At 40.9% G+C, this 142,896-nt stretch overlaps 8 protein-coding genes, 2 long non-coding RNA genes and 1 pseudogene across 15 annotated transcripts; 6 read left to right on the forward strand and 5 right to left on the reverse strand.

Annotated features, from left to right (window-relative positions):
* Positions 1–6,002: 6,002 nt before the first annotated feature.
* LOC130207970 (ammonium transporter Rh type B-like) lies at positions 6,003–7,460 on the reverse strand. The gene has a single exon (XM_056436785.1). It carries the CDS (start codon positions 7,458–7,460, stop codon positions 6,003–6,005), a length of 1,458 nt encoding a protein of 485 aa, XP_056292760.1.
* Positions 7,461–27,648: 20,188 nt separating this feature from the next.
* Positions 27,649–30,691, reverse strand: LOC130208506 (uncharacterized). The gene is made up of 8 exons (XM_056437686.1): positions 30,377–30,691; positions 30,146–30,292; positions 29,942–30,028; positions 29,754–29,843; positions 29,512–29,662; positions 29,279–29,431; positions 29,092–29,181; positions 27,649–28,996 (listed from the first exon to the last, which is right to left on the reverse strand). Exons 1-8 carry the CDS (start codon positions 30,438–30,440, stop codon positions 28,141–28,143), a joined length of 1,638 nt encoding a protein of 545 aa, XP_056293661.1. The 5' UTR covers positions 30,441–30,691; the 3' UTR covers positions 27,649–28,140.
* Positions 30,692–36,121: 5,430 nt separating this feature from the next.
* On the forward strand, positions 36,122–48,969 carry arfgap1 (ADP-ribosylation factor GTPase activating protein 1). Of its 4 annotated transcripts, XM_056436580.1 has the most exons (13): positions 36,123–36,443; positions 38,174–38,202; positions 38,750–38,820; positions 39,245–39,354; positions 39,447–39,618; positions 39,945–40,045; positions 40,174–40,260; positions 40,346–40,460; positions 40,556–40,612; positions 40,748–40,780; positions 44,406–44,465; positions 45,007–45,062; positions 45,193–48,969. In XM_056436580.1, the coding sequence occupies exons 3-13, from the start codon at positions 38,761–38,763 to the stop codon at positions 45,521–45,523; spliced, it is 1,182 nt and encodes a 393-aa protein (XP_056292555.1). In that variant the 5' UTR covers positions 36,123–36,443; positions 38,174–38,202; positions 38,750–38,760; the 3' UTR covers positions 45,524–48,969. The 4 variants fall into 4 exon arrangements, with proteins under 4 accessions (XP_056292556.1, XP_056292555.1, XP_056292554.1 ...); XM_056436581.1 differs by lacking the exon at positions 38,174–38,202 and having other exon boundaries at positions 36,122–36,443; positions 45,013–45,062; XM_056436579.1 differs by lacking the exon at positions 38,174–38,202.
* A 609-nt stretch (positions 48,970–49,578) lies between these two features.
* On the forward strand, positions 49,579–72,822 carry elmo2 (engulfment and cell motility 2). 3 transcript variants are annotated; one of them, XM_056436576.1, is made up of 23 exons: positions 49,579–49,736; positions 54,807–54,870; positions 55,149–55,246; positions 55,538–55,578; positions 56,455–56,527; positions 56,623–56,673; positions 57,969–58,138; positions 58,277–58,376; positions 58,800–58,951; positions 60,042–60,120; positions 62,469–62,504; positions 62,846–62,896; positions 63,579–63,701; positions 64,136–64,255; positions 64,392–64,496; positions 64,569–64,677; positions 64,830–64,966; positions 67,167–67,330; positions 67,427–67,539; positions 67,654–67,761; positions 67,904–67,986; positions 68,101–68,178; positions 68,884–72,822. In XM_056436576.1, exons 3-23 carry the CDS (start codon positions 55,169–55,171, stop codon positions 69,082–69,084), a joined length of 2,172 nt encoding a protein of 723 aa, XP_056292551.1. In that variant the 5' UTR covers positions 49,579–49,736; positions 54,807–54,870; positions 55,149–55,168; the 3' UTR covers positions 69,085–72,822. The 3 variants fall into 3 exon arrangements, with proteins under 3 accessions (XP_056292551.1, XP_056292552.1, XP_056292553.1); XM_056436577.1 differs by having other exon boundaries at positions 49,579–49,719; XM_056436578.1 differs by lacking the exons at positions 49,579–49,736; positions 54,807–54,870 and adding an exon at positions 54,900–55,001.
* Positions 72,823–76,709: 3,887 nt separating this feature from the next.
* Positions 76,710–79,460, reverse strand: LOC130207852 (leucine-rich repeat neuronal protein 2-like). Its single transcript, XM_056436574.1, is given in 2 exon segments — positions 76,710–77,924; positions 77,926–79,460. Coding segments are annotated over 2 exon segments (2,340 nt in total). The 3' UTR covers positions 76,710–77,119.
* Positions 79,461–86,050: 6,590 nt separating this feature from the next.
* On the forward strand, positions 86,051–88,871 carry LOC130207974 (uncharacterized). The gene is made up of 2 exons (XM_056436794.1): positions 86,051–86,303; positions 86,402–88,871. The coding sequence occupies exon 2, from the start codon at positions 87,033–87,035 to the stop codon at positions 88,869–88,871; it is 1,839 nt and encodes a 612-aa protein (XP_056292769.1). The 5' UTR covers positions 86,051–86,303; positions 86,402–87,032.
* Positions 88,872–100,055: 11,184 nt separating this feature from the next.
* Positions 100,056–100,969, forward strand: LOC130208865 (uncharacterized). Its single transcript, XR_008834494.1, has 2 exons — positions 100,056–100,560; positions 100,726–100,969. It is a non-coding gene; the product is annotated as an uncharacterized LOC130208865 (long non-coding RNA).
* Positions 100,970–108,479: 7,510 nt separating this feature from the next.
* On the reverse strand, positions 108,480–111,891 carry LOC130209054 (uncharacterized). The gene is made up of 2 exons (XR_008834525.1): positions 111,801–111,891; positions 108,480–108,641 (listed from the first exon to the last, which is right to left on the reverse strand). It is a non-coding gene; the product is annotated as an uncharacterized LOC130209054 (long non-coding RNA).
* On the forward strand, positions 109,430–112,224 carry LOC130209053 (acidic mammalian chitinase-like; annotated as a pseudogene).
* Positions 112,225–115,955: 3,731 nt separating this feature from the next.
* On the forward strand, positions 115,956–123,882 carry LOC130209047 (acidic mammalian chitinase-like). The gene is made up of 11 exons (XM_056438573.1): positions 115,956–115,995; positions 116,142–116,171; positions 116,312–116,513; positions 116,620–116,676; positions 116,766–116,931; positions 122,341–122,465; positions 122,547–122,670; positions 122,746–122,928; positions 123,033–123,152; positions 123,235–123,373; positions 123,454–123,882. Exons 3-11 carry the CDS (start codon positions 116,437–116,439, stop codon positions 123,723–123,725), a joined length of 1,263 nt encoding a protein of 420 aa, XP_056294548.1. The 5' UTR covers positions 115,956–115,995; positions 116,142–116,171; positions 116,312–116,436; the 3' UTR covers positions 123,726–123,882.
* Positions 123,883–129,336: 5,454 nt separating this feature from the next.
* On the reverse strand, positions 129,337–136,615 carry slc6a14 (solute carrier family 6 member 14). Its single transcript, XM_056438572.1, has 15 exons — positions 136,550–136,615; positions 135,741–135,885; positions 135,520–135,651; positions 133,866–134,027; positions 133,470–133,584; positions 133,248–133,380; positions 131,349–131,489; positions 131,131–131,266; positions 130,948–131,040; positions 130,729–130,854; positions 130,539–130,657; positions 130,313–130,412; positions 130,102–130,211; positions 129,650–129,817; positions 129,337–129,492 (listed from the first exon to the last, which is right to left on the reverse strand). Exons 1-15 carry the CDS (start codon positions 136,613–136,615, stop codon positions 129,337–129,339), a joined length of 1,902 nt encoding a protein of 633 aa, XP_056294547.1.
* Positions 136,616–142,896: the final 6,281 nt, after the last annotated feature.

Below are 142,896 nucleotides of genomic sequence, written 5' to 3' on the forward strand. Positions count from 1 at the left end.
GATTGTTCAATGCAGAACATGTCAATATGATTTTATGAATTGTTATAACTTAACTTTCTGGTGTAAAAAACATATTCAATAAATGTTTTCAGTGAAGGTGTTACATTATTATTAAATTATTAAGTCATTATATGCCCCTTATTTTTTCCCGTGTTTTTCCAGGTTTTGCCCCATTTCATATACAGGTGATAACCGGCGCCATCGGTACAATGCTGGTCCTCTCACTGTGTTGGAACTTTTTTTGCTGTGTATCAAAATGTTTCTCAGGTAAATAGTTATTTGCTTGTGAAAGATGCCAGTGACTACAAATTCATTTTCTGTATCTGATGTTCAGTGTATTATTATTTATATGGCAACAGGAAAAGAGCTATGTAAGGCAAGGACAAGACAAAGGTACGTATCATATTCGCTGAAAAAGCTAATTTATTTCGTCTTTAATGTTCTTTTTTACCAAACAGAAAATAATTAAATACATATCCTTATTGTATACGTCCAATTTAAGACGGAACCCAAGGCAGATGGAAGATAATCCTATTTATGGAAACATAAGTTACATCCAGTCAAGTAAGTGCATTGTAGAGTGTGTCTTTTTCATGCCTTCATCTGTCTTTACAATGTGATGCTGTTTTCCACAGGCACGACTTTGTTTACAGGAGTTGATCCTCAACAGTCACGGATAGAGAAGGAGGATGAAGGCAACGCTGACACCGTCTCCACCATGTCTGATCTGTATGCTTCTGTGCAAAATCAGCGTACCAAAACCGTGGGCACTGCAGACAACGAAGAGGGCTACGTCAAACATCTCTAAAATGTCTTAAATCGTCTTTGTGCATCTTGACCTGCCACCACAGGATGGCACTGTTTGTTGTTTGTCATCAAAAAATGACAAACACTCTGTAGTGCATGTCATACCACTAACTGAATTGAATTAGTTGTATGAGAGAATGTTCAATACATTTTTTGGACTTGCCTTGTTTGTTGTTTCTGTAAGAGCAAAGCGTTTGTTTCATAATTTCCGATATCTTTGACTTGTCATTTCTCTGCTAAATCACACTGGGATTTATTAATTGTGTCTTTACTGAAATGATACCCATTGATTATTTAAAATCCCCTTCTGACATGTCACTCACATTCCTCGAGGCACCGGTCGAGGAGGTGGAGTAGCAGCCATCTTTGACTCGAGCCTATTAATAAATCCTAAACCTAAATTAAACTACAACTCATTTGAAAGCCTTGTTCTTAGTCTTTCACATCCAACCTGGAAAACACTACAGCCAATTCGATTTGTGATTCTGTACTGGCCACCAGGTCCATATTCAGAGTTTATATCTGAATTCTCAGAATTTATATCAAGTTTGGTTCTTAAAACTGATAAAGTTATTATTGTAGGAGATTTTAATATTCATGTGGATGTTGATAATGATTGCCTTAGTGCTGCATTCATCTCATTGTTGGACTCGATTGGCTTCTGTCAGAGTACAGAAACCCACTCACAGCTTTGGCCACACGCTTGATCTTGTTCTTACTTATGGCGTTGACATTGAGCATTTGAACGTCTTCCCACAGAATCCTCTTCTGTCAGACCACAACCTCATAACTTTTAAATTTATACCACCGGAGTGTACACCGTTAGTCAAAACTTTTGACTCAAAAGTTTCTACACCAGATGTCTAACTGACAGTGCTGTAGCTAAATTTAAAGCGATTCCTTCTGCATTTGATTCAATACCACGTCTCAATATAACAGAGGACTCCTGGTCTAACTTTAGTCCGTCCCAGATTGATCATCTTGTTGATAGTGCCACAGGCTCACTGAGAATGACACTGGACTCGATAGCCCCTCTGAAGAAGAAGACAGTGAGGAAGAGGAGGTTTGCTCCCTGGTATAACCCTCAGACCCGCAAACTGAAGCAAACGTCACGAAAGCTTGAAAGCATATGGCGTTCAACTAATCTGGAAGAATCCCGCTTAGTTTGGCGAGATAGTCTTAAAATTTATAAGAAGGCCCTCCGTAATGCCAGAGCAGCCTATTACTCATCAGTAATAGAGAAAAATAAGAACAACCCCAGGTTTCTCTTCAGCACTGTAGCCAGGCTGACAGAGAGTCACAGCTCTGTGGAGCTGAGCATTCCTATAAACCTTAGTGGTAATGACTTTATGAACTTCTTTAATGAAAAGATTTTAACTATTAGGGACAAGATTAATAATCTCTTGCCCTTAACCAGTGACAATCTGTCCTCAAGTGGAATGGCCTTGGAAACCGCTGTATGCCCTGGTGTATATTTGGAGGGCTTTTCTCCCATCAACCGTGACCAATTATCGTTTCTACTTCTAACACGTCTACCTGTCTCTTGGACCCCATCCCGACAAGGCTGCTTAAAGACGTTTTGCCTTTAATTGGCAGCTCTCTATTCGATATTATCAATGTGTCTCTGCTAACAGGCCACGTACCTCATTCCTTCAAAGTAGCTGTCATTAAACCTCTCCTGAAGAAGCCCACTCTGGATCCAGAGGTGTTGGCTAACTACAGACCGATCTCTAACCTCCCCTTCCTCTCCAAGATCCTTGAGAAAGTGGTCGCAAATCAGTTGTGTGACTTTCTAAATCATAATAATTTATTTGAGGAGTTTCAGTCAGGATTTAGAAAACACCACAGCACCGAGACAGCACTGGTGAAAATTACAAATGACCTCTTAATGGCATCAGATAAAGGACTCCTCTCTGTCCTGGTCTTCTTAGACCTTAATGCTGCATTCGACACCATTGACCATGACATCCTATTACAGAGACTGGAGCAGTCGATTGGCATTTCAGGCACGGCACTAAGTTGGTTTAAATCCTATTTATCAGATCGATCTCAGTTTGTATTTTGTAAACGATGACGCCTCGATCACCACCAACGTTAGTCACGGAGTTCCACAAGGTTCTGTGCTTGGACCAATTTTATTTACCTTATACATGCTTCCTTTGGGCAATATTATCAGGAAACACTCCATAAACTTTCATTGCTATGCAGATGATACTCAACTATATCTATCGATAAAACCAGAGGAAACCAACCAACTAAGTAAAATTCAAGCATGTCTTAAAGACATAAAAACATGGATGACCTGCAACTTCTTGATGTTAAACTCAGACAAAACCGAAGTAATTTTACTCGGCTGTGAGCACCTCAGAGATCAATTATCTGGTGATGTGGTTTCTGTAGATGGCATTGCCCTGGCATCCAACACCACTGTAAAGAATCTTGGCGTTATCTTTGATCGGGACTTGTCCTTTAACTCCCACATAAAGCAAATCTCAAGGACTGCATTCTTTCATCAACGTAATATTTAAAAAATCAGGCACATCTTGTCTCAAAAAGATGCAGAAAAATTGGTTCACGCGTTCGTTACTTCGAGACTGGATTACTGCAACTTCTTATTATCAGGCTGCTCTAATAAATCTCTTAGGTCCCTCCAGTTGATCCAGAATGCTGCAGCTCGTATTCTCACTAAAACTAAGAAAAGAGATCACATCACTCCTGCACTAGCTGCTCTGCACTGGCTCCCAGTAAAATCAAGAATCACTTTTCAAATTCTTAACAAACGTACAAAGCCTTGATTGGTGATGCACCATCATATCTTAAGGAGCTTGTAGTACCATATTGCCCACTAGAGAGAGCTCACTAAATGCGGGACTACTTGTAGTTCCTAGACTCTTAAAAAGTAGAATGGGAGCCAGAGCCTTTAGTTATCAAGCTCCTCTTTTATGGAACCAGCTTCCAATTTCAGTCCAGGAGGCAGACACAGTCACCTCGTTTAAGAGTAGACTTAAGACTTTCCTCTTTGACAGAGCTTATAGTTAGGGCTGAATCAGGTTCACCTGGTCCAGCCCCTTGATATGCTGCTATAGGCTTATAGCTGCCGGGGGACGTTTTAGGATGCACTGAGCACCTATCTCCTCTTTTTTTTCTCTCCTTAGGGATGAATTCTCATCTCTCAATCACACGTTACTAACTCTGCTTTCTCCCCGGAGTCCTTTTGACTTCACGTCTCATGGGGTCATCGGACCCTATGAGACGACATAGATCCTATCTGCTGATGGATCATCGAGGTCTGGGTCGTGGAATTCCTGCTACCGACCACGCCACTGCTCTGTTGAGACTCCGCCCACTGTTGAGACTCCGCCCACTCCTCCTCTCTACCTCCATCTGCCTGATGGATCGTGGAGGTCTCCATCGTGGAATATGCCTACTATGAACTATTCATACATTCTGTCATATTCATTGAATGTATTTAAACTCTAAATCTGTCCTTCTGTACACATTACATCTATTGCACCTGTCCATCCTGGAGAGGGATCCTCCTCTGTTGCTCTCCTGAAGGTTTCTTCCCTTTTTTTTCCCCTGAAGGGTTATTTGGGAGTTTTTCCTGATCCGATGCGAGGTTCTGGGGCAGGGATGTCTGTGTACAGATTATAAAGCACTCCGAGACAAATTTGTAATTTGTGAAATTGGGCTATACAAATAAACTGAATTGAATTGAATGACTTACTTGGTTAATGTTTGAACCGGTCACATCTGACCTGACGAAAAGTGTTCCTGTCCTTTATCTTTTTTATCAGTGGTGAGTTCTGTCAAATGTAATAAGAATAAGATAGCCTCCAGGTGTTGAATGTTGAGGAATGTTAGAGCAATGCAGATAAAGAAATGTTGACTTTGTAAAATAAGATAGCCTTCAGGTGCTGAATGTTGAGAACTATTCGAGCAATGCAGATAAACAGGTGAGTAAATTGACACGATCAATCTGAATTGAAATCTTTGTGGTCACTCTGGTGCGATATTCTTAATAAAGCTAATGAAAATAAATCAGAATGCTGAATGCATTTTTCTATGCTGTATCCTTTCTCATGAAGATGGTGATCAAAGCATGAATCAGCAATCTGTGAGTGCTTGTACTTTATATCAAATGCAATTGACATGGATCCTGAATAGGACTTTGCTTTCCCGTTGTCCATGATTAGATAAGGCACATTGTTGACCCTATCATTCATTAATAAATGACAGTGTGGTGATAAAAGGCCTCAACCTTAACAACTAACTCAACAATATCTGATAGCTGGTGTTAAACACAAAGAAATAGTTTAAGTGGCCCAATAATCTAGATAAACAAAGTAGTAAATGACTTTGAAATTGAGGAATCGAATACGGAATAGTTTGCTCTGATTTTATTTTAGAACTTGGCAGGAGATTTGGCATTGAGCAGGTTAGATACACATTCAACAATATGTTTAATGTTTTACACTGTATGGCTGCTTGGATGAGCAGGACATAAGTTATTGATGGGGCTGGGTTGCGATAGCTTTTGAATCAAATGGTGCCTAACGAACTTTTGAAAACCAGAATTTCAAATCAAATTAAATGGGATAATTACCTGATTGTAACCATTGTCTTAAATCTTACTGCAGTGTTTTTTAACCTTAATAATACTATATAAAAAACATGATGTCTCTATAAATGTCTCATTTTATTCTTTTCTTCTGCTTCTGTTTTAGAAGCACAATATATTCAGTGTAATTATTATCAAATTTACAAGACAAAATATATGATGCATGTCGAATGTTTTCAAACCCCAGTGCAATGTTGACCAATTCAGCGAAGAGGCAGTAAGCACTGCTAATCATACAATGTAAAATCAAATGTATATAAATGCAGTGAAACTGATGATTTTATTCATTCATATGTTACCAAAAGGAAAAATTGCAATTTATAAAACAATTTATTTAAAATTGAATTTAATGACATATAATGTTAATGCAAATACTTTTAATGGCCCTTTATAATTTTACATACAGTACTCCAAGTCAAACAGTAAACAGCTTTCGGCGAGGGCCTAATGTTTTAGATCAAATTCCAAATATATTTCATCTCTCCAGTGATAATAAATCATGCATCTGTAACTCTTGCGTGAAAAATATAAATCATTTTGAAACAATGATAATGTCAAAAATAAATGGAATAACTCAAAACGACTGCCTCTCTGTGTCGACTTTTGTGTTCAATTGTATCTTTTCGTCACAGTTTATGGGGGCTTTGGTCATTCCCACACGCTCAAAGTCAGAGGGCATGTCAAAGAAAAGCTCATCATCAAAGCAGTCCATGTCAGTTGGGGATGCCAAGAAGGGCAGCTTCATGACCCAACCAGTGAATAGCCCACCAACTGCAGCTGCTGCGATGGTGGAGAAGATAGCTGCCACCTGGTAGAGAGCTTGTTCCTTGGCAGTACGACCCAAGCCCGGCTTCAGTCCGGGAATCAGCCTCTGCAGTTCCAGGAGCTTTTGATCTCCCTCAAGTGGAGCACGATGGGAAAAGATCTGGTACATGCTGGGTCCGTAGGTTTCCTCAGTGGCTAGGAGGATGGCACAGATCCCTGCTGTGGATGATATGAAGCCAGTGAGCCCGTGCAGGTTGTGAATACCACACTGGTCTTGGATCCTCATGTGTCGGGCCATAAAGGGGGTAATGTACTTGTATCCAAAGAAACAGGCAGTGCAGCCCATGATGCCCAGGACATATGCAGCTACAGGGGAAATCATCATATCCACAGAAGCCCCAACCGTCACGCCACCTGCCAGAGTCACGTTCTGAATATCAGCCATTGTGAGCTTTCCTCTCTTATTAAACACTGCTGTGAGTGCAAAGGCAGTGATAGTGGATGAGCTTAGACCTAAAAAAGTGTGGAGTACTGCTCTGTGTTGATCGTCACCCTTAAAGGTCAGAGAAGAGTTAAATGAAGGCCAGAACACCCAGAGAAACAAGGTTCCCATTACAGAGAGGATGTCCGAGTGATAACTAGTGATCTCTCTAGGGTGTCCGTTATTCAGGCTCGGGCGGTACAGCACAAATGTTACCCCTAGACCAAAGTAGCAAGCAAATAGGTGAATAAGAATAGTGCCACCTGCATCATTGATTCGAATGTATTTCAATACAGCCCACTCTGTCACAGCAAAGAAAGGGATCTCCAGTAAAGCCATTACCAGTAACTGAACAGGACTTGTCTTCCCGATCACGGCTCCGAAAGAGATGAGAACCACAGCACAGGCAAACTCTGCATTCAGTAGGTTGATCACTCCCAGGTGAATTTGACCATTATAGTAAAACTGGAAGAAACCTTGGATCAGGATCGCCCACTGGATGGAAAATGTAGCTGTAAGAAAGTTGAAGACCATTCCACTGAAGCCATAGAATCGGAAGAAGGCCAGCAGACACCCGAAGCCGAGGAAGATCATCAGCTGCACGTCGACAAAGTAGGGATAGTCCTGGTAAAGAGAGTTCTCCATCGGTTTGGTCTCGTTGTTTTGCAGCTTTGCATTGGAATTATCATCATAAGTGACAAACACAGCATAAAGAACTACCATGACAACTTCTGACACTAGCACAAGCGCCGGCAGGCGCACCCTCAAACTTGTAGATGCATTCATGATGATGTACAGCTCACAGTCGCTCCCCCAGCAACAGTAACACAACTTTATATGTCAATTTTTATCAGATAAGAGCAGTGAGTGAGGATCATAACCCTAATCAGTGGAGACTGTACTTTAATCCTTCGGATTCGTCAAAATTACACACATAAGTTATCTTTAAAGTTAAGTCTCTGAATGCAGATTTCACGAGTATAACTTAAGGTAAATAAAAGATTAATACGGGTACTGTAAATTAATTTGTTAATAATTTGACACAACAAAAGCAAAATGAAGGCTGCATTCAGATAGTAAATGCTGTACACATAGAAGTTGTTGTATTACAGTTTTATTCACAATAATGTTTTCATGTTTATTTTTGCAATGCCTCCAATTGCTATGTTGCTATGTTGCTATGTTGCATTGCTCAAATCCTTACTTGATCAATACCAGTTTTACAAACCAGAGCCAATTAATAATGTTTCAAAACCGTTTTGTCTGCCCGCCAGTTAAACATATTAAATTATTAAAGATTAGGGACTATGCATAGCTGTTGTATCTACACATATAATAACCTACACAATCTGTTGGCATAATAATTCAAGTAGACCTTTTCTATACTTTTCTGGGGAAAGGAACTATGGGAACACATTTTGAAGACAGATTTAAGTAGTAGTATAGGGACATGTATGCGCGTATACGTACGTGCACGCGCGCCACCTCACATGCACTCTCATGCACGCATATATATGTCCCTATTATGCATATTTTTATGAAGAAAAAAAAAATATTTAAATAAAAATTAAAATATATTATTTAAAATATAAAAATATTATCACAAATTAAAAATCTATAAAATAAAATAATTCCCTATAGATAGGAGCTCTTGTTTGTACCATTTAAACATTTATAAAACCCTTCCCTGTGTCTTTAATAATACATACTGTTTATCAATGTGCTGAAATGAATGTAAGTGGGGTCCCGCCCCCCTCAGTACATGCACGACTGTACATACATGCACGAGCGGGGCTTTGCGCACTATAGTGATGCTAATGAGCACATTCTGCTTATGAATAGGTAGGGGAGGGAAGCTAAGGTATGGGGGCGTGTTTGGTGGGATAAAAAGGTATGTCCGGAGGAGTAGGGAACGATGTTATTGGGTGCATACTACTTATGAATAAGGGGAGGGAGGGCTTATACCGATAGGCGTATATATATAGAGAGGGTTTTTGGGGCAAGGGGTCAGTCTCCAACAGTCTGGTCACTGGCGTGTACTTCGTAGTTGGCTCCTATTACTATTGTTACTGCTATTGCTAACTGCTAACTCTCCTGCTGCTGCTGCTGTTTGTGGGAGTGTGTTGGATATCTGCCAGGATTATTTTTCTTCTTTTTTATTTTTATTTTTGATCTATCTTTTTTTTATTTTATTGTTTGTTTTTATTTTTGAGCTATCTACATACAGTCATTATGTCTGACATCGACAACAACAACGACAACACCATCAACAACGATAAAGACAACCCTGCTGGTTCTATAGGTACGTTGGGGTCCTGTAGTCCTAATAATATAGATAAGCCAGCAGGTGTCGCTGCAGCCGTGTATACAGATGTGGATACAGTCATACCGGGGCGGCGTACCTCTGTTGATGGTCCCTGCGTAGATGCTGAGCACCTAGGGGTCTATGGGTATGTTTACAAGGTTACCTATTCTAACGGTACTGTAGGGCTAATGAGTAAACATATGGGGCGTACCAGATCCCAGGGCTACGTGAAGAGCATGTTATTGTCTGTTAGTGACTGGAGACAGTGTCGTTCAGTAATCGGAGAGTCATTTGAGCCGGGTAACCCGTCTGATAGTATGACCACAGCCCACTGGTATAGTGAAACAGGTGCTCAAATATACCATATAGATACAGGACACCTCCACCGATCACCGCTAGGGTTTCTATTTGTTAGCAGTTGTATGAACCGTGAACACCTGTTGGGGTGTAGAGGGGTGACGGGTTATGGTCAGACAACCCACCAGTTCAATAGTATCGAGTATGATAAATGGTTTCAGACCACATTCTTTGTTCAATGGTGTGATTGGCAGGCCATGCAGGGTCTGTTCAGCCAGGTTGACAAAGCGATCAGGGCAGACAGAGTCTATGAGACTTACGGCACTCTTAGAAAACGTCTTGTCTACGATGATGCGCCAATTGGTATGCAAATTGGGGTGTCTGCTATCATGCGGCCACGGATCTGATAAAGTCGACAAGCCCATGTCTTCTAAACGGGGGAAATCAAGGTAGGTTTCAACATGTGTATGTTTTTATATGTTAATGTGTTTAAAATTTGATGCATAATTGACACAAATGTTTTTTATTTTCAGACGCTGAAAACACTGATGCCAACCATTCATGGGCCGATACTGACAATACGGACGCTGAGGTCACCTGCACTGTTGACCCTGTAGCATATTTTATGGCCGGACATGCTATGTCCTTACAGCATCATCAGGACACGTGGGCAGGGCTCCAGACTGCGACCAAATGGTCGCATTTTGCGCCTAAAATTAGACACAGTGCGAGTAAATTTTTCATCAACTCGCGCATGCGCGACCAGTAAATTAGCAGATTTCTTTTTTTTGTTATTAAATATTTTTGTTGTTTACAAACTTGTTCTACACTTCAGCCCACTATAGTTAGCGGTAATGCCTGAATGACTGGTTTGCTAACCGACATTAACTCCAGAAGAAGAAGAAAGGAGACGAAAACCGAAGAAGAAGAAGGCTGGCCTGTGTGTGAGAGGGGGCTAATGTGTGAAAAGAGGCGCACATAGCGGAGGCAACGAGGCGAGGCGCAGAGTGAGAGGTCCACGAGGATCCTCACCACCGGCGTCCCGTCCCGAGTTGAATCTCTGGGTCAACTCAGCCGACTCTCACATGTCTGCCCCTATAGACTGATGTTCACGGTAAACGCATTCGATCTGGAGCGCGAGGTTTTGATAACGTTAGCGGAAGGATTTAAGTGACAACATCCGGTTTTGCAAAGTTAGCGGAAAGAACCACGTGAAACAACATCCGTTTATCAAAATAAGATGTCGACAAATCATACACTAACATATAAAAGTAAACAATGAACTGATGTTGTATCTTTATAGATAGTTTCTGAGATTTAGCTTAAATTATGCTAACATTAAAATGTTTACTGTACCAAGGAAGAGTTTATAAAATTAGTCAGTCTTTTGTATGTTAAGAAAAGTCCTGTATATAGATTTCCCAAGAGTTCCAGGAAATGAATGATGCAGATGTGTTCCATACATATCTGAAATCCTACAATAGCAATCAAACAATTTTAATGTATCAATTAGGAAATTTTTCAAAGTAAAGTTCTAAATGTTTAAAGAAATCGGTAATTTCTTTAATGTTTGAGTTGCTTTATATATGTATTTCCTCATAGTCCTAGGCAATAATGCTACACAATAAATAGAATGCTTCAATCAACACCGTGATCGGTGATTGGTATTATCGGATCGGCAGATACTGATTTCAGTGATCGGTGATCGGCACCAAAACCTGATCGGTGCATCTCTAGAAACCAACAAATGTTTTGATTGGCCACATCGAAGTGCAACATGCACATGCTCAAGGTATGTTTTCTCTTCAAATATGTTTAAACTCAATACAGTAACTTCTGAAGAGTTCTCTGTTGTGAATGTTTTGCAGTTCATGAAGGCAAACAGGCATAAGATTGTATATTGTCAAATTATTTATCAGTAATACAGTAAAATGATGGGAAAACTTTGCAAGTCGATTTATAGTGTGTCAGGGTTTTTCCTGCAGAGAAAATTTGGGCGAGCGCCTAAGCCGTTTTCCCGAGCGCCTATGACAAATCCCGAGCGCCTAAGGCAAAAAAAAGTCTGCGTTGAAAAAACAAAAACCAACTGTGTTCATCAGGTTCATGTCAGCGAATATGTTCTCAATAGTATGTTTCAAGGAGGTGTGCTCACCTGTGTGCGCGTATCACGGCAGAGCGGCCAGCTGCTGATCACGCACTCAATAGCTCGACTGCATGAATAGAAGGTGCGCGCGTAGTGCGCAAAAAAATTGTTTGGGACCACCCAAGACCCATTTTGACCCAGGAAAAAGTGCGCCCCTAAATTTTCTGCTTGCGCCCCTAACATTTTAAGTTAGGAGCGACTGTGCTCCTAGTTAAAAAAGTTAGTCTGGAGCCCTGCACGTGGGAGACCGTTGCAATGAATACCCGAGGGCTTGACATCATAGGTCCTCCCGACTCCCCTAAAAAAGAACACCCGTGTTTCACAGAATGTGTTAAAACGGGTGTTCTACGTCTGCTGTCTACCGCCATACAATACTACAAGGAGAAAAAATGTTACGGTTGTTATACTGCTCATCCCAGTCAGATCCACCACCCCTGCCTATGGCCTATACCAGAAGATTTCTACACTGAGCACTATGAGGAGTTGATGTATACCTTGTGGACCGACGATTTCATACCAACAGTGCAAATGTATGTGGCACTCTATGGTATTGAAACAACGGCTGATCGGGTCCATGGAGCTGCTGCCATGATATGCCATAATCTGCTTACCGTTGATAATGTGACCACTGTGCTTGAAAACATTGATGACCCTATGCCAGCTGCGTATGAGCCCCCAGGGTACAATTGGTCCCGCCGGCTTAAGAAACTACGTGATAGGTGGCTAAGGTCTGTACATAGGCCACCCTATAACCGTTGAGTATGCTATTGTTTCTTCTTATGGTATCAAACATGTGTTTATCCCTATCGACAAATACGATGATGTGGTGTTTATGTACGGGTGGATGCAATAAAACAGTTTGTTACAGATACTGCTGTGATCATTTCTAACAAACATTCATCATGGATAGGACACTACAGACGATTTATTACGATCCAGCTCATCCGGGGGGCTTAGGTAGTGTAGCAAAACTACGTAAACAGGCATTATGTTGTGCACCGACAGATATGCTAGAGAGGTTCATGTCATTTATGTTCGCTTTCTCTCATTCCAGGCTTCCTGATTGTTTTCACCTGTCATCACACCTGTCTCCTATGCTCATCAGTGTCAGCCCCGCCCCTGATTGGTCCCACCTGTGTCTTGTTACCATGCCAGTGTTCCTTGTCAGTTCGTCTGGTCTTTTGCCATGATCAGGTCGGGTTATGTTATGCTCTTGAAAAGTTTTGATCCTCACTTGTTCACTGAAAATAAAGTACTTACAAATACTTTATCTCTGTCTCCCGGGTCGTGTATTGGGTCCTACTTCCTAAGTGTCTGAGGTCGTAACAGCATTATGGACCCAGCCGACAAGAACGCACACGCATCTGTCGGTACAGGGCGTGTGATTTTTCATCACGAGGAAAAACTGGACAAAGTCAGCCGGAAATACAAGAGCTGAGAGGGGGTTCAGGAAGAATTATCTACACAGATGCAACAACTGGTTGCCCAAATGAATAATTTTTCACTCAACAGACTGCTCCTCCATCCACAGCTGAGAATTTGCCTGTCAATACTGTCAGGCTGTTTCCTCCCATTACGGCTGGCTCTTCCGAGATTTTCCGGAGACTCTTTGCAGAGCCTTTCTGGTACAGTGTGATCTGCATTTTCAACACAACCCAGCAGCTTTTATCTGAGCATGGTAAAGTGGCGTTTATTGTGTCTCATTTGGAAGAGCTGCAGCCTGGGCTACTGCAGAATGGTCTAGAGACACCGAACTATGTTACTCATTGGCCGATTTCATAGAGACTATGAGGCGCATTTTGACCACTCATCGCCTGCTAGGAGGCCAGCAGAAGACTGTTTCGCTCAACCGTCAGGTGGTTGATTATGCCATCGAGTTTCGTACAGCAGCAGCGGACAGCGGATGGAATGTTCGGCTCTTCGTGGCGCCTTCATGACAGGACTTTAACCGATAAAGGACCAGCTGGCTCCACTGGAGACACCCGGGATCTTCATCGCTGTAGCCATCCGGATCGATAACCGCTCGAAAGAGAGAGGGCGTCGATGTTATTCCCAGCTTCCAGAATTCGCGGAGGTCGGCGCCGCCAGCGGAGGATTTCCAGCTCATGTTACCGGACCATCAGAGGACTACACTTCGAATGACTCCGGTGAACCCATGCAGCTTGGAAGAACCAGGCTTTCTCTGGAGGAGAGGCAGCGCCCGTCTACGGAGGGTTGCTGTTTCTACTGCGCCCCGCGGTCATCAACTCGCTGTGCCGGGGAAAAGATCGTGCTCACCAGTCAAAGGAGGCGCTGGTGAGCAAGCCTCCTCGACCTGTTACTCAGGTAGACATTTGGATTAACAATCAGACCATTGACCAGGGTGTGTTAATAGACTCAGGGGCTGACGAAAGCCTTATAGACTGGGGCCTAGTCAAACAGCTAAAGATAAAAACTGTCCGTCTATCTCATCCCTTGTTGTTCACAGTTACCCATTGCACTGAGCCCATGATTACTATAAATAAGGACCATACTGAGAGCATGCAATTTCATATTTTGAGTCGAATCAGTACCCGATTATTTTTGAAGATCCACAATCCTCACATAGACTGGCCTTCAGGAAAAGTTAAGGAATGGGGAGAGGATTGTAAGGGCAGGTGTAAACTTTAACCTGTTAATGCACCAACAGACTCTAGTAGGATCATTATAGATCACCCTGACTATCCTGATCTACAGAAGGTACCTTCCTGTTACCATGATTTAAAAGAAGCTTTTAACAAGTCTAAAGCCACCTCCTCACCGAGATTTTGACTGTCCCATTGATCTCGTGCCGGGCCCCCATTCCCAAGGGAGACTTTACTCGATTTCGAGACCTGAGAGAACAGCAATGGATGAATACATCTCCTCTTCACTCAAATCAGGGATTATCCGTCCTTCATCGTCTCCAGGATTCTTTGTGGAAAAGAAAGACGGGTCTCTGAGACGACTACAGTCCACTAAATGACATTACGGTGAAGAACCGCTATCCTCTGCCACTCATGTCATCTGCTTTTGAACTGCTTCAAACGGCCAAGATATTCACCAAGTTGGATTTAAGAAATGCATATCACTTGGTTAGAATAAAACAAGGGATGAGTGGAAGACTGGATTCAACACTCAGAATGGTCACTATGAGTACTTGGTAATGCCTTTTGGACTGTGCAATGCACCGCTGTTTTTCAAGCTTTTGTGAATGAGGTTTTGGGAATTCTTGAATATTTCAGTGTTTGTGTATCTGGATGACATACTGATTTTCTCCCCAGACGCTAAATCTCATGTTAACCATGTTTTGCAGAACCTACTGGATAATCAGCTATATGTCAAGGCAGAGAAGTGCGAGTTCCACACAGAAGAGGTGTCTTTCTTAGGATACATAGTCTCACCTAATCATATCCAAATGGATCCTAGTCAGTGCAGTATCCCAGTGGCCACACCAGACTCCAGGAAAAAGGTTCAGCAGTTCCTAGGATTTGCTAACTTCTATAGGAAGTTTATTAGGAATTTCAGTTCTGTTGCTGCTCCTCTGCATGTTCTGACTTCTCCTAAGGTTCCTTCAAGTGGACCCCCAGGCGGATCTTGCTTTCAAACTTCTCAGAGATAGATTCACATCAGCTCCCATACTCACCATTCCAGATCCCCAGCGCCAGTTTATGGTCGAGGTGGATGCTTCCAATGAGGGAATTGGAGGAGTACTGTCTCAACGTTCTGCAGAAGACAACAAGATGCATCCATGTGCTTACCTGTCGCGGAAGTTGACAACGGCAGAGCGGAATTATGGCGTGGAAACAAGGAATTGTTAGCTGTAAAGCTGCCCTCGAGGAATGGAGACACTGGCTAGAGCAACCGTTTTAGTCTGGACAGATCACAAGAATCTAGAATATATAAGAAAGGCTAAGCGTCTCAACTCCCGTCAGGCCAGGTGGACACTTTTCTTTAGTAGATTCAACTTCACACTCTCTTTTCGCCGGGTCTCAGAATCAAAACCCGATGCTTTGTCTCGTCTTTACGATCCCGAACCACTGCGGTGCGGGAGCCCAAGACCATCCTTCCACTTAACCGGGTGATCGGAGCCTTTTCCTGGCAAGTGGAGTCAGGCGTTAAAGAGGCAAATGTCATGAATCCAGCGGCTATGTCCCAACAATCTGCTGTTTGTTCCTGAGGCTCTTCACTCCAAGGTCATCCACTGGGCTCACTCATCTGCGCTATCGTGCCATCCGTGAGTAGCAAGAACAATGTTCAGGATTCAACAACGTTTCTGGTTGCCATCCATGAAGAAAAATGTGGGTGTGCGTGTAATAAGACCTCATCTCAAGTTAAGATGGGCTTGCTCCAGCCGCTGCCGATTCCCCATCGTCCTTGGTCACACATTTCGATGGATTTTGTGACAGGATTTCCCTCATCCAGAGGCAAGACTACGGTTCTAACAGTGGTTGATCGATTTTCAAAGATGGCTCACTTCATCCCATTGACCAAGCTTCCCTCTGCCAAAGTCACCGCAGAGGTCATGATGAATCACGTGTTCAGGATCCATGGATTCCCTAATGACATTGTTTCCGACAGGGGTCCACAATTCATTTCCGCCTTCTGGAAAGAGTTTTGTCGACTCATAGGTGCCACCGTCAGCCTGTCATCAGGATATCACCCTCAGTCAAATGGACAGTCGGAGCGTCTGAACCAAGAACTAGAGACTACGCTCCGTTGTCTCGTCTCCCGAACCAGACCACCTGGGTGACCACCTCACATGGGTCGAGGTTGCCCACAATACCCTTCCTACGGCCACAGGTCTCTCTCCATTCCATTGTGTCAATGGTTTCCAGCCTCCACTTTTCCCTAACAACGAGGAAGAGGTGAGGTTCCATCGGCACATGCCATGATCAGAGTTTGGGCTGGTGAGTCTCTTCTCCAGTTCAGCTCGGATGAAGGCTGTTATGGACGCTCATCGCAGGGTCGCTCCCTCCTACAGTCCAGGCCAAAGGTTTGGCTCTCTACCAAAGACTTACCACTCCATGTCGCCTCAAAGAAACTGGCTCCGAGATTTGTGGGTCCGTTTCCAGTGTCCAGAGTCATCAACCCGGCGTCGCACGCTTGCAACTCCCAGAACCTTGAGAGTGCACCCAACGTTTCACGTTAGTAAGATCAAGCGGTGTGTGAGAGCACACTTGTTCCCGCCTCAAGCCCCTCCACCGCCCCAGTTCTTTGAAGGGGTGGCGTTTACAAGGTCCGTAAGCTACTGGAGGTCCGTAATAAGACTGGAAGGGTTACGGTCCTGAGGCTAGAAGCTGGATAGCTGCTTCATTTATCGGACAAGACTCTTATCCACGACTTTTACAATCAGCCTGGGCCATCAGGAGTTGGCCCTAGAACAGATATGCTAGAGAGGTTCATGTCATTTATGTTCGCTTTCTCTCATTCCAGGCTTCCTGATTGTTTTCACCTGTCATCACACCTGTCTCCTATGCTCATCAGTGTCAGCCCGCCCTGATTGGTCCCACCTGTGTCTTGTTACCATGTGCTTAAATTCCCTGTCTCCCAGTGTTCCTTGTCAGTCTGCCTGGTCTTTTGCCATGATCAGGTCGGGTTATGTTATGCTCTTGAAAAGTTTTGATCCCTCTTGTTCACTGCCGAACCGAAAAATAAAGTACTTACAAATACTTTATCTCTGTCTCCCGGGTCGTGCAATTGGGTCCTACTTCCTAAGTGTCTGAGGTCGTAACACATTATGCCACAATTATCCAAGGTCAACAATTTTTTATTAGAACAAGATGTTTATACCCTCCATGCCAAAGCGGCTATAAACTTCCCTAGGAATAGGGTCCTGGTGAGGGGTATAGACCACCAGTTTCAGGCCGATCTTGTAGATATGATCGAATATTCAGAGGAAAACGATAAAGTGCGATACCTGTTGATGTGTATAGATGTCTTTTCTAAATATGCCTGGGTGAGATGTCTATCTAACAAATCAGCTGCTTCTGTGACAACCGCCTTTAAAGACATTTTGAACGAGGGACGCATCCCTGTGAAGCTGCAGACAGATGAGGGGACAGAATTTTATAACAAAAAATGTCAGCAGTTAATGGATCAGTATAAAATCAAGCATTTTTCAACATCAAACGAGACAAAGGCTAGCATCATAGAACGTTTTAACAGAACCTTCAAGACCCGCATGTGGAGGTATTTAACGTCTGTTAACTCACGCAGATATGTAGAGGTGGTTCAGGATCTTGTTAAAGCCTATAATAACTCTCATCATAGGTCTATAAATATGACACCAAGCACTGTAGATAAAAACAATGAAAAAATAGTATTCATGCATCTGTACAAGTTGAAGCCTCAGAAACCCCTGGTTTTTAAATTTAGCAAGGGAGATAACGTGAGAATCTCAAAACTCTGTGGGGTGTTTAGGAAAGGTTATAAGCAGACATTCACAGATGAGCATTTCATCATAGAGTGTCTATCCAGGGATCCGCCTGTTTATAAACTAACCGATAGTGCCAACGATCCTGTGAGGGGCACCTTTTACGAGGGAGAACTACACAAGGTCATTATAGGTAAAAACAAGACGTTTAAAATAGAAAGCGTATTGACCAGAAAAAAACATCATGGTAAAAATATGGTGTTTGTAAAGTGGCTAGGGTGGCCCCAGAAGTTTAACATGTGGATCCCTGAAAAAGACATGGTGCCTGTATAGAAAAGGGTAGGGCCCATCGTTCAAAAGGTCACACACTTGAGCACCATTCATCAGACAACATCGGTACAGTATAGCTATGGATAAGAACGGTTTCTATGTTACACTTCCTAGTAACGCTTCCCGCCTGGTATATCCGAATAATAAGATATGGAATTACAGAACCAAATTAGCAAAAACTATCGTCTTAAGCGAGCCACACGAGGTTGGATTGATTGAGATTCAATATCCCAAAATGTGGAACAGCTTCAATGATAGCGACGCCAGCATTCAAATATCCGACGATATAGCAACGGGGGACCGGACTTCTATCGTCATGACAGTGGGCTATTATGAGTCTATAGAGGCGCTGGTTTACGAGTTTAACGTCCGAATCCGTGCCTTAACCAAAAAGCCTTACAAGGAATACATGTACTATGATAGCTTTAAAAATAGGGTCTACATCAGCGGCATGGCAAATAGGGACATTGTCATAAAGGGCCGTCTGGCTGAGATTCTAGGATTCGTTCCTGGAACTGTTTTTCCCACAGATGTGGACCCTCTACACCGAAATTACGCCCCACATGCTGCCGATATTCATGGGGGCTGTTATAACATATATGTATATAGTGATATTGTAGACTATCAACTGGTTGGCGATAGCCATGTACCACTCCTGAGATGTATAAATGTGTCTGACGAGGTGCGACGTATACCCACTCTAACTTTTGACAAGCCACACTACACGTCGCTCTCCAAAAACGTGTTTGATGACATTGAGTTAGCTTTAAAAGACGACCAGAACAGGTATATACCTTTTTTATACGGTAAAGTGATTGTAAAGCTACATTTTAGACCCATAAAACAGTATTTCTAAAACTATTGAATGATGGGTCGAACCCCCTACGTTCGAGACGATGGCCGTTATATGACATACTACATGAATCAGGCTGGTGGGGACCTACCGGGTTTTATAGGGGCTAGTACCCAGTATGGAAACGGATTGGGGGGTATGTTTCAAGTCTTTTCAGAATGGCCATACCTCTTTTAAAAAGAGGATTTAACATCGCTAAACCACACCTAAGGACAGCGGCATCTAATATCATGGGTGATGTTGTCTCGAAAATTACTAAACATACCATGGAGGATAAGCAGGAGGGGCATGGTATGTTAGTGCATATGCGGCGCCCACTGAAACGACCACCAGTGAATAGGGGGCGTTCCCGTACCACAAATAAAAGACGTAAAACAGGTGGTAGAACCAAGAAACCAGTCAAAAAGAAAACAGCAGCCAAACGAAGCAGATCACGGGGAAAACGTGCTCACTTCTCGGCTAAAGACATCTTTTAAAAAGAAAAAAGAAGAAAAAACAACAAGACCTAAGTTAAGAAACTAAGAAGCTATGTCTCTTATACATAAACAATCTGCAGAATGTGTAAAGACCGAGCTGGATCTGTTTACGGTTCCTTACACTCAAACATCCCTCGAGAAATCTACATTTTTAGAAATTCCTCCAGTGTCTGCAATAACGGAGACCGGACCCTTGGAGTTCTACATCTCGTCGAGTGGTGAAGATTATCTTGATTTGAATGATTCATATCTGTCTTTGAGGGTGAAGATTACGAATCCTGATGGGTCTGATTTACCCGCTGCCGCAGATGTAGGATTCATAAACTATCCAGGATGCACCTTATTTTCCCAAGTAGACATCATGCTGGGTGATAGACTCATATCACAATCCTCAAATACTTACCCCTATAGAGGAATAATAGAATGTCTGCTCAACTATAGCAAAGACACTCTGGATACACAATTCAGCCCTGGGTTATTTTGCAAAGACACAGGATCACATATGAATGTGACCACCATACAGGGGGCTAACACAGGTTTATTGGAGCGTGGAAACTACACGGGGGCTAGCCGGACGGTTGAGCTAATAGCCCCGATACACTCTGATCTGTTTTTTCAAGAGAAGTTGTTGCTTAACGGCGTCGATATTTCTCTGAAATTCATACGATCAAAAGATGCATTTGCCCTAATGACAGCAGCGGATACGCTGTACAGAGTTAAGATTGTATCAGCCAGTATTTTTGTGAAAAAGGTTACTGTGGCACCCCCTGTCAGAATGGCTCATAGCCGCGCCCTACAGCACACAAATGCTAAATATGCTCTTGACAGAGTCGCTTTAAAAACTTTTTCCATACCAGCGGGGACAAGAGTATGCAATCAGGAGAATTTATACATGGGTCAACTCCCTAAATTCATGGTATTATGCTTTGTGGACAATGAAGGATACACAGGTAGCTACGCAAGAAACCCTTTTAATTTTGAACACTATGATTTAGAGTATTTGAGCATCTCTGCAGACGGACAGTCACACCCATCAAGACCATTCCAGCCCTCATTCCAATACGGTCTCTACACTAGAGAATATTACCACATGATTCAAACTACAGGGAGGCATTTAAAGGACAGACCGCTGGCCGTCACCCGCAATGATTTTGGGAATGGTTACTCAATGTTCTGCATTAATCTGGAGCCTGACGAAGGATGTTCGGGGAATGTGTCTCTGATTAGAACAGGCAACGTTCGTCTGGAGGCTCGATTCCGTGTACCTCTGCCTAGAACAGTGACGTTGATATGTTATTCAGTGTTTGACTCTGTACTTGAGATATCAAACCAGCGCCAGGTATTGATGGATGCATATTGATGGGTACCTGTTGAAATACGATGAATACCATAGAGTTGACTAGTATAGTCAGAAAATGCATGATTAATGGAACACGTTTTGTGGGGGTCCTGGCCTGTGATCAACTACCTCAGGCAGAATTATACACGTACCCTGCAATGATGATTGTAAACACCCACGCGTCTGACAAACCTGGAGAGCATTGGTTGGCAATTTATATCACAAAACACAATCACGGTTACTTTTTCGATAGCTTTGGGCATGCCCCCGACAGTGTTCGTAAACATCATGTAATGTATTATCAGATACTTTATAAATAAAACATGTGACACCCAGTTATTGCTTAGCCTTTTATTCAGAGTATATGTAATGTATTATCAGATACTTTATAAATAAAACATGTGACACCCAGTTATTGCTTAGCCTTTTATTCAGAGTATATGTAATGTATTATCAGATACTTTATAAATAAAACATGTGACACCCAGTTATTGCTTAGCCTTTTATTCAGAGTATATGATATGTACAATTAATACAGGTAATGAAAAAACGAGGTAGAATAGTTAAAACAAAAACAATTAATACAGGTGATAAAACAACGAGGTAGAGCGGTCAAAATAAAAAATAGAGCAATACATACACTCATGGATATACACACACACATACATACATATATATTATAAAAAGACAGGCACAAATTGTTATACCCGGGTAAAAAGCTTAAAAAGTCACCCAAGGCTTAACAGGTCTGCGTGATCTACCCTTTGAGGTCTTGGGGGTCTTAAAAGGGGTGTCATATTCATCAACACTACGATTATGGGATGTATGTGCCGTGTCCTCATCTGTACTAAAGTTATTTGTGTCATTCATCTTATTTTTGGCTACAAGCTTGCGGACCACAGGATTGGGTATAGCCGATAAGGGTACATTTAAACCGGCGAGTGTTTAAAAAAAACAGCCCATCCCTTTGGTCTAGAGCTGTCTAAGACGTTATGGGAAGCAGTGACACCTCTCACCAAATCATGCAGGTGTGATCCATGAATAATTTGTTTATTAATGATAAGCTCCCCCCTCTCGTTCCACGACACATCGTTTGAGCTGTTTAACGTATCCAGAATACATTCAGCATGTTTTTTGCTGTTTTTAGGCAAATGTTTTATAACACTCCCCAGAACAAGATCCTTTTTAGGTACCATGTCGTAAGTACCCGATTCCTCTTTTGATGCTGTGGGGTTAGCTCCAGCATGATTCTCTCCAGGCGGCAGCGACAGAGTCAAGACGTTCTTCTCGCGTTCACCTTGTCTCACAAAATTCAAGTATCTTTGTAAAATACCCGCATATTTTTTAGCTTTTTCATATACATCCGTGTCCGGTTTTTCTAACACCTCGCTCATGGTTCTATCAAGGTCGTTTTCCACAGACTGTCTTATAGAACCTTGTCGCTGGTCAGGCATAGTGTGCTTTAGAGCGTCCAATTGTTGCTGAGGTACCAGAAACATTTTCTGCGTATGATCCATCTACTTTGCACTCACTGACCACCTCTGATAAGATTAATAATAAAAGGAATAGCCGCCCCCAACAGAGGGAATAAAAAACCGCCTGTCTGATTGAGCTTCTTCTTCTTACTAGTGAGTGAACCCTTCTTTGATGCCACCAGTCTAATAAGCTTCTTCTTCTTCTTTAAGAGATTGTACTGCTTGTCAGTCAAGGGGATATTACCGCTCAAAACATTTAGTGCAATCTCACACAGAGACTTGACAAAATCAGCTCCGGCATTACACACAATGACTCTCCGCACCTTAGGAGGCGATTTATATATCAACTCTAACAGAGCAATATTCCTTTGCATACGCAGAGACATTATCTCTTGTGCTTCTTAGCCATGTACACCACGGGGTGGTCTGACAACACAGATGTTCTGAGTCTTAAGTGTTCGGGTGTCATGGCTTTATAGTCTATGAGTAAATAACCAAAGGGTAGATGTGTCGCATCATTAAATGACTCTAAAAAATGTCGAGTGTTACCAGGAAACATTTGTCGAGCCAGTAACATAATCTGACATTTATCCCTAGGATTCTTAAACAAAATGAGGTAGTTTGTGTTTAAACTAATAGTACGACTAGCCTTTCCCTGAATGAATACATTTTGCACTAAATATATACAGCTTAGGTTTCTGTGATGTACATATTTAGTAAAAACATTTTGAACTTCGAGGCTGTTACAGGCATCATTCATTACATCGTCTATGATTAGTAGATTGTTTTGGGTTATGGGTAACAAGTCATCATCACACAGAGATTCGGGTAATCCGTTTACAAAGGTGATCTTGCGTATCTTCAGTAGTTGGTCATAGAGGCTGCCAACACGAATATATGTATACCACATTGTCAAAACGATGTGAAATAACCCTATCTGCGTTGGCAATAATATCCTTGACAAAAAAAGTCTTTCCACAGTTTGAAGGACCGCTGACTACCAGACTGAAGGGATGTTGAAAACGAGCGTCAAAACCCTGGGTTATATCAGTAGCCATAGGGGAGCGTGGTGTAATCCAGCATCACTCTCCGCTTGTTGTATACAACTCGCACTTTCTTGAAAACTGTCTCATTTCTCAGATGAAAGTGCCTCTTATCCCGCTTGATTGTGTCAGTGGCAGTCATTAGGGGCGGAGCTGGAGCTTGCTGATTGGCTACAAACGAGTGTACCATACCTATTAAAGAAGCCTGTGTGACAACCGCAGCGTTTTTTGCCGTCAAAGACACGCCTTTGCATTTCACAGTGGTCTTGCCCTGTTTCGTTGTGTATGCATAACACTTGGGACCCCCCGAGACAAACTCTGTGATGTAATCCTCCTCAGGGGAGCCACACACGTCACCACTGTTTAGTTCATCGGTTAGATCTCCGAGATAGGGCCCCAGCGGTGGTACAAGGTCTCCAGCCCCAGACGTGAACACAATGCTGTCTGTGTCACAGTACAACACTCTCTCCTGTAGGGTGTCTAACACATCGTACAGCATCAGTCTAGCATGGGCTGTTGTCATAGCCCCTATAAAGACATTTACATCTTTAATGCGAGACCCCCGACTGTCGGCATGTCGCCACTGCACCAACGCTACATCGTCCGATATGAAACAGAACTGACGGACATCAAACTGGTCGCTGAACATCAGTTGGGTGAATCGTGTCGGCTCAGTGATCAGTTCACAGGAAGGCATGTTGTTTCTCATGCTGAAACGACCCCATAAAGAGTTGAGAAGGAGTTTGTTACAACTCCTCATGGCTTTATTGACACAAATCTTGGCTGGATCGAGCTGAATGCCCTCTTTCTCAAAATAGTCCGCCACGTATTTTGCTTTTTCAACATCGGTCTTGACGTGACCAGGATACCCCGATGCCTCCTGCTTGCACTTGAGAAACGTGTTTACATATCCCCTAAACAGGGTGTCTGTCTTGGTGGGGAAGTGCCACACTTCATCAATGTGTACTATCAGGTATCCTTTTTCAAGGGCCTTCTGAAGCTCCAATGACACCCATACGCCAGAGAGTTGTCTCTCTACATCACTGTGTGTACATGCTGTAGACTGGTTCAAATCCTCGGCACATGTCCTGCACAAGGGGAACATGAGTTTTCCATGACATCTGTGGGGGAGGACAGGGTGGAACAAGCCTCTTGGGGGGAGTACCACACATTTTACAAACCCAAAATAGTTATCTATAGAATCAAAGTTCTTGAAGATAATCATAGGGTGTCCTACAGGATAAGGCTTGGTACTCTGTACCATGGGATACAGACTTGTAAAGTCGTAGTATCTGATTTTCTCGTCATTTTCAGCACTGACCTTGTGGTACAGTTTCATGGCATTTGTTCGGCCTCCAAAGAGCGCCTCTCGTGGGTTTAACCGCTCAGGTTTTTTATATGTGGCCATGAATGCCTTCACGGAGGCATTGTGACGTTTTAAGGAGGACCACTCGCACTCCCAAATCACCGTGACACGTACACCATGGTGTCTTTGCAGACTCTGCACTTTGACCTTAAAGGCGTTGTACATTCTACCATAGGTGACCTTGGTAACAGGGTTCACGTCCCCCTGCACATGGCATTTGACACATCCATGATAGAAACACCCTGCAAACTCGTAGCACATCCGCTCCTCAGCATTATAACCATCAACGTAGAAGGGGTCAAATGCTTGCTCGCCATGATTGAGGGCGTGTTTGATGTCGCAGTTGTTTGACCACGACAGGTACTCGAGCCATTGGATGGATGCGTCGGAGAATGTTTTGTTCTGAGGGGTGTATGCCCCATCATACGTCAAAGCGACAGTGTCGCGGGGCAGAAACAGTGTCTTGAACACACCCATACAGGCGGCTGCGAGGGTGGTGTAGCTGAAGGGGTCTAACTCGGTACACTGCATGAAACTACTGCGATAGGTTGTGCAGGCCCTTCTCAATAGTTCAACGTCATTGACACAGTACCGAGCGATCTCCACTTGGAAGTCAAATGTGCCTCCACAAACTGATTTGTACCAGCTCATGAACGTGACCTTGTCACTGTCGATCATTTCATTGTACCCATAGTCAGACGGTTCAGGATATTTTCCGACATAGTTTTCATGTTCGCGAGTGTTAAACCGATGGGGAAAATGTCCCTTGGCTAGGTCGACAAAGCCTAAGGCTTCAGGAGTCCTCGACAGACGCATGGGCAGAAAACTAAAGGAGTCAATCCACCGTTGTTGATAGGCCTGATCAAACATCAAAATGACACGGCTCCCTCTCATAGTTACACTAGGTGTGATACCTTGCTTGACAAAATACTCCAGGAGTATGTAGTTGTCAAAGCCCGACGCATTGTGTGCTATGAATGTGTAGCCTCTGTACTTTGGCATTCGATAACGCCGGACAAAGGCCTCAACACACCTTAAAGTTGTGAAACAAAATCGTTCCCCAGACATTTCCATAGAACACACAAAGTTTGCTTCATGTTTCCCTCCGTGAAACCGTGTCTCGAAATCGAACAGTATATAGTTTGTCTGTGCTACTTTCTTCTCAACAGGTTGAATAAAACAGTTGTGCTCTTTGTCACTCTCCAGTCGGGGCTCCCACAGTGTGTACACTTTGTGTAGCACACGTGTGGGGCTTTTTGGCCAGTCTGTAGAGCGTCCCGCAGTCGTCACAGTGTTTCAAGGTCTTGCAGGGGATATACTTGTGAACTATTTCAGGTTTTTTGTGCTGTTCAAAGCAGAATTTTGAATTACAGAGGCGTTTACAATCACCACATTTCCGCTTTGCCCCGCCCTGGGTCCGACACTCTATGGTGAAACACACATTGCATCTCTGTGAGCAATTGTGATACAATATGGTACTGTATGTTTGATAACAATAGTCGCAAATGTATCTCGCCCCGAAAAAACCCTTCTTGTTTTCGATCAGGTAGTAATGATTATTGTGTAGATATAGCCATACTGTTTGAGGATGTGGAGTGTCTTGGGTCTGAAAACATTCGAGACGTTTACAGCCTGCTCGGTTGTGGAAGACTATGATCTTTACACCCAAAAGTCTTTCAAATTTACCAACGTCTGTGAGTGTGATAGGGTGGTTTATATCAAAACCGGCTGTCTGCTGTATCCGTGTAGCGTAGGTCAGTCTATCAGCCGCTGAGGTCTGGGGGTATTTATAATGTGCTATACACATGGCAAAGCACAGTTGATTGTCCAGGTTACCCGCATGGTAGAGAAACCTGCCTTTTTTAGACAGTATTTCGTCATAGGTCACCCCTCCCAATTTTAGTCGTTCCCCAACACCCCCACTCCGGTTACGGGCTACTGTAACAATCAGTTCCAACGAATCGTCAGATATCGAGTCATCATTGCTCTGCAATACCTTGGATATTAGCTCAAGAAACAAATCCGCATTGTATGCATCATCGGACCGTAATATGGCTTGCACATCACTGGCCAGCGACGGCCCTCGCAATACGACATTCAAAACACTACCTCTAGGAGCTGTATTCACAGCTTGGTCGATAGCCCCACCCACAGCATCACGAATCAAGGAGGGAATCATTTCAATATCATGAAGCCGTATGTTACGAAAATCAACACGCTGGCGTAGCTCAAAAGCATTAAACAATGGTATATCACGGATGGGTAAACTACCCGTAACACTCCCCCCTGCTGACGATGTTGTTGCTGGTGATGACGAAGGTTGCTCAAGCACCCCACCCCCACCCTCTTGTGTGCTGTTTGAGGCATTCTGTACGGGTGTAGACCCTCTTTGAACGCACATAGAGTTTGTAGCTTCATCAATCCCGGGGGAGTCGTGTGTCATATCAGGTGGGGAGTCGTGTGTCATATCAGGTGGGGGTTCGACAATGTTTAACTGCTCATCTATGGACACAGCAACGTCATCACACAATGACCCGTCAATCACACAGTCATTAGGGGTACACCTATTCACATTGGCCAGAGGGCTGGGGTCGTTTTGGGCTAACCATTCATTCATGTCATCCTCAAGAGTTGCCAAAGGATTTGTTTGCGCGTCAATCATTCCATCGTCAGGGACACACCTATTCACATTGGCCTGTGGATTGGGGTCGTTTCGGGCTAACCATTCATTCAAGGCGACTTCAAGAGTTGCCAAAGGATTTATTTGTGCGTCAATCATTCCATCGTCAGGGACACACCTATTCACATTGGCCTGTGGATTGGGGTCGTTTCGAGCTAACCATTCATTCAAGTCATCCTCAAGAGTTGCCAAAGGATTTATTTGGGCGTCAATCATTCCATCGTCAGGGACACACCTATTCACATTGACCTGTGGATTGGGGTCGTTTCGAGATAGCCATTCATTCAAGTCGACTTCAAGAGTTGCCAAAGGATTTATTTGTGTGTGTATAGGGCATGCCAGCTCATCATCATCATCATCATCATCAGTTGTATCTGATAACCTATCAACAGCGAGATCCTGACCACTGATACAGTGTGATGGGCTATAACGACAAACCTTACGTGGTGGCGACATTATGTGAACAAACACAGTTGAAACAAAGAAAAAAACACCGTTGAAACAAAGAAAAAACTACATTAGACAGTTATAGCGTAGTAAAAAAAAAAAAAATGTAAAAATGGAAGCAAAAAAATATATATATATAAAAATAAAACAACTGTGGCTCCCCCCTGTGGAGGTGTATGGTATAACACGGCAGCAGTCTACAGCTGTTCAAACAGGATTGTGTTTTGTGGTTATTAGAGCACAAGTGATGGTGTTGTTGACATTGTATATAAAAATAAAACAACTGTGGCTCCCCCCTGTGGATGTGGATGGTATAACACGGCAGAAGTCTACATCTGTTCAAACAGGATTGTGTTTTGTGGTTATTAGAGCACGAGTGATGGTGTTGTTGACATTGCTTCTGCGGACTAACTGTTGTGCAATTCTGCCGAGAGTTACACCGAGGGTATTTACCACATCGATAGTGGTTTTATTCTCGACACGGTAGTAGGCATACAGACCAACCCCAAGGGCATTGATAGCCTCTAAAAGCTTCGTGCTCACGACGGCCGATGCTTTATCCTCAGCCCTGTGACGGGCAGATAGGGCGGAGCCTAAGGTATTGAGTGATGTGTGTAGTGCACTAATCTCCCTGTGTATGTCGGCAGACAGACCAATACCGTGTGCATTGATGGCCTCTAAAAGTGTAGTGTTAAAGTCGGCCACCGTTTTATCCTCAGACCTGTGACGGTCAGATAGGACGGCTACCAAGTTAATGTGTGATGTGTTTAGCGTACTAATGCCCCCCTGTATGTCGCCAAGCAAACCTCTCAATTCTGTATACTGATTATCGACAACACCTTTGGAACAAACACCCCTCCCATCAAACAGGTGCTCTGGGTAGACGTTGTCTAAAAGATCTTGCACATCGGTTGGTATATCATAGGCATTTAAATATAGATCTTGTGATGCCTGAACCAGTGGTAAATCATAGTCATTTAAACATAGAGCTGTTGATGTATGAACCATAGGTTGTATCACAATCTGTGGGGACGGAGCGTCAAAACCTGAATTTATCACAATGTCATCGACGAGGATGTCGTTGGGTGTATTGTTGATGATGCTGCTGCTGCTGCTGCTGCTGCTGCTGCTGCTGCTGCTGATGTCTGTAGGGTCTGTACGGGTGTGGAATCGGGTAATGGAGGCTTTCACAGATCTGTGGAACAACAACAATAAGTTATTATTATTACATTTTCATTTTGAAAAAAAATAAATAAAAAAAACATGTCAGCAAGATAACTAAAAACACACCTTTTAACGGCTTTCTTGGGGACGGTTTGAATCCACGGCTTTGTCTGTGTAGCAACTGTTGTCGTTGGCTCCTGCGAGGCTTTCACGGATCTGTGGAACAGCAATAATAATAAGTTATATTATTACATTTTCATTTTGAAAAAAAAATATATATAATACAATGTCAACAAGATAACTAAAAACACACCTTTTACGGTTTTGAATACACTGCTTTGTCTGTGTAGCAAGTGTTCTCGTCGTTGGCTCCCTAGGTGTTTGTGTCTCAGAAGAGCATGTATTATCAATGGTCTGCGTTTCGACACATAGTGTAGACGTATCCCTTGATAATGGAATCGCCGCTCTAGGGGTGAAATAGCATATATATTTTATAGACTGTTTATAAACAAATATGACATGTCATTATGTCTACCCATAACAGACCTGTTATTTATCAGCTTCTTCTGCTTCTTCTTCTTTGGCTTTGGTGATGAGAGTGTGTACAATTGAGCACAGCTAAGGGGGTCATCATCTGATGAGGGGGTGTTCCCACACCAGGGGGCTGATGCTAGGTCTGGTCTGCTCTGAAAATCCTCTGAGAAAACACATATCTACATCTCTCTCTATATATATATATATATATATATATATATGGTAGTAATAATAACAATAATACAGTATATTACCTGATAGCTGTGTGCAGTTGTCCTGACTGTATGCCACTGGATGTGTCAATATTTTAACACCAGCATGTCTCAAAGGGGTCTTTAAAGCCTCTGAGAAAACACATATATATCTACATCTCTACATCTCTATATATATATATATATATATATATATATACGGAGGTAATAATACAGGAGCTATATATTACCTGATAGCTGTGCACAGATGTCCTGACTGTATGCAACAGGATGTGTCAATATTTTAACACCAGCAGGTCTCATAGGAGTCTTGAAAGCTGAAGAAATCAACAAGATAATGCCACTTTTTAAATTTTTTTATTTTTGCACCATACTACACAATATTAACGTATGGATAATTAGGCAGCCATCATGTAATTAAAACAAATACTCACCGACAACCCCAGGTATACCAGCTATTGCCGCAGCTAGTTCTGATGCGGAGTCATTGATCGGTGGGGCGGGGTCGAACAGCTGTTGCGCACATGTCTTTGGGGGGGTTGACTTTACGACTGCGGGCGGTCGCCTACGTTTCAGCCTGTCTAAGACAAGATAAATCATACATATAGACCGTAACAAAACGCTATTAGCCCATATCATCATTACTATAATTATTTAATACTCACTACCGGAACATACAGCAGCTGACGGCAGCATATTTTCGACGTTACCAATATTTATATTATCCATGATCTGCTAATTAATAAAAACACAGCGTCAGTGTATGTTTTATACTAAAGAGTGATTGAATATATATTTATATAAAGATGAATTACAATCGAAATATTATACAACAGCATAGGGTCCACGTGTGTCCCTGTAGCCCATGGGGATAGCTGCACGGTGGCTAGCGGCTCTAGACTGATGTGCACCGTCCCAGACACACAGCCAATGCTATGCGGTACCCTCGCTAGCAAGTTCACAATACTATTATACAACAGCACCGGGGCTAACGACACTAGACTGCTGCTCCCCCCGCCATGCGGAACACTATTACAAGCTAAACATTATACAGCAGCCTAGGGACCACGTGTGTTCATATAGCACCGGAGAGGCTAACGGGCCGGAGGTTAACGGCTCTAGACTACTGAGCACGGCACAGAACACGCAACCAGCACCATGCGGAACCATCGCTAGCCAGTACACAACACTATTACAAGCTAAACATTATACACCAGCCTTGGGTCCACGTGTGTTCATATAGCTCCGGAGAGGCTAAAGGGCCGGAGGCTAACGGCTCTAGACTACTGAGCACGGCACTGGACACACAGCCACCACCATGCGGAACCCTCGCTATCAAGTACACAACCATATTACAATCGATATATTATACAACATTTTATCAAACATAACATCACTTACCTTTTTTTTTTTTGGAGAAAAATTATTCTCAAGGAATGGGCTGCGCCAACAGATATAGCGATGTGATCAGCAGACAGATAACGGTAGACTGTTGATGTGAGAGCGATTCACAGACGTACCTTTTTAAGGGACACACCCCATACCTGATCCTCCGCCCCTCCTATTCATAAATAGTATGCACCCAATAAAATCGTTCCCTACTCCTCCGGACATACCTTTTTTTTTCCCCACCAAACACGCCCCCATACCTTAGCTTCCCTCCTCTACCTATTCATAAGCAGAATGTGCTCATTAGCATAGCTACTGTGCCGCTCGTGCATGTATGATATACGAAGCTACATCAGTGCATGTGCTGGGTGACGGTGACACCCTTACATTCATTTCAGCACATTGATAAACACTTTGTATTATTAAAGACACAGGGAAGGGTTTTATAAATGTTTAAATGGTACAAACAAGAGCTCCTATCTATAGGGAATTATTTTATTTTATAGATTTTTAATTTGTGATAATATTTTTATATTTTAAATAATATATTTTAATTTTTATTTAAATAAAAAAAAAAATTCATAAAAAATATGCATAATAGGGACATATATATGCGTGCATGAGAGTGCATGTGAGGTGGCGCGCGTGCACGTACGTATACGCGCATACATGTCCCTATACTACTACTGATTTATTGTTCTTAAAAGTATTCCTGGGTAAGTGCCTGACTTTAAAATTAACCAATTTGGGGAGTGTTAACCAGTTGGCGCATGTTTACCTTCGCATTGAAAATGCAGAAGGTTATGTTTTGATCGCCGTGTATTTATTTATTTATTTGTATGCGTGTTATTCACGTAACAAAAAAAGTTGGAAACCCAATCGCATGAAATTTGGTGGGATGATTGGTTATTATCCGGGGACCATTTGATTAGATTTTGGGATTGATCGGGTCAAAGGTCAAGGTCAAGGTCATGAAAAAGGTCAACATCTTCTTGAATCGCATGTAATTTGGTGGGATGATTGGTTATTATCCGGGGACCATTTGTTTAGATTTTGGGATTGATCGGGTCAAAGGTCAAGGTCAAGGTCATGAAAAGGTCAAAATATTCTTTTTACCATAGCACGATACATTTATATCCAATTGGCATGCAACTAATGCCAAAATGTTCATAATTCAATGCCCAATCTTGTGATATGCGCTCTACCGAGTGCCCGTTCTAGTTATTAAATGAGCCAACACATTTTCAGCTGTGTTAGAACTAGGGCTGTCAGCGTTAACGCGTTAATCTATGCGATTAATTTGGCCGCCTTAACGCACTAAAATATTGTAACGCAATTAACGCAATTTTTTTAACGTTTTTTTTTTTATAGATGTTTTTTATTTTTTTATTTTTTTTATATACTTTATTCATCCACAAGGGGAAATTAGATCTCTGCATTTAACCCATCCTTAGTTATTAAGGAGCAGTGGGCTGCAGTGATGCGCCCGGGAAGCAACTGGGGGTTCAGTGCCTTGCTCAAGGACACTTCGACTTGCTTCCGGTGTTCGTTGAAGTTGTTACACTCCTCTGAGTGTCAAACCGCGGCAGTACGGGTTGACACTGTTTCCTTTTTAAAACAATTATTTCTCCGCAAAAATAAGGAGCAGAAATCAGTTTAACTCGTGGATGAATCAGTCGGGTTTCCTCCTGCTCCTCCTTCCTTCCGTCTCCCCCTCTGATACACAGAGGAACGGAGGGCGACGTGTCGGGTGACGCGGCGCGGAAAGAACTCGTCACATGAAACCTTCAACGTGATTGGTCAATCCGTTTGTCTGTCAACATTTTGCGAAAAAAACAACCAATGATCACTCAGTAAATCACAAGGACCTCCCACCACACATGTGAGGCTCTATAGCAGCCTGTTAGTCAGAGAAGCAGTTTTGTCTTTAAAAAGAAGGAACAAACTTTCAATTGCGATTAATCGCGATTAATCGCGATTAAAAGTTTGTAATTAATCATCAAATCACACGCGATTAATTAGTTAATTTTTTTAAATCGATTGACAGCCCTAGTTAGAACATGTTGTTGTTGTTGTAGTTTGACTAAAATAATGTTGTCTGTTTACCTTTATTGGATGGTATACAACTAAAAAGTCACAGAAAACATGTGGATACAACAACTGTGGGCTAGAGACAGGGGACATTGTTGTAAGGCATGTAGCCTTACAACAATGCAATAAATTGATGGTCATAAATGCAAGTTGCTCCATTGTTGTTGTTTTCAAGATTTATAAAATTAATGGATTTACTAGTTTTAATTCAATATGGGCTGTGTGAATGCACATACGTGTATTTGTATAATGTGACCTTTCAAACACAGAAGTAATTCATTTAGATAAGGCAAATAAGTGGGATAAGTATTTGGCATTAACACAATTAAAGGCTGAATTAAATCTAGTTTATCTAAATGTACATGCAGAGATATAGCCATACGGCTAAACACAGGCAACACCGCCTAACAATCACTACTATAAACTATGTGAGACATCTGAGAGATGTGAGAGGAGCTGTGCTCTCCATGTTTCACTCTGATACAATAACTCATGGAGTTAACTCCTCAAAACATGTTCAAACAACACAGAGCTCAATCCTTCTGGAGACCAAAGGACTACATGATGATGATGTGATGTAGTCAGAGGGCTAAGATTGCAGAGTAACAACAGAACAGGTTTCATGTTGATGATGATGTGATGTAGTCAGAGGAGTAAGACACTGACAGCAGAGTCACAACAGAACAGGTTACATGTTGATGATGATGTGATGTAGTCAGAGGAGTAAGACACTGATAGCAGAGTCACAACAGAACAGGTTACATGTTGATCATGATTTTGTTTATTTCGATCAGCAAAATATACAACAACTAGAATGGGCACTCGGTAGAGTGCATACCTTCGCATATCACAAGATTGGGCATTGAATTATGAACATTTTGGCATTAGTTGCATGCCAATTGGACAAAAATGTATCGTGCTATGGTAAAAAAAGAGTTTGACCTTTCCATGACCTTGACCTTTGACCCGATTGATCCCAAAATCTAATCAAAAGGTCCCCGGATAATAACCAATCATCCCACCAAATTTCATGCGATTCAAGAACATTTTGACCTGTTCATGACCTTTGACCTTGACCTTTGACCCGATCGATCCCAAAATCTAATCAACTGGTCCCCGGATAATAAACAATCATCCCACCAAATTTCATGCGATTCGGTTCAATACTTTTTGAGTTCTGCGAAAGATTTTGACCTGTTCATGACCTTTGACCCGATCGATCCCAAAATCTAATCAACTGGTCTCCGGATAATAAACAATCATCCCACCAAATTTCATGCGATTCGGTTCAATACTTTTTGAGTTCTGCGAAAGATTTTGACCTGTTCATGACCTTTGACCTTTGACCTTTGACCCGATCGATCCCAAAATCTAATCAACTGGTCCCCGGATAATAAACAATCATCCCACCAAATTTCATGCGATTCGGTTCAATACTTTTTGAGTTTTGCGAATAACACGCATACAAATAAATAAATAAATAAATAAATACACGGCGATCAAAACATAACCTTCCGGCATTTTCAATGCGAAGGTAATCATAATTCAACAAAAGAAGAAAGTGGCTGACCGAAAGGGTCGAGGCTGAAGCTAACGAGCTTATAAGTGCCCTAACCTATGATTTCTCAAAAAAACTTATTTCAAAGAATCATATATATATATATATATACATATATATATATATATATATATATACAGTATATACACACATACATACGTATACATATACATACATATACACACACACAAACACACACACTATACATACACACACATACATATAAACATAAAACAAAAAACAAAACAAAAAACTTGTCCCCATTAACCGTTGATGTAATGATGATGTAGTAATGAAGGTTACAGGTGAAGCACAGGTGGTGCTGTGACTGGGTGCTAACTGAAGGCTGCTTAATAAGAAAAAATCAACTGTCTCTTTATTTTTCAATTGTCAATGTGTATTGCCTCGTGGTCATCAGATTGTAGCGACCCTGGGTCAGGAACGCTACGAGACGTAGATGGTTGATAGGGTGTTTATTCAAGGAACATAGAACAGGCTACTGTTGGCCGTAGCCTACGCCAAAACGACAGCAAAACGCCGTGAAAGCCTCCCAACCAGCTTCACGTCTGCTCCGGGTCATAGCTCTGCTCCGAACGGGGCGTAACACAACACCACACACACAACAACATCACTCGCTGTCCAATCACAGACACGCCTCACAGCTACCAGCTCGTGAGACGTTCACTTACATCCTGAACATAACATTTACAACATAACATTTCCCTCAGTCCGTTATAATATCCTCACTCTTCCATGGAGGAATGTTTAGTTCCAAAATGACCCAAATAAAACAAGTAAAGACATGATGTATACAACTATGCTGGAAATTAACCATGAACATTAAATATCAGAGGAAATAAACGGCATTAAATACATATGTATCAATAACAGGTATACTGCCATCTAGTGGTATAAAGGTGAACCGTTTACTCTGCGGTGGAAATATAAATATAATAACAGCAACAACTCTGCACAGAAACATTTCTTTGATTAATCCATATTAGGAACTGTGTTGCATCAAACAATGCAACGATTAAGTGAGAAGGTGATTCTTGCTGTGTACATGAATATTAAACTTCCCGTCGTCACCACTGTCACTAACATATCCAGGTTTAATGATTTATTCTTTATATTGACTAATGATATTCTTCTAACGTTACCCTGTTATGTGTTTGCATCGTTAAAATATCCCGGTTTAATTAGGTTTAATTCTTTATTCTTTATATTGATTAATTAATATTCTTCTAACGTTAATACGAATATGTATCACTGGCTTTTATTTTGACTTTCATTTTAAGCACTTCCGTTCTGTCGTTTTTGGTTTCAGACGGCAGAAACAAAATACGGAGGTGGTATTCCGTTTTTCCGTTTTTGGTTTCAGACGGAAAATGGAAAAACCACGTGATTTCCGTATTCCGTTTTTGGAATGAAACGAAAAAACAAACTAACAAAACGTACACGGACCGAACTCCCATGATGCACTGCACTGCCAACGTATGCAAACAGGAACATGGCTACCGGTGCTTAACATCAGCAGCCTATCGTTTCAATACACTTCTGTTGACCTGAAACCGCCTGTGACAATATAGTATTCGCCGTGCCTCCGCCGCAGAGGAAGAGCCTTCTCGGAGTTCATCGGCGGAGCAGCAGAGCTTCTGACAACAGCTTCTTCGTTGTTCATCAGTCACAGACAGGTAGCGGTTCAGTTCGCTCGGTCGAAGGCTAACGTTAGCTTTGTCGTTGGTTCCAACGCTTAACTAACGATACAATGTAACATGTGGGGGAAATGTTCACGTAAGAATACGTATTTAACGACAAGCCCAAATCAAACAGGACAACAGCGTCTTAACGTGTTACTCGTGTGTCGTTAAATGTACACGGAACCCGATGTCTGATGTGTGTAACGTTAGTGTTTACATGTCGTGGCCACGACTGCATTTCTGTGTGGAAACCACAAATTGTTTCATTAAGAGACAAACGTCCCAATTACTTACGTCTTATGATGATGTGTTTTCCTTTATGCCTTGGTTCAAGTACATCTGAATAAAGACATCTGATTAGCTTAACCTCATCCTCGCTCTTGTGGACAAATGACAACTGACTTTTCACAGAACATATCCATAAAGTCGATACATTTTTCTGTCAATTTGCTCCTAGTAATCCCCCAAAGAGCCACAGTTTGGCGGAGGCTCGTCACATTTCCTCCTCATTGTATTGTCTCTCCTAATGAAGCGATGCTGATTTGAGGAATGTAAACCTACCAGTCGACTGAAAGTTTTCTTTGCTGACGTTTCCCCTCATATTCACCTGAATGTCTGCATGGATTTATGAAGAGTGCCTCTCTGTGAAAACATCACACCTATCTGAGAATGTCACAGTTCAAATCCACCCTAATACAGACGTGGCACTGTATAGTGTACTGCTTCTGAGATTTTTTTATTTATAGTAAAATCAGTGTCTTTAAACTATTGCTCATATGACTCGATGGTCAATTAAGTAGGTGATCATTCTGTACTGTGTCTTGGACTGCTGGTCTAACAACATTGATTTTTAATTTCGCATTGGGCTCTAAAATTAAGGGTAAGTAAGGGGATTTCTTTTGTGTTTTAACTCTGTTATGATGTTCATTATGTACACATGACAGATATTGTACTTCTATCCGTCTGGAGAGAGGGATCCTCCTCCGTTCCTCTCCCTAAAATTTCTTTCTTAGTTTTCCCTTTTTGTTTTTGGGCTGTACACAATTGAATAGAGTAAATCATTTTTAGTTCAATCCTTGAGTTTAAAGGGTAACGCTGGCCTTTTCTATACTTTCTTTATTGTCATTGTAAAAAGACCAATACAGACTGTGCATTGCTCTCATACATTTTGGAATTTCTTGCCCTGTCTGTGGTTCTTTGTCTTAGGCCTATTCATTCTTATATGACATGTACATATTTAATACAGTGATACTTTTTTGTTTTTTTACTGTTAAGTTTGTTTCTAAAACCGCTGGGCACTGTACATTTGAGCTATCATTAAGTTAAGAATGCATTTCTTAGGGACGTGCATAATACATATTTATTGCTTTATTCCAGTAGGTTAGTGTCGGATGGGTTCTAAAGAAACGACAGTGTCAATGTGCATTGCAATGACAAGGTGTCAACTAGTGTAACGTGTTGAGTATACAATCATCTGTTTAGATATGATCAAAAGACACACATACTTCTGGGAACAAATACTCCAGTATAAAAAGAACATTTATATAATTTAATCTTTGTCGACAAAGAGAACAGAAAGAATATCACCACTGTCGGGATTACAGCAGTGTCATGAGTGAATGTGCACCCAAATAATCTGCTGTCATAAAGTTGTGATACATGCTTCATTCATCATTAAGTTTGTTTTAGGTCTTTGCAATAACAACTGTGTATTCTGTTTACAGGTCTGTAAAATGTGCTGCTTGCTGTCAATGTGAGGATTTTGATACCGTTAATTTATACACCAAGCTAATAGAGTCATAAAAAATATAATCTAAGGATGTATTGATAATACAAATAATAATGAGCTTTTAAAAGTGTGCAGCCTGACCTCCTGTATCCTTCTGGGAAGGTTTTACTGCAGCTTTGTCACTTCCCTGCTGCTTTGATCTGCTTTCAATGAAAGGCACAGTCCACCTCAAACAATCCTGCTGTCCTTGGAGCAGCCTCAAGTTTGTTTTAGATAACATCATCAAAATGTTTCTTCTCAATGCGATCAACTGTGAACCAGTAGCCCTTCTATTTCAGGGTGGATTTTTACTTGAAGAGATAGCACAATAGGACTGTATAATTATAGTGTGTGAAATAGTGCTCAACTATTTATGATTAAATTAAATTATGGGCAATTATTTCAAGATGTAGTGGGGTATTTGTTCCCAGAACTATTTGTGTCATTTGAACACATCTATACTGATGATTCCATACTCTTCTTTGGTAACTGAATATTTTACTTAAGGCTGTCCTCTACCATTGTCTTTCAGTGTGGGTCAACATGGCGAGTCCAAGGACCAGAGGAGTTCTGAAGGAAGTGAGAACCCAAGACGAGAATAATGTAAGCCTTCACAGCAACTTATTCATACGGCTAACCTTCATGTCTTAGTCAGAATACTGTCCACTCACTGGACCCACATCATTCACATAGATGTTTGGGATGCCTGCAAAGTAGCACAATTTCACTATCCTTCACAAACTTTCCTCACTTTCATCAATGATCAAATATATGGTGGGACTAATTTGAGGTCTTAATTATACTCCCCTTGCTCTTTGTTCAAATTATTTGACAGATATGTGTCCTAAACTAAAAATAGCAATTTTGGGGTTGAGTGTCTTGCCCAAGGACGCATCGACATGGACTAGCGGAGCCGGGGATCAAACCGCTGATCCTCTGATTGAAGGACGATCCTGCACACCACTGAGCTACAGTCATTTACATGTCGCAAATGTGTAAATGTTTTCATTGCCTTGTTGTTTTTCAGCTATGTTTTGAGTGTGGCGGTTTTAACCCTCAATGGGTTAGTGTGACCTATGGGATCTGGATTTGTCTTGAGTGCTCTGGCAAGCACAGGGGCCTGGGAGTACATCTCAGGTGAGCATAGTGGATTGATTTATGGTGTTGATGATTTTGGAGATCTTGGATAGCCTGAAAATGATTAATGTTTCTCTCTATCCTGTCTGCAGTTTTGTGCGCTCTGTCACCATGGACAAGTGGAAAGATATTGAGCTTGAGAAGATGAAAGCAGGAGGAAATGGAGTATTCCGTATATTTCTTGAACTCCAGGATGATTATGATCCTACCTGGACGTTACAGGAGAAATACAACAGTAAAGCTGCTGCACTCTTTAGAGACAAGGTGAGGTGGTGTATAGGTCTTTGATTAATTTCTTACACATTTCACATTTAAGACTACATTCTCCATTATCTCATACAGGGAGTTAAGCATGTTATTTGTTTATCAGTAGTAATCCGTTTGTCCATATAAGTACTAAATGGATTAAAGAAGTAACTAGACTTTAAATTCATAATTGCAAATGTGTCTATACCAGATGAGATGCATATCTTTACATTGAAAGCTATTGTCAGAATTATTGAGTCTTGGCTGAGGCTTCTTTGAGAGACTAGTTTGTGAGGGTGTCTTATTTTGATCAGATTATTCATCCTCTTTTCACTGTATGACAGGTTGTAACTTTAGCAGAGGGTAAAGAGTGGTCTATTGAGACATCCCCTGCCAGAAACTGGACATCTCCTCAACCCAAGACCAGCCTTTCATCCTCTCATCGGTAAAAGGGATTTTTAACGCACTCTCACTAGCATCGCGAGAGATAATAATAATAATAATAATAATTATATGAGCAATGGCATTACAGGATAGGCATTCAAGCAGTGAATTCATGCTTCTGTCAAACAGCTCTGGAGGACCTGGACAAAGCTCAGCAAAGCCTAACGACAAAGCTTTTGAAGACTGGTTGAGTGATGATGTCAACTCATATCAGAGGTGAGAGCCTCACATTCTTTGATTTCTGTATGAATTTTTTTTACTTTAATATTTTATTTCTATACATTTCTTTATGCTTCATCAGTGGAGGGGGCTATTGTGGGAATCAAGAGAATCGGTATGTCGGCTTTGGCAACACAGTGACCCCAGAGAAGAAAGAGGATGACTTCATCAACAATGCCATGACTTCGATTTATTCAGTAGGTCACGATGTATATATCTTGTCCGAGTTGTACTTTCTGTTGTATGTTTCTTCATCCGAAGCAATTTTTCACATATTTTTATTTTTTCATAGGGCTGGAGCACCTTTGCTGTTGGAGCAAGCAAGTTTGCTTCTATCGCTAAAGATAATGTAAGTGCAAATACGCGATAAATGTGTTTATTGTACTGTATTAAATTTAATTCAGATTTTTCTGCATATACAAATTTAAATCCAAACTACAATAAAGAGACATCATTCATATGTTTTGTCTTTCTTCTCATATAGACCTCTAAACTTGCAAACCAAGCAACCTTAAAGGTAAGACTGATATAGTCAAGGGTAACCTGCTAATCTTTGTCTGCTTGGTAAATCTTTTACCATTTAATGTACATTTCAAGCTGCAATAACTGTTACTACTTACGATCTCTTTGCCTTCTCTGGATGTATATAAAGGGCTATAAAGCACCCCTAGAACTGGTAAAGCAGATGTGTGCATGGCGCTTCTTCTGCATCATGTTTTTTTTTAAAGATGCACATTACCCATTTCTTTTAATTTGTGTTAGCTTGTCTGTATTTCAGTCGGTTTATTTTTTTTCACAGTACAACAATTTAGCAAAATGGTGAACACCATCTTCACATGCTTCTGCTTGGATACTGGGTTTTTCTTTGACTTAATGGATAACAACCTGACGAAGACCGTTTGTAACTGTATTGTGGAGGGGGGGGGGGGGGGGGGATTTACTTTCTTTCCAAACCCCAATATAGAAAGTTTGTTCCTTGAAATGTTCACTCACACCCATTGCTCATGGGTTATCATTCATGCATGCCAGTTTTTGTGTTCCTAACTTTGCTGGAGAAGTGTAATGGTGTATACAAACTATTAAGTTGGGCATTAATCAAAATCAATACAAAGCAACATTTGGTGTGTGTGTATATATATGTGTATATTTATGCATGTATTTATACATATTTTTTTATATAATTTGTTTTCTTTAAAGGTTTATGTTACTAATCTGTTCTGTTATTTTCTATAAATAAGGTAACAAGAAAAAGCAAATAAGGAAACATTTGCACAGCACAGCTGGAGCCCCTTTCAGGATGTTCCTACCCGAATACATGCGGAACCCACAGTAGAATAGGCCCACATCACAACCTCTAGGGTCTGCCATCCTACACTCTCTTCAGTGAGTCGCTTAGCAGCATCTAGGCCCCCTTTTAATACTAGGTTACAATATCATAACCTTTGTTCTAACTCAGGGGATTCAAATTCACGTCCTGCCACGGCCCAATCGCACTGATCCTAGAGGTTAGTCGCTGTAACCCATCTTTTTAATAACCTACGCCACCCCAGCAATTAGCCAACCTAGGTAGTGGGCAACTGAACTGGATAGAGCCATGGCTAAGCCACACATGGCACAAACCTACAGAGGCTCGAGACATCACATGGCCGTTGCAGCTCCCTGAATTAGATTATTAATTTGTCCGTTGCTTTGGTCCAAACTGTCAGTGGGAGATGCGTTAGGCTGGTAAAATGCCAGTGAAATGCCTGACCAGCTGGAGTTCTTGAAGTGCAGAGATGAGCAGTCAGTGGGACAATTCCACTAAAGAGAGAAAGGCAGACAGCTGTGTGTGTGTCCCATGTATACTGTGAGATCCACACAATTCGGGGACCTGATTGGCCGGCTGTGCTTTTCAGTGAGAAAGTACGTGCTCACAATTGGAGGAGAGTATTGTCCATAGACTCCTATAAAGGGCCGAGCCCGTGTGCGTTAGAACATACATCCTACATGTAGCATGTTCCATTGAAGAACTTAGGAGTCAGAGTAGAAAAGCAAAGATATTGTCTTTTATTATTTGTAATTTAGACAGATACATAAAAGGCTTCTAGTGTTTCACCAAACTACACAGAAAGAAATAGTTTGCAGCGTTGCATCATAAGAGAAGTGTACTTGACACGTTTTTTTTAACCATTGCACCCTCTAGTGCTTGCTCAGTGTCATGGTGAATGGGAATGACTGTCACTTCATGCAACTTCAGAACAAGCAGCTCTGTGTCTTGCTCTTCTGTGAATGTTTAACTGTTTCATTCAAGTAAATTCTCCCCTCTGACTTCCAACTAGGCTGAATTAGTGAAGACTTTGATGTTTGAAGTTGTTAATTTGGTGGTGGGATACAGTCCTTTAGAGAAAGAAAACAGCTTCAGATGTAATGTGCTATTTTCTGCACTGCTTGTCTTTGCCATTGTATCTGCTTTATGCCAGTTTACGTCAAACAACAAAATCTGTAGTTTCAAGGATACAAAAAAGATCCAAACTTTTGATTTTTTTCAGTTAATGACTCGGCAATGGGATTTGAAGAAGCACACAGCTGTGATCTGTTTATTTGGGAACGGATGCGAATCAGATTGAACTTTCGGTCACTGCACATTTGGAGGAACCAAAGTATTATATCAGATACCATGCCTCATGTCAAAGCATTCAGCTTTTACGTAAAAGTATCACCAGGATAATTGATGTCTTATCAACATGTCGATTTTATGCTAACAGTAAATGGACCCGTCCTTGTATAGCGCTTTTTCTCGTCTTCCGACCGCTCAAAGCGCTTTAACACTACATGACTTCATTCACACTCTTTCATTAATAAGAGGAGCTATGGTTCCATCTGCCCATCAGGACTTCGCGCACCGTAGGCACAGCTACTGGAGCAATTAAGTGGGTTAAGTGTTTTGCCCAACGGCACATTGACATGGGCTCGTGGAGCCGGGGATCCAATCCTCTGGTTGAAATGCGACCCTGCTCACCACCGAGCCACAGTCGCCCCACCGTATTTTATACAATACTTATTATTGAATTAAGGGATGCACGGTGGTGGAGTCGCTAGCGCCGTCACCACACAGCAAGAGGGTGTGATCCCTGGGTTGTCCTTTTTTGGGGAGTTTGCATGTTCTCCCCATGGCGGAGTGGATTATCTCCTGGTTCTCCGTGATCTTCCCACAAAGACATGTAGCTCAGGTTAATTGGAGAAAATTGCCCGTAAGTGTGAGTGTGAATGGTTGTCTGTCTGAGCCCTGTGATAAACTGGCAACCTGTCCAGGGTGAACTCTGCCTTGACCCAATGTCAGCTGGGATTGGCTCCAGCACCCCCGTGACCCTAAATAGAATAAGCAGTTTAGATAATGGAATGGATTTATTAATTAAAGTGATTACAAGAGGGTTGCATGTCACTCAGATTAGCCTTTGTTACCCTGAAACATACAGAGCATGTTACATTAGCATCGAATCTTAAAATCAATACATTTAAAAATATTCCAGTTCAGCTTCAAATGTGGACCACACCCACCTTGACAAATAATGTAAATCTATATTATCTATTGAAAATTCTTAACCAAATGTATTTTCCCATTCACTGGTGGGGCAACTGTAGCTGTGGTTTTATATGGTTGTGTCTTCTAATGAGTTACGAGTCCTGTTTAGCTCTAACAAAACTGTATGTATTTTGATTTTCATGAATCAAAATACGTCAAGATCAAATAAGAGTAAACTTTGTAATAATAGATCTCTTTCCCCCTTCTGTGTGCTGGTTTACACTCTAGGTTTGAATTGGAGAAAGTGAAAAGGCCAATGAGAAACTAGTTTTAAACTAAATGTTTTTGTCTTCTAATGTAGAGTTGCCATTTGTGATTTAAGGTGTCTATAGTATGTGCTTTTGTAACAATCGTTTAGCTCTCTTGCTCCTTTTACTTTGGACTTATTTTCTCTTGAGAATAAGAATTCAAACACAATGTTGTTGTTTTCTCATGTTGATTACCCGTGCCCTTAACAAAATGCATCACTTTTTTCACAATTATAAACAAACGGCTGCTTATTACCTGTAATTTAGACAAACGTATGTGGATGGATACTGTGATTTTAAAATAGTTTTTAATGATAATTTGGCTCATGCAGGTAAAAGATGGCACATTTCTAGACGAAATGACAGTCGGCATCACTGGGCTGGCAACCAAGGTAGGACGGGCAGACCTCTGCCAGCTGTACAGATGCCAAACCAGTCTCCTGAGCCAGGAGGGGCAGCTCTGATCTAACATTTAGAACTTAATACTGTGGCATCTTAGAGCAGATTAGCTGAAACTAGAGCCAGCCTCAGCCCCCTGCATCATTACCCTCAAAGGAGACTGGTTTCGCTGTGATGATGAATGTTTAAACAATTCTAATTTAATGTCATCTCTCATTTTTCTTGCTGCCATTTTTACTCTGGTGGTGAGTATTTATTTGGTGGTCGAACTTCCTGATGTAAAGTGTTGGAGAAGAAACATCTGTTTATATTTGTAATATTACCGCCTCTAACTGTTGCTAAAAATGGAAATGGCATAATATGTTCATTTCTTGTGTAGTGATTAGTCATGGACTTAATTAAATTCCTTTAATTATCCTTTTAACCACCATTAGTTTTTACCATTGGATTTAATTTTCAGTTTAGGTAAAATGTGTTCCTTACCAAGTCACAATGTACAGTAATGGTTGCTTAAAAGTCTTGTCTGGTCTTTAGGTTCAGGGAGCTGGTTCAAAATTGACTAATCTCTTCTCGGGAAAACCGGAGGATGGGTAATAATAACTTCATACTACTTTTTTGACATTTTATATCCCACATACCACAGGATAGATAACAACTTCATACTACTTGTGTACTTTATGAATTAATGCAGCAACATGGAAATGTTCTGAATGTGTTCAGGTCTACCGGAGAGAGCTACCAGAACATGGATGCCACTGAGGGATATCAGGGCAGTACGAGTCAGCCGGTCACTAAGGACTTTTGGGAAACCTTTGGCAGCAGCAACTCCTTAAAGGCCACGAAATCACCCAGCAGTGACGGCGGGACCATCGCAGATAATTCTGCAAAGCAGAGCTCTGACAATTGGGTCTCTGAAGCAGCGTCCAACAAGAAACACGGCACAGAGGAGAGCTGGGAAGCCTGGGAAAACAACTGGGAGAACGCCGATGGCAAGACGAAGAAGAGTCCCACGAAACCTGCTGAGGAAACCTGGGATAATGCAGACTGGTAGTGACCTCACAGCCATGCATCCCCTCCCCCTTTTCCCCACTCTGGCCTTTTCCTTCCGTTTCTCCCGCTGCTCATCTCACTGGCACTTTTAGGGAAATAGCTGTCTCAGCTTAGTTCCTATGAATCCATTCAAAATATATTTATTATAAACTCAAGAAACAATAAATGAATCCCAGGGTTAAGTTTTGCTCATTGTTTAAGGTTTATTCTTAATCTACAACTATACTGACTTGCAGTCATGTATTTGTTTGTAAATTGCCTTCATCATTAGGAAGTGAGAATAAATCAGTGTAGATATGGTCATAACTTCCTGCCTGGGCTGCCCAAGCATAATACTCTAAACAAAGAATACAACAGTGTTATTGGATTATTCATACTGGTTCGCAATTCAAATATAAAACCGATGCATGACGGAGAAAATCTGGTACTGTAAATATAAATTCTTGTAAATACAGTATGAGTGACTAAACATTAATGACATGATTTTCTGTTGGTTCAATCAAATTAATTTGTTTTGACCTTGGACCGTTTGCACATTTTGTTCTCATACAAATATTTAGATTTGAGCCCTTTCTCCTTATTTAGTCACAACGTGTTATATCGAATCAGAGGAACGACCAACCAACTGGCTTTTATTTGTCAAGTCTGTGTGAATACGTACCATTTAAATGAAATACATTTTCTAATAAGTTGGACCTACACTAATTTACTGTAGTAGTATTATCTTTTATATGTATATTTTTAAATGTGCAAATAGTCAATGGGTTTGAAAACAGAGCTGTGGATACATTATCATGTTTTTAAGAGCAGAAAGTAAACTTGATGGTTAACAATTAAATTTGGAGTGTCCCAAATGAATAAAATGTATCAATAATTGCCCCTTTTTAAATTGTTATATTGGTGTTCACACTGGTGTCATTTCGACTGTTTCTGAACATGTATGTACGGGCATTTAACATCAATGAGCTGTTGCAATTATTATTTTTAGTTGGTTGATACAAGATTGTAGTTTTACTGTCACTCTTTTCCATCGTCACCATCAACCGCTGTCAACCTGTCAAACAATCCTTGCAAAGTTAAAATATTATTTTTAGGCATATCCCCAAAATGATGTTAGGATGTTTTGGGCTTATGCAGCTCTAACAGTAATATTGTTTTACACTTCGTTAAGTTTCCACATTGTTCTTTTTTAAAAAAACATTTTACTTTACAGCTTTAATGGTTGAGAATTGTCAAATACAAGGATGAACTGTATTACTCTTATGAACCTAGAGGATGATCAGAAACAGAGAATAATGCCTCATATTTTGAAAGACACTTGTTGGTTCAGCAATTTAATCCATAATATTGCAATTTCAAGATTTGATATTTTTTAATAATTTGTCAAGATTATATATATATAGTTTATTGCAGATAATTCCACTCATTGCAGGATGACATACTGTACATACTGTATGCGAGTGTCGAGGTTGTGTTTCAATACGTGGACAGATGTTAACTGCATGGGGTTGCCTGTAACTTGTGACCTGAACTGACTGGTCATTGTACATTTATTCTCGTGTGAAGCAACTCTGTGTTCTCCACATCTGGGTTATTGCAGCACCTTGGTCATTGTGTCTTGTGAGGAGTTTTGTTTCACAGATATCTTCATACTTGTTAACGAGGCTCATTGTACGCTGGATGTTTCGACAGTCGTTGCGCTCAAGCACTTGTTATTTAATTAATTTGCATCTGCGATGAACGCACTGTTCATCGCAGATGCAAATTAATCTTTAAAACGTCCATTGTTTAAATAATTGCAAATGTAATCCGTGTTAAAAATGGTGTAGTAAACTTAAATTTCAAACCAGTCATCGAGGTTTAGAACTAGGACAATTTGCAGAACCTGACTTTCCCATGTGGCCTTTAATTCCCAATAACATGTGGCGTTGCAACTTCATCATACTTTAGATGACTGTAAAGTTGAATTTGCCTGTACATGTAATAACAAACAGATGCCCAGTCTTCATAGATGATGCAAAGCCCTCAAACTAAACTCAAGTTCATTATACTTGAACCAACTCCAGGTCGGGGTTAGATTCTTTTATTTTTATTTTTTGTTTAAAACATGATTCTATGAGGTTTGGTGTCTCTAATCTGTGCCCAGTACTTGCATATAGAGCAGCCTACCAGTGTAATCAGGCTGCTGGATTGTTTGTTATTGGGGTGTTATAACACTTTGCTATACCTCTGTAGGCAGTACTGCTCAGGCCTCATGATTAGTAAATATGCCATTTTACTATTGCAGGTTTTAATGTGGGAAAGCGATTTCCTGGGAACTTTATTCCATGCCCATTTCCTACCTCTTAAGAAGTGTTCAGTTTACGGGGTGTTTTTTAGTAGAGGAACTTGTTTCTTCTGAACCTTCAGCATTGTTTTGATGTCGACCTGATTGCAGCAGGCTTTGCTGTGGCTCATCTTGCCTTTGTTGAAGGAAGTGTGTTAAAGCAAAGCAACACAGATGGGTCTTCAGCCTTAGTGTGTATTCATGAGAATACAATGGTATAAAAAAAAGATCACTCCTGTAACATTGTGTCGCTGAACCTCTGTTGTCTTGTTCATGTATGGCCATGTGTTGAAAAACCTGAGACAGATGTAATTGCGTTCTCTTGATGACTGACTTCAGTTTGCTCGTTTGTCCCTGATGCAGTGAGGTGTACATGTTAGTAAATCACCATCAAATATATATATATATGTATGTATATATACATATATATATATTGTTAACCCCGAGCCTTCCCTACTAAAGCTTTATGTCAGTCATTTTGACTTATGATGGCATGACTTAAAACTTATAAACTGCCATCAAATGAATGGAAGACTTTGTGCTGTGAAATCTAATGTTTTCAAAAGAGAAATACTTTCACAGCCACATTCTGAAATCTGTATAAGAGCTTATAGTTCTGAAATACCTTTTTATGGTGAATGTTTGGGGTTACTGGTACACATGAAACATGGATAAACTGCAGAATTTGTTATTGAATGAAATTCATCTTAAAGGTCTCGATATAAGGTGATGATTTTTTTTTATATGCACCCAAATGTAATCTGAAGTCAATTCTAAACTTTAACTTTCCAGAGCAGTAGTGGGCTCAGTGTCTGTGCCTGTCCAACATTTGAGATTGGGTATATCCGTGTTTGTTGATGAAACTATTTATGTCAGAAATACTATTTTTTGATGTCATGCATGAGATGTTATGTGGAGCTAAATACATGCAGCTGTTGCTTGATTTTCGAAAGACGTTTCCTCAGTGAATTGAAGTGCAGTTGTCTGCTTTGCCCCGATGTGTTTCACCAGCAGCCATCCCTTGAGGTGAGCCAGTGTTACCTACTCAGAGGAGGCTGAGGATATTTTACCTGTACACATGGTGTCTGTGTTGAATAAAAGTGTACTGTACTGTGAATGCTCTTTGATGCCTCTGGTGCAGAATCTCGAGTCATTTGTTCATCCTCTTATGGAGAAAATCTTGATACAGAACATGATTATGTTGGTTTGAGTTTTCTCCCGCAATATATATTCATGTTAGGTTCAAGGTTTGGGTGAAAGAGCTACGTTGTTTAATGTTGGTCTGCTTGGGAACAGTTTACACAAGCTTCTTAGGAAATCTTTAGAGATGCTCAATATGGCAATGGGCAGTAGTACTACGAACTATTACTAAACTATTACTAAAACAGTAAAAAAGAGAATTGTTGTTTGAGTTTCGATAGGAAAAAATTAATCAATTAGAACAGCTCCAGTCAATTAGTGCCTGGAACACAAGTATAATGTCACGATGTTGGAGTTGAATCATTGTATCAGTCAACACAAAACTTAATGTATTTCATACTACATAATGCATGTGAGGAAGATGTTAGTTTAATAGTGCACAAATAATTTAGATCAAGAGACTGCCTCATTACCAGTCGGTGACATTTACATTGTCCCGCCTACAAGGCGTGGAATTGTGTCAGAGAGAGAGAGAAGAGAGAGAGAGAAGAGAGCACTGAGCCCCTGTGTGAGTAACACTGCGCATCGACACTTCAGTTCCAGCTCAGCCGTCTCTGAGCGAAGCCAGTGAGCATCACGACTGACCGGCTGCATCATGACTGCAATGGAGGAGCAGGCGGAGATGGCTGGATGACTGACAAGCGTTGGCCGCCTCCTGAAGAATAACGCTGGTACTGACTGATAGCGAGTGAGTTTGCCGTTTGCCGTTTGCTGTTACTTGCACGCAGAGAATATCGAGATGTAATCTGTGATAGCAGCTGTTTTAATTTAATATGTCGTTATCGACATGATTACGAGTTGTGATTGATTTCACCAACGTGAAATACCACACGCATCAGTGTGTGCGCTCCCCCGCGGTTACCCTAGCTTTAGTGCAGCCTGATCGATCCACAATCAATCGAGCTTTCCACCTTTTAAAACAAATATTATTTGATGATACAGGAAGCGTGTATTGGCCGGCATTAACGGGGACTTCAGACGTCTGAGACCTCGCAGGTCGTGCCAACACACGGCTACTCTTCTAACATCGGAGGACTGTTATCGCGTTTCATGCAAAACCAGACTTTGCATTCGTCTTGTTATTTTAGTCTTGCTATGGAAATATAAATTGCGCTGTTTTTCTCCAGTAACGGAGCAGTCATCTCCTAATCAGCGTCGTGCCACCAGAGGGGGCGCCACGCCGCGTAACTAACGGAGGCTAGCTAACTAGCCTTCTCCAAAGTTCGGCGCTTCACTCCATGTGTGCATGTTTTATTTGAAGCAGCCGAGACAGAAGCCCCTAACCACATTAGAGGACACAGTAAAATGGCGTCAGAAACATCCGGGTTGCGGTAACAAAAACAAGTATCTGGTGGGGGACAGCAGACGTCGGCAGTCTTTTGAATCGACGCTCAGACCACACGGGGGATTTCTTTACAGGCTGGAAGCTCCTTCCCTTCCCAGTTGTTGCTTTGCCACCAGCGTAAGGCTGCTCAGGGGTCTCCCTTAAAACCTCCCAGTGCAGCAGCCCAGTCGCTGCCCAGTCGACTTCCATAGCAGTCAGAGGACAGTGCTGAAGGGTATTACACCGTCTTAATCACGTATCTTTGTAGTTTCCATCAGCATCTCATACAGCAGAGAAGCACACGTGTATAATGTATAGACATAATTGCAGGTGGGTCCGTTTAAAGGTTCTTTGCATGCTGGCTCATTTCCACTGAGTCAATTATTTTTATATAGCCCAATATCACAAATTGGGAAATCACAAAAATGGGGGAAAAAACTCAGGGAGAGCAATTGTGGAGGCAGGATGTATATTACAATTACAGTATGGACAATCAGGGAATGTATGGATAGATTGTTAACTTACTGGAGCATATAGGAGGAACAGGGAGGATGTTAAGCAACGCCAAACAGATCCTGAATGACACAACCTCTTCTCCCCCAAAGAGAGGACAGAACACAGGAGGCAAAGTTCAAGCACACCATTCATGCTAAAGGAGAAGGAGACAAGTACATATACACAAGGCAGAGAGGGACACACACAAGGAGAGGCTGCATTTCCTGGCGGACAAATATCCAGCTCCCAAACATCTGGAAAGGGTCACCGACAGCCAGGGGAGGGGGGTTGGGCGGGGGAGAGAGAGAGACCTTTGCATATTGCATTGCAGATTCTGCAGAAGTAACTAAAGAAGAAGGACTACGTTTTTATCTAATCTCATCTATTTATCTGAAGAAATGTTTAAAAACAGCTGTTTTTCGGGAGTTTGGCTACAGTGTCAAAAATAAATCTAGAAAGCTGTTTATTATGACTGATAAGTGAGAGAAATGGGCAGACAGAGTAAGCTTGTAATTCAATACACACTCGTGCCATAGGAAAACAAACGAACAGGTTTTCATTTATGTTGCAATCTCCTGTAAGAAAGGCATTTGATTTGATCATTAAACCAGGGTGAAGACTTCGTTGTTTCAGGTTTGTTTCAGGAGAAAGAAGTGCAACTGAAATTGAACTGAATCCCAAAGACGAGAAAGGGCTGCCTTCAAGTCATTGGTACAGTTTTGACAGGTTCTGTCACTGCAGTGAAAGGAGCCCGGACTACAGGCTACTCGCAGAGTCAAGTTGAAGTTGACGCACAAGTGGACATAAATTCAAGTACAAGCTAGTGTTGCTTCAAATTTGACAAGAACGTGATGTGACAGGAACACCATTGGTGTGAGCGGGTTTGTGTCAAAACTGAGTGAAACCCAAAGTATTAAGAAGTACGAGAACATATTTATATTATAGAAGTTCAAAGGAGGTAAAATCGCCAATAATTCACATCTCAAGTGAGGAACAATATCTGAGATACATTCTCAGTCTGTTACCCTGGACATTAGTTATTCGAGATAGTTTTAATTCAAAAGAGTAAATGTTTTTACACATTTGGAGGTTCAGTTGAAAAGAGATTTATATATAGAGATTGCGTTTCATTTAATGGTAAGAAGCATGTGTGACATATGCCAGTCATACTCATATCCAGACTATGCTGAAGAATCAGATAATTGATCAGAATGGCTTTATGAGACAGTTATCTGGTATGTATGAAACCTAATGTTTGGGGCTTGTTTGGGCTGTATATTTCAGTCATAGGCAGATATGTGGAGCTACTAGTAGATGGTGTATTAATTGGAATACAATCATTTATTATGGTATCAGCCATTGTCCATGTTTTTAGTAATATGCAAATAAAAAATTCCATCTATAACGCTTCTTGAATAGTCAACTTTATGTTAATAGTATTTGACTGAGTCAAACCTGAACTTTCATTTTGAACTGCATTTTGAATTATTTAACATATGATTAATGGAGAAATCAAACAGTTAATTACTTTTTGTATTATGAATAATGGGATATGATTGTAAATGGATAACAAATCATAAATATTGACAGTCCTATGCTACTAAGAAAAACACCTATGCTGCAGAGATAACATATATATACCACTACTGACACACACATATATACTGTATATATATATATATATATATATATATGTGTGCGTGTGTATTTACCCCATTGCTGAACAATGGGCATATCTTTAGCCAACTGTCGGTGCTGAAAATGTAGATTAGCAACATAGAAAAACATCTCAATGTGTTTTTTAATCCAAGAAGAAACTTCAGAGAGAACACATACTATGTGACATGATGGCAGCCTGCTTGAAGATGTGGAGGCGGTGCAGTCGCTCCATCAGATGGCTGCTTAGACTGTGAATTGAATTGGCAGTTTTTCACTGCTTGTCATTCGCAGAATCCAACTTAATTTGTTGTTGTTGATGTTAAACACACACATACAATACTATGTGACAAAGTATGGAGAGAAGACAACGGAATGATGCTGTGGTTCAAAGTTATCGAAATGAAAGTATTCAGGGGTGATAAGTATTTATTATACAATTTCTGTTCCAACTTTGAGATGTCTTCATCACTAGGGAGCCAACAGCTGTAGTGTGATGATGCTCTGACAACTGAGTGCGTTATCTTAAAAGAATAAACTTACAAACAAAACCATTCTTGGCTTTATGAATGATAAAAGGACAATAGTGTCAGACGTCTGAGCCATTGTTGATGTTGACTGACAGGTGGACATATTTATAGAATCAAACTCAGAAAGAATGTGCTGCAGTGGTTAGATGTACTACACCACTAGTAAACCTGTCTGGAACAGTTTGGTGATGTTTAGGATTTATTTTCAAATGAGTAGCTTTAAGCCGTAAACCCTGAAGAGCAAAGGATTTTTCTTTCCAACGATTTCCAATCAGGACTTCCAATCAACAGCAGAGTCTGTCAGAAAGCTTTTCTTGCTCATTTCCCATCGGAGCAGAGAAAGATCTCATTTTGTTGTCAAAGACCGGTTGCTGCTGTGTTACGTTTTCAGTTTAATAAGCCTTAATAAGGCTGTTATAATAAGCAGGACATCCCCAAACTTTTTCCTGTGAGGGCCACATAACTTTTCCCTTCTTTGATGGGGGCCGGGGTCAGTTTGTAACAGAAAACGTGTGACGATCACAGGGGTGCTTAAATGTAAACATTTATTGTTTTCCAGAAAGTCACACATAACCAAATATTAATAACCCTTTCCGGGATCTTACCTAACCTTTTCGCCATTTTTTATATTTTATTTTTTATTCTTGTGTGTTTAGTTTATTGGTGCTGCTACTGTTATGACAAATTTCCCCTTGGGGATTAATAAAGTACATATCTATCTATCTATCTATTATTCTGTTCTATTTGACAGGGGCTAGTCTAGGATTTGCGTGGCCAGACTGAAAAAAAAATCATAATGCATCTCTGGTATTGTTCAGGTGGCCGGGCCAAATGTGGAGGCGGGCCGTGTCCGGCCCACGGGCCTTAGTTTGGGGACCACTGTACACGAGCGTTAGCATTCAAATGTAATCTGAGAGCGGATGGCCAGACAGTTATGTACCTAAATTGTAAATGTCTCTACACAGCTCGTGTGTCAATTACATTTTTCATTGCTCAAATGCAAAATATGAAAATATTTATAGTTTGTGAACCCTATTTCTTGAAGCACTGTGATAACAAATAGTAATATTTCAATAGTGTTTTCTTTCACATACTTTTACATCTCTTTTCAGGAGTTAGCTATCAGAATATCTAAACAAATATAAAACATGAAAGTTAAAAAAACTGACAGCAATATATCACCTGATTTAGCATTGTACCTTACATTTGAGAATTGTTAGGAAGCTGCTTTTAAATTACTTCAAACACACGGTGGCCTTTCATTATTGCAACTTTACCTATCGGCCAACAAATATTTATTTGTGATGAGCTAAATTGGCTGATGATAGAGGTCAGACTCTATATACCTGTATATGTCACACCATAAAATACGCTGTGTTGCATATCAGGAAACCCAGTTTGACTTCTTCAAGATGATGCCACAATAATTGGAACAAAACCAGTTTGGTAGGACATTGAAAAGTAAATTGGTAAATATGTTTGGCTGATTTATTGAAAATAATAATAACATGCCGAGGGCAACAAAAGCACAGCAAACCCAGTGCTCAGTAAGCAAAATGCTCGACCCAGTCAAGATCTGTGTGATTGTGTGTGTGTGTGTGTGTGTGGTTTTGTAAAACAGTCATGCTTATTGATCCGTTCACTGACAGATTCAGTTCAGAGGAGAGGAAATGCAGCGATGCAGATTTTGGGCTTTTTAAGGAAAACAAGGTTTACACTGACACGGCCACTGTGTGGGTTTGTGTGTTCACAGGGGAGCTGACTCAGTGGTTTATACAGCAGAGCTGTGACTGACCCCCTCAACGCGTCTCCTTTTGGTGATGTATATTATTATGAAGTTATTAAATTAACAAATTAAAAACCACAAACCTTTTTCCTCTTCCAAAATTGTAACCTACTGCAGAGTAAGAAAAACACTGAAATTAAAAAATGTTCACATTCTAAACAGGTTAGTTGTCAATAATTATAGATTTTCTAATAGCATTTATGTCACAGTTTAAAAGTTTATGTGAAGTAAACAGTGTTTTAGAAACGATTTGAATCCAACAGGTGAAGTTGTACAAGAGAGAAATCTGATTTCCTTTTTCTTCTCCAGGGTGCTGTAATAAGAACGCCATGCCGCCCCCAGCTGACATCGTGAAAGTGGCTATTGAATGGCCCGGTGCTAATGCTCAGCTTCTAGAGATGGACCAGGTCTGTATTTGGGTGAAACATTATACACATCTTCTTCTAACTTCCAACTGGCTGTTAGTGTCTGAACCTAAAAGTAATTTAAATTACATTTTAAAAGGTAAAAGTAATGTTGAGATGTGTTTTAAGAATTCAAAATACAGGTACCAAAATGGTTGTTAGAAAAATAACCCTTCATGAGTAAAGGTAGATTTAGGATATGTAAACATGCTTTTTAAAAGCAAGTGCTCTTAACACAAGCTATTATTATTATTATTATTATTAATTATATGTTATTTTTTTTTCTGTTTGCAGAAAAGACCGTTGTCCTCAATAATACGGGAAGTATGTGATGGGTAAGCATTACTCCCACACATTTTAATATTTTCCTTGTATTGATTTGTATTCTGACTTTCTGTTTGAAGACCAAATGATGGAATATTATCGACATGTTTTTGATGATGATAGATGTAAGACTAAAAAGAAGTCAGAGAACAGTAGCTGTTATACTTTTAATGCCCAGTCCGGTCACAGTTGGTGCAGTTGTGTCGACACCAGTAGTGTCACAGCATTCCTGTGGTTCACACACCGAGATACGATCCAACAGCTGATACCTTATATGACCATTCTTTCCCCTTACGTCTTTCTTTTATCTGTCATCATATCTGCTTGTATCCTAACATGTGATTGTGTGCCTTACTGCTGGCTTTGTATATTTGTTTTACCTGCTCTTTTGTTGTGTACTGTAGTGATGAATATTGCAATTTGTTTATCTCACCCATCCACCTCTGAGCTGTATCTACCCACTGCCTCCCTCCATTTCAAACCGAGAATTCTTTGCATAATACTTTTAACACCCACTGAACAATTACCCTCCACGATCTCTCAGTTTGGTGCAATCTGACTTTCAACTTTGTTTTGGTCAACATGTGATTGCTGTGGATCTGGTTCTATTGCATTACATTTGCACAAAGATGGACGATATGTAACTGAAGCTCGCAGTCAGGACTCATGCTCACGTGCCCTGAGCACACGAGGTGGCAGGATAAGCTTTTTAACTCGTTTTTAAACATCATGAAGGTTTAAAGTGTTTTTTAAAAAAAATCAGAAATCAGATTCGGACAGATACATACATTATCTTTGTATGCTGCATTAAAACAAGTTATACTGCTTCTTTAGTTGGTATCTAACACCTGAACTGATGAAGTCAACTTCCCTTTCCTCATCCTCAGCTGGTCTTTATCAGGCTCCGAGCAGTTTGCTCTGCGTTACGCTGATGGCCCTCAGCTTTACATCACTGAGCTGGTGAGCTTCACGGTTTTATTCCTAAACTTGAGTTGATGGCATTGTAAATTAGTGTTAAATGTGCAGAAACAAAATCTTCCTTTATTCTCTTATAGAGCCGGGGGGAAATCAAGAATGGGACCATCCTCCGATTAGCCATTTCACCTGTGAGTCATCTTTGTTCCTTCCTGTTCAGTTGTGTCTTAAAAAAAAGAGAAGTTTAATCATTTAAAAAATAATACAGAAACAAGAATACCAGTTACTCATTGTACAATCTATTCTTGTTTCTCCTTAAATGTTTTGCTTCTTATTTTGTGGTGACTTAAGGTGAATGCACGTGAACATCACCAAACTCTACTTTGCTGCAGGCAAACATTTTGTGTCTTGCAAGTTACGCTAGTCTGGACTTCATAACATGACTGTCAGCTGATGAAAGGGGTTGATGTGATTTGCTTTGGTGGATACCAGCCTCAGTAATAATGTATAATAATATATTCTTCTTAACCCTTGTGTTGCCTTCGGGTCAATTTGACCCGATTCAATGTTTAATGTCGGTGTTCTTTCGGGAGTCAACAAACAAACATAAAGTACCTCACACTTAAACTTGGAAAACAATATTAATTCTAATAATTTTCTGGAGATTTTAATAGCTGGGGTCATATTGACCTCAAGGGTAAAATATGTTAGTAAATATAAAGGTAACAGGAGGGTTAAACATTGAATCGGGTCATATTGACCCGAAGGCGACAGGAGGGTGAAACATTGAATCGGGTCAAATTGACCCGAAGGCAACACAAGGGTTAATCCCACCCTTCCTCTCAAATGCACTGTGGGTGCACCTCACGCCTCCACCACCAACACACACTCAACAAATTGCTACACAATGCGCTGTGCGTTCGTATTTAAAACAACTTGGATCTTTTTCTTGACCGACTTCCTGGTTCAACTTTGAATCATATACAAAGTAGATCTGCATTTCCTCATGCTTTGTGCCCAAATGTTCCATGTTCTGAGCCTTTAATGCTTTATTCATCAGTTCTCTTGCTAGCTCGTTAAAGTCATGGAAATATAATGAATTTATTCAGACAAAGGCAGGTTTTTACCACACGGGTTAGCCATGTTCAGTTGAGGCTGTAGTAACACTTGAGATCCACCTCACACACCTAAATTATGTGTACTGTTTTTTTATACATCAGATTGTAGTCTCATCAAAAAAATCCAACACGGCTAAAAGTTTCCTTGAAATCCAAAAAGACCAATAAAAGACTTGACTTTCTGGCTGTAATATTTAAACAGTTTAACACTGAAAGCAAATGGAGATAATACAAGAAACCAACATCATTTGCAAGTACTTTTACATAGGTCAGATTAAGGATGACCTCATGCATCGCCTTAAAATCACGGTATCACAATAAAATAACTAAGTCGGTGGGCGAGGTAAACGTTTTTTTGTGTCGGACAGACTCGCGCTGCTCGTCAGCTCTTGGAGAGGATCCAATCCCATGGCATCGACGCTCGGCTGGAGGCTTTGAAGGAGCTCGCCAAGCTGTCCGCAGACCCAACCTTTGCCGCAGAGTTCATCAATATGGAGGGCATTGGGACGCTGGCACGTCTTGTTGAGAGTGGCACTCAGTAAGCACACATTTAGTTTTTCTATCGCAGCAATAATATGTTTTTAGTTCTTTATACGCGTACTATTATTGCTTGGTCGTGGAAAACAGATCAAATGATGTGAAAAGGCCTCTAATAACTGTTCTTTGCTTCCTTCAGCTTTGGTGAAATGCTGGCCTTCACTCTCACTGCCTTCCTGGAGCTAATGGATCATGGCATTGTGTCCTGGGACCTTATCTCCCTCTCCTTCATCAAACAGGTACCTCCTCCAACACAAGAGCATTTCATCCGACATATTAGTTTCACCCACTAGACAAATCTATACTGTGTGCAATTTCAAGGTCTGTCTTTTTATATCCCTTTTTTAGTCATACCATTTTATGTATTTACTTGGCCAACCTTTCGGCCTACATATAAAAGAGAGGCTGCAGTTGCCTAGCAACTCTTCACATTATTCCAAGCTCCTTCAGTGTGTGACTATTTGTCATCTGAAACATTTCTGAACTGAATTTATTTGATTTTATTTTACAGATACATTTACATTACGATTTAATAAGGAAAGGAACTTGTTGATTTGAATCTTTTCAGGATTACAAACTCTTTTCAATTGATTCAGAGACGCACAGTTTTTAAAGATTCAGAGTCATCTTCATGTTGCTTGGTCTTCTCTGTCCTCACTCAGATTGCAGGCTATGTGAACCAGCCGATGGTGGACGTGTCCATCCTGCAGCGCTCTCTAGCCATCCTTGAAAGCATGGTCCTCAACAGCCACAGCCTCTACCATCGTGTGGCACAAGAGATTACCGTTGGACAGCTCATCGGGCACCTGCAAGTGTGAGCACACACACACGCACAGGGGCTTCATGCACTCTGATATGAGGGGGGCAGATGTGTGATTATAGCATTGTGGGGTAACTTAGAAAATAAAATATTAGAATTTTGCTACGATATTTGGCTCGTGGCACTATTTAAAGGGTGAGTTCAGGATGCTTAGATGACCCCTATCAAATACCAAGGCTGATGTTCTTCTATAAAATGGTTTTCCCATGAAAAAAATATATATATTGTCCGTCTTTCAATACTTTTCTACTTCTCTAACCTGAGCCCATTGGTTCCTACTAAGACATAATCCTTACAAAGAGGTCATATGTATGCTTCATATTCATAATTTCCTAAAACAGCTGGGCAATCTAGTTTTGAGCAAACCATACTCAATCAGAAGCAAGTAGCGGTCTTGTTAAGGACTACTTTCAGCAGCGAATTTAAACACTCGCTCCTTATTCATCTGTGTGTGCGAGTGTAGACGTACTTCAAAGTGATGTTTGCAGAACACATGACTCTCCACCAGAGCCCGGCTACAAATCTGTGAATAAGCAGCTGCGTAGCTTGTCTTGGTTTGTGTCCATATCATGACTCGGGAAGGACTACGAGATATTTCTCCCTTCTCGGCTGAGATGGACGACATAGTGCTGTACCATGTGGGAGGATGTTGTGTGTGTGGGATTGCGAAACATAACATACAAAAATCCCTTGTTGATCGTATTGATGGAATATTTCACCCAGTGCGACAGTGTGACCTTTATGTTTTTTGAAGCAACAATGGAGCTCAATGGCACATAGGTAAAAGCTATATTAGGAAATACATGTTGTTGGTTTTGGTCTTTAGAAATAAATAAATATATTTCCAAGGACTTTTTAATATGTTTAAGATACTCTTAGTTTTACTGCTCATATAACACAATGATGAATTGTGTGAAAGAGGGTTCTCTAAACTTCCTGCACCCATCCTAAGTATTTATAGTGATAAAAGTGAGGTCTATTGTTGTTTTTAACATAGTCGTTATTCTTGAGTTAAAACTCTATAAGGACATTTGCGGAGCATGATGCTTCTAACTGGTTGTTGCAATGCTTGATATTCCTTCAGGTCAAACCAAGAAATCCAAACGTACGCCATCGCCCTCATCAATGCTCTTTTCCTGAAGGCACCAGAAGACAGACGGCAGGTCAGTGCCCTCTATTAGAGAAAAGGACTGATTACACAGAATAGATAGACAACGCTAGAATACTAATAATGTTCCATCCGAACACTGCACCCTGAAAAAGCCATAAAATACATAAAAGATTTTGACATTTATTCATAATGGTTGCATGGTTCTTGGTGTCAGAGCTGCAGATATTGTCTCTCTCTGGCTGCTAATGGGGGCGGCAGAAGGTTGGTTACTAAAGCTAATCTCATGAACAAGACGTCTGTCTGCCAGCTGCCATTATTCTGTCTGACAGTGATCACCCTAATGACAAACTCACTAAAAATAGTTCTCGCTTTCCTTTGAAGTTTGCACATTTGATATTCTGCAATTATTTCAGAAAAGCTCACCGAGGTCGACCAACTAAACGTTGACTGATTGTGAGAAAGAGACTAATTGCTTTGATTGAATCTGAGCAGAATGCAGTAATTCAAGATTATTTTTACCAAATTCAGTAAAGAAAATGCTTATTTCTATTTTACTCAAGCGTGCCAGCCAGTGGTTTCACTATGTAACAAATGTGGCAAAAAATAAATAAATCTGATATTAAGTTCCAGACAGAAACTTCCAAAACATATTCTGAAATATCTTTGTAGCACAGCCAAATATACAAAGACCAAAGGAGCGAGTGCTGTTTTGGATGTCTGTCCAGTATGTTACTCATCACAATCACACCATTTGTGATTGTGAATATAGTCCATTTGTCCGCTCGCCCTGCAGTGATATCTTCTGTCCCAGCTCACACAGCCTGAGCATACTGCATTGTTTCATTCTGTTTCACACATTGTCACTTGCCCCGCTGCGTGTGTCTTGTATATAATTATGGTTCTCCACGTTGGAATTTGATTTGTATGTGTTACTTATGTATTTTACCATCAAACAACAAGACTTTAAAGTTTTGATCCTATAAAAACAAACATAAACACAGAGTGAGAATTTAACATAGAAACTCTATAATTATATCCTATAATTACAATAAATCTCACTTGAATATTAATTGTTTTTCAACTTTATAAGTAGATTTGACTATTTAGCATTTACTATTTAAACTAAGATTTATTATCATTTGATCAACAAAATCAACATTTTTGTTGGCAAGATATCTGCAATCCTTTTATCAGTCACAAACTTAAACTTTTTCATATCAGATTTCAGTATCTATTTGACAGTAAATTGCACGAGATCATGAAGTCAGAGCTGAGAATGTGCAGGAAAAGAAAGACATGGGCCTGTTAAAAGAAGATGATAAATGCTTACAAGTAACATGTTTGACAAAAAGCTACACTAATGATGCTCATGCTGGATTCTCTGTATTTTAATAATTTGTCCAAACACTTGGATCAATCACTTTCATTTGACCAAATGTCACACAATAGCAACATCAAGTGGACGAGGCAGTGAGATGTTGCAATATCACTGATTTGTGCTTAAGAAATTAGAAATACATCTTTGACTGACTTTAAAAAATGTGTTTGTATGAGTATTCAAATTGTAAATCTCCACTTTACTTTGAATTTAGGGCATATTGAGACTAAACATTAAATTGTGTAATATTTGGATTTCTTAACTCTGAACACAGAGTTCCTCGAATCCTGAGTTCTCAAAAATGGTGGGTTGTATGAGGATGCACAGTATGTCCAGACAGTAGTCCTTGAACATGTAGTCATCTCTTATTGCTGTTGACCACTGGAGGGCAATACGAGTCAGTTCTTTGAGATAAATTCATCAGAGGGACACACAGTACATCAAGTATGTGGCTGGCACTGTTGAACTGATCACTCACAGTACTAAAATCAAGAACATTACAGAGAAGCTACTATTTAAAATATAGTTGTATTTTGTACTTTATAGTTTTCAAATGAAGGAGACTTGTTGAAAATAATCCTAAAGCAGTACAACAACATTAAAACACGTCACGATCTGATGAGTTGTCTCTCCAGTTTATTTTTGGTGAAGAAAATGACGGATTAAGGTTACATGACTAACATCTACGCTAAGGTAACTACCAGGACACCACAGTGACCTTCACGCATAAATGGGGGGTTTAAGGATCAACTTTTCCTCTGTGGGGTGAAAGATTTGCACTGTTCTTGTGTGGTCGTCACATAAATGTGTTGTCGTCTGATTCGGCATGTAGGCCATGTGAGGTTTTTCAAACAGCTAAATGTCGTGACTACTTCTTATTTGACATTATGTTGTTTTGTGTTCTTATTTCGTTGCGTGCTGTGCCGGTGATGTATCTCTGTATCTCATTTGTCCATGTGTGTGCGCTCTTTGTTTCCATCACTGTTACACCCACGTCCCTCCTCCCTCCCTTCAACCTGTAGGAGGAGTATACTAACCCACTGGAGCAGCACCTCACTGTGAGTAGACATCCCTCAGCATCTCATAGCGTCCTCTTCATCCCACAGCCCTTCTCCTTCCTCACTCTCCATCTCTTTCTGTGTCATGGGAAGCCGCTATATAATCCATGCAGCAGCAGACAGACTGTTGACAGATTAAAAATGTTTTACAGAAGGGGTGAAGGGAAAATAGTTATAACCAGTGATGGAAATGTAGTTTCTGCATTTCAGTCATTGTTTAAAATTCCCATTTGCTTTTAGTTGACTTTTGTAAAGTTACTGCTGTGTATTGCTTTGCTGTGTAATAAAGCATCTCCCCCATCTGCTCTTTGTGCTGGAATAACGTATCTCTTTACCCTCAGGAAATGGCAAGCACTTTGGCTCAGAAACATCTGCGATCCATCATCCTCAATGTGAGTATTAAATCTGAAACGCTCTGCTTTAGGAGTTATTAGGTTTTCAGATTGCTGTGAAATATCTAGGTGTGAATAAAGGATTTGAGCAGTTGTAAAAAGGTTGGGTTTGAAACTAGTGGCAACATTTTATTATTATTATTATTATTTCTGTTCAGCCTTCGAGGAGGCTGTCCTTTACTGGGTTTTGATGGACGTTGGGGGGCTGAAAGGTTTATCTCTGGGACCACCAGTTCAGAATGTGTAGATCTACTCACTTGGAGAGCTGCGACCAAGAACGAGCAAATGTGACACAAAATCTGCTCTGAAAATTATTCCTTTTGGCACCAACAAGTGTCTGACTTAACTCGCTGCAAATGTTAGCGTGGAAGACGCTGCATTGAGGAGGCGTTCTGGAGCAGCTCCAGCATTGTGTTCTCTGATGGACACCTGCTCGTCTGTTAAGGAGACCTGTTACCTGTTGGACTCTGTGGGTTTTATGATGCCATGTTATTTTTAGCTTTATGTTTGAGGCTACAGGTATTTTTAGTTACAGATAACTTTTAGTTTTCCTTCACTGGAAGAAAACCCTCCATAAGGCTTTTATATTTGTGTGTGCTGTATGACTTGGTGTGCCATCTGTGCACGAATTGTAGCCAAATATCAAAGCTTTGCTCTTAACGAAGTGCTCTTCTTTCACCAGCATGTCATCAGAGGAAATCGACCAATCAAAGCAGAAATGGCACATCAGCTGTATGTGCTGCAAGTATTGACCTTCAACCTTTTAGAGGAACGAATGATGACTAAAATGGATCCAAATGACCAGGTGAACATTTAGATAGTGAATTTTCTGTTTGGCAGATTATTGGCTTGTGTGTTTCGATAATTAAATTTAATCTGTTAAAATGTAATACAACAAATGATATAAAGAATATTAGACATCTATGGTAATTTCAAATCAACAACATGGTTAATTAAGCGTTGATCTGCTTCTTTTAAAGGTTTTAATAATCTCAGTTGTGTTTACACTCAAATTGATTAGCGCTAAGTGTAAAAAGAGGATTAGATAATTATATTTACATTACATTTTCCTGCTTGTTTTCATCAGTTCTTGTTTACAGAGTAGACCTGGCCTTTGAATCTCCATGCCCAAAGTGCACTGTGTACATGTTCCATAGGCGAAAATGTAATTTCTGATCTATTTTCCCTGAGATTAGATTTTGTATTATTTTGATAACATGTTGGCTTGCTGTGGTTCAGGCTCAGAGAGACATCATATTTGAGCTGCGAAGGATTGCTTTCGATGGAGAAAATGACCACACTGGTACAGAAAAGAGAAAGGCCATGTACACCAAGGACTATAAGATGCTGGGGTTCACTGTAAGTCTCCACTATAGATCTCACTTTCTTCCGTAAAAAAAATGTAAGACCAGCGTTACAAATAGATTAAAAAAGGAAGTTATATTTTTTAGTTCAATGTTTTTAGAATGCTTTATTATTTCTGTTTTAAATGCAGAACCATGTGAATCCAGCCATGGACTTCACCCAAACTCCTCCGGGAATGCTGGCTTTGGACAACATGCTGTACCTCGCCAAGGTTCACCAGGACACGTATATCAGGGTGGGTTTTGGTCATTGTGGATGACTTTGCTACAGAGGTGCCACATCTAACATGTCTTCTCACTCATGGCAGATTGTGCTAGAGAACAGCAGCCGCGAGGACAAGCATGAATGTCCCTTCGGCCGGTGTGCCATCGAACTCACTCGAATGTTGTGCGAGATTCTCCAAGTTGGAGAATTGCGTAAGTAGATTTGTGTTTGACATGAGGTGAAGCTGTTGTATGACTCTGAGATTACGGTATTACACTCATTACGCCAGGCCAGTGTGTGTGTCTGAGAGAAGAAAATGACTCTTATACTAACCTTTATTTCTCGACTATTTTAATTTTTGTAGCTAATGAGGGCTGCAACGACTACCATCCCATGTTCTTCACTCATGACCGGGCATGGGAGGAGTTCTTCTGTGTCTGCATCCAGCTACTTAATAAAACCTGGAAGGAGATGAGAGCCACAGCTGAGGACTTCAATAAGGTCTAAGATTAAAGCGCTCTCACATTCATATACACTACCGTTCAAAAGTTTGGGGTCACCCAGGCAATTTCGTGTCTTCCATGAAAAATCACACTTTTATTTATCAAATGAATATAAAATATAGTCAAGACATTGATTAATATTTGAAGTATTAATTTTGTTCTACAAACTTCAAGCTCAAAGGAAGGCCAGTTGTATAGCTTATATCACCAGCATAACTGTTTTCAGCTGTGCTAGCATAATTGCACGGGTTTTCTAATCAGACATTAGTCTTCCTCTAAGGTACCATTAGTACCATTAGAACACTGGAGTGATCGTTGCTGTAAATGGGCCTATACACCTATGGAGATATTTCATTAGAAACCAGACACTTCCACCTTGAATATTAATTTACCACATTAACAATGTATAGAGTGTATTTTTGATTAATTTAATGTTATCTTTATTGAAAAAACAGTGCTTTTCTTTGAAAAATAAAGACATTTCTAAGTGACCCCAAACTTTTGAACGGTAGTGTATATATATAGGTTTACAATCCTTGCTTTGACCCAACTGTCATTGTGTCCTTGCCTCTGAACTCAGAGCTCACAGATATACTTTTTATTGGATGTTTATTGAACTATACGTCTATTAGAATGATATCTTCTCTACTTGGAAATTATTCTGCCTAGAACTTTTGGAATATAAAAAAGGACCCTAACAAAAGTAATGAATGAAAAAACTGCATACCTAAGAACCCTGAAGGAGGAATTCATACTGTGGTTTGCTCAGTATGAATTGGAGCCTCGCTTCATATTTAAGTTAATTTAGAAACTACAGTAGCAGCTTTATTCTTCTGCTGTGTGTAAAGTTAGAATTCCCACTGACACAAACCATTGTAGATTTAACAATTAAACAATTGTATTGTGAATGAGGTCGATTTTGATTCTAAGTACTTTGTCCAGATTATCACATTTAAATACTACTCATACAAATATGTATTAAAATGGACATAATCTCTTGTTGCATAATAACTGGAACCATCTACCATCTATTTTAAAGGGTCACCAGATAAATCATGGGTGAAATCCGGGATAGGGTCGGTGGGGGTTGCAGTGGTCAAACAACCTTTGTAGGCGCGCGTCTGTGTCTTGTAAGGCAGCCACGGTTCACAGGTGTTTCCATCCACACTACTCCTGGTACCCGCAGTAACATTTTTGCTTTTTTGGCTGGATGTTGACTAGATCCCAGGACACCAAGCCACATGTCAGTTATAGGTGGCTTAATATCCCTCAACGTCATTCAATTCAGTTTATTTCCTATAGCCTGATATCACAAATTACAAATTTGCCTCAGAGGGCTCTACAATCTGTACACATAAGACATCGATGACCCAGGACCTCACATCGGGTCAGAAAAAGATCCCCCAAAAAATATTTTAATAACTTTCACAGGGAAAAAAGGGAAGAAACCTTCAGGAGAGCAACAGAGGAGGATCCCTCTCCAGGATGGACAGAAGCAATAGATGTCATGTGTACAGATCAGCGTCCCCGCTCTGTGTAGTTTGTTAGTACACAACAACAACAATACAAAACCTCCAACAGCCACAATTCATGTGGCATAACAGTTACCCACCCCTAAATAATGTTTTACAATGATCAGTATTTTGTGTTTGTATTAGGCTAAAACAAAAAATCAGTGTTAGTCTAATTTTCCAGAAACGCAGGTAAGAAATAATGAGGTATTTGGAAGAACTGCTCATACTTCCTGACTGTCAACATTTTTTTGAGATGTCTAGTCACCCTAGTTAACTGTATTTAATGTAATACTAATGTACACATTATTGATCCCACAGTGGCAACATTCTTCTCTGCATTTGACTTATTAATGAGCAGTGGGCTGCAGTGAAGCGCCGGGGTGCAACTGAGGGTTCAGTTTCTTGCATGCAAATATGGGGAGAGCGGGGATTGAATGGGTACCTTGTGGTTGCGGGACGACTTCTCTCCCCATGAGCTACAGCTGACTCAAATATTGATTATTAGAACTTAAGCAACATTTAATATGCTTTCTTTGTTGTTTTGTTCTGTTTGTCTCTTGTCCCCTGTAAAGCGTCTTTGTGTACTAGAAAAGCGCTATAGAAGTCTAAATTATTATTAATATAACTTAAACCAATCCATCTAGATATGATAATGTGTATCCCATGTGCTTAAACCCTGAACAGGTGATGCAGGTGGTCCGTGAGCAGATCACCAGGGCTCTGGCAATGAAGCCGTCATCTTTAGACCAGCTAAAGAATAAACTGCGAGGCTTGAACTATTCAGAGATTCTCCGTCTGCGGCAGTCAGAGAGAATGAGCCAGGACGACTTCCAGTCTCCTCCCATCATGTCAGTGTGGAGTAAAAAATTATAATTAAATAATAATATAGTGCACATTTATGCAGGTTTTTCCTTTTGTTGCTCATGCTTGTATTTGTCCTCCAGTGAGCTGCGGGAGAGAATTCAACCAGAGATTTTAGAGCTTATCAAGCAGCAGCGTCTCAACCGGCTGTGTGAGGGGAGCTGTTTTCGCAAGCTGGGGAACCGCCGAAGGCAAGGTACACACAGTATCAACACAATCACTTTGCTTTTTTTCTGCTGAGGCAGGAGTACTGCTGCTGTTAATTATCAGCTAAGCATTGTGTTGTTGTGTCTCTCTGCCTCTTTTCTAGAGAAGTTTTGGTTCTGCAGACTCTCACTGAATCACAAAGTGCTGCACTACGGAGACCTCGATGAGTCACCTCAGGGTGAAGTGCCTTTTGAGCTACTCAGTGACAAGAGTAAGATTTTTATTTCGTCAGGTGGCTCCATCTCCCAACTCATAAACTTCTCATTACAATCAGGATGGCACATTCACTAGCAGACCCCACTGTATCTATCAGTTGGCTGACCTTAATACACTTCTCTTTATGGTCCTCTCAGTCCCCGTCTCTGACATCAAGTCTGTGGTGACCGGGAAGGACTGCCCCCATATGAAAGAGAAAAGTGCTCTGAAACAAAACAAGGTACTATTAGTTTATTTATTAATTATTTTGTATTGTCATCTTAGTCACAAGGCTGTTCTTTCCTTCTTTGCTGTCACTGAGTATGGTGTTTGTCGCCATGTTTGCTTCTCTCAGGAGGTGCTGGAGTTAGCCTTCTCTGTCCTCTATGATCCCGACGAGACGCTCAATTTTGTTGCACCAAACAAGTACGAGGTAAGCTCAGAAACAGTGAGGCCTCAAGCTACAATATTCGAAATTAATTTGAACAATGGGTCAAATGTGTTTAACACGAGCATTTAGCAGTTAAGGAGCCATATATTTTCCTCAGGAGTTGGTGGAAATCAAAACGGAGCTAAAAAGCATTGGAGAAATGTTAACAAGTTAGCCAAAAACACCACTTCAAATAAATGCTCATGTTATAATGTAATAGGTAACTGCTAACAATATTGCTATAAATGTTAATATGTCAGTGTGGCCAACACAATTATTAGTGCTGCTGCTTTAACTATAAAACTTGGTCCTGGCATTATTTGTGTTACCACAAATGTAATTTCAATAGTCAGATACATGCATGAAATTTGACCTCTGCAAATGTATTAGTAATACATCGTATGCATTAAGAGGAAGTTTATTAGTTTATTGTGCGTGTTGAATTTTTTTGCGCAAATGTTATTACATAACTGCAAAAAAGCTCAATTTATTAATGTTTATTATCAACGTAATATCAATATAACATTTTTAAACATACTGTTTATCACCAATACAGGTATATCAGGCAGTAACATGTAACTCTAATTTCAAACGCATACCCTATTTCTATGAATCTGGATGTCAAATCAACCTTTGTTGACTTAGCGCTGCGTAGCCTCGGTGACGGACATGTTCTCATGCATCTTCCTCCGTGGGTTTTCGGAGCAGTACTGCATCTGGACTGATGGGCTGTGTGCGCTGCTGGGCAGAGAGATGGGCAGTGACCTGACGCGCAGTGACCTAGATACTCTCATCAGCATGGAGATGAAGCTCCGCCTCCTCGACCTTGAGAACATCACCATCCCTGAAGCCCCGCCCCCCGTGCCGAAGGAACCTAGCTCTTATAACTTCACCTACAACTACAGCTGAGATGTGTGCGTGTGTACGTGTGTGTTTGCAGTGCATGTGTGTGTGTTTGTAAAGGATGATTATATGTTGATGAACTTAGCTGCAGTTGTTTGCACCTCGAAAGGTTATTTAGAATTTTTTTTTTTTTTCTTCATTTCTGAGCCCTGGAGACTTCTTTGTCTGTGTTTGTAAAGTGTTTATGTTCAGGGACCACTTCAGAGCAGTTACTCCTGTGAGTGAATCTCATTCATCAGTGCAGTCTCCAGGCAACGCCAATCCATTCTTTGCTATTTAAAGGTGTAAAGCTGACTAAAAAGTGTGCCTGATGGGAATACAGATCTGCAGATAAGTCTTTATTTGAGTAAATATTTTTCAAATTGGCTTAACTGCTCAATCAATTAGTACACCATGGCAACAGAAGATGACGTGATTGTCATTCCAGTGTTATACCTGTCACGGTGCTGTTAGCGTGGACCCAAAAGCACGACTCAGACAGGAGTACAAGCTGGGTCAAAACCGGGAGATCAGTCAAGGAAGCAAACAAGTCCAAAAAGGGGCAGGGCAGAGAATCAGCGGTCAGGGCAGGCAGGCAGGGTCAGAACAGGCAGGTCAGGAATATATACTAATAACGCTGGAGAACTTGGCACTAAAACACAAGACAATCTGGCAGAGGACAAGTGGAAGTGAGGGAGCTAAATAGTGAGGGACTAATGAGGGGATGGGCTGCAGGTGAGAAGGGAATGAGGGACTAATGAGGGAGTGATCAGAGGCAGGTGAGGGGAGTTGGATTGACGAGATGGTGTGACAGGATGAAAACAACTCTAACAAAAAGGAAGGCGTGGAGATAAACTGTTACAATACCTTTTATTCAATTGATCCCTCCATATGAAGAACCTTTGATATAACAGATCACACACAGGAGAGTGAGTGGGCTGAGAGTTTAGACACTCGCACACTGCCAGTGACTCAGCCAGAGTCACTCCAGTGGGAGGGATCGTTGATGTCAGGAGGTACTGAACATGATGTTTCTGGTGAAAGGATGGCCTCCCTAATCAGAACACCATACTTATACCATCGGGAAGATATTTGACATCGCAATTCAGTATTGAAAAGAAAAGGTGCTAATATTGAGTTAAGAAAAGGAAAGAAAAAATGTACTGATGCAACAGATAAGGTGCAAGAATAATATTGTTTGTTACTTTTATCATGTTAATCATACTGGGACTCAAAAGCCCAAGGCTTCAACTAACAAGTATGAATTGATCTATGAAATAAAATGAGTGGAAAATAATTATCACAATTCCCGAGAAATGAATTTCTCAAGTTAACACAATGGGCGAATGTGACTCAGTGGTGAGTGGGGTCGCGCTTCAATCAAAGGATCGGCGGTTTGATCCCCGGCTCTAGCCCATGTCGATGTGTCCTTGGGAAAGACACTTAACCCTTTCTGTGCCTACGATGTATGAATGTGTGTGAATGCTACTTACTGCTGATATGCAGGTAGAACCTAAACTCCTCCCATTAATGTATGAATGGGTGTGAATGGGTGAAGGATTTCATGTAATGTTAAACTGGTCAGAAGACTAGAAAAGTGCTATTCAATTACACGTCCATTTAATTTATTTTTTTCAGACTAATGTTCCAGAAATCCCAACAAAAACACTTTGTATTGTCAAATAATTAAATCTGAGAAGGTGGATCCAGTTCATTTTTGCATTTTTCTCAACAATGAAAAAGAAGTGTAAACCAATAAGTGCAGATTAATTGCCTGTCCATCAACTAATCTATGAATACACTAGTAGTTTTATCTGTACTCTTCCTGACAGCAAATATATTTCTTACAGCTTCTGTTTACTCAACATTCATGCGGCTTCAGGTCGTTTAAATCATTCTCTCCTCAGACTTACACATCTTTTTATAGCTGGTTAAAGAGTGAGTTAGATATAGGCATCTCGTTGAATTAAAACTGTTCAAGCATGTTGTGTGAAGACACTATTTGGAGTGTGTATTTGTGTGTGCAGATTTAAGGTGTGGTGTAAATTGTTAATGTTGAGAAATGGAAGGTTTAATCTCAATATATTTCATACAAACGCTGACATCCAACGCTTTAAGAAAGAGTTACCCTTTTTCGTTGAGTTATAGTCACTGTTTTGCCTTATCAGTCAGTTATCTTATATTTGGGGTCAAAGTAGCATTTATAAGCAGTACATGAATGGTTTATAACACATTATAATTGGTTTTAATGACTGTTTTTGTTGTTAGCATTCACTACTGATTTGTTAAATCAATGTTTGAAAACAGTTTAAAACAGTTGTTGTTTTAAACTAAGTATTAATTGTTTATATACTGCTTATAAATGCTACATTTTTGTGCTACCATGTTACATGTTTCACTGCACAGGGAAACGTGACAAAAGAGCCTGTTTTAGAAACACGACCCTCCCATGAATGGAAGCAGGTCAAAAGCAGCTGAGTGACATGGCTGTCGGGAACATGTACTGTTGCTCATGTATCGGTTGGGCAGACAGTATTCTGTGCTTTGTATGCAGTGATATACATTATAGTACTATTACTTTATGTTTTCTTATTTCCATAGTGTCATTGGTTTGTGTATTTTATTCACTTTAGTCACTTAATGTCCTGTCTAAACTAGTACTAATCACTATACTGTCAGTTGTTAATGCAGAATACAATTATATTTTTGTAAATGGTTGTACATCAGCTGTGAAGATAATGTGTATCAGACCAACAGCATCGCTCCATACAATATATATATTCAACATGCCCATAACTGTGGAAGGACATTCAGACACACACAAAAAAAGAAATGTTGATCTTCACAATTTTTAAAAAGTTAAATGTTTTCAAACTACAAGCACCTCATGCTTGTACCCACTCCAGAACCCAATGATGATGTCAGTGTTGATGTATCTTATAATGCTAATGGGAATAATGAAAAATGTCATTACTGTTGATGATGTTCTTGAAAAGGAATATATTTGAAGTTAGTTGTTTTCAAATAATGTTTCTGTTTGGTTTTTAACTGATGTTGGAGGTTGTAAAAGTTCCCTGTGGAGTTTTAGAGCTAGCAGTGCTGTGGAGCCGTCTTTCTTGAAGTGGGTCCCTGTTCTGTACGTCTCATACATGTGAACATGTGGTATGAATTCCCACCGATGGTTTTACGAAACTGATCAACAGGTGGTGGTAATTCACGAAGAAACACAGCAATGCTCCAGAAAAGGCAGTGTAGATGAATTATTTAAGCTATTAATGATGGATGTTAACACTACTAGATGTAAAATACTTAAATCACTCTGCACATGTTTTATGGCACGTTTGTTCGACTTCAAGGATACACAGTAGTTTTAGTGAGCAACACTGAATGTAAACATATTTTAGTTGTTTCCAAGAAAACTCCACGGGGCCCCTTTTACTGCTCAAAAAGGGTTATTTTATATTCCCGTAAATTGTGGAACTGCAGCTAAAATATATAAATAATTACTAAATACCGCTGTGAGTAAAGGATTGTTGCATTGGATGTACTAACAGTATGACTTGGTCCTCTTTTAAATGACTTACTTAACTATTTATTTACACTTGCTAGTGATCATAAGGAAGGACGTTTGTTAAGAAATAACAACATAAAGTCAAAATATGGTTTTCATATAGATCATTGTATGTATATACAGTATTGTGTTGCCTTATTGAAGAAAATGTATTATGTTTTGTGTGAATAAATACAGAGTCTAACTAGATTAAATTAGACATCTTTATTGTCTAATCAAATGGAAATGTGTCTTTGTCTACAGTTTAAAGTTAGTCTTCCACTGACAATCTTTTATTTGACCTTTATCTACCTTCAACCTGGAATTATTGAACCACATAGATTAAGATATATTTAGATCTATAATTCAGGAGTATGAGTTTTAGAAAGGTGTTTCGGCCTCTTTCGGTTGCCGTTAGGTGCACAGGCCGTAACATACAAATAAGGGATACAGCTAAGGGGAACAAAGGAGGCGAACAATAAGGTGAACTACTTTATGGCATCAGCCCCAGGGTCCTAAAGACCTGTGCCACCCAGCTGTCTGGTGTCCTGCAGCACCTCTTCAACCTCAGCCTGAGGCAGGAGGAGGTCCCGGTGCTGTGGAAGACGTCGTGCCTGGTCCCTGTCCCAAAGAAGTCAGCACCATCTGGCCTCAACGACTACCGACCGGTCACCCTCACCTCCCATGTGATGAAGGTGCTGGAGAGGCTGGTCTTGGCCCACCTCCGGCCGCAGGTGAAATCATCGCTGGACCCTCTGCAATTTGCTTACCAGCCTCATGTGGGAGTGGACGACGCCATCATCTACCTGCTGCAACGAGCTCAGTCGCACCTGGATGGAACCGGTGTCTCTGTGAGAGTCACTTTCTTTGACTTCTCCAGTGCATTTAACACCATCCAGCCACTGCTGCTGAGTGAGAAGCTGCGGGTGGTCGGTGTGGATGCGCCCACCATCTCCTGGATCACTGACTACCTCACAGGCAGGCCACAGTTTGTCAGAATGGGCCGTGTGCTGTCTGGAACGGTGGTCAGTGATGTTGAGCCCCACAGGGAACTGTTCTGTCTCCCTTCCTCTTCACCCTGTACATCAGTGACTTCCAGTACAACACGGAGTCATGCCATCTGCAGAAGTACTCTGATGACTCTGCAGTGGTCGGGTGTATTAGGGATGGACGGGAGGAGGAGTACAGGGCAGTGGTGAGCGACTTTGTAAAGTGGGCCGATGAGAATCGCCTTCGGCTGAACGTGGCCAAGACCAGAGAGATGGTGGTGGACTTCAGGAGGAAGGCGACAGCTCCTACACCTCTGAGTGTCCTGGGAGTGGACGTGGACATGGTGGAGGAGTACAAGTACCTGGGCGTCTCCATCGACAGCCGACTGAACTGGAAGGCCAACATCAACGCTGTGTACAAGAAGGGGATGAGTCGACTCTTTTTCCTGAGAAAGCTTCGATCCTTCAACGTGTGCAGCAAGATGCTGGAGTTATTCTACCAGTCGGTTGTGGCCAGTGTACTGCACTTTGCCATTGTCTGCTGGGGGAGCAGCATCGGAGCCGGTGACACCAGCCGCCTCAACAAACTGGTTAGGAAGGCTGGCTCCATCATCGGCTGCCAGCTGGAGCACCTGGAACAGGTGGTGGAGAGGAGGACGTTGAAGAAACTTGTGTCCATATTGGACAACCCGGACCACCCTCTCCACCACCTCCTACAGGGACAGAGGAGTACTTTCTCCAGACGTCTCCTCACGCTCCGCTGCCACAAGGACAGATACAGGAGAACATTCCTGCCGACGGCTATGAGGCTCTATAACAGATCACCTCTTGCCAGATCATAGTGCAATAACTACAATAATAACTTCATATCCACACTATGTTGATCTGCACTTCACACATTTCATTTATTTACACTACACACATACACACACATTTCATTTACACTACACACGTACACACACTTTGCACACTGTCTATATTTAATATTTTAATATTTAATTTAATTTGTCATTAGTATTGTGTATGCATATATGTTATATATATATACATATACATTTTATTTTATATTTTACTTTGTATACTCCTATATCTTTCATCCCTGTTTTTTATATTTTTATTTTTTATTCTTGTGTGTTTAGTTTATTGGTGCTGCTACTGTGACGACAAATTTCCCCTTGGGGATTAATAAAGTATATATCTATCTATCTATCTATCTGTCTATCTACTTTAAGCAAATAAGGAACATTTATTCGCAGAGTTAAGGCTTAACAGAGGTAAACTAAAACAGAAGCAAAAAGGCGTCAGGGTCTCCAAGGCCAACACAATAAAACAAAACCCCAATGCTAACTACAAAATAAAAGGTCACACTGAACTACCATAGTTAAATTAAAAACAATACTGAGCTCCCTGTCTTACCACAAAACAGGAGAAAACAGACAACAAAAATGGCAGAGAACCATTGACCCAAAAATACATAAATGGTGGCCTACACTTAGGCACCATGCCACAGAATGGTCACAGCTCGGAGGTGAGTGAAGAGAGAGTCTGAAACACTTGACACAGGTGTGCCAGACCTGAAAAAAATAACTCCACCCTCTTCCTGGATGAGGGCTTTCTAAAGTCAGGTGACGTAACAAAAGGAAATAATTCCCCCAAGCCGTTTCCGACTTCCGCATGCACACGCTGCAGTGACACTTTAGTCCCACCAAGGTGGTGTCACTGTTCCACTGATCTGCAGGAGGAGATAATACGCCAAGATATGCAGCAATGCACCATCCATCAAAAGCCGTGAAGAAAAAAACTGCAAGCTTGTCAGTATGGCTGCAAACCATGCTGGATTTAAAATACTTCAAAATCGACGTAGCAAATCTTTTATTAGGACGGAAATACAAGAACACATTTGTCAGAGCTCAAATGTACACTGTAAGGTATATTAGTAAGTAACACTAAATGTGAACATTCAATTCAATTCAGTTTATTTGTATAGCCCAATTTCACAAATTACAAATTTGTCTCTCCACGATCCATCAGGCAGATGATTGACTTTTTATTTAGGAGAAAACTCAACAGGACCCTTTTAAATACAGGTACCAATATACCACAATGTAAAAATATCTCAATGCAAATAAAGGTTAAGCAGTTATTTATGTTAATTCACAAAAAACATAATATCAGCAGCCAAAGGTATGAAAACAATGTACGCCCTCATTATGGAGCCAGGAGGGTCCCTATCATTGTCACATACATTTCATTTAAGGGGATTATTTGACTGACGAATTATAAGTAAATTATGATTCTAGTGTTATAGTATATGTAATGTATATATTTTTTATTTTTAGAGCAGTATCCCACATTTATAAGCTCACTTGTCGTATAACTTATGCTGTCTAATACATGTAGTGCGTAACCTTTATATTGGCCTCTGAAATATGGAGTCAACGTGTAAAGTAGCTTAAAATGGAAGTAGTACAAATGTGTATTTATGTTCCGTCCTTAATTAAATATACTGAGTTACTTTCTACCACTTAAAATAACATTTGAATGTTGTTACAGACTGACTTACTTGCAGATTTTAGGCAGGGTTATAAAGCTACAGGACGAATACATCAACAATTGCAATTCATTTTACATATCTGACCTAAGAAAGCTTCCGTGCAGTCAGCTTTTATCAGTTGAGCAAATTGATAATCAAGAAACGTTTACACTCCGCACTGGACATAGGCTAATTTAGTTTGCTGTAATTGTGTAAATCAAGTTCAACTGACCTTATCATCAGAGTTTTCTTGGAGTTTTTATCATTATAATCTTTTAGGAACAAAAATAGTCCGTGGCAAGAAAACACACAGAATGCATAAACAGTAACATATAGATTAAAAATATTTTATTGAATAATAGCTTAAAATAGAATTTAACACGATTACTTTTAGATCACTTTTATGCTTCAAGAAGATGTGGGTTGTTAGGCGCGGAATCAGAATAAGCATCCTGTATGAAATACTGCAAGATGGACAACTCAGTCAAAGGTGTTGAAAGCTAAGCAAAAGTGTTACATAAATGCAATAATTTCTTTCTGTAACTGTCTTAAGACCATTTCATCTGCTTGAAGAAAGAATGTTTCAGTCTGTGGAACATGTAAAAAGGAAACATGGAAAATACCCTGCAGGTCTTAAGGTACAAATATACAGTATTTCCCTGGATTGAATCAGGTTGTCTTTAGTTTCAGTCCAGTGGTCATCGGCAGCTCAGACTCATTTGTTTCTCCTGTGTTGAGTCACTTCTGCAGGAATATGATTGTCCACCTTTATTTCTCCTGGTCAGGGTTTAAGCATTCTTTACAACACACAAACAATGTCAATATATACTTTATCCTGTATATAAAATAAATACAAATCTCTTTATGCAACCCCCTGATCTGCTCTCTTCTAGCTGTGATTGACAAAGTGTCGGATTGTATATGTTTGTATCAGTGTTTGTTGTCTGGCTTTGAATGTGCTCAAACACAATTGTCTAAGCAGTCCTGATTTTAAAGCAGTTCCTCACTTTGCTTGGTGTAAGGTGCTTTGCTTCGTTCTGTCTTTTGATTGATGATCAGAGCCCTAGGACTTTTGATTTCCTGGAGGATGGGACTGGGGTGTTTCCCTTGCTCATTGTCCCAGCCCTGGCCTGCCAGCAGCAGTAGTATGATTGCGAGCAGCAATATTGTGAATGCTGTGGAGGTCAGCTCTGGGCTTAGCTGCAGGCCGGGCTGAGGCTCTGGGACATCCTTCGTCCTGAATGAAACGCACTGAGGCTTTCTGAGCTCTCCTGATCTCCTGCTGGCATGCGTGGTGCCCTCACTGATCCCTAAATGTAGACACACTCTGTAAAATGTCTCTGCCTGCAGGTGGGTCAGGTTGAAGCTCTGTGTACCAGCCAGGATGCGTGTGGTGTAAGTGGGCGTGTGTGCTTTTGAGTATATGGCTTGCCAGGATAGACGGGTTGAAGGGAGGTTGCGCCCACTCAGCCAGGACAGGATAGCATAGTGTCGTCCGACCTCCTTCACCTTCAACCTGGCATCTTCGCTGAATAACTGATATCCCTTCCTATTAGCAGCCACGCCCCTCTTTCTTTTCTTTTCTCTGCCATGCACACTCACAGTAACGCTGCGTGTATCTGCTCCCAGTACATTCTCAGCCACACAGGTATACAATCCTGCCTCGCTGGAGGTGACCATGTTCATTTCCAGAGTTCCCTCAGGCAAAAGCCGGTAGTGTTTAATGGGATTACAAGGAGTATTATCTTTAGGCTGGTTGGGAGAGACGCTGGATGTGTGGTTGAATCCCTCAGACTGCCAGATTGTGGCAGGGAGCACGAGCTGGTAAACCTTTGGATGCATGGTTCGGTGCAGGACCAAGTCTCTGCCCAGAGGGAGTCACCCAGTACAGTTTAGGCTTTGGATCCGCAAGAGCTCGGCAGTGCAAGACCAGTTTTCCTCCTTCTCTCACCCCAATGTAGGAAGGGAGGGAGTTGGTCGGGATCATGGGAAGGCATGAGGCCGACATCTCTCTGGAGGACACCTCTCTGACCCTGCGAGCTCTCAGCTCTGGGGGTTCAGAGCACAGCGTGGCCTGGGGTTGGATGAAACGCACCATTCGAGGGATTTGTCTCTCTCTTTGTGCATCTTCACTGTGCGGGTGAGAGGCCTCCTCAGCGGCCCAGTGAAACAGGCAGTCACAACGCAGTGGGTTGGAGTGTAAGCTGACCTCCTGAAGACTTGGCAGGGAGAGCACTATGTGTTGCTGCAGTGTGCTCAGAGAGTTGGAGTTGAGCATGAGACTCTCCAGCTTGCTCAGCTGGAGGAAAGCCTGGGGATGAATGTAGGACAGTCGCGGGTTGTTCGTGATCTCAAGCTTCGTTAGCTCTGGAAGGTTTTCTAGGGCGGCTCTCTCAATTGACACCAGCTCCTTCATATTGTTCAGGCCAAGCTCCTTCAGGTGGGCCATGTCTCGAAAGTCCCCTGTCTCGATGAGTTTGATGCGGTTCTTGTTGAGGTCCAGGAACTTCAACCCTGGAACTCTCATCAGGGCCTGAGTGGGAACCTTTGTCAGCAAGTTATCGTAGAAGGAGAGGCTCTCTAGGCCATTCAACCCTTCCAGTGCTTTTTCAGCCAAGCCTCTCAGACCCATCCCACCAAGGACAAGACTCCGGAGGGATTTCAGGGCCAGGAAGCCCCACTCAGGCAGGGCCTCCACAGGGTTTCCCCCAAGCATGAGAACTTCCAAGTGGGGCAAAGCCCTGAACCACCGAGGGTCAACAGTGGTGAGTCTGTTGTTGTTGATATGCAGACGCAGTAGGGTGTCCAGACCGGTGAATGCTCCAGGTGCTATCGAGTGTAAGTTGTTGTGACTAAGGAAGAGCTCCTGCAAAGCTGGAAGTGCGGAGAAGGAGGCCTCAGGGAGTCGACTGAGATGGTTTTCCTCCAGGTGTAGAGATAGTAAATAGGGCAGGGAGGAGCTCTGAGTTATTGTTTTGACACGACTGAAGCGATTCTGGGAAAGGTCAAGGTCGGTGAGGTTGGTGAGTCCATGCAGCACCGCAGTTTTGAACTCAGACAGAAGGTTACTCTGCAGGCGTAGGGTGTGTGTGTTCGGAGGTATGGGTAAGGGGAGCTTGGTCAAGAGCAAGTTGTTGCAGTCTACAGTGGGAGCTTCATGGTAGACAGAATCAGGGGAGAACCACGGCTTGATCTGACACACACACCGCACAGGGCAGGAGACGTGCCATGGTAGCACGTGAGGTAGCGAGCCCACAACGATGGGCACACATACACCAATCAACACACACTGGAGACACTGCAACTGTAGAAACATTAACGTCGGCCTCATAATCCTCGTAGGTCACAGGAGCTGGTTCAGAAGGTGGGGAAGAGTTTATTAGGATGTGAGATAAATCATTTGGACCAGAAATGTCTGTGAGGTCCTGTTATTAACAGTTTCAAGATGTGTGTGCCAACTGTAAAAGGTAGACCAGATGGTTCAGTATCGTCATTCAAAAAATCTAAATAGATTAAAGAGCAATACAGTTGTTAACAACTATCTACACAGCATTGTCAGACACAACAAAACAACTGAAATGCTCGTTTGTAAAGCCACAGATGATAATTTATGTGAGGTAGAACAGGGACTGCACAATGGGTGGAGATGGATGACGGCCTTTGTTGTCACACAATCGATCTCACATCCTGGCCACAGGTGGAGGACTCATGGCTCCCAGCGGGGTGGCTCACTGTTTTGTTAGAAACACAAGAAGAGAAATAAATAAATTGAGAGAGGAAAAAGAGAGACATTTTAATAATTATACCAAAATCAGCTGTTTGCTATCGTCTATTAGAATGCAATGTGTCACTGGAATGCAAACACATTTTAAGCATCATACCTCTTCTGTTTCTACTCTCAATTACATTGTTGTGCATTTGAAATGCAATAGATGTCTTTTATATTTCTATGCATTTTTATGTTATCATCTTCTGTACTTTTTATGGGTAAGACTGTGTTAAGGTAGCTGCTGCTTGAACGAAATCACACACATGCACACCCACATGGAGAGAGACACAAACACACCAGTTAGATCAGTATTTACATTTAGAGCAGTTGGCAGACTCTCTAATTCAAAGTATGGTACAACACCATCACATTAACGGATCGCAGGCACTTGGCAGCAATGAGATCTTTCCAGAGTAACAGCTATCAACCTGGATATACTTTATACAATAAAGTATGTACAGGCTAAAAGGTTACGTGCTTGTTATTGTACACAAAATTACATCCAATAAACAGCAGTATTGTAAATTTCATTCAATCTACATGAATTGTTATATTTGAATTCTTTGGGGTGGCGAGAACATGTAAAGTTGTTATGTTGTTCCAGCAGACATAGGGCAACATTCATTCATATGGAGTCATTGTCTGTACAGTGTTCACTCTCCTTTTAGCTCTGGTCTCCAACAATTCCTGAGAAGAACATCTGGCACTTTAGCTCCTAAATGCTTTAACATGTTTAATAGCTAGTTGTTTGGAGCTGAATAGGTATGTATCTTTGCTGAAACTATGCTGACAAGAGGGTGAATCATAATTAGCTTAAATTACAGGTTGTAAAACCAAAACAAGCTGGAACACACTGACAGGCTTTGGAGAGCTGAGGAGATGTAGTAATGTGTTTGAAAGTACAAGTGATATCTTTCACATTCATTCAGTTAATTTTTTATATCACCCAATATAGCAAATTACAAATTTGCCTCAGAGGTCTTTATATTCTGTACACATACAACATACTTTTCCCAAGACCTCACATCGGATCAGGAAAAACTCCCAAAAAATAGAAACAAAACTTTCACAGGGAAAAAAGGGAAGACACAGAAGGAGGAAGAAAGAGAGAGGGGTGGGGGGGGGGGCATCAGCAGGGTCATGGCAGGATATCCTATTCAGTCTACTCTTAAACGAGGTGACTGTGTCTGCCTCCCGGACTGAAGGTGGAAGCTGGTTCCATAAAAGAGGAGCTTGATAACTAAAGGCTCTGCCTCTCATCCTACTTTTTAAGACTCTAGGAACCACAAGTAGCCCTGCATTTAGTGAGCACAGCTCTCTAGTGGGGCAATATGATACTACAAGCTCCTTAAGATATGATGGAGCATCACCACCCAAAAGGCTTTTTAGATGAGAAGCATTTTAAATGTGATTCTTGATTTTACAGGGAGCCAGTGCAGAGCAGCCTTGTGTGACAAGCAGAATAATCTTCCTAGATGTCATTTGGATGAAAAATGGCAACCCAGAGTTCAGATCAGGAAGCAGAAGCAGAGTTGTAGTCTTACACCCTTCTTTGCACTTCCATTCGAATAGTTATCCACCCAAAACTCTATAGAGACTGTGTCTGTCCCATGACCCCTTACATTAATTAAATAAAAAGTAACCAGAAGAGGAGTCATACAAAAACAACAACACTATTTCAGCAGCGCAACAAAACAGGAGAGGGGGGGGGGGGGGGTTTGACGCCGACGCCACTCGCTGTGAGCGCTGCGCGTGCAGACAGCATTTAACGGAGCGGAGCAGCGCGTGCACTCTTTTAAAGGGTACCTGTAGTGCAAAACAACAACGTGCTACATCCATTCGGCGCATCAAATAAATCATATTTACCCCGCCGCTATTGTCAACAAGTCACGCATAGCCCGAGGATTTACATTTCTTTGTCAACATTCCGAGTCCGTGAACGCTTCAGGGCGCAGCCATTTTGCTAGTTATTTACTCATGTCAAAGCTAACTATGACGTTGAGTCGTTGAAAGGAATTCAGCCAATCCGGAGCCACTTCTACACGCGTTGCTTCTTGGGATAGATCGGTGGCCTCAAGAATTACACAATCTATATCAGGGGTGCTCAATACGTCGATCGCGGCGTAGTATTGGTAGATCGCATGACATAAAAAAACATTGGCCCGCCCCCCTGTCACTTTCTCTATAGCGCCACATTACAGCAGAAGCACGTCATTTCTGTCTCTACGTGTTGCGTTAACAGTCCTCTGCCCGCCGTCTCGTGTGCCGCGGAGCTCCCGACAGCGGTTTGCGCGCATCGGGACGGACGGAGCAAAGAAAAAGTCACTAGCACCCCCGAACATGTCGGCCGATCATTGCATCAATGAAAGACATCTCCAGCGCTGGCTTATGCGCGATGTAGCTATCAAGCTCACGCTTTTGTGTGAAGCAGATGAGGTCTAATGACACTATATCATCGGACATAAGTTTGTGCTCTTTACAACAAATGCACTCTATGTCTGTTTTTTGTGGCACACATTTCCCACAACTGCACCAAACGTCCGCCGACTTGCGTGCACGGTCCGCACGGTGAAGCATCTGTACCGCGGTCCTTCGCATCAACTTCATCAGAATCATCGCTATCATCGCTGTCACAATTCACTAAATGGGGATAGTCTGCTTTTAAAGGTTCAAACAAGTATCCAGTTGCTGAATCAGACAATCTTTCATCGTCCATATTATCAATCTCTCAGCATTTGTTTGCGGCGCCGACGTTGTTTATATTGGTATCTGAACACATCCGCTGTGGCTGGCTGTCGATCTATCAACGATCTGACGTCACACCACCCGCGACATATTCAAGCTCCAGTGCAATGTCGCATGTCGGAGTTGAGGACTTTGAACAGCCTAAACTACGTATTGTTATTGAATACTGGACCGTCAGTGCATGAATAACCTTTAGAAACACATTATCTTTTGATCTGGCTACATATTCGTTTTCACTACAGGTACCCTTTAATGAAGTATCTATACTAAAAATATGCTCAATCATATCGTTTTTAACGTGCGGGTACTTTGTTAGTATCGCTACACCGTGCAGCGTGACAGCAGCAGATGTAGCGGACTAACATTCAAGCTAAACTAACTTCCCAAACGCTGTGGACATCTGAACGCTGATTGGCCGAGACTCGACACGTCCCATCAAAGATGTTTTATTGCGAAGAGCACCACTTCACATTTTCTGACAGAGTTGAAGCATAAGCATCAATACACTTATCAGTTGATAAGAACACAGAAGAAGCAACACTGACTGGACTAAGGAAACCAACATAAAAAAACTGTATTTCCTTTTTTATCAGCCTCTATGTATTCTACAAATCAGTTAATTTTCTTTAATGTAGTTGTGATTCTAAATTAAGTTTTCATGAGATTAACTTTAAATCTTTGTTGCAAAGTCTTTCCTTCTTCTGCTGGTTTGATAAAACATGACTAACAGGAAGTCATGTACAACTCTGCAGACTATAACGTCTGTCAGCGGATGAGGAGAAAGTGGCGAGATGCTAAGCTAGTTTTTTCCACAAACAAGAAGTATACATAATAAACTGGTTACATTTAGCACGGTTATTGAAATATAGAGAAAAGTGACTTGCATTCAGACACCATGCAGTTTAATTGTATGAGAAGCGCAAAGAGAGGGACTTTGTTTGTAGTAAGTGGTGCATGTTATCTATGGAGGACTCAAAATGACTTAAGTATAAATAAATAAATACATGAATAAATATAGGAATGAATAAATAAATGTTTCAATGAATGTATAAATAAATAAATGCTTAAATAAATGTATAAATAGATAAATAAATACAGGAATTAATAAATATAAGTTATAAATCAACAGGACATTATTAAATAAATATATTTCTACATTTCTGTATTTCTTCATTTATTTATTTCTCTATTTATGTGTCCACACGTATTTCTTCATTTATTTATGTGTGGCATTTACGTGTTCGTATATTCAAATGAGCTGAGGCGGTCCGAACCTCTGTCTAAAGCATGATTGGTCACAGGAGTGTGATGCAACTGGTGTGTTGTGCTCTACTACTTCTGCCTGGCACATGATGCTGAAGTTGGCTCGCTTACCTAACCGTTAGCAGAAGTTAGCCTAGACAGCTTTTTTACTTCAGCCGTTTATCAATTCCAAGTACACTGAGTACAGACTCGTGTTCTTTTGGAGTCTGGTCTTTGGAGTCTGGTCTTGGGAGTCCAGACTCTCGAGGACGCAGGACAGTCTTTCTGGTCTTGTGACGTCACCACATCAACTGTTCTTGCTCATGAATGTACTCCAATTATTCACTGTAAAATACTTTACAGTGGAGTAGAATGTGTTGCGGTGTTCACTGTTGTTTGGCGTAGGCTACGAATAAACGGTAATAACTATACAACGTCTCGTAGCTTTCCTGACCCAGGGTCGCTGCAATATGAAGTTATGAATCTTAACCCTCAGTCAAATTGACGTAACGTTATCTTTTAATGAATAATAAACGCTTTATGCTCTTTAGATCCTCCAAAACCTAATTATATCTCATGTTTAGCCGCTACGGAGACGTCAGAGCCAGCGGAGCATTTCAAAAAGTCCTGCTGAGATCAGGCTTCTCTCGGCGGTCACACAGCGCACTGAGCGCCCGGCGCCCGGAGCTCACTGGTCCCGTGAGCAGGACCTCAAATCTCTGTCGCATATCCTTATTAGGCTGAATCTCGATAAACCGACCACAGATTTGATGCTTAAACTACTAACTTCTCGGCAGAAAACATCCTTAAATTACATTCCGTGACTCAACAACAGTAGTATTTAGAATGTACAGACAAGAACGCATAATAAACGCTTTTCGTCTACAGGTCCAAGTGCTAGGGATCGATTGCTTCTGTCTTGCTCCCCGACTTGACCAATCCTGTTTAACAATGAGGTTCGGACCGCCCAGCTCATTTGAATATACAGACACATAAATGTCACACATAAATAAATGAAGAAATACGTGCGGACACATAAATAGACATATAAATAAATGAAGGAATACAGAAATGTAGAAATACATTTATTTAATGATGTCCTGTTGAGTTATAACTTATATTTATTCATTTCTGTATTTATTTATGTATTCATACATTTATTATTGTATTTATTTATTTATACATTTATTTAAGCGTTTATTTATTTATTCCTGTATTTACTTATTTATTCATACATTTATTTAAGCATTTATTTATTTATTCTTGTATTTGTTCATGCATTCATTTATTTATACTTAAGTCATTTTAAGTCCTCCATAGTTATCACGCTCTCAGCTGTAACAGTAAAAACAGGAGAAGTTACCTTCTGGGCCTCCTCTTACCCATTCACCCATTCACTTTTCACATTCATCTTCTCTCTCTCATCTTTTCATAAGTAACCTGCTCAATAATGGATGTATCATTTAATTATAATGCCCCCCCCCCTTTTTTTGTCAAAAGCTCTTGTATTTTCTGTGTTCAGGAAACCATGCAGCACTGTGTGTATACAAAGGACTACTTTCATAACTCTGTCTCCTCCAAGCTGTCCACAGTCTTTTCCCTCTGGACAAATGGGATGAATATTTTGCTCTTAGCAGCTCATATTACTCCCCTTAGTCTTTTTGAAAGTTTATTATACACACTACGCAGTATTAATACCCCGGCCATACAAGATGAGTAATAATAACAAAAATAAGACAAAGCTGGACTGACCTTAATCGACATTTTTAAGTGACTCTCCAGTCGATAGCAGAGAAAGAACTTTTGTTTTCTTAAACACTTTGCAAATAGTTTCAAGGCCTATAAGTTGCTTTGGGAAAGTAGTGACCAAAATAGAAATAGTGACTGCATCTAATTCTGCTAAGAAACTGTGTTGTCTTTTGACTAAGCAAGTGCTCAACTAAAAGAGTCAATCGATCAATAAGTTGTGTATTAATTTGTATACCTGCACGAATTAACATAAAGCTCTTCTTTTCCAACTCGTCCATCCATTTTGCGAAGCCTTTAAGAGGACTCCAATGTATAGTGTAACTGCCATGAATGTTATTTATGTCATTTGTAGTAAGTTTGGTTGAATATATTATTTGTACAACTCGTTTATTGAATGTTGGCTTGTTTTAGTTTTATATTTGGTGGGAACTATTTGCGTGTCCTGTGTTGCGCTGGGACGCATTTGATTGCAACAATCGCAGGTGAACATGTGGTTGAAGCTAGAAGTGCAAGTAAGTGAAGCTAGGAAGAGTAAGTAAGTGAAGCAAGTAAGAGAAGCTAGGAAGAGTAAGTAAGTGAAGCAAGTAAGAGAAGCTAGAAGTGCAAGTAAGTGAAGAATACATGTTTAAAGTGGACCCATTCCCTCGTGGTTTATGTGCAGCCAGTGAGGTACGTTTATGTTTTATGTTAATGTTTTCGTCGCATATATTTGTCAACTGTATTTTACGTAATGTCAACGTCAACCTTGTTAAATGTATTTTGTACAGTTCGACGGTGGATTGAAGGTGGATGGCGAAGTGCGCCCGCATCCAATAAACATCTGTCAGTAATGAAAAAGAACAACGGTGGCGTCTAATTCCTGGAGGGAGTGATAGTCGAACTCAAGCCTGCTGATTCCCCGGACCTGCTCGTGCAAGACAGCTCGTCAAGACGGAGTCACAGCCACTGTTAAAGGACACACCAGTTCATCCATTTTTCATGAAGACGTCCGTAAGTCAGGCACTTAAGTGTGTGTTCTGAAAGGTGACACAAGGATTGAAAAAAGTACAATGGACTACGAAGGGCTGTGTGTAGCCAAATAACATAACAGTGTTTAGCAAGATATTAAGAGTCATTAATGCAAGATATTTAGTGATATTGATCATTAATTATTTCATTATAAATAGTTAATTGATTTCCTTAAGAAAAGTGAATTTTTCGTTTATGTGCATTTAAGAAAGCTGCCATTTTGAAGTGAAGTTTGAAATTCTGTATTTTATTTGAAGGGTTAATTTGAAAGACAGTAACCTAACATGGTATATCCTATTCTCTTGAGTATGTTTGGAAAATGTGTATTGTAAACTGCATTGCAACTTAAGACAACTTGATTGTGTACAGGCTATTTTCAAATAATTTAAAATGTCACAAATGAGTGAAGAGAGTCAATATAAAGGATCACTTGTAGAACAAGTAGCAGAGGCAGAGCAGAGAGATGACTCTAGCGTTGTACAACAAGCAGAACAGTTTGAAGAGCCTCGACGAAGTGATAGAGCCCGTACATTAACAGAAAAAGGGAAAGAATTGCAGAAAGAAAAAACAAAAGAGCTTCTACTTCACTTTGACAATATTTACGAGCGCTGGAAGGCCTTAACTAAGTTGGCTAAGAAATCTGTTATCAAACAAAATCCTAGCAACATCCTACAAGATCACATCAGCATTATTGAAAGAGAATCATCTGAACTGAATATTGTTTATGAAGATTATCGAAGGATCGACAGCCCACCTCATGAGATGCGCCGGAAGCTGGATACATGTATATCAGTCACCAAGATTGTTGTACACAATGCACAGTCTCAAATTCAAGGAACAAAGGAAGAACTGATTTGGCCTGATGCAAGCTCTGTATTCGCATCTACAACGTCCAGTGTTTCATCTCCGGACTCAAAGTGTTCTAAGGCTACTTCCATTCGCTCTAACATTTCCTCCGTTAAAAGACAAGAAGCCGCTGCGGAGTATGCAGCTACCAGAGCTGTATTGAAGATTATGGCCGAGCAAGACTGCCAGCAAGAGAAACTGCAAAGACTTGAAGTTGAGGACAAGCGGATAGTTGCAGACCAAGAAGCAGCTGCATTAACTCGCCGTCTTCAAGGCGAAAGAGAAGAGACTGAACGTAGGAGTGAACGTAGGAGAGAAGAGACTGAACGTAGGATAGAAAAGGAGACACAAGAAGCCTCTCTCTTAAAGAAACAGCAGGAAGAGAATGCTGCAAGAAAAGGTTCTGTAGAAGAGTTGAAAAGAGAGCTTGGACGTTTAGAGGAGCTAAAAAGACTGGATGCAGCCAGAGCAAGGCTTCAAGTCTACGATGAAAATGAGTTTTATCCAGACCAAAGGCTGAGTCCACATAAGTATGAGCTGCCTAGGTTCGAGCAAGCAATTGACCAGGTGAATCCTGTGTATCAGGACCCACAACCACTAAGAAGAGATGTGGCTCCAAGAAGTGTGCTTCAAAACGACACAGGAGAGCTTGTTAAAGTCCTGGCTGAGGCCATATCAGCAAATAGGCTTCCCATTCCAGAGCCTACAATCTTCAGTGGGGATCCACTCAAGTTTAATCATTGGAAGTCTTCATTTCAGACCCTAATTGAGAGAAGAGATATTCCAACTGCAGAGAAAATCTTCTTCCTTCAGAAATATGTGGGAGGAGCAGCTAAAGAAGCAGTAGAAGGTTATTTCCTGATTGATTCAGAAGATTCATATCACGCAGCATGGAACGTGCTCAAGGAACGTTACGGCGAGCCTTTTGTGATTGCCAAGGCCTTCCGAGACAAACTACATGCATGGCCAAAATTAGCTCCGAAGGAAAGTGACGACTTAAGAAGATTTGTGGACTTTCTACGTAGTTGTGATTTCGCTATTGCTCACAATGAGAGTTTAAAAGTTCTTAATGATGCTATTGAGAACCAAAAACTAACTGCCAAACTACCCGACTGGTTAAGTACCAGATGGAACCGAAGGGCCACACAATACCAACTGGAACACAGAAGGTTCCCAAGCTTTAATTATTTTGTGACGTTCCTGTCAATGGAAGCTAGTATTGCGTGCAACCCTATAACATCTTACAACGCATTACGACAAAGCGAACCTGATAAAGCAAAGATCAAGAATCAAACCCCTTTGTCTTACAAGAACCAAACTGTAGGTGCCAAGATCTTCACAACCAACACCAGTGAAAGAAACAGTCACATGTGTGTTATGTAAGAAATTAGGACACAGTCTACACAAGTGCCACAGATTCAATGAAAGGACTGTCGCTGACAGAGTCAAGTTCATTCAGAGTGAGAGATTGTGCTTCGGATGTTTAAAGCCTGGACATCAATCCAAGAGCTGCAGTAGCCGGATGATCTGCGACACCTGCTCAAAAAGTCATCCCACATGCCTACACGAAGATCGCTCAAAACAAGAACAAGAACCAAAGAGAGCGCTATCTACATACACAAGTTATGGCAAGGAAAGAAAGCTACAGCCAACACAACTGCAAGACATTGTCAAGGAAACCACATCAAACAGAGTTGTGCAAGATGGTAATACTCCACAGACATCAGCGATTGTACCTGTCTATGTGTCAACGCAAGATGATCCAAGTAAAGAAGTTCTTGTCTATGCTCTGCTAGATTCACAAAGTGATTCTTCCTTCATTCTTGAAGAAGTGGCAAACGTTCTAGATACGAACACAGAACAAGTGAAGCTGAAACTATCTACCATGTCGTCAAAGAGTACAATTGTACTCTGTAAAAGACTCAAAGACCTACAAATAAGAGGGATATTCTCCTCCAAGAAGATCACAGTGCCAACAATGTACACTCGTGAATTTATCCCTGCTAATCGGACACACATTCCAACTTCAGAGACCGCTAAAGCATGGCCTCATTTGGAGCATCTTGCAGAACACATTGCGCCGCAAATGGAGTGTGAAATTGGTCTGCTCATCGGATACAATTGCCCACAAGCCCTAATGCCTAAAGAAGTCGTATGTGGGGAAGAAAACCAACCCTTTGCTCAGAAAACCGATCTAGGTTGGAGTATCGTAAGTTATGGTGACCCGCAAGAGCACTACAGTGACGCAATTGGAGTAAGTCACCGCATCATTGTAAGGAAAGTGACACCTGAACCCAAATCAACAATCAAACTCAAAAGTGAGGTTCACTATGTTTGCAAGACTCAGATCAAGGAAATGATCAGTCCAGAGGATGTAATTAAGGTGCTAGAATCTGACTTTAGTGAAAGAGTTGAAGAAGATGCAACAGTCTCTCAGGAAGATCTTCACTTCTTGACAAAACTGAGAGATGAAATCAAACAAAAACAAGATGGACATTATGAAATGCCCTTACCTTTCAAAAAAGACAAACCAAATCTACCGAATAATAAGTCATGTGCTATTCAGCGTCTAAAAGGTTTGGAACGAAAGCTCAAGAGAGACCAGAAATACTGCTCAGACTACATGCACTTCATGAAAGATATCATTGCTCGTGGTGATGCAGAGAAGGTTCCCGAAGAAGAACTCAACAATCAACCAGCCTGGTATATTCCCCATCATGGAGTATACCACCCTCACAAGCCTGGGAAGATACGAGTGGTCTTTGATTGCTCAGCAAGATTCCAAGACACGTCATTGAATGACCACCTTCTTACTGGACCTGAGCTCACAAACACCCTGGTGGGAGTTCTCTGTAGGTTTCGCAAGGGCCCGATCGCTATTATGTGTGATGTTGAGCGGATGTTCCATCAGTTTCATGTAAGGCCGGAAGACCAAGATTACCTGAGGTTCCTATGGTGGGAGAATGGTGACCTGGCGTTTCCGCCATCAACTTTCCGGATGAAAGTCCATCTGTTTGGGGCAGCCTCCTCACCCGGCTGTGCCAATTTTGGTCTTAAACATCTAGCAATTGAAGGTCAAGATCAATTCAACCAAAATGCTGTCAAATTCATTCAAAGGAATTTTTATGTTGACGATGGACTAGTGAGTGTAACGTCTGATGCTGAGGCAATTCAACTCGTCAAGGAAGCAAGAGGTCTTTGCAGCAAAGGCAAGCTAAGACTACACAAGTTCATCTCCAACAGCAAGCATGTATTGAATTCAATACCAAAGGAAGAGTGTGCTGAAAGTGTCAAAGACCTTCATATGGCTTTGGGAGAGCCACTCATGGAAAGAGCTCTCGGTGTTCAATGGTGCGTGTCATCTGATGACTTTCAGTTCAGAGTTACAGTTAAGGAACACCCATTGACCAGAAGAAGGAGTATCTGCTTAATCTTCAGCAAAGACCAATATGGCAAAAGGATAAGAGCGAAGGTTGGCGAAGGTTAACGACATCGTCATCCTACAAGAAGAAGGCGCTCCACGAAATCAATGGAAATTAGCAAGAGTAGCACAGGTGTACCCTAGCACTGATGGAAGAGTCAGAAAGGTAAAACTGTTAATTAGTGACTCAACCTTAAATAACCAGGGAAAACGCACCACTAAGCCAGTCTATCTTGACAGGCCTGTACACAAGACAGTTTTACTGCTGGAAGCAGAATAAATGTCATGGTTATTTTTGTGAAGTGAAATCTCAAAGAATGTGATTTGGTGGGAGTGTAACTGCCATGAATGTTATTTATGTCATTTGTAGTAAGTTTGGTTGAATATATTATTTGTACAACTCGTTTATTGAATGTTGGTTTGTTTTTGTTTTATATTTGGTGGGAACTATTTGCGTGTCCTGTGTTGCGCTGGGACGCATTTGATTGCAACAATCGCAGGTGAACATGTGGTTGAAGCTAGAAGTGCAAGTAAGTGAAGCTAGGAAGAGTAAGTAAGTGAAGCAAGTAAGAGAAGCTAGAAGTGCAAGTAAGTGAAGCTAGGAAGAGTAAGTAAGTGAAGCAAGTAAGAGAAGCTAGAAGTGCAAGTAAGTGAAGAATACATGTTTAAAGTGGACCCATTCCCTCGTGGTTTATGTGCAGCCAGTGAGGTACGTTTATGTTTTATGTTAATGTTTTCGTCGCATATATTTGTCAACTGTATTTTACGTAATGTCAACGTCAACCTTGTTAAATGTATTTTGTACAGTTCGACGGTGGATTGAAGGTGGATGGCGAAGTGCGCCCGCATCCAATAAACATCTATCAGTAATGAAAAAGAACAACGGTGGCGTCTAATTCCTGGAGGGAGTGATATATAGTAATACTCGTATAATATTGTCGGACTCACAATTTTCTTTTCAAGAAATGGACAAAATCGTTTACGGAGCTACATGTCTGTTCAGCTTCTTTCTAACAAAAACAACTATGAGAAAATGTCGTTCTACCCAGCATACTAGACTTTTGTGCATTTTTCTGGATTGTTGACTTTCATATTATTCTGAACCCAACAGAAGCAGATAAAGTTTTTTGGATCAATACCGTACCACGTCACCATTGGACAGGCTTTTCTTGTTTCATTTACATCAATATCTGTTTCCCTCACACACTCACCCACACGGCTTATACCTGGGTAAATCAGCTAAACCTCGACTATCAACTGTATATATCCGATGTGAGGTCCTAGGACAGGGATGTCGTAACGTAAGTGTACAGATTGTAAAGCCTGCTGAGGCAAATTTGTAATATGCGATATTAGGCTATATAATATAAACTGAATAGAATTGAATATACCTGTAGGGCGATGGCAACCAAGAAAACAAAAAAATAATCAAATATATCAAAAAGGATTATCCATTTGACTACACTTGCAGGACTTTCTTCGAAGTTTTTCCATTTCTTTCAATTCTAGATTGAACTGAGACACTTGGTGCGAGATAATCAATTGGTCTCAACCTTCTTACTATCAGGAAATCAATGGCTTGAAAGTTTTCAGAAACCCAATGAGATGTGAAAAAACCCCATTAAAAGTTTGTGTTATTTCAGACTATAGTCACATCAATGCTTCTGCAAGTTAAATATGCCCATATGGCTCCATTTGACTGCTTTGAAAAATTGAGCCAGAGAATAGCTTTTCTATCAACATTTTCTGACAGATAAAATAAGAATAGAAGTTTGGAATATAAATATATGCTTATATGAATTGAACCATTCATGTAAAAGGGTTTGTTTGTGCTGTGCAGCGACAACACATAGAGACTCTGCAACAGGGGAGAACAGAGAGAGAGAGAGAGAGAGAAAGAGAGAGGTGCTAGATGCAGATCCTAAAATAAATGTTTACAAAAACAGCCGCATTGCCCTTCACCTGAATCTGTACCTGCATGGAAACAAACACATATGCACAGACTTAAGATGTTTCGTAAAAGAGAACCCTGAGCGTCTCCACACAAACACCTGCTTCAAAACCTTTCAATCAACTGCTTTCACTCAGAGTGAATGTGCATGCACAACGACATGGATGTGTGAGGGCTGCAATGACCTGTTTGCTTAACACATTTTACATCAACACATTTTCAGGTTTCTTACCGCAGCTGAAGCACCGACTACATCGCTCTCCGTCGTTTCTTCCTTTCTTAATTTGCTCAGTCTTTCTTTGCAATTACCTCACGTGGCGGGATATTTTTTGTCACACGGTTGTTGAAATATCACTGACCCCCAGCTCTCCTCTCTGTCACTCTAGCGCCGAAGAATACATCAGCACAGACTGAATCCCCCCCTCTCTTTCTCTCTCTCTCTCTCTCCCTCTCCCTCTACCTCTCTCTCTCTCTCTCTCTCAAGCTAAAATGGAAATGAGGTGTGTTCTGCAGCAGAGTTCCTCTCTTCTCTTCTTCTCTCATTGCCTGCCTCGCTTTCTCCCTGGTACTCTTTTCCTGTTTCTCAAGCCAATGTTGTCTTTGGCTCCTGCTGGAATTTCAGTTTTTTGCCATGGTCTATGGATTAAAAACCTGCTTACAATGCCAGGTCATACATTACATAGATGACAGAGCAGCTGGGCAGACCCAGTTTCATAGATGCAATTCGTTATTTCTGTATCATAGTATCTTCATTAGAGTACATTTAAATTAATGATTATGTGAAACCTTTTTCAGAGTTAAAGTTGTGTTTCATCTCTTAATGAATGAAGTGTATAACAGATTGTCTAGCGATGTAATTAGTATCAGCTTTCCAGTGCTACAAGGATGATATTTTTCTTATAGTTAGCATCGGACTGGTTCCGATGATTTATGATAAGTACACTTCTTCACAAATGAACACTACTACTACTAAATGATTGCAATTTTCTTATTATGAGGCGGCTCTAATAAATCTCTTAGGTCCCTACAGTTGATCCAGAATGCTTCAGCTTACTCACTAAATCTAATAAAAGAGATCACATTACTCATGTATTAGCTGCTCTCCACTGGCTGCCTGTAAAATCCAGAATAACATTTAAAATTCTTCTCCTCACCTACAAAGCCTTGATTGGTGATGCACCATCATATCTTAAGGAGCTTGTAGTACCATATTGCTCCACTAGAGAGCTGCGCTCACTAAATGCGGGACTACTTGTGGTTCCTAGAGTCTTAAAGAGTAGGATGAGAGCCAGAGCCTTTAGTTATCAAGCTCCTCTTTTATGGAACCAGCTTCCACCTTCATTCAGTCCAGGAGGCAGACACAGTCACCTCATTCAAGACTTTAGATTTTCCTCTTTGATATTGCTTATAGTTAGGGCTGAATCAGGTTTGTCCTGGTCCATCTCCTAGATATGCTGCTATTGGTCTAGTCTGCTCGGGGATATCTCAGGGGGGCACATTGAGGTCCTTTCTCTTTATACTAATTCTACTTCTTCCCCAAAGTCTTTGTGCCTTTTTGCCTCTGGAGGTGTTTAGAAACACAGCCTCTGGAAAGTTGTACAAAATACACTCATGTTGATGTTGAATCACAGACTTTGAGCAACAGAATGAAAACTAGAAGAAAAATAAAGTTATTTCTGTGTCACCGTGTTTGTGTGCTTGTGTAGTATAGTTTGAGACAATGTAACAATGTTGAGACAAGTATAACAACAGTAAATCCATATTTCTTTGTATGACAAATCCTCCCAGCAAACTACAGTGCGATATTGGGATATTGCAGACTTTATAACTGTGATGTCCTGGATCCTGTGACGGTTTTGAAGAGGTTCCATTTCGTTGTGTACGAGTTATCTTAAGTTCATGATCATCATTAACTTTTGCTAACGAGAAAGAAATGAGACACCAGCTCACTGCTTATGCAAGTTGTTTTCATTGTAGTTCATGTAATCAAAGGATATATAAAAACATTTTTTTACAAAGAGTAGTGGTGGTGAGAATGTGTGTGTATTTGAGTGAGTAATAGAAAATAAGGGAAGATTGGTTGCGAATAAGACTATAGAGAACTGCTACTAGAGGAATATACTTTGAGACGAAAGCACAAGAAAATAGAGAATGAACAGAAATAGAAGTTGGTAACCTTAGAAGTATGAGCATTTCTTCCAGCTAGTGGGCTTTTATTATTATTATTTTTTTAAATTATTATTATGTGTTAATGGATATTATTATGTATGCACACGTGTGTGTGGAGAACAGTTTGACTCTGATGGCTTTCTCCTTAATTTGCTTGATTAATTCAGGAGCCGACACACAAACGCATGCCCTGCTGACTGAAAGGCAGCATGGAAAAGTGGTAGCTCGCTGAAAGGAAGTGAGAGAGGAGGTCGCCATAGCAACACTGGGAGGTTGTAGCTTTTATTGGAGAAAGAAAATCAGCTCTGCCTTATCCTCCCATCTCACTCTCTCAATTCTCCTTTCTATGTATCACCTCTTTTTATTTCTTTGTGTCTTCATTTCGATTTTGCACGGGTTGACGTCAACTTGCCTGGGACATCTACAGAGGATTGTTAGCACTTTAATTTTGCAACATGGCTATAGTATTGTGTATGATGCTGCACAGAGAAATAACTAAGAGGCTGTATCATATTATAAGAATACATCGCAGAATCAAAGTACTTGTACCTCATAAATGCAGCAATGGTAATACAGAGAATGACAGTGGTCTGAAACCATTTGAGTGTGTTTTCAGCTTTCACTGGATAAAGGTCCTAAATCCTAAATAAGTAAATTGACTCTTTGTTCCCAGCCTACATATGAACAGAAGCAGATGTATCTGTCAAGTTTAGGAATGAGACATATCAGAAAAAAGCTTGCTCGCACAAACATTAGGAATGCACACTATGCACAATAGCACATAATGGCACATGATATTTCACCCACACTCCGCTCCTCCGCTCCCTTCACTGGTTACCGGTGGCTGCCCGCATCCGCTTCAAAACATTGGTTCTTGCGCATACCGTGCTGCGAAAGGATCGGGCCTCGTCTACATCCAGGATATGGTCAAGCCTTACATAAGCCGTTCACTCCGCTCGGCAACAACCAATCGAATTGTGACTCCATCACTTCGAGCAAATCACTCGACAAAATCAAGACTGTTTGCGGTTCTGTCTCCTCAGAGGTGGAACGAGCTCCCCACTGACATCAAGTTCAGTAAAGTTAGAAAGATATTCACAGATTCGGACTTTCCGGCTCAATAGCTCTCTGACGAAACGGAGTTAAAACACAAAAAACACCTCTCTGTGACCGTAGTGATGTCGACAACAAGCTACAACCTTCATTTTACCAAAAAAAGCCGGTCTCCGAGATCGATAAATAACGTTGGTCTCAATGTGCGATCAGCTGTGAGACCTAAGCCCAGGGACCGTCTGCAAAAAGCAATCCAGGAAAAACATATTCCAAAAATATTCAATAGCTCCGCTGAAAGATTGTCTAGGCTGACACAACTGATACCGTACGTCAAAGGGCCACCCTGTGTTGTACTACAGCTGTTATTTTGGGGAAAAACTCATCTTAAATAATTATTATGAATTATATTTCATAATTTATGGAAGACATCTTCAATAGCTTCACTGTTATCAAGTGTAGGATGTATTCATTCTATATCTACATCAATGGGCTCCACATCATTGGACTACACCTTTTATTTTGAAGAAAAAAGATTTGGAATAATTTTTATTAATATTTTGTCATAATCTATGGAAACAATCTTCAATAGCTTCACTATTATCAAGTCTAGAGTGAAATCATTCAATATCTACGTCAATGGGCTCCACATCATTGGACTACACCTTTTATTTTGAAGAAAAAAGATTTGGAATAATTTTATGAATATTTTGTCATAATCTATGGAAACAATCTTCAATAGCTTCACTGTTATCAAGTGTAGAGTGAAATCATTCAATATCTACGTCAATGGGCTCCACATCAGTGGACTACACCTCGTACTTTGAAGAAAAAAGATTTGGAATAATTTTTATTAATATTTTGTCATAATTTATGGAAACAATTTTCAATAGCTTCACTATTATCAAGTCTAGAGTGAAATCATTCAACATCTACATCAATGGGCTCCACATGAGTGGACTACACCTTTTATTTAGAAGAAAAAAGATTTGAAATAATTTTTATTAATATTTTGTCATAATTTATGGAAACAATTTTCAATAGCTTCACTATTATCAAGTGTAGAGTGAAATCATTCAATATCTACGTCAATGGGCTCCACATCAGTGGACTACACCTCTTATTTTGAAGAAAAAAGATTTGGAATAATTATTATGAATATTTTGTCAGAATTTATGGAAACAATCTTCAATAGCTTCACTATTATCAAGTGTAGAGTGAAATCATTCAATATCTACGTCAATGGGCTCCACATGAGTGGACTACACCTTTTATTTAGAAGAAAAAAGATTTGGAATAATTTTTATTAATATTTTGTCATAATTTATGGAAACAATCTTCAATAGCTTCACTGTTATCAAGTGTAGAGTGAAATCATTCAATATCTACGTCAATGGGCTCCACATGAGTGGACTACACCTTTTATTTAGAAGAAAAAAGATTTGGAATAATTTTTAATAATATTTTGTCATAATTTATGGAAACAATCTTCAATAGCTTCACTGTTATCAAGTGTAGAGTGAAATCATTCAATATCTACGTCAATGGGCTCCACATGAGTGGACTACACCTTTTATTTAGAAGAAAAAAGATTTGGAATAATTTTTATTAATATTTTGTCATAATTTATGGAAACCATTTTCAATAGCGTCACTATTATCAAGTCTAGAGTGAAATCATTCAATATATACATCAATGGGCTCCACATCAGTGGACTACACCTCTTACTTTGAAGAAATGTGTTTTTGAATAATTATTATGAATATTTTGTCATAATTTATGGAAACAATCTTCAATAGCTTCACTGTTATCAAGTGTAGAGTGAAATCATTCAACATCTACATCAATGAGCTCCACATGAATGGACTACACCTCTTACTTTGAAGAAAAAAGATTTGGAATAATTATTATGAATATTTTGTCAGAATTCATGGAAACAATCTTCAATAGCTTCACTGTTATCAAGTGTAGGATGAAACCATTAATTTCCTCCATCAATGGGCTCCACATAAGTGTACTACACCTGGCCGGCTATACCTCATGAATCATTATACCATGGGTTTAATCTTGTACGGCACGAGAGAGCAAATGGCCAGGCAAGGGTTAAAAAAGGTGAGTAATTATATTATTATTATAAATCTTAACATCAAGTTGTTTTGAAACAATCCATTTGAAAAAGCAGCTTTAGTTTTTTGGTTGTTCCGTTGGAGGAAAAATACATAATGCATACTGGGTACATTCTACTTGAGTTTTGCAGCAAAATACAATTATTTTTCCATTTTTACGCATGTTGTCAGGTCACATTTGATGACTATGATGGAGCCATTGGATTTGTCAACATAAGTAATGTGCACTGGAAGCTTGTGGTGAGTATGCAGCTGGTCATGTGGTACAATGTGCCTTTACAGCATTCATGTATGGCTCATTGTTGTGAGTGTATTTTAAGGTTATCAATCTTAAAATTGCTTTAAATATTTATAACAACATACAATCAAGTCAATATAACTCAATCTAATTTAATGTGAAATACAAGTTTTATTACACGTGAATGTAATTTTTCATAAATTGTCATTAATAAATGAAGAGACAATGAGATTGTATATTTGTATCTAATGTAGCTGCATTGTGTACATGCACTTCTGTAGCATGTGGATTGATTTTCAGACTGTTCTTTTAGTTTTAAATGTCTTCATGGTAGTCATCCCTACTTTAATGAAAAATATATATATGATTATTGTCCAATCAAAGCACTTGAATCATCCAACAGGATCCCGTTGGTAGTCCCCACTGCTACTCTAACAATTTGAGTTTTCTTTGATTGAGTATGACCCCATATTGTGGAACTTATTTTCAGACTAATATTCAGTACTTTCAAGTAAAATGTTAAAATATGCCTATTTAGCGTGGTTTGTTTCTTTATTTACTCACAGTTGTGATTATCTTGTGTACAATAAATATACTTCCAATGTTGCTCATTCATTTAGGTTTTACATAAATAAAATGTATTATGTTATTATTGTTGCTGTTGTTGGTACGTTTAAAATATGGCATGCTTTAACACTATATTTCTTTTTAAAACAGTATCTCCATGCCCTTTTAACCCTTGTGTTGCCTTCGGGTCATTTTGACCCGAATCAATATTACACCCTCCCCCCGCCTATGGGTCATTTTGACCCGATTCAATGTTTCACCCTCCTGTTACCTTTATATTTACTAACATATTTTACCCTTTGGGTTCAATTTGACGCCAGCAATTAAAACCTCCAGAAAATTATTAGAATTAATATTGTTTTCCAAGTTTAAGTGTGAGGCACTTTATGTTTGTTTGTTGACTACCGAAAGAACACCGACATTAAACATTGAATGGGGTCAAATTAATCCGAAGGCGGGGGGAGGGTGTAATATTGATTCGGGTCAAAATGACCCGAAGGCAACACAAGGGTTAAACCGCATATTTGTGGTTGATCCTCTGCAAGGGTTAAATGAAGTTGACGACTCAAGAAAGGCTGGCCAAAGATGTGGGTAATATTAATTAGATTATGGGAAATATATAATGTTATTCACATCTTTAGTAAGGCCATAGAGTAAGTGCAAATGTAAGCCAAAATTATTTTCCTTTCATCCTGCAGACAGTATTTCAAAATGCGCCGGAACAGACATCGAGTGGCAGCCGGGCCAGATAACCCACAGCTGCCAGAAAGATGGCAGCAGTTGTGGGATCTTTGTCATGCAGGTTATTTAATGCAACCTTTTGTCTTTCTGATAGATTAAACAATATGCTGTTTTACTATGTAAATTCAGACAAGGTGTGTTGTTTTGCCATCTGACAGATGGCCGAGATGACGGTGATGGAACTTCCAAAGATTCCTCAGCATTTTCGCATCAACTCATCTAAACAATCTATTGAAAAGCTAAGAAGAGACGAGGCTGAAGACATTCTAAAACAATCAGGTTTAAAAAAAAAAAGGTAATCAATATTTGTTTGACTTAATACATAATTGACACTAATATACATGTATTACTTTACATACACTGTCACTTTCAAATCACTGCTTGTACCTACACTTACATACTGTCTATTGCACTACCTGCTACTCCCATTTGTCTGTAGTTTAGTTTATTATATGTCACCATATGTGTAGTATATGTTATATGTATATATGTTAGTATTATATGTATAGGTTGGTATATTTAGTAAGGTCATTATATGTTATTACATGTAAATTATGTTCAGAGTACTTGTACAGAGTGTATGTCATGTTATGTTATATTATGTTTGCTATGTTATGCTATGGTAGTTGTTGTGTGGTGCCTTGTCCTAAGAATTTCAGTGCCCAGTCTGACCCTGTGTCATTCTGTGCATCTGACAATAAAAGACTTGTAACTTGTAACTTGTAACTTTATTTCTAGTTTCAAAGGATGAGCTCTGTTCCTTCTGTGGAATTGAGGACCTGCCCAAAACTGATGTTGATGCTGTTTGGGTGAGACTTGTTCTTAGACAATCTGAGTTGTGGATAATCTGTAGATAACCTGGAGTGAGTTTCAAGGAATAACATTAGTAATCAAGTATTGTTAACTTGTATGCATAACATGTTTCCTAAATTTTCCATTTTTTAAATATGTTTAATTTATTTATCCCCATGTAGATTCAGTGTGGAACTTGCTCAAGATGGTTTCACACGCAGTGCCTTGGGATGACAGCAGCACAAATACCAAACAACATTGGTATTGTGTGTTGTGTAACTGAACACTTAGGAATATGTATGTCTGACTTTGTCGGATAAACTTGTTGACTTCAAGTTTATCCAGTTAAATGTTGTTCAAGCCAAACCAGTCATGTATACATTGGTATCTGATCGTTCATAAAGATTAAATGGGGGAACTACTTGACTACTATGATGGCTCTTATTATAATGTGTGTGGTACTATTTTTTAATTCAAGACGTATAAAGTACGAAGAATAGGTTTACAATTGCACTAATTTGACCAAATCACTGATATTAACAGACTTTAAGTAATGACCACTGGGTTACATGTTTTCTCAGAAGAAGCAATTAGTGAATATAAGATATATTTTTTGTTTGAGTATGTATTACAAATCATGAAAGTGCTCCTTAACCAATATGCTGGTTTCTGGAAAGCAAATAGGACACCGTTTTACATTGTATCGATGCTAAACACATTTCGGTTCAAAATAATCCAAATTGAACAAACAATCTTAAATACACATTGGTTTTTCATAATCAATAGATATCCTGGTGACTGACGAGAAAATGGTGCCACTACACTTTGTCCTAAAAACAAAACTGAGATGATTAAAAGAGATCTTCTGAAGAAAGTATTGTAGTTTTACCAACACAGGATTGGTGGTTAAATATAATTTTATTTAAAATTATGCAAAAGCACATCATCAATATAGCTGATCTAGTACAACAAAAGAGAAGCAATTGATGTAGGAAATGTTGACAGCCTACACTTTACTACAGTGGATATATTGAATATTGTCTCCATAAAATATTTTAAATAATTCATAATTATTCCAAATCGTTTTTCTTCAAAATAAAAGGTGTAGTCCACTGATGTGGAGCCCATTGACGTAGATATTGAATGATTTCACTCTACACTTGATAACAGTGAAGCTATTGAAGATTGTTTCCATAAATTATGACAAAATATTCATAATAATTATTCCAAATCTTTTTTCTTCAAAATAAGAGGTGTAGTCCACTGATGTGGAGCCCATTGACCTAGATATTGAATGATTTCACTCTACACTTGATAATAGTGAAGCTATTGAAAATTGTTTCCATAAATTATGACAAAAAGTAATACAAATTATTCCAAATCTTTTTTCTTCAAAGTACGAGGTGTAGCCCACTGATGTGGAGCCCATTGACATAGATATTGAATGATTTCACTCTACACTTGATAACAGTGAAGCTATTGAAGATTGTTTCCATAGATTATGACAAAATATTCATAAAATTATTCCAAATCTTTTTTCTTCAAAATAAAAGGTGTAGTCCAATGATGTGGAGCCCATTGACGTAGATATTGAATGATTTCACTCTACACTTGATAACAGTGAAGCTATTGAAAATTTTTTCCATAAATTATGACAAAATATTAATAAAAATTATTCCAAATCTTTTTTCTTCTAAATAAAAGGTGTATTCCACTCATGTGGAGCCCATTGACGTAGATATTGAATGATTTCACTCTACACTTGATAACAGTGAAGCTATTGAAGATTGTTTCCATAGATTATGACAAAATATTCATAAAATTATTCCAAATCTTTTTTCTTCAAAATAAAAGGTGTAGTCCAATGATGTGGAGCCCATTGACGTAGATATTGAATGATTTCACTCTAGACTTGATAATAGTGAAGCTATTGAAGATTGTTTCCATAGATTATGACAAAATATTAATAAAAATTATTCCAAATCTTTTTTCTTCAAAATAAAAGGTGTAGTCCAATGATGTGGAGCCCATTGATGTAGATATAGAATGAATACATCCTACACTTGATAACAGTGAAGCTATTGAAGATGTCTTCCATAAATTATGAAATATAATTCATAATAATTATTTAAGATGAGTTTTTCCCCAAAATAACAGCTGTAGTACAACACAGGGTGGCCATTTGACGTACGGTATCAGTTGTGTCAGCCTAGACAATCTTTCAGTGGAGCTATTGAATATTTTTGGAATATGTTTTTCCTGGATTGCTTTTTGCAGACGGTCCCTGGGTTTAGGTCTCACAGCTGATCACACATTGAGACTAACGTTATTTATCGATCTCGAAGACCGGCTTTTTTTGGTAAAATGAAGGTTGTAGCTTGTTGTTGACATCACTCCGGTCACAGAGAGGTGTTTTTGTGTTTTAACTCCGTGTCGTTTGAGAGCTATTGAGCCGGGAAGTCCGAATCTGTGAATATCTTTCTAACTTTACTGAACTCTGACATCAGGACCACAGAAAGTCTCTACAACTTTCGCCAGAAACTAAAAACACATCTTTTCCGACTATATCTTGAATACAAACAGATTAGCACTTCAGTGATAGGCTACTTGAATGGCACTCAGCCTTCTTATGGTATATTTGTAATTTGGCTTTCTTGAAGAAAGGTTAGTTTCTTGATTCTTGTTGTTCTGAGTTTGTGCTCATGGATGAATGGACTTATTGTAAGTCGCTTCGGATAAAAGCGTCTGCTAAATTACATGTCATGTAAGGTAATGTAATGATATTCCATAACAGGTTGCACGTGGACATGTTGAAAATGTCTGCTACATGCATGACAGCACTCCTTCCCTGTCACAGCATGCTGTAGGTATGTTGTTCACATGTGCAGTGAACCAGCTGGACCTGGGAACACTCAAGGACTTATGTATAACCCTCCGACATCACAACAGCTAAACATGCATATGCATCTGTGCGTGTGTGTGTGTGTGTGTGCGTGTGTGTGTGTGTGTGTGTGTGTGCATAGAAACATGTCAGATACAAAATTAGCGCGAATTTGCTGCCATGGTGAAAAGCTCAACAGTATCTGATAGCAAAGGGCTGTTGAGAAGCCATTGCAGGAGGGGTGGAAGTGGAGGAAGCAAGGACAGAGACATATCGAGTAAACTGAACACTAAGTGCTACTCACCGTTTACACAGTATTCACATTTTGACTGTGTTTTCCAGAGTGGCATCACTACAGGCAGTTGTTGTTTGACAGCTTCAAGAGAAACAAATTAAACTCTTATGTACTCCGACATTTTAGAGAGAGCAGCTAATTGCACAACTTAATCAAACCTTCTCCACTGTTAGGATAGACCTGAACATTGAGCATTAGATGTTATAATTACAGAGATTTACCGTGATTATGTTGTACGTTGTTTAATACACACGATTGATAGGCTGCTTGCTGTGTCTCTGCCGATTAATCCTTGTTTAAATGTGTTTCAAATAACTAGCACCGTGTGTGTGTGTGTGTGTGTGTGTGTGTGTGTGTGTGTGTGTGTGTGTGTGTGTGTGTGTGTGTGTGTGTGTGTGTGTGTGAGAGAGAGAGACTATGTGTGTGTTTAATGCGTGGGAGATAGCAACTGGTTTGTGTTTATCAGCCAGCTCTCTGTGCAGGGTTGCCATGGTGACCGGGTTTGGTTTGTGGTTCAATGTAATGTAATCTATACAGTACAATAATCTGTTGTTTTAAGAGGTTAAGATCTGTCTTGCAGATGACATCGCTGGAGGGGGGACGGAAACTAAAACAAGAATAAATAGTCTTTCTTTCTCGACCATCTTATAAAAAATGGACCCCAATGTACTAGTCTACACAGTCTAATTGACTCTCTCTGGTGGTGAGAATTGGTAGTGTATTTAACTCTATGGTCATGTTGTCAACAGTAAGATACATAATTTTACTATATCTTATCCTATATTTTAAAATATTGGCCAAACATGCGCTTAATTTCTCCTGCCGACATAAAAAGTAAAACTCTGAGGGGACATTTCAAGTGCCCACACAAATCCTACTAGATATGTTCATGACGTTGACAAAAACAATTTGAAAATTGACTCATAATACATTATAATTTAAGTAAAGATTCAACAGTGATGCAAACACAAAACAATAATTGATATCCGTCAGTATGGGTTTGAGGAACAGCAGTATGCTTAATGTCACATATAACAGGTTGGTATTTGTTCACACTGTTTTCAACAAGGAGTTTAGCACTGAGCTGTTGTTGCCAGGGATAATACTTTGTGGCTGAAACTCAGATTATACTAGAAGGGGAAACCAATTGAAAGATAAGACTGGCTGAGCTGTTCATATGTGATTATAAATTCATTGGAAATGTGTGTTGATGGTATGTGTTTATTTTAGTAATCCCACCATCGTGTATATGGGGACAACACTGGTCCACCACTTTTGTCCAGACTGCAATATCTCGACAACTATTGAATTGATTACCATGAAAATAGGTATATCCAAGGTCTCCAGAGGAGATTAATGACCTTTGTAATACTGTGACTTCAGCAGATCACTTATGCAGTTATATCCTCCAGTAGCTCTTTCTCAAACACTACAATTAAGTTGACATTATTGGTTTCAAGACAAATGATTTGACATATAGCTTAAAAAATAGATTGGTACAATTTTTGCCCAGACTTTCACGATGCACAGAGAGTGGATCTTAATGACCCCCTGACTTTCCATCTATATATGTCGTGCCACCAGCATTTCAAATCTTTGTCCACAACAATGGTTTATAACCTAATACCGGCAAAACTATAGGACAGTTTAACTTTGTTTATGTGTTAATTAGCACTAAACACAATCGAAAATAAGATGTTGAATATGAACATTCAAGTTTAATCTATCGCACACCAAATATTGATAATGAAGATGGCGCGGCTGTGTCCAGACGCCGTCGAGGTAGCTCCGCGGAGATTGTGCGCTCTTTTAGTTTTTGTGTTTATTTTTAATGTTTTCTTTGCCACAAACACATCGGCACTAACAGCATACGACCGCAGCACACTTTTGGACATAAACTTTTGCGCAAAACAAGGGTTTTTGTCCACTTTTTCCATCGATCCAGCGTGGCCGGCCGAGATCGTCTGGCGAACCACAACAACAACAGTGGAGCCGCTACTACGGGGGCGGCGAAACATCGAGGAAGCGGGCGGAATTCGGAACAGACTGAGAGTCCAAGCCCACCGTCCACCTCTGCCCAGCATCCTTCTTGCTAACGTCCAGTCTCTGGAAAATAAGATGGATGATGTTAGGGCAGGATCAGATTCCAACGGGACATGAGGGACTGTAACATCTTTTGTCTGGCGGAAACATGGCTGACCCGCTGGTGCGGATCGAGTCATATGCCCAACGAGTCCTTCTCTGTTTTCCGTGCAGACAGAACGGAAGAGTCTGGTAAATCTAAGGGTGGAGGGTTTGCTTCATGACTAACAACAAGTGGTGCAACCCCAAGAACATTAAGACTCTTTCGTTCCTGCTCGGAACCTGGAACATCTGACGATCTCATGCCGTCCATTCTACCTTCCCGGAGTTCAGCTCGGTCATCACCACAGCCGTCTACATTCCACCACAAGCGGACACCGGCGTAGCACTATCGGACCTACATGATGTGTTATGTCGGCATCAGAACAAGTATCCGCGCGGCTGTGGTGGTGGCTGGGGACTTTAATAGGGCAAACCTAAAAAGTCATGCCGAACTTTCACCAGCACATTCGTGTGCTACCAGAGGAAAGAACGTTGGACCACTGCTATCGCCATTCAAGAGGCTACAAGGCTGTCTCTCTCCCTCCGTTCGGCAAATCAGACCATGCCGCCATTTTCTGCTTCGGAGTACCGACAAAAGATCGCGGAAGCGGTAGTGACGAGGCGTAAGCGGTGGTCTGACCAATCAGAGGCTGAGCTACAGGGCGCTCTGCGTGTCGTCGACTGGGACATGATCCAATCCAGTTCCAGTGGCGTCAGCGAGTTGTAGCAATGAGCCTCATAGCAACGCTAGCGGACACCATCGTCCCCACGGTAAAAGTTAGGGTCTTTCCTAACCAAAAGCCGTGGGTTGATAGATCCATCCGTGATGCTGTGAACACCCGTGCTGCTGCCTATAACTCCGGTCTTGTATCCGGCAACATGGACGAGTACAAGGCAGCGGTCTATGGACTGAGGAGGGCGGTGAAGGAAGCCAAGAGGAGGTACCGAGACAGAGTGGAATCACAGATGGAGCAGCGCGACACCAGGCGCCTATGGCAGGGGCTACGGACTATCACAGACTACCAGAGCAGACCCCGCGCAATGGTGAGTGCCGGCGCATCCCTAGCGGACGACCTGAACTCATTTTATGCACGGTTTGAGGCTAGCAACAACAGCGCTAGCTCGCCGCTGACAACAACACCGTTAAGCGTAGCGAGGTGAGTTCTACCGCTGGGGATGAACACACACTCTCTGTGACCGAGCACAGTGTGAGGAGGGCTCTGTTGAGGTGAACACCAGGAAAGCTGCAGGTCCAGATGGCATATCTGGGCGAGTACTGAAGACCTGTGCTAACCAGCTAGCTCCAGTGTTCACCACAATATTCAACCTCTCCTGGCTGAGTCCGTGGTCCCCGCCTGCTTCAAGAGATCCACTATTGTCCCTGTGCCCAAGAATGCTTCTCCAGCATGTATGAATGACTACCGACCGGTGGCCCTCACCTCGGTGGTCATGAAATGCTGAGAGGCTGATAAAGGACTACATCTGCGCCTACCTCCCTTCCTCCATGGACCCGCTGCAGTTTGCTTATCGCCCAAACAGATCCACGGATGATGCTGTCTCCCAGGTACTGCACACCACTCTCTCATCTGGACAGCCAGAGGGGGGCTATGTGAGACTGCTGTTCATTGATTATAGTTCAGCTTTCAACACCATAGTCCCTCCAGACTGGCCGGCAAGCTGATTGAGCTGGGACTGAACACCCCTGTGTGCTTGGATCCTGGACTTCCTGACCGCCAGGCCACAGGTGGTCAGGGTGGGCAGACACACCTCAAATCCCTCACCCTGAACACAGGATCCCCAGGGTTGCGTCCTCAGCCCCTACTGTACTCCCTGTACACACATGACTGTGTGGCCAGGTTCAGCTTCAACACCATCATCAAGTTTGCGGATGACACAGTGGTGGTGGGCCTGATCTCCGACAACGACGAGAAGGCCTACCTGGAGGAAGTTGCTGATCTGTCACTCTGGTGCCAGGACAACAGCCTCATCATGAATGTCACCAAAACTAAGGAGCTGATTGTGGACTTTAGGAGGGTACAACAACAGAGGACGTACTCACCACTGGGGATTAACGGGACTACTGTGGAGAGGGTGAGCGGTATAAATACCTGGGAGTCCACATCACCGAGGATCTGACATGGTCAACGAACACAGACACTCTGGTGAGAAAGGCAAGGCAGCGCCTCTACCACCTCAGGCAGCTGAGGAAATTTAAAGTTTCCCAGAGGATCCTTCAGTCCTTCTACTCTGGAGCTGTAGAGGCGTCCTGACAGGAAGCATCACAGCCTGGTTTGGCAACTGCTCCGCTCAGGACAGGAAGGCTCTGCAGAGAGTAGTGCGTTCGGCTGACGCACTATTGGAACTACACTCCCACCCTGCAGGACTTGTACACCAGGAGGTGCAGAACCAGAGCCGGCAGGATCATGAAGGATCCTCACCACCCCAACAACAGACTGTTTCAGCTGCTGCGGTCAGGCAGGCGCCTCCGTAGTCACGCTGCAAGAACAGAGAGACTGAGACGGAGTTTCTTTCCTCAGGCCATCAGGACTGTGAACTCCGACCTCACCAGGACCCCCATAGACCCACACACCTGCCCCTCTTAGGCACACACACACACACACACACACACACACACACACACACACACACTTACTGTAAATATTGTGTTGTTTTTTATTGTAAATAGTGTGTACTTGTTGCCCTTGCACATTCCTGCTGAGCATTGCCACTTTCATTTCACTGCACACCCTGTGTGTGTATGTGACAAATAAAACATCTTGAATCTTGAATCTTGAATACTGCACCTGGTATTTTGGATATTGCAAGTGTGAATGTGACTGTAAGGTTCCTAGTTTTAATCTGTACCCTGTGATAAATGATTAACACTTTCCGCATTCACACTAAAAGGTGGTGTTAATTAGAAGTACAGTTAACCTTCAATTTCGGTCCAACTATTGTCACCAGTAGCAGCTGTGGTTGTATTGGGCAGCACCCAGGTGTGATGTAACCAGGAATGTGCAGCAAATTGCTGCCAGACCTTGTTAAGTTGATTAATATACTGTATTAAATCTCATCCACACCAATAAAGCTATAAAGGCATAATCTTTCTTCATAATGTTAGTGGTTTTCTTGCAAATGATGTGGATAAGTCAAGGAGTCGTACATTATGTTTTCATTTCTGTCATGGAAAAATATGTGGCCCATCCCACATGGGAGAACAAGACTCTATAACAATATTAATTAAAGTACAACAAGGTTATAGGAGCAGAAATCTAATACCACATTATAAAGTAATACTAATCAAATAATCAAAACAAATATTACACTTTATATTTAAACTGCTGTTGGTGTGTCCTGCACTTTTTAGCTGTCAACAATAACCTTGAACATGTCTAATTTAATCGCATCAAATCAATATCAAAAGGCACTTGAAGGTTATCTGTGCTTTCCACTGTGGTCTTGGTCAAACAAAAACCTGAGTTTGACTTTTTAATTTAGGTGAATAGGCAAACCACATCAAACAAATGTTACAGATAATGGAGATAAGGAGAGGAACCTAGGAGTATAAAAGAGTCCGCTGGTCCTTAGTTTGTTGTACAGAAGCAACATGGGCAAGCTACTCATCTGCGTCGGTAAGCTGAGCTTCTTGCTCATGGAAACTTTTTAAACTTTGCACATTTTAATTCAATTTCATCTTGTGCATAATGCAGATTGTTTCTTATTAATACTGAACCTGCCTCCTCCTTGCCTTCTCTTAACCTGTCTCCTCTCTCTGCAGGACTGGCTCTCCTGCTGCATGTGCAGCTCGGTAAGTATTTCCTTCATGCATTCAGTGTATATATTTTCCGTTTTAGTCTGTCATTTTAGTTTGTCATACATTTATATCTACGATATGTGTAGACCTAAGTTGTTGACATATTGTAAGAACAATTGTTCCATATGTTGCAGGATCATCCTACATCCTCACCTGTTATTTCACTAACTGGGGACAGTACCGTCCCGGAGCCGGCAAGTATTTCCCAACCAACGTTGACCCATGTCTCTGTGACCTCCTCGTCCCCTTTGCTGGAATGGGTGGGGTAATGATCAAGACCTCTGGTGGGGCGATGAAAACTCTCTGACAGGGACAGTCAGGGCTTGAAAACGAGTAGTCACACACATAGTCATAGTGATGGTCCAGCACACATGAAAACCATTATATATTTATATTTATAATGCAAGCGTGACATGGTAAGGTGGATGTTGTTGCAGGAACAGCAACCTGAAGACTCTATTGGCCATCGGAGGATGGAACTTTGGTACTCAGAAGTAAGTTGTAATGACATGATGATCAATACGCTGACCAAGAGGATCTTGTTACACAAATAGAAGCTCTCTGACCGTCTTCCTGTCTCCAGGTTCACAGCTATGGTGTCCTCTGCTGCCAACCGTCAGACCTTCATCAACAGTGTGATCAAGTTCCTCCGTCAGTACGAGTTTGATGGACTGGATATCGACTGGGAGTACCCTGGCTCTCGTGGCTCCCCACCTCAGGATAAGGAGCGCTACACCGTCTTGGTCCAGGTCGGTTATATTGCTAATCAAATTCTGGCGATAGGCAAAGTCAGGTTGTAGGTGGTAGTATTTAGGCCAATATTACCGTGGTTAAACACGGTATATTGGTTTTGCGGTATTCAGGGGTTTGGCCACTAAATCCTTTTATACCTTTGTAAGTTTTATGAATGAAATGTCATAATCAAATGCAACTAAAATATAAATGACATCGACAAAAAGAAGAAAAAAATCATACAGCAACTGTAACTGTAACTTCTATTTGCTTGCCCATCTGTAGGAGTTGATGACCGCCTTTGAGGCGGAGGGCAAGAAGACCAACCGTCCTCGTCTGATGCTGACTGCTGCAGTCTCTGCTGGAAAGGGAACCATCGAGACTGGATACCAGATTGCCCAGATTGGAGCGTAAGTACATGAGCAGACACATTGATGTTTAGAAAACAGCCTTGACTCAACATTCAATCCTCATCATGTCTTGTTCACCAGTGTGCTTGACTACTTCCACGTCATGACCTATGACTTCCATGGTTCTTGGGAGCACAATGTTGGAGAGAACAGCCCTCTGTACAAGGGCCCCGCTGACCAGGGCGCCATGATCTACTTCAACATGGTGAGTAAGGCCTCCTGCTGTAAATTAATTATAACTAAACAGCGTAACAGATGCTCATGCTGGCCTGTACTCTCTCATCTGTAGGACTATGCTATGAACTACTGGAAGAGCAATGGGGCCCCAGCTGAGAAACTGCTGGTTGGCTTCCCCACCTACGGCCACACCTTCCGCCTGGCTTCCTCCAACACTGCTGTGGGAGCTCCTGCTAGTGGACCCGGAGCTGCAGGACCGTTCACCCGTCAGGCTGGCTTCTGGGCCTACTATGAGGTTTGTCTTTCTTTTTCTGAATCTGTGTGTGCATGCATACATTATAAAACAGTATAACGTATGTATTGTGCAGATCTCTAACTTTAAATACCCCCTTCCATCAGATCTGCACTTTCCTGAAGCAAGGAGCCACTCAGGCTTGGGACGCCCCACAGGAGGTTCCATATGCCTACCATCAGGGAACCTGGGTCGGATATGACAATGTTAAGAGCTTCCAGGCTAAGGTATGAAGTTAAATACATTATTATAGTTCCTGTCACAAACATTTATATGGTAAGGTTATTTAACGCTGTACACTCTACAGATCCAGTGGTTGAAGCAGAGTGGTTTCGGTGGAGCCATGGTGTGGAGTTTGGATCTGGACGACTTCAGCGGTACTTTCTGTGGCCAGGAAAATACCCCCTGATCAACACCATCAAGAGCGGACTGGGAACTGGAGCTTGTATGTATAACACACATATTCTTTGGTAATAAATAATAATGCCGTTTCTATCTTTTCAATTATGTAATCTCTCTCCCCAGCCTGCACTTCTCGTCCTGACCCCCTGCCTCCAGTAACACCTACCAAGCACGCTGTTCCCCGGCCTGGTGGTGGCGGTAGCAGCAGCGGTGGCGGCAGCAGCGGTGGCGGCAGCACAGGATCTGGCTTCTGCGCTGGCAAGGCTGATGGAATCTACCCCGATCCAACCAACAAGAACAACTTCTATGATTGCAGCCAGGGACGTACCTACACCCAGCACTGTGCTGCCGGCCTGGTGTTCGATGATAGCTGCAAGTGCTGCAACTGGGCATAAACAATCCATGGTTTAATTGTACACGGTCTGTTCTTAAATTAGGACCTGGGTCAACTGTCATGTAACATAAGACCTTCCAACTAAGGCCCATTCAAGAACAGCTCTGTAACACATGTCACTGCCCCTACCTAAATAAATATCACATTTCAAGCAACTTCAGATCTCTGATGGTTTTGTGTCTTGTGTATGTTTCTCGGCAGTAAAATCCTAAAGCCAATAACAGAGGATACAACAACTACAAATTACCTTTAAAACACACGTAGACACCACTAACTTGGCTATAAATTGTATTCATACATACCGTCTCAATATTGTGCACTTACTTTATTACCCGTGGCACCATCAATAAAAATAAGATTCATCATAATAGAAGAAATAAAACAGGATTTAGCGCCGACTTTTATGACTCAAAAACCCAGTATAAATTCTCTCTCTAATACTTCAACATACATGCAATTATTGTACGTAATATACTCTTAGGTCCATAAAATAGGAGTTGAAGGACCATAAACTGTGTGCAGTGGTCATTAGATTAAGATTGTAGTTTGTTTTGATGGTTGAAACACACGTCGGTTGTGCCTTAACGTTTGTCCCATCATCCACAATGAGCTGGCATTTTATCTTGTCCGTCTCTTGTTGATGCTCATCATGTAGCAATAAAATCCCCTTGAGCAACAATGTCACAGGGATAGTGCAGAAAAAACCCGCTCCATGCTTCCTACTATTCCACTGCCCGTTAATGCAAAACATCACTTCAATGATTCTGTGACTTGTTGTAAGTCAATTAATATGGAAATTAGCTTGCAACAGTTGAAACAATATTTACAGTTTAGTTATCCAATTTGACACAGACAAAGTATGTTAAAAAGGGTACTTTTGAATAGGTTTATTGGTTGTAAATGTATGCCAATTAGTGAGGAATGACAGACAAATGACAATCTCATCTAACTGAGAGTACAGTCCAAAAATGTAAAACATGAATAAGAACAGGATAGAATAGGGGAAATGGAAAGCTTTGCCAGAGCCTATGGATACGCAATGAATGCCAGGCCAAATCCTGTGCAAAGATTGGAGAAACATAACGTCAGAAATGAAATACTGTAGCAGCTTTTTGACTTCTTTTTTTTCAAGGTAAGGGGAATTATATTACAGGTGCCTGACCTTGCTTTACCACTGCTCCAACAGGTTTTTGATAGATGTGAGTGATATGACCCAACATTGAAAAGATGGCAAAGACTGCAAACACATTACTAGGAGGAAATACAAAATAGTCATACAGACTATTGCATTTAGAGGTAACAATTTCACAGAATTTATCAAATGGTGCCACACAAACCATTTCCCAGCAGCTTATATTTACAGAAAATGTAACTATAGTATCTTTTTTGATACCACTCAGGAGTGTCTTAGTTAGAATAATTCAAAATGTATAGTGGCTTTAATATGTATTAAATGACTTATACCTGATATTGTCTTTACTTCGTTTGAATATTTTTATCAAAAGTTTTTGATTTAAAAAAGATACACTTGACTTGTACTTCAAATGAAATCTTGGTTATCTACGATGGTTACAACAATTGAGTCAATGATCATCAATTGAGTCCATGATCATGTTATTGATGTTATATGTAGCAACAGTCACAATTCCATCTGTAGCAATGCCGAGGGAACACACGGTGTGAGTTGCTGGATCCCTCCAGACCTAAAACACACCAGCAAGTCATGAGAGTGTCGTTGGGTACCTGTGTTTAGTCAAAAGGGATTGGTAACCAATGAAGTATCAGGGTGTCTACAGGAATAAACAAGTTCAATTTAAGACATTTTAAGACTTTTTAAGACCACGTCTAAATAAAATGTAAGACCCAACTCACAATGGAAATACAAATCAAAAGTAGAAATATACAGTACATTAATCTAAATTAATTAATTAAAAGTAAACACACTGATGTCTGTTCTAAATGAACAGTAGGTATGGTGTACTGTGAAAGGATAACACAAACATGTCATTGCTGTTGTAAATTATATTTATTAATACAATATTTTCAGAACACTTAGGTCCCATGAACAAACGCTTATACAATCAAGTAAATATATTAAAAAAAATATGGGCAACATAGTTTCTTTTGGACAAAAAAAATCTTTAAAATAATATAAATAACAATTCCAGCTGCTTTTAAAATGCAAATACATTTACATAATAGAATGTGTGTGTGTGTGTGTGTGTGTGTGTGTGGGTGTGTGTGTGTGAGTTCTCATTTCTCGATGTGATGGATTTTTGTGCACAAGTTCATATTTCTCCAACTGAGCTTTTGTGAATATACTAGGAAAACAATCCTTTTTATACTGTATGAATAAAAAAACTTCCAGTTGACATTTGGTCCATTGAGATATACATCATATGTCTGAGGTCAAGCTGCTGCACACACTCCTGGAAAAAGAACAAAACACAGACATCAGCCATACAGCAGTCAACACATCTCTCTAGGACACCACCACTTCAGATTAATTTCAGACTGGATATGATGAATATGAATGAATAATATTTTTACAAATTAAGCAACGCGAGCCATCCCTATAGCCTAGTGTATACTATTTAGACATATTGACGGGTAAACACCAGACTCTACTACCATTCTAAAACTCAATTTTAACGTGTAGTGACCTATCCATAGATGTTATTCACTTAATAAATCAGTAAAGCTCAACTATATGATACACTAACATATACAAGAGGTTAGTTAATACATATATTTATGGCAGACTTACTTTGAAATGCTGAAGTAGGTCCTGAGCTGCTCCATAGAATCCTGACTGGACGTGGTCATTGAACCAATAGCGCAGTTGTCGGCTCTTGGTTGTCTGGTTCAGTGTCTCGTCGAACAGAATGAAGAACGCACCGCATTGTTGGACTTCGGTGATGAGCTCTTTTTTTATACACCGTGCTAGATTTCCTCAGGTGACCTCCAGCGTTGTAGCGTTGACGTCGTTGCTAGCGGTGGAGCAGAAACTAGCCACGGCGGGCTGCCGGCGGTCTCTGCTAGTCTCTGTGCTTCTTGCTCTGCACGTCGGACTCCACCGCTGGAAAGTCTTCCGACACATAACGCAGCTTCAGAAGCATTTCACCGACCGTAACCAGAAACAATCGTTCTTTTCTAGTCATTTGTTGTTGAAATTGCATCGCCCCCCATGTTTTCTACAATAGCCGATGCTTCACGTTAGGGGCTTAATCAAATACCATTTACCTGTTCATATATAGTCAGAAGTTATTGAAATGATCTGTAGATTATTAGATAAATATGATCTCTCTCTCTCTCTCTAACACACAGACACCCTTAAATCAACGGTTTATCTGGTTTTACAGACTGGTCTGCCATTAACATCTAAATAAACCGTCTAACCTATCTCTTGTCCGTGTTCTGCAGTTAGGTACTCACTGATCATAACTAATATTTTAGATCTTTAAAAATATAAAACTAACGATAGTATGCAATAACACAAACAGACTGGTTTGTAGAGAAAGGTAAACCAGTGCAAGATGGAGGGTGGATATCATGATGACTGTATATACTCAATACTATATAGTAATATAGGACAGCTATCTTCCACTTTCGTGTAAACATCAAAAACTTGATTCAAACTGCTGTTGGACTTTCCTGTACTTTTCGGCTATCAACAATAACCTTGAACATGTCTAATTTAATCGCATCAAATCAAGATCAAAAGGCACTTGAAGGTTATCAGTGCTTTCCACTGTGGTCTTGGTCAAACACAAACCTGAGTTTGACTTTTTAATTTAGGTGAATAGGCAAACCACATCAAACAAATGTTACAGATAATGGAGATAAGGAGAGGAACCTAGGAGTATAAAAAAGTCCGCTGGTCCTTAGTTTGTTGTACAGAAGCAACATGGGCAACTACTCATCTGCGTCGGTAAGCTGAGCTTCTTGCTCATGGAAACTTTTAAAACTTTGGACATGTTAATTCAATTTAATCTTGTCCTTAATACAGATTGTTTCTTATTAATACTGAACCTGCCTCCTCCTTACTTTCTCTTAACCTGTCTCCTCTCTCTGCAGGACTGGCTCTCCTGCTGCATGTGCAGCTCGGTAAGTATTTCCTTCATGCATTCAGTGTATATATTTTCCGTTTTAGTCTGTCATTTTAGTTTGTCATACATTTATATCTACGATATGTGTAGACCTAAGTTGGTGACATAATGTAAGAACAATTGTTCCATATGTTGCAGGATCATCCTACATCCTCACCTGTTATTTCACTAACTGGGGACAGTACCGTCCCGGAGCCGGCAAGTATTTCCCAACCAACGTTGACCCATGTCTCTGTGACCACCTCGTCTATGCCTTTGCTGGAATGGGTAGCAACATGATCAAGACCTACGAGTGGGACGATGAGAAACTCTACGGACAGTTCCAGGCCTTGAAGAACGAGTCAGTACACACATAGTCATAGTGTGACTCCAGCACACATGAAAACCCATATTAATACATAATTTATGTATGCAAGTGTAACACGTTAAGGTGGATGTTGTTGCAGGAACAGCAACCTGAAGACTCTATTGGCCATCGGAGGATGGAACTTTGGTACTCAGAAGTAAGTTGTAATGACATGATGATCAATACTCTGACCAAGAGGATCTTGTTACACAAATAGAAGCTCTCTGACCGTCTTCCTGTCTCCAGGTTCACAGCTATGGTGTCCTCTGCTGCCAACCGTCAGACCTTCATCAACAGTGTGATCAAGTTCCTGCGTCAGTACGGATTTGATGGTCTGGATATCGACTGGGAGTACCCTGGCTCTCGTGGCTCCCCACCTCAGGATAAGGAGCGCTACACCGTCTTGGTCCAGGTCGGTTATATTGCTAATCAAATTCTGGCTATAGGCAAAGTGTTGTGCACCGACAGATATGCTAGAGAGGTTCATGTCATTTATGTTCGCTTTCTCTCATTCCAGGCTTCCTGATTGTTTTCACCTGTCATCACACCTGTCTCCTATGCTCATCAGTGTCAGCCCCGCCCCTGATTGGTCCCACCTGTGTCTTGTTACCATGTGCTTAAATTCCCCTGTCTCCCAGTGTTCCTTGTCAGTTCGTCTGGTCTTTTGCCATGATCAGGTCGGGTTATGTTGTGCTCTTGAAAAGTTTTTGATCCCTCACTACGTGAGCGCTTTCATTTGTTCACTGCAGAACCGAAAAATAAAGTACTTACAAATACTTTATCTCTGTCTCCGGTCGTGCAATTGGGTCCTACTTCCTAAGTGTCTGAGCTCGTAACAGAACGAACTGACCACATTATGGACCCAGCCGACCCAAGAACGCTTCACGCCGCTCTGTCGGTACAGGGCGTGACGATTTTCATCACGAGGAAAAACTGGACAAAGTCAGCGAAATACAAGAGCTGAGAGGACGCCAGGCCGGGGTTCAGGAAGAATTATCTACACAGATGCAACAACTGGTTGCCCAAATGAATAATTTTTTCACTCAACAGACTGCTCCTCTGGTGACGTCATCCACAGCTGAGAATTTGCCTGTCAATACTCCAGCTGACGACCCAGGTCAGGCTGTTTCCTCCCCGTACGGCTGGCTCTTCCGGAGAGATTTTCCGGAGACTCTTCGAATTGCAGAGCCTTTCTGGTACAGTGTGATCTGCATTTTCAACACAACCCAGCAGCTTTTTATCTGAGCATGGTAAAGTGGCGTTTATTGTGTCTCATTTAACGGGAAGAGCTGCAGCCTGGGCTACTGCAGAATGGTCTAGAGACACCGAACTATGTTACTCATTGGCCGATTTCATAGAGACTATGAGGCGCATTTCTGACCACTCATCGCCTGCTACGGAGGCCAGCAGAAGACTGTTTCAAATACGTCAGCTCAACCGTCAGGTGGTTGATTATGCCATCGAGTTTCGTACAGCAGCAGCGGACAGCGGATGGAATGTTCCGGCTCTTCGTGACGCCTTCATGACAGGACTTTCGAACCGATAAAGGACCAGCTGGCTCCACTGGAGACACCCCGGATCTGGAATCCTCATCGCTGTGGCCATCCGGATCGATAACCGTCTTCGAAAGAGAGAGGGTCGGCGCAACCGAGATGTTATTCCCAGCTTCCAGAATTACCTCGAGGGTCGCGCCGCCAGCGGAGGATTTCCAGCTCATGTTACCGGACCATCAGAGGACTACACTTCCGAATGACTCCGGTGAACCCATGCAGCTTGGAAGAACCAGGCTTTCTCTGGAGGAGAGGCAGCGCCGTCACGGGAGGGTTGCTGTTTCTACTGCGGCCAGCCGGGTCATCAACTCGCTTCATGCCCCGGGAAAAGATCGTGCTCACCAGTCAAAAGGAGGCGCTGGTGAGCAAGTTTCCGCAGACTTCCCTCCTCGACCTGTTACTCAGGTAGACATTTGTATTAACAATCAGACCATTGACCAGGGTGTGTTAATAGACTCAGGGCCTGACGAAAGCCTTATAGACTGGGGCCTAGTCAAACAGCTAAAATAAAAACTGTCCCGCTATCTCATCCTGTTAGTGCCAGTGCCTTAGACGGCCGCTTGTTGTTCACAGTTACCCATTGCACTGAGCCCATACGGATTACTATAAATAAGGACCATACCGAGAGCATGCAATTTCATATTTTTGAGTCGACTCAGCACCCGATTATTTTGGGGTTTCCTTGGCTGAAGATCCACAATCCTCACATAGACTGGCCTTCAGGGAAAGTTATAGACTGGGGAGAGGATTGTAAGGGCAGGTGTAAACTTTCGCAACCTGTTAATGCACCAACAGACTCTAGTAGGATCATTATAGATCACCCTGACTATCCTGATCTACACAAGGTACCTTCCTGTTACCATGATTTAAAAGAAGCGTTTAACAAGTCTAAAGCCTTGTCGCTACCTCCTCACCGAGATTTTGACTGTCCCATTGATCTCTTACCGGAGCCCCCATTCCCAAGGGGAGACTTTACTCGATTTCGAGACCTGAGAGAACAGCAATGGATGAATACATCTCCTCTTCACTCAAATCAGGGATTATCCGTCCTTCATCGTCTCCAGCCGGAGCGGGATTCTTTTTTGTGGGAAAGAAAGACGGGTCTCTGAGACCTTGCATAGACTACAGTCCACTAAATGACATTACGGTGAAGAACCGCTATCCTCTGCCACTCATGTCATCTGCTTTTGAACTGCTTCTAACGGCCAAGATATTCACCAAGTTGGATTTAAGAAATGCATATCACTTGGTTAGAATAAAACAAGGGGATGAGTGGAAGACTGGATTCAACACTCAGAATGGTCACTATGAGTACTTGGTAATGCCTTTTGGACTGTGCAATGCACCGGCTGCTCTTCAAGCTTTTGTGAATGAGGTTTTGGAATTCTTGAATATTTCAGTGTTTGTGTATCTGGATGACATACTGATTTTCTCCCCAGACGCTAAATCTCATGTTAACCATGTCCGCCAAGTTTTGCAGAAACTACTGGATAATCAGCTATATGTCAAGGCAGAGAAGTGCGAGTTCCACACAGAAGAGGTGTCTTTCTTAGGATACATAGTCTCACCTAATCATATCCAAATGGATCCTGCGAAAGTCAGTGCAGTATCCCAGTGGCCCACACCAGACTCCAGGAAAAAGGTTCAGCAGTTCCTAGGATTTGCTAACTTCTATAGGAAGTTTATTAGAATTTCAGTTCTGTTGCTGCTCCTCTGCATGTTCTGACTTCTCCTAAGGTTCCCTTCAAGTGGAACCCCCAGGCGGATCTTGCTTTCAAACTTCTCAGAGATAGATTCACCTCAGCTCCCATACTCACCATTCCAGATCCCCAGCGCCAGTTTATGGTCGAGGTGGATGCTTCCAATGAGGGAATTGGAGGAGTACTGTCTCAACGTTCTGCAGAAGACAACAAGATGCATCCATGTGCTTACCTGTCGCGGAAGTTGACAACGGCAGAGCGGAATTATGACGTGGGAAACAAGGAATTGTTAGCTGTAAAAGCTGCCCTCGAGGAATGGAGACACTGGCTAGAGGGTGCAGAGCAACCGTCTTTAGTCTGGACAGATCACAAGAATCTAGAATATATAAGAAAGGTTAAGCGTCTCAACTCCCGTCAGGCCAGGTGGACACTTTTCTTTAGTAGATTCAACTTCACACTCTCTTTTCGTCCCGGGTCTCAGAATCAAAAACCCGATGCTTTGTCTCGTCTTTACGATCCCGAACCACTTGCGGTGGGCCCCAAGACCATCCTTCCACTTAATCGGGTGATCGGAGCCTTTTCCTGGCAAGTGGAGTCAGACGTTAAAGAGGCAAATGTCATGAATCCAGCGCCTAGCGAGTGTCCCAACAATCTGCTGTTTGTTCCTGAGGCTCTTCACTCCAAGGTCATCCACTGGGCTCACTCATCTGTGCTTTCGTGCCATCCGGGAGTAGCAAGAACAATGTTCAGGATTCAACAACGTTTCTGGTGGCCATCCATGAAGAAAAATGTGGCCGAGTATGTAGCGGCTTGTCCGGTGTGTGCGTGTAATAAGACCTCATCTCAAGTTAAGATGGGCTTGCTCCAGCCGCTGCCGATTCCCCATCGTCCTTGGTCACACATTTCGATGGATTTTGTGACAGGATTTCCCTCATCCAGAGGCAAGACTACGGTTCTAACAGTGGTTGATCGATTTTCAAAGATGGCTCACTTCATCCCATTGACCAAGCTTCCCTCTGCCAAAGTCACCGCAGAGGTCATGATGAATCACGTATTCAGGATCCATGGATTCCCTAATGACATTGTTTCCGACAGGGGTCCACAATTCATTTCCGCCTTCTGGAAAGAGTTTTGTCGACTCATAGGTGCCACCGTCAGCCTGTCATCAGGATATCACCCTCAGTCAAATGGACAGTCGGAGCGTCTGAACCAAGAACTAGAGACTACGCACGTTGTCTCGTCTCCCGAACCAGACCACCTGGGTGACCACCTCACATGGGTCGAGGTTGCCCACAATACCCTTTCCCACGGCCACAGGTCTCTCTCCATTCCATTGTGTCAATGGTTTCCAGCCTCCACTTTTCCCTAACAACGAGGAAGAGGTGATGGTTCCATCGGCACATGCCATGATCAGACGTTGTCGCAGAGTTTGGGCTGGTGCTCGCCAGTCTCTTCTCCGGTTCAGCTCGGATGAAGGCTGTTGCGGACGTTCATCGCAGGGTCGCTCCTCCTACAGTCCAGGCCAAAGGTTTGGCTCTCTACCAAAGACTTACCACTCCATGTCGCCTCAAAGAAACTGGCTCCGAGATTTGTGGGTCCGTTTCCAGTGTCCAGAGTCATCAACCCGGCGTCGTACGCTTGCAACTCCCAGGACCTTGAGAGTGCACCCAACGTTTCACGTTAGTAGAATCAAGCGGTGTGTGAGAGCACACTTGTTCCCGCCTCAAGCCCCTCCACCGCCCCAGTTCTTTGAAGGGGTGACGTTTACAAGGTCCGTAAGCTACTGGAGGTCCGTAATAGGGAGGGCAAGCAATTCCTGGTAGACTGGAAGGGTTACGGTCCTGAGGCTAGAAGCTGGATAGCTGCTTCATTTATCGTAGACAAGACTCTTATCCACGACTTTTACAATCAGCCTGGGCCATCAGGAGTTGGCCCTAGAGGGGGTACTGTTGTGCACCGACAGATATGCTAGAGAGGTTCATGTCATTTATGTTCGCTTTCTCTCATTCCAGGCTTCCTGATTGTTTTCACCTGTCATCACACCTGTCTCCTATGCTCATCAGTGTCAGCCCCGCCCCTGATTGGTCCCACCTGTGTCTTGTTACCATGTGCTTAAATTCCCCTGTCTCCCAGTGTTCCTTGTCAGTTCGTCTGGTCTTTTGCCATGATCAGGTCGGGTTATGTTGTGCTCTTGAAAAGTTTTTGATCCCTCACTACGTGAGCGCTTTCATTTTGTTCACTGCAGAACCGAAAAATAAAGTACTTACAAATACTTTATCTCTGTCTCCCGGGTCGTGCAATTGGGTCCTACTTCCTAAGTGTCTGAGCTCGTAACACAAAGTCAGGTTGTAGGTGGTAGTATTTAGGCCAATATTACCGTGGTTAAACACGGTATATTGGTTTCGCGGTATTCAGGGGTTTGGCCACTAAATCCTTTTATACCTTTGTAAGTTTTATGAATGAAATGTCAAAATCAAATTCAACTAAAATATAAATGACATCGACAAAAAGAAAGAAAAAAAATCATACAGCAACTGTAACTGTAACTTCTATTTGCTTGCCCATCTGTAGGAGTTGATGACCGCCTTTGAGGCGGAGGGCAAGAAGACCAACCGTCCTCGTCTGATGCTGACTGCTGCAGTCTCTGCTGGAAAGGGAACCATCGAGACTGGATACCAGATTGCCCAGATTGGAGCGTAAGTACATGAGCAGACACATTGATGTTTAGAAAACAGCCTTGACTCAACATTCAATCCTCATCATGTCTTGTTCACCAGTGTGCTTGACTACTTCCACGTCATGACCTATGACTTCCATGGTTCTTGGGAGCACAATGTTGGAGAGAACAGCCCTCTGCACAAGGGCCCCGCTGACCAGGGCGCCATGATCTACTTCAACATGGCCTCCTGCTGTAAATTAATTATAACTAAACAGCGTAACAGATGCTCATGCTGGCCTGTACTCTCTCATCTGTAGGACTATGCTATGAACTACTGGAAGAGCAATGGGGCCCCAGCTGAGAAACTGCTGGTTGGCTTCCCCACCTACGGCCACACCTTCCGCCTGGCTTCCTCCAACACTGCTGTGGGAGCTCCTGCTAGTGGACCCGGAGCTGCAGGACCGTTCACCCGTCAGGCTGGCTTCTGGGCCTACTATGAGGTTTGTCTTTCTTTTTCTGAATCTGTGTGTGCATGCATACATTATAAAACAGTATAACGTATGTATTGTGCAGATCTCTAACTTTAAATACCCCCCTCCATCAGATCTGCACTTTCCTGAAGCAAGGAGCCACTCAGGCTTGGGACGCCCCACAGGAGGTGCCATATGCCTACCATCAGGGAACCTGGGTCGGATATGACAATGTTAAGAGCTTCCAGGCTAAGGTATGAAGTTAAATACATTATTATAGTTCCTGTCACAAACATTTATATGGTAAGGTTATTTAACGCTGTACACACTCTACAGATCCAGTGGTTGAAGCAGAGTGGTTTCGGTGGAGCCATGGTGTGGAGTTTGGATCTGGACGACTTCAGCGGTACTTTCTGTGGCCAGGGAAAATACCCCCTGATCAACACCATCAAGAGCGGACTGGGAACTGGAGCTTGTATGTATAACACACATATTCTTTGGTAATAAATAATAATGCCGTTTCTATCTTTTCAATTATGTAATCTCTCTCCCCAGCCTGCACTTCTCGTCCTGACCCCCTGCCTCCAGTAACACCTACCAAGCACGCTGTTCCCCGGCCTGGTGGTGGCGGTAGCAGCAGCGGTGGCGGCAGCAGCGGTGGCGGCAGCACAGGATCTGGCTTCTGCGCTGGCAAGGCTGATGGAATCTACCCCGATCCAACCAACAAGAACAACTTCTATGATTGCAGCCAGGGACGTACCTACACCCAGCACTGTGCTGCCGGCCTGGTGTTCGATGATAGCTGCAAGTGCTGCAACTGGGCATAAACAATCCATGGTTTAATTGTACACGGTCTGTTCTTAAGTTAGGACCTGGATCAACTATCATGTAACATAAGACCTTCCAACTAAGGCCCATTCAAGAACAGCTCTGTAACACATGTCACTGTTCCGACCTAAATAAATATCACATTGAACAACTTCAGATGTCTGATGGTTTTGTGTCTTGTGTATGTTTCTCAACATGAAAATCCTAAAGCTTCAAAACCTTTGAAGCCAAATTAATTATTATACAGCAATGCACTGTTTATAGCAGTAAAGGCAAATGGTGATTGCAGCTAAAGCAGCTGAGCAGTATAAAAAAACACAGTAGCAGAAAGACAAAGCCAACAACAGAGGATAAAACAAGATGACCTTTAAAACACATACAGACACCACTAACTTTGCAATAAATTGTAAACATAAACACTGTCTCAATATATTGTACTTAGCAAAACAGCTAACAACAACAAAGAACATTTAGACAACATATAGAAATTTTATAATCTATATGTTGTCTAAACGTTCTTCATTGTTGTTGTTCGCTGTTTTGCACTTTATTACTTTATTACTATTATTTGTATTACTATACTCACTTTATCTTGGACAAGAGAGAAACATACTTTCAGATGACTGACTTCTTTTCTTACCCTGTGGCAATATCAATAAAAATATATAAATAGACTAAAGAAAATAGCAAGAACTTTTAATACCAAAAACCTAGCATGAAGTTCATCCTCTAATACTTGAACATACTTTTAATTATTATATGCAATATACTCTTAGCGCCATAAAATAGGAGAACCTGTTTGTCTATTTGTTGTGATGGTGAAAGCACATGTCAGTTGGTCCTTAAAGTTTGGCCCTCCATCCACAGTGAGCTAGTCTCTTGTTGATGCGTATCATGTAGCAATGAAATCCCCTTGGGCAACAAGGCAACAGGGGTAGTGCAAAATAAACCCTTTCAATGCTTCCTGCTACTTAGCTGCCTGTTAATAAAAAAGCCTCACTTCAGTGTGACTTGATGAAATTCAGTGTATATGGAAGCTAGGTTGCAACGGTTGATATGGCAAAGGTATTAAAATGGCTGCTGCTCTTTTCATTCTGAAATGTTAATCTGAATGGAAATGTCTCTTCTATTCAGATTCTATTTCTATGGATTTCACATATATAACACAAAAGTAAACCTAAAATATCTGTAAAAACAATACATTTATCTTGAGTTGGTTTTATTTAATAGAAGTAAGAAAAAGAAGAAAAAAAGACACAAACCATGTTTTCAATTATGCAATAAGGAATATAGTAGATCAGCAATGATCAAATAATTGTTTGGGAAATTATATAATTAACGTGCTTTATTTAATATCTTGCCATTGTTACAAATTAAGGAATTGTTATAGTTGACATTTTTTTGCAGAACTTCTGCTAAATTATAATTCATGATGCAAGATGTATTTTTTTTTGTCGTGTTAAAATAGTAATACATCCGATTTTTAGGAGAAGCAATGCATTACCATTATGTATTACAATCAAAGCAAATTTGTTTCAGAGTTTTAGAGAACATAATAAGCTAATAAATATATATTTAAAAGAACAAGGAAACATAATTAAACTAATTTGATAAATAAAACCTGTAATCAAAAGAATTCAAGGTGCAGTCTCTTAGATTTTGCTAGATGAACACGAGATAGTGGTGTCGACTAAATAAAAAGAGGAGCCCTTCAGCACATAAAGATTTTTCCAATCAGCAGCAAAAAAAAGAAGCCATTACTGTTAATTTACAGTCTACAATGAAAAACTGTTGTTGAAGGTAGATTGAGAACAGAAATTTAACAACATTCAGGTATCCTGTGTTTGTATTTCAATCTTCAAGCCTTGAACAGTTTGTACCTAGAAGTATAAGTTAGCCATTAGTTATGATAATTATGAGGTAAAGGCTCTGAAACCTACAGAACCCGGCCTCCTGCCACGGCCCTGCTGATGCCCCTCCTCCCAATCTCCTTCTGTTTCCATGGATCACGGTCATCTGGATCGTGGTCCATGCCTACTCATTATTAATAATGTCTGTCACATTCATTGAATGTGTTGTAACTCTGTAACACTGTTCATCTGTACACATTACATATATTGCTTCTGTCCTCCTCTGTTGCTCTCCTGAAGGTTTATTCCCTTTTTTCCCTGTGAAAGGTTTTTTTCTATTTCTTGGGAGTTCACGCTAAATTCACGCTACTCTTTTGTTTCTCCAGAGATTTGTTGAAAAATATAGAATAATATAGAATATATACAGCCCAACAGACACTTGCATATACTGAAATTATATATTATATATATGTATATATATACATATATATACAGTATTCTTCTTCTTTTTTACAGCCAAGCCAGTGAAATAACTTGTGCAATTTAGTTTATTCAATGTGAGGTAAGCCTTTCACTTTTATGTATTTTTATCAGCCATTTATATTGACCACATATGCAGAATCCAATGATCTCCAAGAGAGCCAAGATTAGCATCACACAGCTGCTAACCTATAGTAGTCCATTTCAGTCACCCAATATATTCCTGACTATCACACATGCACGTACACACACACACACACACACACACACACCCCCACACCCCCACACACACACGCACACACACAATAGCCTTGCCTCCTTGTTATGACCCAGAGTGTCATGGGGATTTGTATTGTGGTTCACCTCCCTGCCTGAGGGGGGTGCTGTGTGTTATATGTTGTGCTTGTCTTTCTTTCAGATAATTGGATGGCTATTTAGGAGGGAACCTGTGTTGCCCTTCCTCTCTAGCTTAACCGGGCCATGCGGCGCAGCACCATTTTGTGGGTGGTGGCAGGGTTGCCAGGTCTGTGTGACAAAACCAGCCCAATGGCCAATAAAAACCAGCCCAAACCAGCCCAATGGCCAATAAAACAAGCCCAAAAAACAAGCCCAATATCAGAACTCAAAATATGCCTGTGCCAAACCATATACACTGCTTTTAAAGTCCAACAACATTGCTATCATTTCCAAATGTATTGTAATATCTACAAAGTAACAACAAATGTTTAGTATGCCAGCATTAAAAGCAGTTTTCCCGAAACAGTTATTTCACCTAGGTCCTAAAATGGCCTTGTGTAATTAGATACAGTATATTATCATCAATAAAATATAGCTCTGTGAAGGTGTAGACCAATTCACTGACGGACAAACTAACCTGTTGCTTTGTCTTGAGGCTTTCTCTTCCCTTTTCTCTCTTCCTCCCTGCCTGGACAACATGAATGTACTGTTTTTAAGTATACATCTATCTATCTATATGCATTTACTGTAGTTAATGCAATACCTTATTTCAACTGAAACACCTTATGTTGCTTCACTATATTTTTTATCATATACTTATAGTTCAAACAATGTACGCACTCGACAACTGGAGAACGGAGCAGCATTTCGAATGTGTTTCCCCGTTTTGCTGTGGTTTTGGAGATCACTGTGGTGCGCACGAATCTCGGTTTTGCAGAACCGACAAATAGCTTTGGTATCATCCCCAGCCACACGTTCTATCCATTCTTTAATTCCGTTTTCACTTTCCCATTCTTTCGTATATTTCTTCCCGTATTTAGCCCACTTACCGGGTGGCATGTTTCTCCAGTGTAGCTAGCTACACTAACTACCAGACCAGAGTTGGGATCGAGCGGGTCGCGGGAGACTGAGAGCGGTGAGAGCTTTAGGTGCGTGTGTGTATGTGGGCGTGTCCCATGTCTATGTGTGTACGTGCTGATCTGGAGTCAGTTTGGTAGGATTTGGGTAGAAATAAATTATTTCATTTAAAATATGGATTTTTATTTAAAGATATTCATGTAATTTGCATGCAAAATAGGTCGACCCGAACCAGCGGACAAGAAATTCAACCCGCGGCAACACTTCAAAAGTAGCCCAATTCCGCGGGAAAACCGCGGACCTGGCAACACTGGGTGGTGGGGTTATTTAGCGTGTCTCTTTGTTCCTTTTGTTTGTCTAGGGAAGTTAGGGGGCTTGCACAGATTGTTTTGTTTGTTATTTTGGGCCAGGCCTCACCCTGGCTCAATTTCTATGTTTTACTTCGGTGCAATGTAACCTGTTGTTCAGAAAAACTGCTAACACACATATAATATATACTTATTCAGTTGAGTTGAAAGAGTTCAAAGCAGAATTCAGGCAGTTCTGAAAATGCAATCTAATGTGAAAATGCATTAAACTTCTTTCTCATTGTCAGCAGACTTCTCTGGTTGCAAAAGAAGATAAGTCCATGAGAAAATAACCCTACTACTTACTTTATTCACATTTGAATCTGAATTTGTGGCCTTTGTTATAGTTGCCATTAAGAGTAAAATAGACAAAGAACAGTATCATTTCATCATGGCTACTTGTGATTGACATTTCGTTACCACGGTGTTGTCCGGTTTGGTTGTGACTATGTAACTACGTCTACTTAATATGGTCAGAAGTTCATAATAGTTAGGTGGAAATATTAAACCCTGCTTCTGAAGCACATGGGAGAAGAGCTTAAACACATTTAGCAATATCTGATCAATACAGCATTTAAAACAGCTTGATCAGCATTAGAGAAAAAAGTTGTTTATTGTTGAATATCACAGGTGAGAAGCAAAACAAACTTAGTTAACTGATAAGAAACTGTATATAGACAGTCACTACTGACAAAAGATTACACATTTTGAATGAAAGAAAGTGGGACGAATACAAACGAATGAATCATTGACAAAATAATAACAATTGGCTAATTCCAAAGCCACTGTAAAGGAAATGTGCAATGTAAAACGTTCAGCCGCTAGATGTCGCACTCTCCCTCCCCCGTTCCAGTGAATTCACTTCACAACAAGTGTTTGTCAGTTCTGTCAATGGTTGCATCTTAACTTATAGCACAGCTGTGTGGTGTATTTGGGGTTTGACATCATTTGCAGAGGTTCAGCATTCAGTAGATATAGATTTAAGTTACTTTTGGTGGTGGTGTTTCAAGATTCATGTAACGTGATTTTAAGATTATTAAGATATGGCTATCTAGTTTTAGGTAAAGTTTAGCATGTCATCTAAGCGTTGTTGTTTTACAGAGTATGCAGTGTAACTAATTATTTCTTGCGTATCTTTGTTTTCGCCTACATTGTTTGAGATAACTGAACTTGTAAGTTGTAAGGACTATGGCTGCTGATTATTGTTGTGGATTTTGTTTACATATGCAGAATTGTATTCACATTTTGTGTTGTTTGTACGATTAAGCTAATATAGATAATATGTGCTGATGTCAGTTGTCATTGCCATGGCCAATATTTAAGTATTTTGCAAACTGATGGACAACTGATTGCTGAGCACTTCGGGGTGGTGAGAAGCCCGGCGTTTATTGTCAAACCCAGCCATTTATCTCTTTTTACACACTAACTGTCAACTTGATGCTTCAGAAGTCCTTGCTTGAAGTGGGACATTTAAAATAATTAATTCTCAAATATATATATATTTTTTTAGGATAAGTAATATTTGAGTTGCTAAATGTTACTTTCAATGTAAAGTGTCTGCATATTACACTGCTGCACTGTAAAGAGGAGAAGAAAACATGAACACATAAAAACACACATCAGAGCCATGAGCTCGAGATAATGTTCACATTTACTTCTGGTTTGGTTCTTTCGCTCATTCTCAAGCGGCAGCGTTCTGGTGAGTAACGTTCTCCTCGATGGATGTCCAGATAGGGATGCCATTCTTCAGCTGGAGAGCACAACGACTTCAGACGCTGTGGAAAGTGAGGGATTAGCATAATGTCTTTGAATTCATGGAAAAATCTCAAGCTTTGCAAAATACAAGGCGTTGAAAATGTAGAAAAAGACAAGAAATTAGACAAAATTTGTGAACCACCATGCCCTGTCAATTATCATAACACACATACGCACCTTCCAGGGGCTTCCCTCGGATCTCATTAGATTATACACAGCAATGAGGGGGACCCAGAGGAGCATAAATGCAGTTATGCACCAGCCCAGAGTCAAACCCCAGACTGGGAATGGGACTCCTCCATAGGAGGGTGGCGTAAATGTCATTAGGGACCAGATCAAGATCACCTAGACAACAAAGGCAGACAATTTCATTCATCCAAACTAACGTTTAATGTGGATTTATAGAACTAGTTTAGACAAGGGTCCCTCATTTTCACACAAAGATGAAATCTGAATTTAATTTAACTGTAATTTAGATCTGGAAATAAAAGTTTAGTGGCTGCTGGCAGTAATTATATCACCTTTTTGAAGCAATAATAATTCTCCATTTGATGTCATTCCTCAAAAATATGCATGAGATTCGAGCAAACATTTTTTGCGTCAGGGGCATTGTGTGAAGACGTACTCACCAAAATAATGCAGGGACTGAGAAAGAACCAACATGCTCTCCACCATAACCAGAAATAGAAACTCTTATTTCCAATCATCATCTCAATGTCTTTGATAAAACGGTTCCCTCCTGTAATGCATCAGAAGAATACATATACCTGAATATACACAGATGGATTTTAAGGCTCTCTGTTAGCTTTATGTGCACATATCTACAAATATCATATTTACCATATATGTAGCAGACACCAATGATTTCCAAGAGAGCCAAACATAGCAGCACCCAGCTGGCAGCAAACTGGTCGATTAGAGTCACCCAGTATATTCCTGCCTGTCTCAGAGACAAGCACACACACGCACACACACACACACACACACACACACACAGACACACACACACACACATCAAGTGAGGCTTGGACAACAGTTACTTTAAGTTACACTAAGGAAGACTTACCCTTGTGACACATGGCAATCCCAGCAGGTAAAGGATGATAGATGTCGTAATAGTCAATAAAGCTCGTTTGGATTTGAATATTTTAGGGTAGGCATCGAGCAGGCAGGTAATGATCACCTCTAATGACAAAGAGATGTCAGGGTACAGCATGGTCTAAACGTTAAGTGTGAATGACAACTGGATATCTCACCTATTCCTGCAAACTGGGAGTCCAGACCAACAGTCAAAAGCATGAAGAAGAACAAAATAGACCACAGAGGGGAAATAGGAAGCTTAGACAGAGCATCTGGATATGCAATGAATGCCAGGCCAAATCCTGCACAAACACAATGAAACATAACATCACAGGCTGCTTGAAAGTCTTCCAAATGTTGTATTTGTTAATGCCCACATGGTGTGTCTGTCTGACCTTCCTTCACCACTTCTCCAACAGGCATTTTGTAGATGTGAGCCATGTGACCCAAGATTGAAAATATGGCAAAGCCTGCAAGCACACTGGTACCTAGGAAAACATGAAATTAGCTAAAAAGATGAAAGAAGAAATTGTTTAAACTTTATTGAAATAATTTTGTGACAGTAGCTGTGATCCTACCAGCATTCGTAAGGCTTACAACAAATGAGTCCTTGAACACATTGTTGTGGAAGTTATTATAAGAAGCAAGAGTCATGACTCCACCCCAGCCAATTGAGAGAGAGTAGAAGGTCTGAGTGGCAGCATCTTTCCAGACCTAAAAACACGGTCATAATTTAATGAATATACCTAGATTGCTGTACTGCGTTACAGATAAATATGGATAGTTGGGTCCCTACCTGTGCTTCGGTCAGCTTCGTCAAATTGGATTGAGAACCGATGTAGAACTCAATTCCATCTCTGGCTCCCTCCAGTGTCACACCTCTGATCAGCAGGATCAGAATCACCACATAGGGAAAAGTAGCAGTGAAATACACAACCTGGTGGCACAAAAGCCAAGAGTTAAAATTGCCAACAAGTTAATAATTTTTTTTTCTTGCATTATTGCCGGGAGTTTAAATAAAAAAAATTATAAACTTATAAGGCAACAAATGTGAAGGTCTTTGCCATGTGGCAATTAACATGTGTCTTTTCGTTTCTGTATCTAGCATTCACTTCTATATGAAGTCTATATTTGTTTAAATTTTGAGCAATATACTAATTCCTTTTCTTGCCAAAAGTAAAGATGAGAGGATTGAATAGCTCATATCTGTATGGAAAATGGCTGTAACCAGGAGCTGCTTAGACTGTCATAAAGACTGGCTTAAGTCACAAGGAAGCAGCATTTCTTCTAATGTTACCAGCAGGTCAAAACTCCAGTTTATTAGCATGTGATGCCATCATTTAGCTCAAAGCATGGCTTTGTTTATACAGCCTCACAGAACTGCTAGCCGGGTGATTGACTCATGTACCGTCCAGACCTGAAAGTGGTTTGAATCTTTTTATTTAAGTCTCAACATAAAAGCTAGCAGTGGCGGAATTTTCTTTCAATAGGGCCATCCAATATGTTTCAGCAAACATCCCGGGATGATTCATTGCAAACAAAGTATCAAACATGCATTTCTACTTTGTGTTACACCCAGACCTTCTGGGTCGTTCTGTGTTCACTGTCTGACCCCGCCCTCATTGTTTCCACCTGTGCCTCGTTTCCCTGTGTATTTAGTCTTAGTCAACCCCTCTTTCTGGGCGAGTTTGTCCCTGAATGTTTGCCGAATGAAAACCTTGTTCTTTTGAATCCCACTACCTCATCTCGAAGTCTGCTTTTGAGTCCTACTCCCCATGGCTCCCATTCCTTAACACTTTGTAGTTAAATATTTAACATTTATTCCAACAGTGACATAATAAGGGTATCGTATTCAAACACTTCAGTGTATATATATATATATAATTTTCAGACAAGTGCTTCATGTCCCTCATTTCCCGCAACTGTCCATGCTGGATCTGTCCCCGTTGATTTTACCGCGTAGGATCTTCTTGGAAGAGAAGTGCTCGCCGTTGTCATCTTGTTTAAAAAGGCACCTGACGAGAACACACACAGCTTTTGGGCCAGATGACTTTGTCCCAAAGCTGAACCTATTTTAGGACAAGGATTGGCTAAATTGTATATCACTCATTTATATCTTTAATCAGTAATAGGCTAAACTGCTTCTTAGACCCGTCTCTTCTGGTCCAAAACGATTCGGCGCAGCTGAGACATGCAGAGAGGCGGAGTGGACGTGCAGGAAAGCATATATTTTGCGCAGATATCCTATTAAAAAAAATTACTGAGTACATTCCATATCTCTAAAACACAAATATTGATATTTTATATTCTAAATGTAATTAATATTATTATTATAATTGTATTTCTAGTTTTCTTTGTTGCTCAAAGTGGGTGGTGCCAGGCCCTATGTCCCTCTATTGGCCAGCCGTCAATGAAATCTATAGCTTAAATGTCTCTATGTGATACTAGTCTTTCAACATAGGATACTCAGATAGTAGATTAAACAATGTACTACTAGGCCGACATGACAAGGGCTTGGATCAAGTCTTTTTTTTGGGCACGTGGCTGAGTGAGAGGGTTCCTTGCTTTGTATTGCAGGAAACCCTAATGATAAATATATAAATGACATTTGGCTGTTTGAGTTTTGCAGTGGGTTGATGGCTATATGCATTGGCCCTTATCTGTGGACAACGACTTGCTATAGATGTTGTCTTACTTTGCCTGATGACTTGATGCCTCTGATGAGCGCTGCAGCAACAATAATGGAGCTCAGCAGCAGACAAAGGGCCAAGTGCCAAACTACTGGTCCTGTTTCATCCAGACCACTGGATCTCTGCAGAACCACTTGACTGAAGAGGAGAGACATCTGACTTTACAGCCACAGCAGTATGATAAGTGTGTGTATTTGAACTTGGTTGCATGAGTGTGTTATTCTTACTCCCAGTACTGCTCACTCGGGCTCTGCACTGGGACTGTCATCATGTTGGATGAAGGACAAGTGCTGTTTTCCTGAGTCCAGTTGGCCACTAAAACATCACTTACATTGCAGTACACTAGAAAAGAAAAGAAGAAAATGTCTATGTAGTGAGTATTTTCAAGCATTTTTTAATAATATACAGAATTAATACAAACAGCCCTGCTAATAAAAAATGCACGCAAATGGCAGTTTTAGTTTTTTAGCATGCTTTTCAATCTTCTATTTATATTAAAATATATCATTTTGTTATCTTTCCTTTTATGTCAACGCCAACTCAAGAGAATGACACATTAGATTACAACAACCAGCAGATTTAATCTACACAATACATTAAAGAAATTGGAGACCAAAAATCACCTATAGGAGTGTTGCTGCAGTTATTGTCAGCCTGACTGAGGCAGCTAGACCACGGCAGAGGAGATTGGAAGGAGGCGAACATGTAGTACAGGCTGTAAGCGATGATGACGTTATAATAAATTGAGACTATTACCGTGAGCATAACCATAGCAACGCCAACACCTGGAGAAGAAGAAATAGACTTAGCAGGGGAAGTAACAAATTACATTGACTCTCGGTACTGTAACAAAGTTGTTTCCAAATATTGGTGATTTTACTTTTTCTTAAGTACTATCACAAGTTTTGTATTTTTGAAGTTGCCTCCATTACAGAGTAAAACCAAAAGTCACATTAAAGGTCCTAAAATACTGAACTGAAAAGAAGACAGGAGATAAATCAACAGCTGCCCCAGAGAATACGTTGCAGGTGTTCATATTCTAGTGCTGTTGTGTCCATAGCTCATTAATTTTTTATAGCTTGTTTTATTTATTATTGATAATTTTCCTGTATGTTTTTGTGGCAGCGGGGTGTGGTTAGGCTCCGCTGCAGAGTGAATAGAGCGGGGGTGTAGTTCAGGGAACGATGCCGGGACGAGGTCTAATCAGTCTCAGTTGGGGATGATAGTTAATCAGCCTCAACTGGGATTAATCTGTGTGTATGTGTGTGTCTGTCCCCAATAAGGAGCAGTCGCGATAGAGAAGCAAGACGAAGGAGCGGGAGGCAAGAGTTTGCGGTCGGTCGTGATACAGCTATTTTTTTTTGTGATATGAGAATAAAAGGTTTTTTGAAGTCTAACCAGTGTTGCTGCCTTTCTACGGTCCTAGACATGCAGGTTTTTTTTCTGGTTAATCCTTGTGAAGTTCCACGTAGGAAGGCTATTGTTAATTCATAAAATTGATGATCAGTTGTTTGTCCAGACTGCAGAGTGCCCATCTGACGGTTTGAGCCAATAAATTCTTCTTGCCAATGTTGCTCAGCTTGTGTCTGAGTGTACATCTAATGCAATGTATTTTGTATCCTAAATATTAAACTCCATTTCAACCACCATCTGACACTGGCATTGGGAGATATTTTACTGTATTTGTGAATTTATATTTGTATTTCAGAATGTCACAGTTCTTAATTAAATGGTACCAAACTGTGGCTAGCATTGAAATACTTCAAATAATAATTCAAATTTATTTTCAATGTTAATGATGAACCCATATAAACAAAGCTGGAAACAGACATTCTGCAAAACCTTCACTCAACAAAGTCAAACTCAAGGAGTTATTTAGGTGATTTATTGCTTTGATTCATATGTGGTTCATGATATATTTGTAATGATACTTTTATCACTATTGTATCAACAAATACTTTGGATAGCTTTTTAATATCGGCACCTGACCAGTACATATGTTTGCTATACAATTATAGCAAGAGGAAATAATTAATTACAGCTAAAGCTGTAATTTCCTTTTACCTTTAGTTTGGGTGATTGTGTGTTGGCCTTAAAGGGTGAAAGCCTTAAAAACAACTAACCAAAAGCTCCTCTGAAGTCAAGAGTCATAAAAAATGAACTTTTTTTGGTTCCACAGTCAATCATTAACCAGCCGCATTAAATCCATCATGTTTGACATCTTTGTTCTCATATGTACCCGACTGATCTTTCACAAAACTTGAATGTGAGTCTCACCCTGCAGGATCGGCACAGATCTCCATATATTGATTGGACCTTGGCTGCAAAACTGTCCTAAGGCGCTTTCCAGGAAGAAAAGGGGAATTCCAGCCACCACCAACATCACAAAGTAGGGGATAAGAAAGGCACCTGCTCAAAGTGACGGATTAAAACAATATCAACAGTGACGCTATAAAACAGGATTTCCGACACTAATGCATTATACAGCAAATACTTACCACCTCCATTCTTGTAGGCCAAATATGGAAATCTCCAGATATTTCCCAGTCCAACAGCATAGCCGATTGTAGAGAGCATATACTCCTTCTTGCTGGCCCAGTTCCCACGCTCAGCATTCTCATCGCCATCATCCGCATGTGGATCCTGCTCATTAAAAAGTTTAATTCATCGAAGTGGTAAAAATGGTAAAATGGCTCAGATATTGTTGTACCAAGGAAATCTTAAGAAAAACACATGCAGTGAGAAAAGTAAATTCTGGAATGATGCAATACAAATGTGTATTGATAATAACACTTAGAACTTGTATTAGTTTATTATTATTATTTAGTTTATTCTTATTATTTATTATTTATTAGTTTATATAAATTTATATATATACCTGTATATATCGACAAATATATATCTAAATATATATATGCACAACATATACTAATCATATACAGTTTCTCAATATCAGAAATCTAATCTTTTTTCAATGTGAAATTTAAAAATGTTACTCTTGTGTCATGTTAAGATTCGATTTTGTTGGTTTCAGCACGAAAACCTTCAGATCCGTCAAAAAGTGACATTGGCTCCATCATCACCCATTGCAAGGCATTTTCTAAACTAAAACAGAACACATGGTATTTTTCAAAATTGAAGACCAAGTTAAGTGAACAATATGCCTTGTGTGTCTGGATATTATATGATTTATATTTGACTTCTTTATCAGAAATAGAGGCAATTTCCAAATTCATCAGTCTTATTCAATGTAGCTATCGTAACTTGTTGAGTGAAAGTCTGTTCCAACGCAGGTTTGCAATCCTACCTGGGCGACGACAGCAGGATTTCTGAAAATGAAATCCTTGAAACTGTTCCAGCTGTATTTCCTCATGTCTTTTCACCTGCTTGTTTTCTGTATAAGAAATGTAAATCTCTCTGCTCGCTCTGGTTTAAAGCCCCCCTTACAGACAATGGAGGGATGTTTTCTAACCAATCAGCTGACCTGTACACTCCCCCCCCACAACACTGCTGAGCTGGTTGTGTTTGTGCAAGTCATATTTTTAAACTAGAATCTCTGTTTAATGCACATTAGTAAATTATGTTCTCCTTTAGATGACATTAAACATTAAAACATGTAAACTACCCACACTCAATCTGATATAGAGCTGGTTAGTGTTGCTTTCTGTATAATGTCAGTATCTCTGACCCTGATATTTTCTATGAGGCTCAATCATATCATTCTGCAAAAATAGACCTATCTGAATGTGACTGCTTACCTCAGACTGTGTTAGGAGTGATAACGGCATTATATCCTCAGTATTGATTTTTTTTTTAAACATTGGATACATTGTAAATGTAATTTAAACACATTTAAGTTGTGTGTGTGTGTGTGTGTGTGTGTGTGACTCAGGGAAGGGACTCCACTAGTAGTCTTAACAAATACTCCCTAAAGCCACTTGTTGATGGATAGATCTAATTTTGGTTGCTGACATCTTCCCATAATTACTGCAGATGCACATTTGTGTCACTCGTAATCATCACCTTTTGATGACCACAACCATGGCAGATCACATAACTGAAAAAGTCCTGCTTTACCTATTAATCAACGGATTACGACAACCAGTGCCGCTGCTCGCCATGTTGGTGCCCTAAGCATAACTCCTTCATGATGCCCCTCCTGAGATAGGAAAGTGACCCACGGCGAGCGATGTTGATATTAAATATACAGGACTGTCTCAGAAAATTAGAATATTGTGATGAAGTTCTTTATTTTCTGTAATGCAATTAAAAAAACAAAAATGTCAATTCTGGGATCATTTACAAATCAACTGAAATATTGCAAGCCTTTTTTTTTTTTTTATTGCTGATTATGGCTTACAGCTCTAAAATAAAAGATTTATAACAGCTGAGTGTTTGTCAAGGCTCAGGAAACCCTTGCAGGTGTTTCGAGTTAATTAGACAATTCAAAGTGATTTGTTTAATATACTAGTATGTCGGTTTTCATGATATTCTAATATTTAGAGATAGATATTTGAGTTTTCTTAGCTGTAAGCCATAATCAGCAATATTAAAGAATAAAAAGCTGCAATATTTCAGTTGATTTGTAATGAATCCAGAATGCATGACATTTTTGTAGCTCTTGTTCTGCCTGTTTTGTGATATACATGCCTAAAAGGTGCCTAATATTTCTAGACTGAAATAATATCGGCATTATAATTATTATAACTGAGGATTTTTTTAGTTGCCTATTTTGTGGTGCCCCCTCAGGACTTGGTGCCCTACGCACAGCGCGTAGTGCGCGTTATGGGAGCGGCGGCGCTGACTACAACACCTATTAGAATTATGGTTACAGTCATAGATAAACACACACACACATACACATGCACACACACACACATCCTAAAACGGGGAAGTATGTTTCATGAATTACTTTCATATCAATAGTTTATGAGTGTATTCTGCCACTTATGTTTTTTTGATAGTTTGTCTTCAAATGATGAATAGTTATTCCTTGAGTGTGCAATTATATATTTTTTGGCCACAAACAAGCCGTAAATCTATCACCAACATCACATTGTATGTCAAAAAATTTGGCCAATTCAGCATTTAAAGTGCAACATTAGCATTCATGTGAAGTCATGTTTCCTTTTACCTCTGTTTTGAACACCTGAAAGAAAATATCAGACTTTTTATCAGCTAAATGCTCCAATGTGTTCACAAGCTGGTCACTGACTCTTTACAGGTGGTGTAAGACGGAAACAGCTGCCTGCTGTAGTCGAAAACCATGCTGTGAGAGCGATAAGACTGAACCAGAACAGAGTTGTTGTGTTATTTCTATGGTTGAGCAAGTCTTTACCATGTTTGTCAAATAACATATTTTGGTTGTCCTTATTTTGAACAAAGCTTTGTTGCTAAAGTTGGCTGTGACACTCTGATATAGTGCATGCCTTTTTTACAATAACGGATTTTGGGATTGTGATCCCTGGTATTGATAGAGAGATACAACTGGCTTGTTTTGAGTAGAGCAAATAGTATCAGTTGTTTTCGCTGAACTCGTGGCTTTCCCACAGACAAGCTGTGGATGGATCCCTGCTCATGGTACCTTTGAGTAATGTGGTCCGCTTGGTGCTTATTAGGTGTCTGAGCAATTCTCTGGTCAGTTACGCATGCCCACCACCTAACCGCTGGAAACCTGTAATACGTCAGTTTTAATGACGATATCTGCTGGCATGTGGCCACAGATTATAAAACATAGTGATGGAGGAAAACATTATAGACCCATCTGTGAGGTGCGTTCTGCCGGCACGATGCCAGCGGTGAGAGAGCTGTGTATTCTAGTTACAGCTCTGGAGGGTCTGTGAGACCGCACAGCACTGGCGGTCGAGCTCGGGGGAGGAGGGGGTGCTTCCCATCGGAGGAGTGCCATCTTGAATCAAGATGTTAACTTAGTGGACTAATGGACTCAATGACTGAATATTCTCCTCCACGAACTGCCACCTTAACGTAGTGGAGGAGTTTGAGTGGCTCAGTGATCCTGAGAGCTATGTTGTCCGGGGCATCCGCCCCTGGTGTCGGGGGAGAGTCCAGACTAAGAACGGTTAACAGAAGGTGTCCGTCACATGATTTAAGTGGCCCTTATTAAACTCAAGTACACTCACATTTTTGACATCTGTGTTCTTGGCTTGTTGTATTCTTAATGTTATGGCTTTGCTTCACTAGTTGCCTCTAATGCGTAATTTTCCACATCTGCCTCATTAATTTGGAGCTCTTTTAAAGATGTTTTGAGTCGCTTTAAGCTTGAATTAAGTCCTTAACTTTTTAAGGAACTATTAGAAGTAAAACTTTATATGTTCTCTCCATCTCCGTACATGGAAGCCAAAGGCAACGGCTGAAGAGTTAAACTCGTATTCTTATTGTTTGGCAAGATTACCCTGTAATGTCCATGTCAGCATTTTGATAAGAGAGAATAAAGGAAAACAGCATAATCGAAGAGTCTGGTTAGAAAATGAAATAATGTATTAACATGACCGTATCAGCAGGTTAGCCCACACACATAGCATCAGACTCACAACCACTCACGTTCAGTATTTACAGATAGGCACATACACGTTCAATTCAATTAAATTCAGTTTATTTTGTCTAGCCCAAAATCACAAATTATAAATTTGTCTCAGAGGACTTTACAATCTGTACATATATGACACACCTGTCCCAGGACCTCACATCAGATCAAGTTGGCATCAAATCAGTTTAGGCATCAAAGCCAGACACAGCGTCCACTGAAGGTCTGGTCGCTGCCTCTCAAGTCCAGCAGGGGAACATTAAAATTAATCAGTATGATTAAACAGGGTCTCCTGATCCAGGGCTGTTTTAAAAAGGTGTTGGGGCTGATCCGGTGTCAGAAATCCAGATGAGATTCTCCCTCTGAATCTTCCTGAAATATGACACTGCACTTTCAGATTAGTGGACAAAATAACAGGAACAACTGATCTTTAGATAAAATATTGTTTTCTCTGACGTCATTTTACATCAGGAGAAATCTTATTTAATCTGTGAGAAATAGTAGCTCAAACACAACATTGGGAAGGGATGGGTGATACATTTTTCAATCCAGAATATGTTTCCTATTTGAATCAAAACATAATTGACGGAGGAAGATTTAATCCTGCCGACTAGAATTTTTAAAGTGCAAAGTGACCCGGGGCCCATTTAAATAGTAACACCATATTGGTGTATCTAATTGATCTCCCTCTTGGTTTGATTTTTATTAAATAACCAAATGAAATCCACTTACAGTTGAACAAGCAAAAATATGATGCAAAGTGATCATCACAAAGACATTTGTACATCATGTCTGTAAACTTGCAAATACAACGACGACCAAAAGGCGAGCAATTCATGGAACAAATTAAGCTAATACAAGAACACAAAAGGCTCAAGTCAGGTTTATTCACACAAAAATAACTAATACATTTATTTTACTACAGACAAAAACTAGAAACTCAAAAAAAACGGAGAAATTGACATTTGAAAAATAAATAATTTGTGGTAATAAATAAGTTTCAAATTAAATAAATTGCAAATAAAATCAAATATTGAATGAAAATATGGCCTTACAATCTGTGAATGATATGCTTCGGCAGTCTTCATGTTTGAATGGCAGAACCAGAATTTGCTTTTCATATCTCTGACACCTGGAGTTGCTAGTCAGTGACAGGCCTTTTGTGTATCAGTAGCCCATTTTCCTTTCTCTTGAAAAATCCCTGATGTTTAGTCTCGAGATGCCGCTTTAGCTTTCAAGCTTCAGTGCTGCGTTGGTAGCGTTAGCCCAAACTCCACAAACTGGGCTCTGGCTCTGCCTCATCATATCCATTAACAAAGCCAGTCATGATTGGCTGTTCAGCTGATTGAGCTGGGACTGAACACCCCTGTGCTTGGATCCTGGACTTCCTGACCGCCAGCCACAGGTGGTCAGGGTGGCAGACACACCCTCAATCCCTCACCCTGAACACAGGATCCCCCAGGGTTGCGTCCCTCAGCCCCTACTGTACTCCCACACACACCACTGGGGATTAACGGGACTACTGTGGAGGTGAGCGGCGTAAATACCTGGGAGTCCACATCACCGAGGATCTGTAGAGAGCGTCCTGACAGGAAGCCACAGCCTGGTTTTTGGCAACTGCCGCGCAGGACAGGAGGGGCTGCAGAGAGAGTAGTGCAGAGCGCACACACTATTGGAACTACACTCCCCCCCCACCTGCAGGACTTGGGAGGTGCAGAACCAGAGCAGACGGGCAGGATCATGAAGGATCCTCACCACAACAACAGACTGTTTGGCGCCTCCAGTCACGCTGCGAGAAAGAGAGAAGACTGGAGAGTTGAACTCCGACCTCACAGACCCCCCACATAGACCACACAACTGCCTCCTCTTAGCACACACACACACACACACACAAATAGTGTGTACTTGTTGCCCTTTTGCACACTTCCTGCCACTTTCATTTCACTTCACCACTGCTGTGTGTATGTGATTGTACTTGCGCAAACATGTAGACTTTAGGGGGATTTTTATTTTTAATTGGGGTTTTTAATACTTCACCATAACTTTAGCTACAGGTGCTTGTAAAAGTAGTGTCTGATGCATTACCCCCACCAGCTATATTGTAACTGAGCATCTAATGGATACAAATAATATCTCTGGTGTCGTCAATTGATAACCAACAAGGTCTTGTAGCCCACGGGTGCAAAACTGAAAGTTATTTGCGACCCTATAAGTAGGGCTCGTGGCCCAATCAGGGGCTGCGGCCCCATGGTTAAGAATCACTGCACTAGATGACTCTTCCTCATGGCTCTGCCGGTTTCGGCTCTTCACTAGCCTTGTGTTCCTAACCTGTAAACTACAGCCCTCCGGTGCCTTGTAATATACCACACAGCTCCAACCTCCGAGGCCTCAATGTGCTTAAGATGTATTACAACAATTATTGAGAGCAAGAGACTCCAAAAGAAAAGATGTAAGACATCTTAAACTGGTAAAGGTGCCATAACTCAGCACTTTACTTTACTCAGCACTTTACTTTGTTTACCCCCTGTATATTTAGTATTAGTATTTAGTTTTTATTATTTAGTTTTGTGTTTTATAATTATTTTTTATTAATGCTCCGCTGCTGTGATTTTTGAAATTTCCCCACTGTGGGAACAATAAATGTATATATCATATCATAATGACTCCTGCTGCAGGGGGGTGATAAAATTACTTAGCATCTTGCTGAAAGAGATGGAGGTGAAGAAATCCAGTGAATCTCCAGCAGGTTAAAGTGTCCAGGAAAATAAAGTGCAGAGTGTGCCAAGATCTTCAGCGATCGACTGCAGTCTGGTGTGCAACCTGACAGCAGCGGGAAGGAAGGACTTGTGGTACCTCTCCTTCAGATACTGGGGATGAATCAGCCGGTGGCTGAAGGAGCTGTGCAGAGCTGCTAGAGTGTCATGCATGGGGTGGGAGGTGTGGTTCATCAGGGACGAGAGCTTTTCCATCATCCTCCCGTCCCCCACCACCTCCACAGTATCCAGAGGACACCCAGCACGCTGCTGGCCTTCTTTAGCAGCTTGTTCAGCCTCTTCCTGTCAGCCGCTGCTGCTGCTGCTCCAGAAGACCACTCCATCAAAGATGGCTGA

The sequence above is a fragment of the Pseudoliparis swirei genome, chromosome 18 (assembly GCF_029220125.1).
Source record: "Pseudoliparis swirei isolate HS2019 ecotype Mariana Trench chromosome 18, NWPU_hadal_v1, whole genome shotgun sequence".
Taxonomy (NCBI): Eukaryota; Metazoa; Chordata; class Actinopteri; order Perciformes; family Liparidae; genus Pseudoliparis; species Pseudoliparis swirei.

Excerpts from the sequence above, each read along its gene's own strand:
- LOC130207970 (XM_056436785.1), bottom strand. The coding sequence starts at position 7,460 with ATGAATGCATCTACAAGTTTGAGGGTGCGCCTGCCGGCGCTTGTGCTA.
- LOC130208506 (XM_056437686.1), bottom strand. The coding sequence starts at position 30,440 with ATGGATAATATAAATATTGGTAACGTCGAAAATATGCTGCCGTCAGCT. Across the intron at positions 29,663-29,753 it reads CAACTGCACACAGCTATCAG|AGGATTTTCAGAGCAGACCA; the intron begins GTAATATACTGT and ends GTGTTTTCTCAG. Across the intron at positions 29,432-29,511 it reads AAGAAGCTGATAAATAACAG|AGCGGCGATTCCATTATCAA; the intron begins GTCTGTTATGGG and ends TTTCACCCCTAG.
- arfgap1 (XM_056436580.1), top strand. The coding sequence starts at position 38,761 with ATGGCGAGTCCAAGGACCAGAGGAGTTCTGAAGGAAGTGAGAACCCAA. Across the intron at positions 39,619-39,944 it reads CTGCACTCTTTAGAGACAAG|GTTGTAACTTTAGCAGAGGG; the intron begins GTGAGGTGGTGT and ends ACTGTATGACAG. Across the intron at positions 40,613-40,747 it reads CTTCTATCGCTAAAGATAAT|ACCTCTAAACTTGCAAACCA; the intron begins GTAAGTGCAAAT and ends CTTCTCATATAG.
- elmo2 (XM_056436576.1), top strand. The coding sequence starts at position 55,169 with ATGCCGCCCCCAGCTGACATCGTGAAAGTGGCTATTGAATGGCCCGGT. Across the intron at positions 58,377-58,799 it reads CCCTCTCCTTCATCAAACAG|ATTGCAGGCTATGTGAACCA; the intron begins GTACCTCCTCCA and ends GTCCTCACTCAG. Across the intron at positions 68,179-68,883 it reads TTGCACCAAACAAGTACGAG|TACTGCATCTGGACTGATGG; the intron begins GTAAGCTCAGAA and ends TTTTCGGAGCAG.
- LOC130207974 (XM_056436794.1), top strand. The coding sequence starts at position 87,033 with ATGTCACAAATGAGTGAAGAGAGTCAATATAAAGGATCACTTGTAGAA.
- LOC130209047 (XM_056438573.1), top strand. The coding sequence starts at position 116,437 with ATGGGTAGCAACATGATCAAGACCTACGAGTGGGACGATGAGAAACTC. Across the intron at positions 116,514-116,619 it reads TTCCAGGCCTTGAAGAACGA|GAACAGCAACCTGAAGACTC; the intron begins GTCAGTACACAC and ends ATGTTGTTGCAG. Across the intron at positions 122,929-123,032 it reads GCTTCTGGGCCTACTATGAG|ATCTGCACTTTCCTGAAGCA; the intron begins GTTTGTCTTTCT and ends CCCCTCCATCAG.
- slc6a14 (XM_056438572.1), bottom strand. The coding sequence starts at position 136,615 with ATGAGGAAATACAGCTGGAACAGTTTCAAGGATTTCATTTTCAGAAAT. Across the intron at positions 131,490-133,247 it reads GCATCAAGTCATCAGGCAAA|GTTGTGTATTTCACTGCTAC; the intron begins GTAAGACAACAT and ends TTGTGCCACCAG. Across the intron at positions 129,493-129,649 it reads CCGAGGGAAGCCCCTGGAAG|CGTCTGAAGTCGTTGTGCTC; the intron begins GTGCGTATGTGT and ends CACTTTCCACAG.